The 143578-nt window shown below is 42.7% G+C and overlaps 5 protein-coding genes, 1 long non-coding RNA gene and 2 pseudogenes across 10 annotated transcripts; 3 read left to right on the top strand and 5 right to left on the bottom strand.

The window, feature by feature from the left end:
* Nucleotides 1-6585: 6585 nt before the first annotated feature.
* On the top strand, nt 6586-7542 carry LOC110286042 (olfactory receptor 10V1-like). The gene has a single exon (XM_021152493.2). It carries the CDS (start codon nt 6586-6588, stop codon nt 7540-7542), a length of 957 nt encoding a protein of 318 aa, XP_021008152.1.
* A 27617-nt stretch (nt 7543-35159) lies between these two features.
* LOC110285984 (olfactory receptor 10V1-like) lies at nt 35160-36107 on the top strand. Its single transcript, XM_021152452.2, has one exon. The coding sequence runs from the start codon at nt 35160-35162 to the stop codon at nt 36105-36107; it is 948 nt and encodes a 315-aa protein (XP_021008111.2).
* Nucleotides 36108-45572: 9465 nt separating this feature from the next.
* Nucleotides 45573-88836, top strand: Stx3 (syntaxin 3). 5 transcript variants are annotated; one of them, XM_021151484.2, is made up of 11 exons: nt 45573-45821; nt 61216-61299; nt 71750-71849; nt 74040-74114; nt 75425-75492; nt 77004-77112; nt 77911-77984; nt 78140-78274; nt 80928-81038; nt 86625-86707; nt 87214-88836. In XM_021151484.2, exons 1-10 carry the CDS (start codon nt 45792-45794, stop codon nt 86700-86702), a joined length of 864 nt encoding a protein of 287 aa, XP_021007143.1. In that variant the 5' UTR covers nt 45573-45791; the 3' UTR covers nt 86703-86707; nt 87214-88836. The 5 variants fall into 5 exon arrangements, with proteins under 5 accessions (XP_021007143.1, XP_029328435.1, XP_021007142.1 ...); XM_029472575.2 differs by lacking the exons at nt 80928-81038; nt 87214-88836 and adding exons at nt 80702-80812; nt 82131-82244; XM_021151483.3 differs by lacking the exons at nt 80928-81038; nt 86625-86707; nt 87214-88836 and adding exons at nt 80702-80812; nt 82131-82244; nt 84615-85527.
* LOC110285380 (uncharacterized) lies at nt 48954-51281 on the bottom strand. Its single transcript, XR_002377050.2, has 3 exons — nt 51160-51281; nt 50494-50561; nt 48954-49215 (listed from the first exon to the last, which is right to left on the bottom strand). It is a non-coding gene; the product is annotated as an uncharacterized LOC110285380 (long non-coding RNA).
* Nucleotides 88837-89011: 175 nt separating the features above from the next.
* Nucleotides 89012-93421, bottom strand: Mrpl16 (mitochondrial ribosomal protein L16). Its single transcript, XM_021151487.2, has 4 exons — nt 93265-93421; nt 92921-92986; nt 90764-90912; nt 89012-89662 (listed from the first exon to the last, which is right to left on the bottom strand). The coding sequence occupies exons 1-4, from the start codon at nt 93317-93319 to the stop codon at nt 89177-89179; spliced, it is 756 nt and encodes a 251-aa protein (XP_021007146.1). The 5' UTR covers nt 93320-93421; the 3' UTR covers nt 89012-89176.
* A 7713-nt stretch (nt 93422-101134) lies between these two features.
* Cblif (cobalamin binding intrinsic factor) lies at nt 101135-117393 on the bottom strand. The gene is made up of 9 exons (XM_021152490.2): nt 117303-117393; nt 116425-116601; nt 115269-115382; nt 114452-114592; nt 112202-112383; nt 106577-106754; nt 105309-105510; nt 104029-104147; nt 101135-101196 (listed from the first exon to the last, which is right to left on the bottom strand). The coding sequence occupies exons 1-9, from the start codon at nt 117391-117393 to the stop codon at nt 101135-101137; spliced, it is 1266 nt and encodes a 421-aa protein (XP_021008149.1).
* Nucleotides 117394-131435: 14042 nt separating this feature from the next.
* Nucleotides 131436-132323, bottom strand: LOC110285526 (tubulin alpha-4A chain pseudogene; annotated as a pseudogene).
* Nucleotides 132324-132373: 50 nt separating this feature from the next.
* Nucleotides 132374-132778, bottom strand: LOC147000168 (tubulin alpha-4A chain pseudogene; annotated as a pseudogene).
* Between the last annotated feature and the right edge of the window lie 10800 nt (nt 132779-143578).

Consider the following 143578-nt stretch of genomic DNA (forward strand, 5'->3'; position numbering starts at 1 on the left):
TGAAAGTTCTATGCCCCAGTATAGGGGACTGCTAGGGCCAGGAAGTGGGAGTGAGTGGGCTGGGAAGCAGGGGGATGGGAGGAGGGAATAGGGGATTTTCTGAGGGGAAACAAGGAAAGGGGATAACATTTGAAATGTAGATAAAGAAAATATCTAATAAAAAATCATTTATCTAGTATTTTAAAAATAATTTATTATCAGTTATTATTCTTATCACCATTGTGAGTATGTATGTGTGTGTATGTGTGTATATGTGCATATGTGTGTGTGATCAGCATGCATTAGAGCAGGTAGGTATGCATGCCATGATGCATATGTGGAAGTCAGAGGACAACTAATGGAAGTCAATTTTTAAAAATTATTTATTTATTTACATTCTAGTCGTTGTCCCCCCTCAGTCTCACCTCCTATAGTTCCTCATCCAGTCCTCTTCCCCCTTGTCTCTACCCCCTTTTGGAAGCCCATTTTCTTTTTGAACCTTTTCAAGGCAAGGCCCCTTTTGCTTTTGTTGCTCTGCATACTCAAGGATACTTTTGGGTGATTCTCCCGTCTCTGCCTCCCAACTCCTTGTAGTAGGGCTGGGATTGTGGATTCAAGCAACTGTATTTACCTTTTTGTAGGTTTCAGGGATCAAAGTCCGGTTATTGGCTTTTATCCACTGAGCCATCCAATGGTCCTTTAGTAGTGCTCACTACACTCTGTGTCTGTTCTTAGCAAGGAAACTGATCGTTGGACCATACAGCAGGTACTAGAGTATCTTGACTTATTCTTCCTAAAGAAGTGAAACATGGGTTTTGATCAAAATCTTAAGGATTGACAAAAATATAGGTTGGCCCCTATCAAGTTACACACATATAGGACCTTCTTGTGTACTGTGTTCATTGTGGTTTGAAGTTGATTTTGGGAAAAGAAGTTACTATGGTGGGTGATCCAGAACAACAACAGTGAACAAGTGGAGAATTTGAAGAGTACCCTGGGTGAGAAGAATGCAACTGTCATTGGAGTCTGACTCTGGACAATATGCCAGAAGATGACTGAAGGGTGGTATCACCTGCCAAGGAATAAATGGATATTTCTCCCTGAAGCCTTTAAGATGGGTATTTTCTTAATATACACAATCTAAGAATTTAACATAAAATAATAGGGGTATAGGAAAAATGCTAGAGAACTAGAGGAATTGGGTGTAGGAGTACCAAACCCTGCTTCTATGTCACTCAGAGATGCTGTGACTGTCCGCTTGCACATTTATGTTACATGTAGAAAATAAAAACGAGGCAATGACTAAGATATAGGCACATCTAGTAGCAATTAGACCAGTTTAGAAGATCATATCCCCAAACAATTCCTATTTGTGCTCCTACTGGGGCAGGTCCAGTTGAATGCCAAGTTAAACTCCTGGGGCTTGGTGGAATGAAAGTGGGCAGGGAATTCTCCAGAAGTGAGATGAAGAGTGAGAACAGAGAAACAAGCCAGAGTTCCAACTCCGCAAATCCCCAAGCCCCATGTTCTTCCCTGGTGAGGGGCAGTGGGGATGAGCTGGCACATGGAAATATGTGCTGTCCTCAGAGGAAGGCAGGTTCTCAGAGGTTCACCTCCATGGTTGCCAAGCCATTAGGAGGATCACAGCTTGAGCGTCAGTCAGTCTTGTGCTGAGTATGTAGTACCAGGTCCTATGGGTAGTAGAAATGAAGGAGACCTGTCAGAGCTGCTGTGTGTTCTATTCTCTGGGAATGGGCCAGTGAGTGTTCATGATCTTGGCACCTCCCAAGGTCTTTCTGGTGTTGAGCCCCAGATAAGTTGGGGGCATAGTTTAACCTCCTATAGCTAATGAGGAGTCTCTGGTCTTGTCACTGTGAATGTGGGGAGATTATTTTGTTCACTCATCAATGCCTTAGATGAAGACAAAACCCACAAGAGTAAGTTTTTTGGTTTTTTGTTTTTTAAAAACCTATTCATTTCTTTGTATTTGTAGAATGCAGGCAGGAATCATGACCAGCTATGTTTCTGGGCTTTGTTGTGTAGCAGTTATTATAAGGGCAAGCACAAAGTGTTAAAGAGAAATAGCATTCCCAGCTCCTAGAGCTGGAAAGAGTAATATATATTTCTTAACTTATTGTAACTCAAGTGTTTTAAAAATAGAATATTTGAAATAAAACCTCAAGAATAAAAATAAAAGTCAACTGTAATGATGAAAGTAAAGACAATAGAAATATGTATTTAATTATAACTTTTGGCTAAGGCACTGGTTCTCAACCTCCTAATGCCACAACCCTTTAATACAGTCATCATGTTGCGGTGATCCCCAACCATAAAATTATTTTCATTGCTACTTCATAACTATAATTTTCTATTATCATGACTCATAATGTAAATATCTGTTTTCCAATTGTCTTAGGTGACCCTTGTGAAAGGGTCCTTTGATTTCCAAAGGGGTCAAAACCCACAGGTTTTGGGCTAAGGCATACTTAATAATTGAGTATAAAGCTGATTTTGAGGGTCCTATCAGCTAACGCAAAAGGGAAATACAAATAATATAACGATCATGGTTAAGTAGGATGTCATAAGTATGTCTATTCATAGGAATATGCTGTAACTCCAGGAGTGTGGTACATACATGTAATTTCAGCACCCAATAAGTAAGAATCTTGAGTTCAAGACCAGCCTCAGCTACATAGCCAGTATATGTCTTTCTGATTCTCTAGTTCTTGTCCTCCCTCCTTTTTTCTCCACTACCCCTTCCTTCTCCTCTCTCCTCTGTCTCTTTCTCTGTTTTTCTCTCTCTCTCTGTGTCTCTCTGTCTATCTTTGTCTCTGATTCTCTCTCTCTCTCTCTCTCTCTCTCTCTCTCCACCCCCCCCCCCCCGTGTATGTGTAAAGATCTTTCTGTATATTCTGGATGTTCTGGAACCTGTTATACAAACCAGGCTGGCCTCTGAATTCACAGAGATCCTCTTGCCTCTGCTTCCCAAGTGCTGTGCTTAAAGACATACATTACCATACCCTGAAGCCAGTATGTGTCTTAAAACAAAGTAAGCTGATTGTAGTACTTTTTTGTCCAGGTAATACCAGCACTTGAAAAGCTGATCTCCACAAAATTGAAGCTGTTCTGGGCTACATAGTGAATTACTGACTAGCTTGTGCTTTAGTCCCTGTCTAAAACAAAACAAAACAAAACAAAACAAAACAAAACAAAACAAAACAAAACAACTTCCCAAGCAAGCAAACAAAGAAAAAACCAACATGAAAACTATAACAAAATCAAACTAAATCACTGAAATAAAAAAGAAAGAAATGTGTGTATGGGAAAAGACATGTTACATTGGGGACAAAGGTAAGCATACCTTCTGTGACAGATGAAACTCATTAAGGGTTTCAGTCCTAGGCATCTTAAATGGGAATTTTAAATTTATTTTTATTTATTATTTTATATGTATGGTTATTTTGCTTGCATGTATGTCTGTTTTCCATATGCAATCAGAGCCCACTGAGGTTAGAAAAGGGCTGGAACTGGAATTAAAGACAGTTGTGATATGCTATGTAGGTGCTGGGAATTGAACCTGGGACTTCTGAAAGAACAGCATCTTGAGTTTTCTTAATCACTGAGCCATCTTTCCAGCCCTTAAATGAGAATTTTAGCAGTCAATATTTTATATGTAACTTGTGTAACTTTCTTTTCACAGTCAGGATTATATATTAAGACCCCTTCAGCTTCTGAAGTACAAAGACTGCCATAGTGACCACACGCACACACATTGAGAGAGAGAGAGAGAGAGAGAGAGAGAGAGAGAGAGAGAGAGAGAGAGAGAGAGAGAGAGAGAGAGAGAGAGAGAGGAGACAGAGCTTCATGCTCTAGACTACTTCATTAGGATGCCTGATCTAAGTAGTGTGCTTTCATCATATATCTTGCACAGAGTGAGTGGGGAGTGTGTGTTCCCACTACGGCCCACAGGAAGGACATTTCGTTACTCACAAAATAGCATGTTGTTGGAAAGTGCTGAGGAAAACTGGTCTGCCACTATGCCTGTTATTTTGTAACCCTGTCCAGAGGTTAGAGATCATCAGCAGACAGCACAGGGTGAAACTCTTTAGAAGGGGGAACGTTACTTTTAATGAATGCATGGAGTCATTCTATAAGAGGACTGGCTTAGTGGACACGGAAATATAGTAAATACTTAAAGGGAAGCTGCAGTCAATACAAATACCGTTTGTTCCATTTTCCACGATGGAAAGGAACAACGTCCTTTCATGACTGTCACATGTGCAAAGGTCATGGCACATGTCTTCAGACAGGAGCACAGCAGATATGAGCAAAGACACATTCTTCTGGAGATGCTCCTGACACCTTGCAGGGACTACACTGCTAACTCAGGGAGTGAAGTGCACAAAAGTATTGTTTGTCATGGAAGATGGGATGCTTTTGAACTGAGTGTCTGCATCCAGGCCTGTCCAAATGGTAGTGTTAAATTCTGCAATGTAATGCTATTAGTGGGGCCTGAGGAGGAAGTAGGTTTGGATGAGGATCTGGGCGTCAAAACTTTGTGGCAGGATTAATATTTCTCTGCAGGTGGAAATGAGTACAGTTTCCTCTCTGCTATGTGAAGATACAGAAGAATGCAGTGATTTGCTATGCAGAACAAGGGCACTCACTGTGACTCAACATATGGCTACCTTGAACTTGGAATTCTTGGCCTTGAGAATTGTGAGAAATAGAAATCTATGGTCTAAGTCATTCACTCAACGTATATTTTTAAATAATATTCCATACTAAGACAAAGGTTGAAAAAGAACAATGTCCATTTTCACTTTTGCAGGAAGTAGAATAATAATATCGTGTGATTATATGCATGCTTAATTCAGTGCTTATGTTTGTGTGTATTTGTGAAGGTCTAACTTATTAATGCAGACACTATGCAAATTTACAGTGATCTACTGGTTTTTCCTACTGGTTACAGTCAGTGAAAAAAATTCAACAAATAAGAAAGTTTAAAACTAATTAAAATACAGGGCTTTTCTCCCTTCCAGAATTCTTTAGGGATGCATTACAGTCTGCTGTGTGTAAGTACCTGAAGACAGTAGTTAGTGTTGCTTTCATTTTCAGAGGCAAGGGACCCATGAGGGAAGGTGAGGCATTTAGAACCCATGATTATGGAAAACTGTCTTACCCTTAAGCCTCAAGTGACAGGGAAGAGAAATATGCCAGCGAAATCTAGGCATATCCAGCTATGGCAGACAGCCTACTCACTCAGAGCTGTGGTCACAGAGCTAAGGGAAAGAAAGAGGGACAAATGTGTGAGTGATCTTACTGAGAAAGGCCTCTTGTAGCATGCCTTTACAAATCCTACTCCACTCAAACCAGAACCAGGTTAACAATATGCTTTGAGATAATTTAGAACTATGTAGTCATTCTGTTTACACACAACGTATTAGACCTGCTTAGAATCAACTGACCTTGAAAGAAAACAACAATGTAATCAATCTTACTATGCTTTGGGCTCCCAGTGCAATTAACTTGTATAAGCTAAGATAACTGTATAGCTTTAATATTGTTCTATGCTGTTCAATAAATAGAGAGGACAGCCTCTGTTCAGGAGATCAGAAATCTAGAACAGTTGAGGCTCACTCTTGCTTTAGATGACTCTTCTGTTTTGCAGCACCGGCTCAGGGAGGATGCGGGGCACAGTGTGAAGGATGAACATTCTGTCTCTTTGTGCTTTTTCATTCTCTAGCCCATTCCTCATTTTGGTCAAGTACAGTGATAAGCCAGAGTGTAAGAGAGTTATCTGATGCAGTCTTTAGAGACTTCTAAAGGGCATGGGAAAGTTGAGCATGGATCCAAGGACAGTTGGTGAGTAGCCAGAAAGCCTTGCCTGAGTCACATCCAGAGCAGTGGGAGGATGGGCCAGTATCACTGAAACCAGAAGTGAGGAGTTTCTAACAGGTTTGAATGCAACATAGATGTTACAACTATCTGTTTGATTCAGAAATCCTTGGTGATCTTCAGGAAGATGTTCTCAAACAGTAGAGAAATTCACAACAGAATACTTGAGATAAAGGAGAGGAAATGGTTGGTATGGAAAGAGTATACAAAGATTTTGTTGTTAATTATTTATGAGAGGGTGTTTCATTTAGCTCAAGCTGCCCTTAAACTCTCTCTGTAACTGGAGAGGAGCTTAAATTCCTGATTCTCTTGTTTTGCTTCCTAAATGCTGGAATTACAGGCTTAGGTCACCACACACAGCAAAAGGCTTTGAAAGATGACATAACATTGATGCAATTGATTTATATTATGGGAAGTATATTTGCTCTAGAATGGAAAACAGGACTAGAAATAGGAAGCTGAGCAAGTACGTTATGTAGCAGGATCCCAAACAAAACAAGAGGGACTGAGAGCATTATCTGTGCAGAAAGGGTAAAACTTAGGCATATGGAAAATGTGACAGCCTCAAGGGTCAAGAGGAACTGCTATGTCAAGAGCCTATGACAATGAATAATGACAGAGTGAATAATGACAAGTGTCCTCCAGGTAGGTTCAGTCTATCCTCAGGGCTATCACCTGTGCCAGTGGCAGACCCAACGCATTAAGTTCATGGAGGAAGGAAATCAGACTGGGATGGTCCTCTTCCACTTCCGCCCCTTCTCCAAACTCCCCGAGGTGCAGATGCTGATCTTTGTGCTTTTCCTCATGATGTACCTGGTCAGCATCGGAGGAAACATGTCCATTGTCCTCACCATCTGGATCAATCGGTGTCTCCACACCCCTATGTACTTCTTCCTGGCCAACCTGGCTAGCCTGGAGATCTTCTATTCTTCTACCATAGCCCCCCTGACTCTGGCCAGCATCCTATCCACAGAGAGGACTGTGGTTTCCTTGGCAGGCTGTGGTGCCCAGATGTTCTTCTTCATCTTCCTGGGCAGTGCTGACTGTATTCTGCTGGCTGTTATGGCCTATGACCGGTTTGTGGCCATCTGTCACCCTCTGCGCTATACCCTCATCATGAGCTGGCAGTTGTGTGTCCAGCTGGCCCTGGGGTCCCTGTTGCTGGGTTTCATCTTGGCCATGCAGTTGACTGTGCTCATCTTCCAATTGCCTTTCTGTAGCAGTAAGGAAATCAGCTTGTTCTACTGTGATGTCCTCCCTGTCATGAGACTGGCATGTGCAGACACCCATGTCCATGAGGCCACTCTGTTTGTGGTCAGTGTCATTGTCCTCACCATCCCTTTCCTCCTCATCACTCTCTCCTATGTCTTCATTGTGGATGCCATTCTGAAGATCCGCTCAGCTGAGGGGAGGCACAAAGCCTTCTCTACCTGTTCTTCCCACCTGACGGTTGTCCTTCTGCAGTATGGATGCACAAGTCTCATCTACTTGTGTCCCAGCTCCAGCTACTCTCCTGAGAGGGGCCAGGTAGTATCTGTGGTTTACACCTTCATCACCCCTATGCTGAATCCTTTGATCTACAGCATGAGGAACAGAGAACTCAAGGATGCTTTGAGGAGAGTGATAATGAAATTGGTTCTGATCCAAACACAAGAAGCACTCTAGATAATCCTCTACAATATCTTGTATAGAAATTCTGAGTTGAATATACGCAATATGAAGAAGTGGGGCTTGATATACCTTTGGTTTGGTACTGTTTTAAAGATGTTTTATATTGTTCTTTTTGTTTTAAAGGCCAGTTTTCTTTCCTTATCCTCAGGTTAGTCATCTTGGGAAATGGGGATGAAAATGCTCCAAGCATTTACGTTTAAACTCTGAAATAATCATGAGGATAAAGAAATACACTAAGTGAAAAATAGTTTCTCTCTCTTTCTCTCTCTTTGATGCAAGGTTGAAATTTATTAAATATAGGAAGAAATGATATTCACAGAAAGATTTAGACAAGAGTGAAAGAGGAGTGTGGGCTTTTCAAGACAGAATTGCCAATGTACTACTTAACATTTATTTAATGTGTATGGGTGTTTTGCTTGAACAAATGTCTGCATACCATGTGCATGGTTAAACAAGTCCTGGAGGCACTGCAACTGGAGTTATAGACAGTTGTGAGCCACCATGTGTGTGCTGAAAATTGAAAGAGAAGAACATGCTTTTAACCACTGGGCCATCTCTTCAAACCCTGAAAATATATAAAAATTTTATTCTTTAATGATTTTATACATGCCTATACTCTATTTTGATCATATTCAGCCACATTACCCTCTTATATTTCTCCAGTCTCTCTGAACCCCTTATTCCCATTGAATTCGTTTCCTATATTCACTGTGTGAGTGTGTGTGTGTGTGTGTGTGTCTTTGTGTTTTTGTATAGCATTAACTTTAGTTAATGTTGCCTGTAGGAATGTGGGTGTAATTATTTACTGGACCATGAGAAACTTAGCAGTGACTACACCACTTAAGAAAAATGTCCCTGTCTGCCCTAGCAGCCATCAGCTGACAATAGCTTCTCAGATAGGAGTGGGACTTCTTATGTGCTCTCTCTACATGGTGGACTGTGTAAGGCTTGATCCTGTTCAGGTCTTGTGCAGGTAACCACAGCTCTCTGAGTTCATGAGAGCTACAGCCATGTCATGACATATCTAGAAGACAAGTATTTCAGAGCCCTCCTCCCCATCCTGCTGTTTGTTTGTTTTTTGTTTTTGTTTTTGTTTTTGTTTTTTTTGTTTTTTTGTTTTTCAAGACAGGGTTTCTCTGTAGCCCTGGCTGTCCTGGAACTCACTTTGTAGACCAGGCTGTCTTCGAACTCTAGAAATCTGCCTGCCTCTGCCTCCCAAGTGCTGGGATTAAAGGTGTGCACCACCACGCCCGGCCCTGCTATTTTTTAATGTTCTTTCTGCCTCTTCTTTCAGGATGTTCCCTGAGCCTTGATATTTAAATAGAAATATAGTAACGTTATTACTACTTTCCAAGACATCCTGTGTTACCTCTGTGTCTTACTCTGGACTTTTCATTAGATATAGTTTTTAGATTGTTAGCATTCTTCAACACTGTGCCTCTGGAAAGGGTTGAAGCCACAACAAGAGAAGACCAAAATTGAGAACATTCCAGTGTTGGTGCAAATTTAATAGTGGCAGGTTTTTCTCTAAGCCAGCTGCTATCTTCCTAATAATTGAAACAGATTATTAGATTTATTTAACAAGCTTTAAGGCACAATAACTGAGCAGCTATCGATCTATTCTAATCCTCTAAAGTAATCTAGTTAGTTTCTATTAAAAACTCCCAAGATACTTGCATTTTAGTATTGATCTGGCTCTCTGCTCCATGTGTGTTCTCATGGTGACATCTGGTCCCTCACCTTGTAGCAAATTCTTTCTTCTCCCCTCTCACTACCTTTTCCCTGGCTGGAATCAGAAGTCCTGTCCTATTACCTCCTCTGCCAAGTCATTGGCTGACCAGCTTTTTAGTAACCAATCAGAGATAAGTGGGGAGTAATGTTTACACAGCATTGTGACAGGAGTTTCTTACAATAAGCATTACAATTGCAAGCAAATATATAGGGCACCAGAAATCGGCATTTGAATAACACAAGAATAATCTTTACACAATGCACGATAACATTATGCCAACATTCCAATCTCTGTAATGACCCCTATTATGTAAATTTGGAATTTTAAAATTATTAATATTTCCTCCTAATTACTTTTCATGGAAAAGATTCTAGGGAAAACTCTGGAGTTCAATTTCTGTTCTATTTACTTTATTGGAGACTACACACATTCATCTAAATTTGTTTCTACAATTATGAATACCGTCATTTAAGTCAGTCTCCCTCTTTCACTCTTCCTGTCTCTCCCTTCCCCCACCCCTCCCTCCAACCCCTGCCTCCTCCTCCTCTTCTTATTCCTCTTCCTCTTCGTGTTTATCACTAGCTAGTTTTCAGTTGATACCTGCCGCAGTCCCTCTATTTCCCTGTGCCTGCGTAAAAACGAGTCTCTCGAGCAGATGGGCAAAGAGTCGGATGGGGTGACAGACAGATACACACACACAAGAGAGGTGTTGAATCTGAATGTAATTCTCTGGTAAAACATGAGACTATTATATTACAGTGAATTATCAGGAGCTACAAATCACAAGTAAGACAAGGTACACTGAAATTTACCAGATACAACAGAAAAGAATTTGCAGGAACTAGTTAAATGTTTACATTAGGGATAACAAGCCCTGCCTGGGAAAAGCCTAATGCCAGGCAGGAATTTCACACTTTAGAGTTAATAGCACCAGGGGGTTTAACTCTTTGACAGGCCTCAAGATTAATGGGGTATCACAGAGCTCTAAATTCTAGGTCTTGTAAAACTTTATCTTGTCTGGAGACTTTCTTACTTATCAGGATAGTATATTAACTCACTCCTGACATGGAATGTAACTTGTAGTAAAGATTTCTATCTCAGTGAGATTCCCAGTCTCTTAATGGCTGTGTTTTATTGTTTTATTGTAGTGCTTAATTAGTTACTGAATAGGTTAAACTCCTTGCTGCTATCTGGAATCTAAGAACACTGGGAAAAGGCTTTAGCTATGTTAGAATACAATCTTAAAAGGCATTTACTATAAGGTAATGCTTAATGGAGTGCACGTGAATCTATACATTAGACTAACGTGGTGGAAATTTGATTATTATGGGTTAGGGGAAAACGCCAAAACTCCGGGAGGGGAATTTCCATGGAACTCTTATCCTCGTGAACAGCTTCCAGGCTTTTAGCCTGTCAAACTGACCCAAACTGGAGAGCTGACTTTCGTCAGACTTCCAGGAGGAGAGTCCTAGAAATCCATTTCTCATGAGCAGCTTTTTGGCATTTCTGCCTCACAAACTGACTCCACCGGAGTGCCCTGGCAGATACCCCTGCTCAGCCGCACACAAGCTGGGAGAAACCCAGCTGCTCTCCTTCCCTCAACCCTGCTGGCATGTCTGGGCTAACATGTTATCACCCTTCACCTCTGCATTTCTGGCAGTTCACCCAAGAGTGCCGAACGCCCACCCATAGCTCAGCTTTTAACCATATATAGGCAAAATCTAAGCTCCTGAATGACATGTCATCACCCCTGGCTTAAGACCTATAAAATCCCCTTGATTTAGCCGAGGTGTGAGATCTCCTTAGCCCTGGTCCTTGGGAGCAGTAAACCCTCCTGGGAGCAGCATCTAATAAACCTGCCTCTATTTTAATCTGACCTAATCTGGCCTGTTCTTTGACGGAAAACCTTTTTATTCATGTCTACACACTATGGAAAACCTTCTTTAGTTACTTGAGCTTCTCTGGAGTTGGAAAGAGAAAATACTGATTTACATTTGGAGCCAATAAACAGTGCCTATCCATGAAGAAAGATACAAAGTGGACACTTGGACAAGGCTGGTTGTTAGGATCCCTGGTGGGTGTTATGTGACAAAACTCTACCAGGGGAGATACTATACACATCTGTCCACTCACCCCACATAGGGAACCCACACAGACCAAAATACAGAGGCCACTGAAGTCTGTGTGGGTTCTCTATTTTTGAACTCTGTAGACAAGGTCAGAGAAGGGAAAGTCCTGCCAGTGAAGGGAGTCCTTCACTGTTCACCAAGCTCAGAAGGCTGCCCAGTCAACGGTACACTTGATCTTAATTAATAGGGCAATAAGACTTTTGGCAGTCTTATTAGTTATTTTGGGAGGGAAGGGCCTAGAAAATCTGGTCACTTTCAGGAACTACCTGAAGGTATTTTGAGTTGTTTACCTTTCTGTTTAAGGAGATCCCTGATGGATGGGATGTTTCAATCCTGGAACTGTTATACAACCATGAATTTCCTGTTGATTATTTTTCTCAAGACAATGATATCAGAACTTTGTAGCATGTAGTTTCTATTACCCAGCTTTAAGCTCCAGGCTGATGGCACTACCAGCTCCTATCCAGGTTCCCTTGAGTCCTCAGATGAAAGACACACACACACACACACATACACACACACACACACACACACACACACACACGAACAGGCACACACTATTTTATTTTTAATGTGCTTTTTAGTTCAATGGCCTGTCACTTCTAAGCCTACCGTGGCTAATGTGCCCTTACCTTCACTCCCAGTTTAACTCTCTAAATCTGACCTTAATTTGGTTGTTCAGTTACCTTTAGTCCTAGCTCAACACCTCTAAATCTGTTCTCAACTTAGTTGCATTTCTAATCTCCCACCTGCTACCCCAGGCCCAGTTGGGGAAGCAGCCCAATGGCAACCCTACCTAAGTTCTCACATGGTTGGTGACTCTCCCTCCAAAGCATGGTGAATCTCCTTTCCCCTTCTGGATCTCTGAGCCTGCCTGTGGGAACCTGGAAGTTCTGCCTCTTCTGTCTAGCCATTAGCTGCTAGCAACTTGATTGATCAAGAACCAAGAGGGGGACAGGAACTTCAATGTTCACGGGCAGATTCCTGATCAAAGCATCAGAACCACGCCCTACAGAACACAATGGCTTACTATTTTTATAAGGGTTGGGGCACATATTAGATTTATTACTCTCTAGTTATTTACTGATGTACTTAATGGCATAAAAACAGCAGCAAACAACTCCTTACTGGGCTCTGTGTATCCACTGTGTATCCATTTGTGTTAAGTAAAAAGAAAGTGGGAAAGAGCATGTACGAAGTAGTTCCTGCCTTGAAAGAAAAAATTTCAATGAGATTTAACAACCCAAACCGTAATTACGCTGAGGGTCAGCAGATACCAGTGTTATGAAGTTTCAGGATAGAGGGATTAAAGGACTGGAGGCTATATAATGGTCAGGGCAGGTATAAATGACCAAGATGGGTGTGAAATTGGTGTTTGAGCAGGAAAGGTATTTCTGTCTCAATCCCCTCCCCCACCAAAAAAAGAAAGGTGCTCAAAGTCCTGCAGGCAGGTGACTTTAAGTGTGTAGTACTTACAATCTACAAAGGCACAGTGATGACTATGGATGAAGGATGCGTTTCATCATCCTTTCCAACATCTTTTGTCCTTTAAATTATGTTGGAAGTTTTTAGTCCTGTTGAGTTTCCTCTGAAAAGTACATTAGTAATTGATATTGAATCTGGATGCTGTTATTTCCTAGTAGGTTGGAATGCCCAGCTAGTTTTCAGTGGAAGATTTTTTTTTTTTTTTAGAAGGCAGTGCAGTTTAGTTTCGTTTAGTAAATAGTTTCCCAAAGGTTTGTGTAAGGGAATTGATACTTTCCATATTACTCATTTAGTTATAACTCACTTATCTTCAACAAAACCCACAAGATTTGATTTTTCTGCAGTGGACAAATAAGGAGACTGAAGCACAAGTGATTATATTAAGCCAAAGTCATAGAACAGCTACTACTAGAGCTGAGGTTAGACCTGGGCAGTTTTGTTCCATAATCAGGGTATTCAAACATGAGAGCTCATGAATATCACTGTCATTTGTTAACTTGGAAACACCTTAATTCTCTGTGATTTTATTAATGATAAAATTTGGATAATGTTTATTGAGCTCCCCTCTCTGTGATATTGAGAGAGAACAAATGCAAACAAATATAAAGCCATAATGAAAGATTCTACATCAGTATTCAAACACCCAAGTGGGGGAAGAGCCACATCGCATGGCTTACTTTATTAATTACTAAATGTTCTGAGCCATTGTGTGCCCAAGGAGGCTCATTGTGCTGCTCTTTAGGACGTATTCATTTATGTTGCAAGAAACAGCCTGTTCTCTGCAGGTCTGAAATGACAGTAGGCTTCATGGTAAGAGATCCTTTCTGATTTTTTTCTTGCCATACCCTTTATGTTTTATACATACAAGGATTGGGACTTTGCTTGAAAATCTAAATCACATGTGATGTGAAGAAATTACCGTAGAAGTCATAGGTGTAGATTGGGATATGAAGACTGGAATAAGGAAAGAAAACACTGAACCCCATAATACCAAACCTTGTAATGAAGCAGAGTATTTTAAATATAGCAATTTAGTTACATAAAGCTAACCATTGAAGACATATGGACTTGCAATTGCATTTAATTTAACACCCTGGATCTAGGAAGGGTTATCTTCCTACCTTAGTAAGACAGGGATCTTTAGTTGATGTTTATCTTGGTATTCAGCTATTCATTCTTCACATATTAGTAGCAGAGCTACTTTATAATCGCTCTGGAGAATGAACAACAGCCAGTTGATACTCGGAAGCATTTCATGGTCTTTTCAGGGTGACAGTTATGCAAGTAGTCAGGTGTAAGACAAAGGTAGAATAAGTGTTAAAAAGTGATCTGAAGTTGGTGGACCACGCAGGAGACCACTGGAATGTACTTCAGAAAACTTCCATGTTGAAGGAGGTGTGGAAATTTGACACACATGACATAGGACATATGAGGCAGAGGACAAAAGACATGAAAGGATGAGTTAGGTTCAAAGATGATGTAGTTGTTTTGCTGATAGTGAGTGGAGCTGTGTGCCACAGGGTGATAGAGTACAAAGATGGTTGATCCAGCAATGCAGAACCTGGACTGCTATTCTAAGAGTCTGGACTATGTCTTTTTGTAACAAGAGTCACTGATGAGTTTTAGCAAGAAAAAGGACAAGAATACCATACTTTTTCATTAATTATTTATTCACTTGATATCCCAATAGCAGACCCTCTCCCTCCTCTCATCCCAGTCCTGCCCTCACAAATCCATCCCCCATTACCCCTCCACAGCTTCTGAGAGAAGAGGAAACCCCCACTAGGTACCAGCCCACCCTGTGCCTCTTCTTTGCTTGTTAGAGGACACATATAAAGACTTAGCTGTAGGCTTAGATTTTTAAAAACCTACTTTTAATAAGCGTTCTCAAACTTTTTGACCAATCCCCCTTCTAGCCCATCATCCAAAGGTAGGGGAGGAAAGATGGTAAATAGGACAAGGGCTTGTGGACCTGTTTAGAAGTAGGTTCTTGGGGGTAGGGGGAGTCCAGTCTCCGTTTGTCAGTATACCAGCAGTCCAGTAAAGTAGTGTTGGGATAGCAAACATGAATCAGCAGCAGTGGGACAATCTAGCAGAAACCACCAGTCCTCCAACAGTTGAATTGGCACAAGTCAATATCAGTGACCAGGACCAGCCGAGATGCCAGGAAAAGTTCCTTACCGTGCCACTCTCAACAAAGTGAACATCAGCGAAGATGAAGACCAATGACGTATTGCAAAGCTAGCTATACAAGTGCTCTGTCACTGTCTGTTGAGTCCTATTTATACTCTCCCCAAACATCATGTGTCCTCTCATGTATCTTGCCTCAGCAAAACACTATGTGAGAAAGCCTCACCATGCAAGTCGGTATCAGGAAAATACTATGTGAGTCTATATCACCTGACATATCCAGAAACTTCCACTTCACCCAGATGCAGATCTGCTCCAAATGTGTATGTGTGTGGCCTAGATCCAGCACAGCATGTTCTTTGGTTTGTGGTTCAGTCTCTGAACCCCATGGGTCCAGGTTAGTTGACTTTGTGGTCTTTGTGTGGTGTCCTTGACCCCTCTGGCTCACTCACTTCTACCCCTCATTCTTCTACAAGACTTCCTGAGCTTCACCTGATGTTTGGCTGTGGTCTTTGCATGTTTCCATCTGCTCCTGAGTGAAGCCTCGCAGGAAATGATAGGCTCTTGTCTGCAAGCATAGGAGAGTATCATTAATATTGTCAGGTATTGGCTCTCTCCCTTGGGATGGGTCTCAAGTTGAGCCAGTGTCTGGTTGGGCATCCCCTCAACCTCTGCTCCATCTTTATCCCTGCATACATCTTGTATTTGTATTTAAAATTTGTAGAAAGGACAAATTTTGGGTTGAAAGTTTTGTGAGTGTCTTGATGTCCTCCTCTTTCCACTGGAAGTCCTACTTGGCTAAAGGAACTAGCCACTTCAGTCTTCATATCCTCAGCTACTAAAAGTCTCAGCTAGGGTCATTCCCACAGACTCTTGGGAGCTTCCCCCCATCTCAGGTCTCCCACTAGTCCCAGAGATGCCCCCACCAATTTCTGTTCTCTCTCCAAGCCCTCTCCAACCCCTTCCCAACACCTGATCCCTTTACCCATTTCCCTCCTCACCCCCTCTCCCATATAGTTCCATCCCTCCATTCATTTCCCATGTTTGTTTTGTTTTCCCTTCTGTGTGGGATTCATACATTCTGCCTTGGACTTTCCTTACTGCTTCTGTTTCTTTGGGTCTGTGGAGTATAACATGATAATCCTGTACTTTATGGATAATATCCACTTATAAGTGAGTACATACCATGCATGTCCTTTTGGGCCTGAATCACTTCACCCAGGATGATATTTTCTAGTTCCATCCACTTCCCTTAAAATTTCATGATGTCTTGTTTTTAATAGCTGGATAGTATTTCAGTGTGTAAATGAACCATATTTTCTGTATCCATTCTTCAGTTGAGGGACTTCTGGGTTGTTTTGAGCTTCTGACTATTACAAATGAGGCTGCTATGAACATAGTGGAACACATGCTCCTGTGGTATGGTGGGGAGTTTTTTGGGTATATGCCCAGAGTGGTTTAGCAGTTTTCAATCCCACCAGCACTGGAGGACTGTTCTTGCTTTACATCCTTGCCAACATGTATTTTACTTGTGTTTTTTACTTGTGTTACATGTATTCTACTTTGTGTCTTAGCCATTCTGATGGGTATAAGATGGAACCTCAGAGTCATTTTGATTTGCATTTCTCTGATGAATAAGGATGTTGTACATTTTTTTAAGTGTTTCTTGGCCATATAGAGTCAGGAGGAAGGGTTGTTGTCTATGTTGCATGTGGAGGAGAGTGTAAGAAGATGAATTCACATTAACTTGAGCTTTGAATGATGTGCTCGGTTGTCACTGGTCTTCATGCCCATGCACTGTTGTTCCCTTGCCTTGAGTGTGTGTCAAGCCTCATTATTCAGTTCTAATAATAGGACAGAACCAACATAACCATCTGTTACATATGAGACTGTGGTTAAAAAAACACATTATTGTCCTTGTTGCATCTGCTTTTCTTCCTTTTGAGTACTCCCCCTCTTCCTTATTCTTTCTCTTTCTCTCTTGTCCTTACCTCCCTACCCCCATCTTGTTCTAGAAGTCAGCTGCTATTTGTAAGAAGCTTCCCTATGAAAAAGTAAACAAGGCAAGAACATAAGACAGATACCTCCAGTTGTGACCAGCAAGGAACTGCTGTCTCCAGCTCAGTAGCCCTACAGAAATTAAATCCTGACAAGAGCTCTGTGTGACCTTGAAAGCAAGTCCTTCCTCATTAAGGTTTGAGGAGACCTTGAGACTGAGGCAGCCAATTGAGCTACACCTGGAGCCCTAAGACACAGAGACAGTACAAAATAAACAAGTGCTTTTGCTTCAAACTTTGTGTATGTGTGCGCTGCAGTGGAGGTAGAATATTAAATATCTTCCTTTTCAAATTTGTGGCTTGCTTTATTTGATTTTAAACCAAGCCACATCTTTAAGACACTGCCTCAAGCTATGCTAGTTCAGGTCCTCACTATCAATATGTAAGGTAGGATTACTGCCTTCCTTCTGAGCAGGACATAAACAGGTTCAGAGGGAGGAAATGAAGATCCTCTACATCACAGGACTCTGTCTTGGTTTGTTTGTAAAGGTAAAATTAATGTTGCAGATTTATTAATAAATGAAATACAAGTACTTGAATTATCCCTACCCTTGCTTACTGATAACATTTCAATTTCTGCCTGTCCCAGAAGAACAAACATCTGCAAATTAACGAGTTGAGATCTCTATCTCATAGAAAGATTGAAGAACCTTGCATTCTACAATAACCATCTTCTAATAGATTACCATGATAACTGAACTGGATTTCTGTATTTCCTTTGAAGTTAAGTGGGATTTTTACAGTTTTTAATGCTTAAAATGTTAACAAAGACCCCTTCAGCTTCTTGGGTACTTTCTCTAGCTCCTCCATTGGGGACCCTGTGTTCCATCCAATAGCTGATTGTGAGCATCCACTTCTGTGTTTGCCAGGCACTGGCATAGCCTCACAAGAGACAGCTATATCAGGCTCCTGTCAGCAAAATCTTGCTAGTGTATGCAATGGTGTCTGCGTTTGGTGACTGATTATGGGATGGATCCCCGAGTCGGGTAGTCTCTGGATGGTCCATCCTTTCATCTCAGCTCCAAACTTTGTCTCTGTAACTTCTTCCATGGGTGTTTTGTTCCCAATTCTAAGAAGGGGTGAAGTGTCCACACTTTCGTCTTCGTTCTTCTTGAGTTTCATGTGTTTTACAAATTGTATCTTGGGTATTCTAAGTTTCTGGGCTAATATCCACTTATCAGTGAGTACATATCATGAGAGTTCTTTTGTGATTGGGTTACCTCACTCAGGATGATACCCTCCAGATCCATCGATTTGCCTAGGAATTTCATAAATTCATCATTTTTAATAGCTGAGTAGTACTCCATTGTGTAAATGTACCACATTTTCTGTATCCATTCCTCTGTTGAGGGACATCTGGGTTCTTTCCAGCTTCTGGCTATTATAAATAAGACTGCTATGAACATAGTGAAGCATGTGTCCTTATTACCAGTTGGAACATCTTCTGGATATATGCCCAGAAGAGGTATTGCTGGATCCTCCGAACAAAGATTGTTGGTACCAGGACTTTAGAAACCTGTGACATCGCAGGTGACAGAGTGACCTACACACCTGATGTCAAGACAACGGCCATCATATTTCTAGAATCCACTGGGCTCACCTCCCACCTTTATCCGTGACCACATCACCATCCATATATATATATATATATATATATATATATATATATATATATATATATATATATGAGGAATGCCTCCTTCTCTCTTTCCCGCTTTTTTTCTGCCACCTTGCCCCTCTCTCTCCCAATAAATCTCTTACATGTGGAACTGTTTGGCCTGGTGTAGTTCTTCTGAAGCCTCGCGGCATTCAAGATCATAACAAAGATGGCATAAATAGAAATGTCAAACTGGATAGAGGTGGGGTGGAGTGGAGTGGAAGCCTGTGTAGCCCACAAGGCATCAACCCGCCAAAACCAACTATAGGCAACTAAGAAATACTGAGAGTGGGAGAAATAGTTTGCCCCATGGAAGAAGACCATTGGTTATCCAATGCCACACAGTCATCTCTGAAAACACAAAATTACATACTGAACAGATTCTATTTAGGAGTACATAATCCATGCATGCAATAACAATGAACAACAACAAAAAAAAGACTATGAATTTGAAAGAGCAAGGAAGAGAATATGATAAGATTTGGGGAGATTAAAGGGAAAAATGATTTATTTATATTAATCTCAAAATAAAATTAAAACAAACAAATAATATAATAAAAATAAAATAAAATGTTAAATAAAACAATTTTATTTTAATTAAAATTAAGGCAGATTATATAGCCATTTCTATTATAGCCACATATTAGCCAAAGATAATTTTGTTTTTGTACTAAAGTTAGTGCAAAAACATCTTGTTAAACCAGGTGTGATGGCACATGCCTTTAATCCCAGCACTCAGCAAATATACATGTACATTATTCTAGGTCAGGGGCACATGGAAGAATACATAAGTAAAGACTAAAGCTATGAGTTTACCTTAGGTTGTAAAAGTTAATTTTATGATGTGATGGTTTGAATCAGAATGGTTCCCATAGACTCATACACTTGATGTTTGGTCTTCAGATAGTGGAACTGTTTGAGAAAGATTAGGAGGTATAGCCTTGTTAGAGGAGGTGTGCTACTGGGGTTGGGCTTTGACGTTTCAAAAGCCCATGCCAGCCAGTGTCTCACATTCTGCTTGCTGCCTGTAGATCAGGATATAAAGCTCTCAGCTACCACACCAGCACTATTCCTGTCCATCCCCTACCATGATGATCATGGGCTAACCTAACCCTCTAAAACTGTAAGTAAGTACCCAAATAAATGCTCTTTCCTCCTTCAGCAGGATTTCTTTGTGTAGCTCTGGCTGTTCTGGGACTCACTCTGTAGACCAGGCTGGCCTTGAACTCAGAGATCTTAATGTCTCTCCCGCCAAAGTGCTGGGATTAAAGGCATGTGTTACCACTGCCTAGCTTTCTTTCCATTATTTTTAATTTAATTTATTTACCTTTATTTTATGCACACTGATGTTTTGCCTGTGTGTGTGTCAGTGTGAGAGTGTCAGATCTTGGAGTTACAGGCAGTATGTGGATGCTGGGATCTGAACCTGGGTCCTCTGGAAGAGCAGTCAGTGCTCCCAACTGGTCAACCATCTTTCCAGCCCCTAGCTAAAGGCTTTCTAAGAGTTGCCATGGTCATGATGCTTCTTAATAGCAATAGAACAGTAACTAAGGCACACGAGAAATCAAAGGCATAGTAAGGTTGGTTGGTTACACTGATTTTTTTTAAAGGCAGGCTTTGAACATAAACAGGCTGAATATGCAGAATATCGATTCAAGTACAGTTTTAAATGGCCTCAGGGCATATTATTAACTGGGTTGCAAGGTTTAACAAAAGTTCAATCTCTTTGAAGAAAAAAGATACTTTGAGAAAAATATATCACCACATCAGATGACCAAGATTTGGTGGTAAAGTCTGTTCTCAGCTCTCCTTGTTATATGTCTAACCATGGTTCACTTGGCTGATAGTAACACATCCTTCATAGAGAAAAAGCCTGTGAAGTCTACTAAGTCTAGTAGGTCTATTAAGTGTTTGGGTAATTGCAAGGAGCAAGAGATAACGATAGAAGTCATAAGAAGGAAATTTAATTTTCTATATTAAGGAAAATTTGTTAGGGTTCAAGTGCAAAAGGTGGTTAGAAGTGTCTGGGAAACTGAAAAAGTAAGAATGGTCAAACCAAAATCAAACCAGGAATAATAACAAAACACCCCCAAAGCAAGATTATTTGGTATTCTATGGCATATATAAGGTGGCTTTATTAACTGCACCTTTCTAGTTGTCTGATGATATGATCATCTGTGCTTATCTTTATGATCTTGTAGCTTTTGTCCACCCTTGTCAGGGGTGTACAAATTTAATTTCTTAATTGTTTTTCATTAATTAATGAGTTAAAAATAAACTGTGATGGGTATACATTTTATAATTGTATGAGAGCTATGGTTTGTCCTATCTTTTGTAGGGAAGAATGCTAGCTAATTATTCTACCACTGAGTCTAATTTTGTTCTTTGAAGCCAATGAACCCAGTGCTTATTTAGTCTTGATCATTGCTCTTAGCAAAGAAAGCAAGGAAACTGATCTTCAGAGCATACTGTAGTGTCTGGAACATCTCAGCTCATTCTTCCTAGAGAAGTGAGATATAGGTTTTGATCAAGACCTCAACCTATATACATAGATACATACATACATATGTATGGACACATACACATACACATATATATGCTTCAAAGAGTATATATGTTTCCTACTGTGACCATTGTATTTTGTAGTTCAATTTAGGAAAAGATTGAAATGGCGGGGATGAACCTTTGGGGAATATAGAAAGAATATCCTAGGGGAAAATGAAGTTGCTTACTTATGAACTCCTTGGAGTCCGGTCCTAGACAATAGGCCAGAATGAGACAGGAACTTTTTTTTTTTTTTTAAATATTTTTATTACATATTTTCCTCAATTACATTTCCAATGCTATCCCAAAAGTCCCCCATAGCGCCCCCCACTTCCCTACCCACCCATTCCCATTCTTTTGGCCCTGGCATTCCCCTATATTGGGGCATATAAAGTTTGCAAGTCCAATGGGCCTCTCTTTCCATTGATGGCCGACTAGGCCATCTTTCGATACATATGCAGCTAGAGACAAGAGCTCCGGGGTTCTGGTTAGTACATCATGTTGTTCCAACAATAGGGTTGCAGTTCCCTTTAGCTCCTTGGGTACTTTCTCTAGCTTCTCCATTGGGAGCCCTGTGATACATCCAATAGCTGACTGTGAACATCCACTCCTGTGTTTGCTAGGCCCCGGCATCGTCTCACAAGAGACAGCTATATTTGGGTCCTTTCAGCAAAATCTTGCTAGTGTATGCAATGGTGTCAGCGTTTAGAAGCTGATTATGGGATGGATCCCTGGATACGGCAGTCGAGACAGGAACTTAAAAGCAGCTTTTCTAAAAAGCACTGACTCCTCATATTGGGTCCATGGTGCAACTGAAGTGGGGTGAAAGCCAGGCATCTCTGCTTTCATGTTGCATTTGTCTGCCTCCTTTACTTTTACTGACGGAGATACTCTTGTCTTTAACCTTTCCCCTTGAGTCACCAAGAAGATTCAAAGCAGCAGAATACCCAAGCATAACATACCCCAGGGCAAGAGTCATTATCCTAGAAAGGGAGGCCTCTATCCTGGAGCTGAAGTGATCTACTTGTAAAAAGTAGATTTGTCTCCTTAAGAATAAGAGCGGCTGGGCTGGTGAGATGGCTCAGTAGGTAAGAGCACCCGACTGCTCTTCCGAAGGTCCGAAGTTCAAATCCCAGCAACCACATGGTGGCTCACAACCACTTGTAATGAGATCTGATGCCCTCTTCTGGTACATCTGAAGACAGCTACAGTGTACTTACATATAATAAATAAAAATAAATCTTTAAAAAAAAAAAGAATAAGAGCGGCAATGCCAGGCGGTGGTGGCACACTCCTTTAATCCCAGCACTTGGGAGGCAGAGGCAGGCAGATTTCTGAGTTCGAGGCCAGCCTGGTCTACAAAGTGAGTTCCAGGACAGCCAGGGCTACACAGAGAAACCCTGTCTCGAAAAACCAAAATCAAAAAAAAAAAAAAAAAAAAAAAAAGAATAAGAGCGATAAGGACTTCTTAGAACTATCTTGTAGAACCTTAAAGAGACAGTGATAAACTGGACCACACCTTGCAAAGACTGCTTCAGTACACAACATACCTGTTAGTTTTCCTGTTCCAGCTCTTCCTCAATTTAAATGTAAACCTACTATCAACAAGGACTTGGTGCCACTGGATTCTTTTATTTGTTTTTCTCTCTAGTGTGGCTACACGGGATGAATATCTTCTCTGCTTTGTACAGCAGGTTATCCCTCTCATTGTTGTATTGAACTTGGGTGGTAGATGTTGCCTGTGACCAAGCTCTCACCCTACAAACTCCAGTAACAAGAAAGTAACCGAGCTGGGTATGGTGGCGCATCCCTTTAATCCCAGCACTCGGGAGGCAGAGGCAGGCGGATTTCTGAGTTCAAGGCCAGCCTGGTCTACAAAGTGAGTTCCAGGACAGCCAGGGCTATACAGAGAAACCCTGTCTCGAAAAACCAAAAAAAAAAAAAAAAAAAAAAAAGAAAGTAACTAACTGTAGGATAGTACTCTGTCAAGGAGTAAGTTGACTTTTCTTTCTAAAACTGTAAAAAGAAGGCTCTTTTCTTAGCCCCTATAAGACCCAAGGTACATTAAATCCAGCAATTATAAGGAACATGAAAAAAAAAAAAAGGAGAAAAAAAGAGATCCATCCATCCATCCATAGGAATACACCAACAGACAGAGCAACACACATATGTGAGAGAGAGAGAGAGAGAGAGAGAGAGAGAGAGAGAGAGAGAGAGAGAGAGAGAGAGAATATCAAGAGATGAAAAATAGGAATCTAAAAATAAAAGAGTAGGGTTGAAAGGTTGAAATATATTTGTATATTGTATGTCTGGTGATGTGTTAAAATAGCAGCTAGTGTCTGAACAAAGCACACTGGGCTCAAACAGTTCCATGTGTGAGAAGTTTATTGGGAGAGAGAGGGGAAGGTGGTGGCAGAAAGAGAAGGGGGAAAAGAGAAAGAGGGAGGGGTGTTCCCCTTATTTATATGGAAAATGACATAACACAGGTAAAGGTGGGTGGTGAGCCAAGTGGATTCTGGGAATATGGTGACTGTTGTCTTGGCGAGAGATCTGCCGATGCCTATGTGATGTCATAGGTTTGGGAGGTCCTGATGCCAACATCTGGAATTGGTGAGGGGCCATTAAATTGTGCCTTCTGTGTCTCTCACAGACGACCGTGATCTTACCTAACTACCTTAAGAGTAAGGAATAAAAATTGAGCCAATGATTAAAGCACAGCTAAATCTAGTAGCAATTAAACCAGTTTAGAAGATTATATCCCCCAAACAATTCCTATTTATGCTCAAAGATCTACTGGGGCTGGTCCAGTCAAAAGCCAAGTCAGACTCCTGGGGCTTGGTGGAATCAAAGTGGGCAGGGAATTCTCCAGAAATGAGATGAAGAGTGAGAACAGAGAAACAAGCCAGAGTTCCAACTCCACAAATCCCCAAGCCCCATGTTCTTCCCTGGTGAGGGGCAGTGGGGATGAGCTGGCACATGGAAATGTGTGCTGTCCTCAGAGGAAGGCAGGTTCTCAGAGGTTCACCTCCATGGTTGCCAAGCCATTAGGAGGATCACAGCTTGAGCTTCAGTCAGTCTTGTGCTGAGTATGTAGTACCAGGTCCTGTGGGTAGTAGAAAGGAAGGAGATAGGGGACACTTGTCTGAGCTGATGTGTTGTCTAGACCCTGAGAACGGGCCAATGAATGCTCTTGACTTTGGCACCTCCTGAGAGGGGCTTTCTGATGTTGAATCACAGACACATTGGAACATAGTTTAATCTTTTATAGGTAGCTAATGAGGAGTCACCTATTTTGGGTACAAACAGTAACCCACAAACCAGTCTTTAAATCAAACATCCTCCCTGCAAGCGATCAGAGGAGAGATCCATCTCCTTAGAACTGTGGTTAGTTCTTAAGGTTGCCTGAATGAAGATAGTCAGAAATATATCCTCCCTTGGGGAATGAATGCTTTGCTGTGACAGCCAGAAAACTTACTGTAATTTACACAACTTCTAGGTTACACAGTCAAAATCGAATTTTGGGAAAAGGAGAGACTCATAGATGATGGTTTTGGAGACATACTGGTACTGGATAGTGAGGATGACAAGTTGTTAAGGTAATGTGAGATGCCCAGAGCTTACCAACCCAACCTTCAACAGGAAGAGAATTGTGGAATCAGAAAGGCAGCGTGGGAACAGAGCACTGCCACCTGCAGCAGAAGCTCTCAGTCTTTCACTCTTACTGTTTTGCAAAGTCCTCGGAGGAGAACTGAATGGAGCAGTGGAGCGTGGGGAGCTTTCTCAGGCATCCATCAATGTCTTGGATAAAGCCAAACAGCCAAGAGTAAGTTTTTATTTCTATGTTTATTATACTTTGGATGCTTCTTAGAAATAAAATAACTCACAATCAACCCTCAAACGCTAAATAGAACGCAAAGGAAAAAAGTAAAAAACTGGAAATAGAAATATCAACTTAATTTAAATTTGGGCAAAAGAATGTTTAATAATTGACTATCAAGTTTAGCTGGTTTCCTAACACCCATCACAAAAGGAAACCATAGTATTTACTGTCAAGTTGCATTGCATATGTATGCATGTCTACTCAAAAGAAATGTGTGCATGACTCCGGAGTGTGCTACACACTTGTAATACCAGCCCCTAAGAGGTGACATGGGAAAATCATGAGTTCAAGACCCACCTTGGCTATAAAGTCAATGTATGTCTCAAGTGGTGTGTGGTAGTTCATGCCTCTTAATGCCACCACTTGGGATGCTAAAGCAGCAGGTTCTCCATGAGATTGAGGCCAGCCTGGACTACATAGGTAGTTTCAGCCTGTTTAGGCTACATATTACAGAGTAAGACCCTGATTCAAAAACAAAAATAAAAACAAACAAAACAAAACCAATGAAAAATTAAACACAGTGCAAAACAAAAAACCAGCTAAGATAAGAGCAAACAATAAAGCAAGGCAGAGGAACACAGTGCGTGGTGTGTGAACGAGAGGAGTGGCACTCATCCTTTTAGTAAATGGTGTTTGTTTACAGACACGAAACGCACCAAGGATTTGAGTCCTAGGCAGAGTCTACATCATGATCCTCTCCCTCTTTGATCTTCTGACTTTTGAACTTGAAACACGTTGACTGGAAGAGCCTGCTTGAGGGATGTAGCTCCCTGGAGCTGAGGTCCAGTGAGCACACTTAGCTTTGGGGCACAGGGTCCTTGCAGTTGCAGACGCCAGTGGGGAGAACTTGGCTGTGCATTGAATGAAAAATTGGCACTCCTGCCAGGATTTCAGAAGGCATGAAAGCTTTGTTGGCCTTTTTAACATATTAGTTTTTCTTTATTTTTGAGAATTTCAGACATGCATACAATCAAACACAATCATAGTTACCCCTAAATCCTCTTCAACATGAACCCCTAACCTTCATGTCCTTTCTTTCCCCCCAGTCAGTCCAGTTAGCACAGCTCGCATATTCACGGGTGTGTGGATCATCCACTGGAGCATAAGAAATCTATCAGAAGTCATACATTTAAAAAAATCTCCAGTGACTATCAACTGTCGATAGTTCCTCAGTAAGAGATAGGTTGTGGAGATATAGGATAGGAGAGCACCTTCTACATCTGTGCTAGAAGCTTCCTTGGATTATCTTGTTCAGGTCTTTTGCAGATAGCTGTAGCTACTGTGAGTTCATAAGTTCAGTAGCCATGTCAAGTCCAGAAGTTTGCATTTCATAGCACCCTGAGTTAATTTTTTTAATTGTGTGTGTGTGTGCAAGTGTGTTTGTGTTCAGGTGCTATGTCATGAGTGTGGAAATATGGAGACAGAGGACAAGTTAGGGACTTCAGTTTTCTCTTTTGAGTCCAGTCCTGGTGTGAAGTCATCTTACCAGCCCTGTCTTCTTTGTGTGGAGTGCTGATTCAGAGCACACAAAATTCTAAAACACTTCTACACAACTGCTGACTTTTCACACTAGAATGGGAGTCCTGCAATATTATTCAGTGTTAAAGTGAAGACTGACCTTTTTCATGGCCCTAAGAATAGATCTATAGTCTCTCTGTCTCCATTTCTGTCTCCTTCTCCATCTCTCTGTCTCTCTTTCTGTCTCTGTCTCTCTGTGTCTTTGTCTCTCTGTCTCCCTCTCTGTATGTGTGTGTGAGTCTGCAGTGTAGGAGCCCCTATGTGGACATGCTGAGGCTAGAGCAGCACATTGGGTGTTTTCTTCTATCACTGCCTGTCTGATTGCCTTGAGATAGGATCTTTCCCATAACTGGAAGCCTGATGTTTTGGCTAGACTCTCTGGCCAACAAGCTCTCAGTATCTGCTCATCTCTGCTACCCAGGGCTGTGGTTACAGGCACAACCAGCCACACACGACTTCTTGTGTGGGGTATGGGGATTCAAATCCAGGTCCTCAAGTTTGCAGAACAAGTGCTTTAAACCACTGAGCCATCTCCCAAGACCCTATCCTATAAATCTCACTCAGTAAATCTTCAGAATAGTAGTGGTCACTGCATGATTTTAGAGTGCCAGGAACTGGTTTAGTCTCTAAGCATCGAGAATGTCAAGCAAAGTCATTAATGCTGTTAGGAAGCTTGGAGCCACAGAGGTGTGGCTGTAAATAAATGAACACAGAAGTAAACATGTCATCAAATGGGAAGAGAGACCCTTGTTAGATAGGACAGTTCTCTTTATGGGCACTGACTGTTCCCTTTGTGTTTAATCATGGAGAACAGATGGCAGGGATGGATGCTAGTTATTCTCAGTGCCCTGCACAGGGAGAGAGGCTGGGAAGTGTTTTCTGCTCACATTCAAATCCAGGTCCTCAAGCTAGAAGAACAAGTGCTCTAAACCACTGACAATTTTCAACATTTGAAAACCCCCCAGACAAAACCTTTCCATCCATGTGCTCTCCAGGATTTCTTCTTCTCAAAGTGAATTTAAGTACTCATACAAATATATATTGTATGTTGAACATATATCTCCCACATTTTTACCTTCCACTTTCTCACCTCTTTGCCTCTCAACCATTATCTGTGTCTCCTTAGTTTTATTTATGCTTTCATGCATAGTATACTCCATGATGTTATGTATCTTTTGAAGTCTAATAAGCACAAGAGAAAGCAGAATATTTGTCTTCCTGAGGTTGATTCAGTTATTGTAATTGTCTACGGTTGCATCTATTTTCTTGCAAATAACAGAACTTCATTCTTCTTTATGGCTGAAAAGCTTGTGTTATGTCTATGTTCCATATTTTCCTTACCTATTCTGCTATTATTGGGAGCCCAGGTTGGTTCGATAACTTAGCTATTGTGAACAGTGCTATAGTAAACATTGATGTGCAGTTATCTCTACCATATATTCACTTGGAGTCCTTTGGATGAGTACCCAGGAGTGATGTAGTTAGTTCAAAGGAACATTTCAGATTTGTGAGAAGGCCCCACCCAAATTTCCACAGTGACTGGACTCATTTACATTCCCACCAGCAATGTGTAAGTGTTCCCTTTGTTTTAGATTTCTGGGGGGAATTTGTTGTTGTTTTCCTGATGTCTGACATCATGACTGGGCAGACATGGAATTTCCATGCAGTTTTGGTTTGCTTTTCTTTTCTCTGATGGCTACCATGGTTGAACATTAAAATTATTTTAAGTTCATTTTTATTTATGTGTGTGTCTGTGTGTCATATATATGTTCACATGTATGTGGGTGCCTACCGGGGCCAGAAGAGGACATCAGATCCTAGGGAGCTGCAGTTACAGATGGTTTTGGACTGCCCAGAATGGGTGCAAGAAAGCAAACGCAGATCCTCTGCAAGAACAAGATGTGCTATTGATGCCAAGCCAGCTCTTCCACTTCCCGAGCATTTTTTCATGTTTATTTTATCTTTTCTAAACTGTTCCCTTCAATAGCCCATTTATTGATTGGGTTGTTTGATTTCCTGTTGTTTATTTTTTCTTTCATTTTCTAACTTCCTTACCAGGTATGGCTATCCAAAATGCCTTGGCAGCATCAGGCAACAACACAGAGGTAAAAGTCTTTAGAGAAGTGAAACAACACTTCTTGCAACATGGGCTTGAAGTCATGTTTTAAAAGGTATGGCTATACCAATATATAGAAAAAAGTTAAAGGAAAAGCTGCAACTAGTACAACACTGCTTGCCCCATTTTTTTTTTTTAACCATGGAAAGGAACAATGTCCTTACATGACTGTCACATGTACAAAGGTCATGGCATGTCTTCAGACAGGAGCAAAGCAGCTATGGGCAGAGACACCTTCTTCTGGAGATGCTCCTGACACCTTACAGGGCTGCACTGCTAGCTCAGGGAGTGAAGTGCGCAATAGCATTCTGTCTGCCATGAAAGATGGGATGCTTTGAACGGAGTGTCTGCATCCAGCCCCGTCCAAATGCTGGTGTTAACCCTGCAATGTGATGTTATTAGTTAATGGGGCCTGAGGAGGAAGTAGGTTTAAATGAAGCTATGAGCATGAAAGTCCTATGACAGGGTTGGTGTTTCTCTAGAGGGGGAAGAGAGTACAATTCCCTCTCTGCTGTGTGAAGGCAACAATCTGCCATCCTGAACAAGGGCACTCACTGTGACCCAACCTATGACTTCGTTGAACTTGGAATTTTCCATGACCAGAATTTTGGACAATAGAAATCTGTAGTCTGAGTTACTCAGTCAATGGTATTTTAAAATAACATCCTGAATGAAGACAAATATTTATAAGTAGAGAAAGAACAGATGTTTGCTCTTGTTTATACAAGGGATGTAGTGGTAAAAGCATGTGATTGCATATATATTTCTGTGTGTTTATATTTGTATGTATTTCTATTCTCCTAATTTGTTATTGTAGACACCATGGAAACTTGCAATGAAGCCTGTTTCTATTAATTATAAGTAGTATAAGAAATACTCAATATTGAGACTTAAATAAATTAAAACAAGAGATGTCTTTCTAAGCACCATTAATTATTCATTATAACTTGCATTATGCAATTTACTATGGATAGGCATCTAATGTTGGGATTATTTACAAAGACAGGGGAAGGCTTCAAGTAGCACATAAGGGGTAGTGGAGCACTGGGAGGCAGCAATAGTGGGAAGCTGTTTCTCTCCTTGGGCTAGGAATAACATGCTAAGGAGACAGAGCCATTAGAATTCCGTCATACCTCACACCGTGGAGGTTAGGGCACTTGCTCAGAGCTGTGGTCACTGAACCACAAGGTAAGGTAAGATGATAGTCTGTGGGAGATGAACACCTTACCTCTTATTTTATAGTTCTTCATTCTCCCCCTAGCGCCTACCTTTGGTCACACCTAACTGGAAGCCAGAGGGTGATGGGTAATATGAGGAATACTCAATATATTGAGACTTAAATAAATTAAAACAAGGGATGTCTTTCTCAGCACCGTTAGATGCAATTCTTAGAGAGCAGCCTTCCACAGGACATGGGAAGATGGAAAGTAGACCTGTGGGCAATCACCTGAATAGCCAGTAAAATCTTTCCTGGGCGAGCCTTGGTGAGGAAGTGCAGCCTTTCCAAGTATTGAAAAGGGAGAGTCCAGAGAGATGGGAGGATAGACTGAGACAAGAAATGAGGGATTTCCCGGAAAGGGGAGTAGCGAATGGATGTAGGTGCAACACAGATGGACTCACAACCATCATTCAGGAATTGATTCAGGAATAGGATGATCCTTGGCTACCTTCATTAACATGATCTCAAGGAGTAGAGGGATAAAATATAACCACACATGGTCTGCTAGTAATACAGAACAGATAGATATGGTTGTTCTAGGAAAGGGACAAAGAAGAGTTCTTGCTTGCAGCTCCTCTCTTTTTCTCTTCCCTTTTCCTCTCTTCTTTCACTTTGTAGACATGATCTTATGATATAGCCCAGGCTGACCTCAGACCCACTATGTGACTAAGAAAGACCTTGAACCTCCTATTCTTCCTGCCTCTGCTTCCCAGTAAGATTATAAAGAGTCCCACCAAATCTGGCAAAACATCTTAAAGAGTAACACTGATGGCAACTGCTTTATATCACAGGAGATAAAGATGCTTTAGAATGAGGACCAGTGGTGTAGATACTGGATTGAGCAAATACCTCATGGGGAAAAACCTCAGAGGAAGCAGGAAGGTCTGAGAAATTAGTTTCATAGTACAGAATCCATATACTGAGACATATGATAATGTGTGGTGTTTGCAAAGGTCAGCAGAGAATGTTATGTCTAAAGTTGTGATTGATGTTAAGTGTTCTCCAGGAAGCTTTTTTTTTTTTTTTGACATTGGAGGCAGGATCATCAGGTGTGGTGGCTTAAATGAGAATAGCCCCCATAGGCTTATATGTTTGTATATGTCATGACCCCATTTGGTAGATCTGTTTGGGAAGGATTAGGTGTGGCTTTGTTGGAGAAGGTGTGTCGGGGGTGGGGTGGGCTTGAGGTTTCAAAAGTCTGCACCATTTCCAATTAGTTCTGTCTGTCTGTCTGTCTGTCTGTCTGTCTGTCTGTCTGTCTTCTCTGACTGTTTGTCTCTCTGACCAAAAAAAAAAAAAAAAAAGAGTTGACTTAGAAGACTGGGAATCCTTGGAATTGATAATACCACTTATCCTCTGGTGTCCCCAGTCACAGAATGTTGCGATCTTGTCATTGTTGCGGGAAATATAAAAAAAAAAACAAAACGATTGAACCGGCACACTCCCTGTGCTTGTGCCTCTGTCCTGGTTGGTCACACACTGTCAGGCAATGGTCGACCTGGTTTATTTCGTGGAGATTCCCACTCTGAACTCCACAATCTCACCACCCAGCTCACCAGGTTGCCACTGGCGAGTCAGTACCACACCAGCCCCGTGCTTCAAATCCCTCATGGCCTTTGTGATGCACACCTGGCAAACCCACAATTTGCAGCCATACCTTTCTCTCTTGAACCTAGACTATAAGCCACTGCATGAAGGAAAACACAACACAAACTTAGTTCTGAAACAATGGTAACTCAATCTTTGGGTGCAACAACTAAAACCTAAACTTGTAAGCCTTATTTAAACCTGATTCCTCCGGTGGCGAATCCTTGCAAATCTGCCATGATACCTGGAAACTCTAGCAGCTACATCTTATCCCTCTGTTGTCCCATTCCAAACAGATCCTAACCCTCCTCTGCTTCCTCTCTTCCTCCGTCCAAAACGGAAGCCCCGCCGGGTGGTGGTGGCGCACGCCTTTAATCCCAGCACTTGGGAGGCAGAGGCAGGTGGATTTCTGAGTTCGAGGCCAGCCTGGTCTACAAAGTGAGTGCCAGGACAGCCAGGGCTACATAGAGAAACCCTGTCTCATAAAACCCAAAACCAACCAACCAACCAACCAACCAACCAACCAACCAACCAACCAACCAAAACCCAGAAGCCCCGCCTTCTCTCCTAGTGATTGGCTCCTTTATTCATTAGGTGATCGGTTCACAAGAAGCCACCTGAGTAAGTACTGGGAATTGTCTTTATCCCCGTTCAAGACATAGCATGTCATGTCCAGTCTGTATTAGAGATGGTGGACATCACGAAAGGTAGCTATGTTACAGAAGGGTAAGCTTAGGATTGGCAGAAGACCAAGAAGAGATGTGTCTGATGTCTTGATTGAAGGGGACCAGGAGGGAACCCAAAGGAGACTTTTGAGGAAATCTGTAGGTATCGAGGTAGTCTTGAATAGATAGAAGAAAACCAGAGATAGAAAAAAATATACTTTTAGGTTTTATTTAATTTTGTTTTCCATTATGTATGTATGTATTGGTCTGCATGTGTGTCTGTGTACCACATTTGTACTGTGCCCACAGAGGCCACCAAAGGTTGTTGATCCCCTGGGACTGGAGTTACAGACAGTTATTAGCTACCACGTTGCTACCCACCACAGGTTCTCTGGGAGAGCTGAATCACTGTTCCAGCCCCTTAGAAGAACAACAGTTTTCAATGATCATTACTAATGTTCATGGAGATTTTAGTAGGGCTCAGACAGATTTATCCTCTTAATGTTTCTAAGAGTAGAGTCCCATTATTCCTTTTCTGGATGAAGAATGTAGAAGGGTTTCTGGTATACTCTGGCTTAAGATCTCAGTGCTGACTTGAAAAGGCACTGGTATGCTGAATTATTCTAACATTACTTTCAGTGGCTGAAAAAGCGAGAAATTATGCATTGCTGGTGAACTGATGAATGTATAATCAACCATGTAGCATATATATATATATATATATATATACACACATATACATATACAATAGAATGTTATCTAGTCATGCATGTAATATAATCTAAAACCTGAGACGAGTTCATGCATGTATTCAATGTGTTGTGATCATATTCATCCTTATTACCATCTCATATCCCTCTTGCTTCTGCTGATCTCCTTCTTTCCAAATTTTCTCCTACTTTTAGTTCTTTGTCTTTTTATTTTTATGCCATGAGTTTCATTAGGCTTCCTTTTTTGTTGTTTGTTTTCTTTTTAGACAGGGTTACTTTGTATAGTCTTGGCTGTCCTGGAATTTGCTCTGTAGACCAGACTCACCTTATCTCAAAGATCAGCCTGCTTCTGCCTTCTGAGTGTGGGGATTAAAGGCATCCACAATCATGCCCAACTCTAGGGTTACTTTTATGAACATGATGGCTAGGGAATATTTACAGTAGCATGGGCAAACCACTGGTGGGTATACCACTGATGAAAATAACTCCAGCTCCCCTGGCAACTTGCCTATAGTGCCTAAAGGAGAGATTCACCTCACAAGCTCCTCCTCATTCATGATGTAATGTTACATGGCTTTGTCTTGTGTCAGCAGCCACAGCAGTTGTAAGTTTGTGGTGCAGCTGCTACGATATATCCAGAAGACAACATTTCCTAGCTCTCCTCCCCATCCCCTGGCTTTTCAGATCTTTACACCCCCTTTTCTACAATGTTCCTTGGACCTTGAAAGTGGTCACATAGATGTTTGCTCAGCACTCAACAGTCATTTAGCCTCAACACCTTGACTAACTATGAGTCTCTGTATAGCTGTTCATTGCAAAAGGAGTTTCTTTGAGCAAGGCTGAGAATAGAACCTGTCTATGGATAGAGATATAAATATTTATAAGACAGTTTTACTATATGCCCATTTATGGAAACACCAGTAAAAATCATCCCCATGCCCCCATACCCTGCTTAAAGAGTCTTTGAGTATGTCAAGTACAGGCCTTTCTGCAGTTGTGAACTCTGCCCAGCAGCCCCATGCCCCCATACCCTGCTTAAAGAGTCTTTGAGTATGTCAAGTACAGGCCTTTCTGCAGTTGTGAACTCTGCTCAGCAGGGAGGAAGCTTCCAATAAAATTCCAGCTTGATTTCTCTGTGTCTTGCAACCAAAATATGTGGTGTGTCTTCAGCAATAGGGTCTCACTACTATCTCTTTCTGGTTAGGCAACCAAGAAACTGTACTGTTTGGAGAACCTCTGGGGCCTCCTTAACCAACAACTCATAGGAAGATATCCCTCACCTGATACTGTGATTTTCATTCAAAAGCCTGCGACTTCAGGGAGCACCACCCATAAAAGGTACTTTCGTTCAAACTTTTAAAAAACTGTATTTTGATATGGATATCACTTGAAAGATTATGTTTAATAAACTGAATAATTTCATGTGTTTTGAGGTACCTTGAATGGACAAATTCACAGAGACAGAATGAAAAGCAGGAGTCACTAGGACTCTGTAGAGGACAATGGGCAGTTATATTGTATAATTAGCTAGATTTTTGGGAAAATGACATGATGGCTAGAAGTACAGTTAAAAAATGAGAATGTAGTCAATGTTTTATTCAAACCAAATCAATAATTGACTGTTATTCTTTGATTAGAACAGTCACAGAAGTAAGCTGCTGACTGTAGGCTGGGTGTAAAAACAATTGGATTTGAGCTGACAAGGGTGGGTAAGGGTATGTCTTAGTTAGGGTTTTACTGCTGTGAACAGACACCATGACCAAGGCAAGTCTTATAAAAAAAACAACAACATTTAATTGGGGCTGGCTTACAGGTTCAGAGGTTCAGTTCATTATCATCAAGGTGGGAGCATGGCAGTATCCAGGCAGGCATGGCACAGGAGGAGCTGAGAGTTCTATGTCTTCATCCAAAGGCTGCTAGTAGAAGACTGACTTCCAGGCAACTAGGGTGAGGATCTTATAGCCACACCCACAGTGACACACCCATTCCAACCAGGTCACACCTATTCCAACAAGGCCACACCTTCAGATGGTGCCACTCCCTGGTCCAAGGATATACAAACCATCACAGGGTATGAGTTTAGCACATCATCCAACAAGAGCATCAGGTCCTAACATCTGTCTATCCAAAGGGGCATCACCTGTGCCAGTGCATTAAATGGCAGACCCAACCCATTAAATACATGGAGGAAGGAAATCAGACTGGGATGGTCCTCTTCCACTTCCGCCCCTTCTCCAAACTCCCTGAGGTGCAGATGCTGATCTTTGTGTTTTTCCTCATGATGTACCTGGTCAGCATCGGAGGAAACATGTCCATTGTCCTCACCATCTGGATCAATCGGTGTCTCCACACCCCTATGTACTTCTTCCTGGCCAACCTGGCTAGCCTGGAGATCTTCTATTCTTCTACCATAGCCCCCCTGACTCTGGCCAGCATCCTATCCACAGAGAGGACTGTGGTCTCCCTGGCAGGCTGTGGTGCCCAGATGTTCTTCTTCATCTTCCTGGGCAGTGCTGACTGTATTCTTCTGGCTGTCATGGCCTATGACCGGTTTGTGGCCATCTGTCACCCTCTGCGCTACACACTCATCATGAACTGGCACTTGTGTGTCCAGCTGGCCCTGGGGTCCCTGTTGCTGGGTTTCATCTTGGCCATGCAGTTGACTGTGCTCATCTTCCAATTGCCTTTCTGTAGCAGTAAGGAAATCAGCTTGTTCTACTGTGATGTACTCCCTGTCATGAGACTGGCATGTGCAGACACCCATGTCCATGAGGCCACTCTGTTTGTGGTCAGTGTCATCGTCCTCACCATCCCTTTCCTCCTCATCACTCTCTCCTATGTCTTCATTGTGGATGCCATCCTGAAGATCCGCTCAGCTGAGGGGAGGCACAAAGCCTTCTCTACCTGTTCTTCCCACCTGACCGTTGTCCTCCTGCAGTATGGATGTGGAAGCCTCATCTACTTGTGTCCCAGCTCCAGCTACTCTCCTGAGAGGGGCCAGGTAGTATCTGTGGTTTACACCTTCATCACCCCTGTGCTGAATCCTTTGATCTACAGCATGAGGAACAGAGAACTCAAGGATGCTTTGAGGAAGGTGGTGATAAGCTTCCTCCTGCTTGAAAAACAATGAGCATTATGAATGATCCTCTCAGACACTGGGAAGTAGAGATGCTGTGTCTACTTAATGAGATGAGGAGTGGGGGCTTGCTGGCTATAGGTTTGATGCCCAGTCTCATTACTAGTCAATGGTTGAGTTTTTTTTGTTTTTTGTTTTTTTGTTTTGTTTTGTTTTGTTTTTAACTTCAGGGTACTCATTCTTCAACATGGGATGAAGAACACCTGAAGAATCTAAATGTTGAGGGCTATGAGGATTAGAAGACACGAGTGATATAACCTGTCTCTTTAAAACTGAAACACCATAGTGAACATAGCTTTGCTCTCCCAGTCATCATATGTAACATCTGTCTCATCTTCGACTTTTCTCTAGTCTGTTTATGGCATTCCTGTATACTGAACATGGGAAAGGTCAAAACTAGCAGCAAGACAAGCGTTAATCCAGGAACATTCTACTCTCACCTCTCCCATGATTCCCATTGCATAAAGTTTGAGTTCCTTTGAGTATTTCATAAGTGAGTACTGTTTTTACATCATTTCCATCTTTCCCTCTGTCCCCTCCAACTCCTCCCATATCCTCCTGCTCAATCCATTCTCAAATTCATGAATCTCTATTGTTCCAATCTTACAGACTGGTCCACTAGGGACTTTACTTAAGCCTGAACTTTCCCAGCATGCAGAAACTGTACAATAACTGTTTCATCTAGCTTTCTTAAGACTTGACCATTTTCCTACTTTCTTGGGCCCACAAGAAAGAAAAGTGACTCTTCAAATTAGCAGGAAGCAATTTTAAGAAAACTATGCCCCATTCCCAAGATGCGGGATGGATGGTTTTTGGTGGTTCTATGGATGATGAATATTTCTTGTCATTCAGGGGATTGGTTACAAATTGTAAAGGTCTTGGATCAGAGAGGAAACAAAGTATAGGAGGTTAGACTCAGGGAGTTCTCTCTCTTTTTTTTTCTCTATCTTTCTCTCTCTCCTACCTAATGTTAGGGAGAAAAGGGGGAGAAGAGATAAAAAGAAAAAAAAAGTGGGAGAAATAAGAATAATGTGGAAATAATATAAGAGAGGGTAGATTATTGAATCTATTCTTAGAGCAAGGACAGTTTATTAATAAGCCAAAAATCATACATTGGTATAGATCTTTGTATACTGACACAAAATTAAGGTTATATTTGGTTACATTTGGCTACAACATACTATGTATCAACTCTGTTTAAAATCTGCTATTTCAAATGGTTTAGAATAAATAAGAAATGCAAGTTAGTACTTAGATAATCAAACTCATAGTCATGTTAGATACTAGTCTAATTTATTGCAGACATATCTCTTCAAAATTGAATAGCTAGTAAATAGCTAAAAACAATTTAGATATGCTATGGATAGATAGTTTTCAAAAAGCTCAGTGATCTTCAGGATATGGCATTTGAAGATGTTTTATTATTAAAAGATCTTTTTTGACAAGGGAGTAGGTCTGTTCCTAGCAGCACCCTTATTCCACCTCAGTGAAGATGATGATGAGCATCAAAGAACCTCCATTCGGAGTCTGCTTCGTGTGTGGCAAGCTGCCACTGAGGGGAAAATGCCCTCTCATCAACTGCAGAAAGACTACCTGTCCAAACTGGATAAGCAAGGTGCAGGGAAGTCTGCTGCCAAGCTTTGCAACGGCAAGGTAGGTAAGTCCTTCATAACTCCTGCTTCACGAAAAAGTCTGTCACATGTTAGGTGAAGGCTGAATATGGATGCTCCAACATTATAGAGACAAGTTTTGGGTGACTGTCCAGGCAGCCAGAAGCCACGGTCATTTCATGGTTTCTTAAGCTCCTCGCTTTGCACTCCTTTCATACTCAAGTAATAATTATTCTTTATCAGGTCTCTGATGGGGTTAAAACTTAAATTGTCAGGATTTAGAAAAATATTGTAAGGTCTATACAAGTTATGATAGAAAATGATTTAAATAAGAGCTCTAACTCACCAACACAGGTCAGATAGTAGAATACTTTCTCAAAAGTTGCCAAATACAAATGGGCTAGACATTGTAAATATAATTCTTAAAAGTTGTTTTTCATAATTGTTAATACTGTATATAATGTATTGATGTAAAAGAGCCTTTTACTAAAAGGGGGAAATGTAGCGAAAAAATCTTTTATAAGCATCACCTGTCAATAAAAAACCCATGGCCAATGAACTAAGGCAGGAAATAGGATGTTGGACACTGGCAGCAAGAGAGAGGATTCTGGGAAATAGGAGAGTACAAAAGAGAGATTCAAGAGAATGTGTGAGAGAGACTGAGGACAGGGATGTAACCCAGCAGGTAGATGAACTCAGGGAGACTCTGAGGAGACACGAAGGAAGAATCAGGCCAGAACTAATGGAGTGGTAGACATAGAATAGTTTAAATGGTTAAATAAGTTAAGAGCTCCTCAGAGAAGGAGCCAAAGCTTATAACCTAGGCATTTCATAATAAATAACTAGTCTCCAAGTCATTCCAGGAGCCAGGGCAGGAAAAATAAAAGGAGATTTAGTATTTTTTTTTACACTGATTAGGTGGAATAAATATTGTATGATCAGACAATTGTGATCACTATGATATTGATCAAAATGATACCTGCTTACCACAGGGTTGCTTACTGCCTGAAACTGCCAGTATGTAGTTTTGATATAAATGAAGACTGCAACCTCCTTTTTGTTTTGCATGTATATGTACATGTGCTCTGTGCATATGTGCACTTGTGTAAATGGGTATTTTCATCACGTGTGCAGGAGCACACGTGTGTCTATTACTGTGAAGCAACACTGTGACCAAGGTAACTCTTACAAAAGAAAGTGTTTGATTGGGGGCTTGCTTACAGTTATTTTCATCATGGCAGAAAGCAGACAGGCGTGGTGCTGGTGCAATAGCTGAGAGCTTTAGATTTCGGTCCATAGGCAGCAGGCAGAGACACAGACGCTGGGCCTGGTTGTGAGCTTTTGTATCTTCAATGTTCACTCCTAGTAATACACCTCCTCCAACAAGGTCACATCTCCTAATCCCCTCCAAACTGTACATCAACAGGGGACCAAGCTTGCAAATATATGAGCGGGGGTGGGGTGGGGGTGGGCATTCTCATTCAGACCACCACAATAGGTGTGCATGGATAGGCCAGGAGGTGATGTCAGTGCCTTCCCCAATAGCTCTCCACTTTGTTCACTGAGGCAGGGTCTCTTGTTGTATCTGGAGTTCATGGATTCCAGTGTGTCCAGGAAACCAACCTGGCCCAGTGATTCCTGTCTCAGCCTCCCCAGGCTGGGATGTAGGCAGCTCCCATGCTGTGGGTTCTGGGGATCTAATTCTGTTCCTTCCATTTGCACATTTGCACGGCAGGTGCTTAACCACTGGCCCTCACTCAGTCCTGAGTCTCTGATCCACTGATCAGAGGGATGTTGTCAGTGAATACTGAGAATATTATTGTGTATGGGACTGAAAATTTCCACGAATTTTCAGTTTCTCATTTTTTCTTTTTCCCTTTGTTTTTGAAAAAAATATATGTTTTTTTTTTTCCACATAATACATCCTGATTACAGTTTCCCCTTCCAGTCCCTTCCTCCCTTCTTTTCCATCTGGATTTACCCTCTTTCTGTCTCATTAGAAAACAAACAGGCTTCTAGGAGATAATAATAAAATATAATAAGGTAAAACAAAAATTAACATTAGTATTGAACAAAAGAAAGAAAAGAGCCCAAGAGAACCAAGAAACAGAAACATTCATTTGCACACTCAGAAATCCCATCAATACATTACACTGGAAGGCAGGCATAAGCTATATGCAAAGTGATAAAGAGAAAGGAGATGTGTTCTAGTGGATGTGTGGAGAAGTATGGGGGAAGCAGGTGCCTCCGCAGGCCCGTGCTGAGACATCCCTTCCCCCTGAAGAACCAGTCACAGGATAGAATAGAGTTTATTCAGGGCATGGGGAGGGGAATTAAGAGGGTAATAGAGGCAGAGAAAGGCAGAGAGAGGAAGTAGAGGAGAAGAGGAGTAGAGGCCAGCCATGAGCACATGGAGAGAAAGGGGGAAGGGGAATGGGGAAGGGGAAGGGGCGAGGGGCCAGAGAGCAAGAAGGGAAGAGAAAGAAGACAAGAGAGGGAGGAGAGGGCAAGCAGACCCTTTTTATACTGTTGCCAGGTAACTGTGGGGAGGAGCATACCTGGCTGTTGCCAGGTAACTGTGGGGAGGAGCATACCTGGCTGTTGCCAGGTAACTGTGGGGAGGAGCATACCTGGCTGTTGCCAGGTACTCGTGGGGTGCAGCTTAGACAGAGTGCTTACACAAAGGGCCTGTAGGGTAGAAAGAGAGAAGAAAATAAAATAAAATAATAAAAAAAATAAAATGAAAAATAAGATGAAATTTTAAAAAAGAAGAAAAGAAAATTGAAGAGAAAAGCATTGTCATGGCACTGGAAGACAAAGAATCTCCAAAAGATGCCACTGAATTAATTATTTGTTGGTCATCTACTGCCGGGCATTCCCATAAGAAGAGTTTGCTTTCCTAGTAAGACCCCCTTGGAGAAAGTTAAATTTTCATTTGCAAATGGTTCTGAAACTGGGACCTGGATGGATGCAAGACTGGAAATCTCCTCAGGCCTTTGCTTTCTAACGTGGAAATCTACAAGCCTGTTAAGTTTCAAACCAGGGAACAGTGGCTGAGGTGCCTATTTAACATATCAAAGTGGACCTGACCTCCAGGTTCTCCCAGCATCCCTCAGTCCCTACCTGTTACAGGGATACCCTCTACCCAGAACTTTCCAGCCCAGGGCTGGGTTGCCCTTCCCTCAGCAGCAATTTCCTACATAATTCAGACATTTTGGTGACCTACCCTCCTTTTGGCTCCTTTTGTATTTTTTGGCCTCCCTTCCCCTCCCCATCTCCTCACGTGGTTTAGGCTCAGGACCACTCTGGACTCCCTGATGTGTCTGCCTCTGGCTATTCTCAGTCACATACCGACAATAAAGATAATAAACTTCCTTCTCCAGCCTACCTAGAAGTCATGTGCTTTCCTTTTTATTTTTTCATTCAAAGAAATGTATTGCAAAACTGAAAAAGCCACCAGGAGAGCAACCCTTAGTCTAGATGTATACTATCATACCATCTGCAGATGAAGATATTTTGTCTTCTTCCTTTTAGATTTGTATTTCCTTGATCTCCTTCAGTTGTTGTTCTAGCTAAGCTTTAAAACACTTTATTGAATAGGTATGGAGACAATGGACAACCTAGTCTTGTTTCTGAATTTACTGGGATTGCTGTTGGGGTACACTGTGTGAAGCTATGTCTCTGCATACTCAATTGTTAATTCTGTACTAGCAGACAGCACCCGCCTCACATTTTGTAAATATTCGTTCTTCTTTACCCGCCTAAGGCAATCAAGAATTGTATCTGATTGGTTGTAATAAAGAGCTGACAGTCAATAGCTGGGAAGGAAACGAAGGGCAGATCTTCTGGGCAGAGAAGGGACACTGGGAAAAGAAATGAGACTGGGGGTGTGGGGTTTGCCAGGGGACATGGGGGTGAATGGAGGGAGGTGAACAGAGGGAGGGACCAGAGTGGAGCAGAGAGGGAGAGCTGGCCAAGTGTGGGATATAGTGCCAGGATTAGTGGGTTAGAGACAGCCCTAGCTGAAAGGCCTAAGCTTTAAAATATTAAAAAGCCTCTGTGCCATTATTTATTTTGCTGGCGGGTCCATGGTAGTCAAGCTATAGACTGCTTTGAGTTTATCTCCATTTATGTTGGTGTTAGCTATGGTTTTGCTGTAAACTGTCTCTATTATGCTTAGATGTGTTCCTTGTATCCCTAATCTCTCTAGAACCTTTATCATGAAGAGGTGTTAAAATTATTTATAAGGTGGATTACAGTTACTGATTTTCGTATATTGAACCATCGCTGTATCTCTGGGATGAAGCCAACTTAATTATGGTGAATGATTTTTTTTTTTGATGTGTTCTTGGATTCAGTTTGCAAGTATTTTATTGAGAATTTTTGCATCTATGTTTATAAAGAAATTGGAATGCAATTCTCTTTCTTTGTATGTCTTTATTGGTAACTGTGGCCTCAATGAACTGGGCAATGTTTGTTTCTATTTTGTGGAATACTTTGAAGAGGAGTGGCTTAACTATTCTTTCAGTCTGGTAGGATTCTGTACTCAAACCATTTGGCCTTGGGCATTTTTTGTTTAGAGACTTTAATTACTGCTTCATTTCCACGAAGGAAATAGCTTTGTTTTAGTTGCTCATCTGATCTTGATTTGAGTTTAGTGAGTGGCATCTATTGAGGAAATTAATCATTTCTTTTACATTTTCCAATTTGGTGGAGTGCATTTCCTCAGTGTCTGTTGTTATGTCCCCCTTTTCATGTCAAATTTTGTTTATTTGGATACTCTCTGCCTTTTTTTTTTTAATTTGGGTAAGAGTTTATCAATCTTATTGATTTTTTTTTCAAAGAACCAACTTTTGTTTCATTGATTCTCTGTATTGTGTTGCATTGGTTTCAGCCCTGAGTTCGATTATTCATTAACATTTTGGGTGTAATTTCTCTTTTCTTTTTTTCTTTCTCTCTTTTTTTTTTGTTCTAGAGTTTTTAGATGTACTGCTAAGTAATTAGTTTGAGATATCTCCAATTTCTTTTACGTATATGTACTTAGTGCTATGTGTTGAGTAGATTCCCTCAATTTTAAGAATAGAATAAATAGTCTAAGGGTGATGGAATTCAAGACATCCAATTTTAGAAACACTTTAGGTTTGTCCCTCCTCCCCACCCCCTGCCATTCTTTGTTTTTTGAGACAATGTCTTTCACTGACCTGGCGCTCACAGCTAGGTAAATCTGGCTGGCTAGTAAATCCCAGGCATCCACTGTTTCTACTTTCCCAGTTCTGGGATTACTGGTATGTGTCACTGTGTTTGATGATGATGATTATTATTATTTTAAGTTCTGGAAATTGAACTCTGGTCCTCATATTTGTGGAGGAAGCACTATACTGACTGAGCTATCTCTTAAACTCTGATTTATGTTTTTTTTTTTTTTTTTAAGTGTCTGGATAAAGGTAAGAAGTAATGGGGCCGGGCGTGGTGGCGCACGCCTTTAATCCCAGCACTCGGGAGGCAGAGGCAGGCGGATTTCTGAGTTCGAGGCCAGCCTGGTCTACAGAGTGAGTTCCAGGACAGCCAGGGCTATACAGAGAAACCCTGTCTCGAAAAACCAAAAAAAAAAAAAAAAAAAAAAAAAAAAGTAATGGGGAAGAAAACTTGTTCTGTATAATAACTTTTTAACAGAGCTGGTACCATTCAGTCATGGAAGGTACTACCTTGGGAGTATACAGAAAAACTGAGCAAATTAAAATGACCAGTGGCCACTAACAAAAAAGCTCTTCCATGCTATGTATCCTATGGTGGCCTTCTCTAATGCACCTTTCTGATTCTATAATAGTCTGTGACTTTCATTGTCTTACAGCTACTGTCCAGCTGTGTAAATTAGAGACAATCCGTAGTAACCAAAGTGCTTCTATTCATGGAGATTTAAAGGACTTAGTGTACAGGAGAAGCACGGTTTCTTCTACCATCTCCAGAGCTAGTTTTGCATCAAGTAACCTATTCATGCCAGCCTTCCTGCTGTTTGTCTGTGGCTCTTAATGAGTTTAACCTCTTACTGGTTGCTTCATTAATAAGCTAAAACATTAAATATATTCATTTTGTCTTTTTTTTTTCCAGAGCTGAGGACCGAACCCAGGGGCCTTGCGCTTGCTAGGCAAGCCCCCTACCACTGAGCTAAATCCCCAACCCCAAATATATTCATTTTATATTTGCATGAGAGTCACATTTTTTCCCTGTTGAAATCAATTATATCCTTTAAAATAGTTTCCTGGGACTTTACAATTTTTTTACTTGTATGAATGTTTTTGCCTGCATTACGTCTGTACACCACATGTGTGCAACCTCTGCAGAGCCCAGAAGAGGGCGTTGCATCCTCTGGAACTCTGTGTCACCATGTGGATGCTGGGAATTGAACCCAGGTCCTCCAGTCAGTGTTCTTTACTGCAGGGCCATTTTTGCAGCCTAAAATCAATCACGCCTTAACTGGAATCCTTTGTTCTTGCTTCGAAATGAATCCATCCTCCTTCCTCACTTCTGTCCAGATTTCAGATGTCTACACTTCGAGAGTTTTTCACTGTAACCCCTCTTACTGGAGAGGTTGAAACAGGAGAATGGCAAGTTCAAAGCTTGCCTGGGCAATTTAGGGAGATTCTGTCTGAAAGGAGAAAACCTAAGGGCTGATGCTAGAGAATGAGCTCAGTGGTGGAAGGTGTTCCAAGTGTTTGCTGGGGTGGGGTGGGGGTGTTCAAGCCCTAGCCGTAGGGTTTACGACCACCAGGGGGCGTGGAAACGTTCGCATCCTCGCTAGGCAGCGTCAGCACAGGAGCCGGAGGTCAGAAAGAGGATTAGAGTTGAGAACCGCATAGTTGGCTCTAAAAGCTCAAGCCCTGCCTTAATTGACTACCTTTATGGCAGCGGAGGAAGTCAGTAGGAGCGTGCACATAGCAGAGGGTAAAGTCCGGTTATAATTCGTATCTATAGCCTTGGGACCAAGTCTTCACTAGCGCCAATTGTTGACCACTACTCTGGTCGATACGCCATTTGTTATCCCCAAATCAAATACGGAGGGGAGGGGAGGGGAGGGGAGGGGAGGGGAAAGAAAGGGAATAGGGGCACCGTTGAAGAGAAAGGGCAGTGAGAGGAACCGCACTTTTCTAAAAATTCTTCAAATCCCAGGGCCCTTGACAGCAAGGAGGAGAGAGGTGGGCTTAAGTTTTCCAAATCAAACAAACGTCTTTATCCTACAACCCTGCCCGGTAGTTACAAGTCAGTTGCTTCTTTTCTCGTACAGACTTCGCAGCAAATTGCTAAGCAGTCTCTGATTTATATAGCTATGGAAACGGAGTCTTCTAGATTTCCTTAAGTTATTCAAATTGTTAGTAAAAGGTGACTGAACCGCCTACACGTCTTCGAGAGGCCCCAAAGCCACTAGCATCATAATCCCCAAATTCCTCGCCGCAGCCCCATCCAGGGCATCTCATCTGCAGTTATGCCCTACGGGAACAAGTCTCTGAGCCCGGACCGCACAGATTCTATACCCAACAGGTCCCTTCTTTAAGGCGGAATATCTCTTGAGCATCATCGGAACGTTTTCCCTCATCAAAGGGAGCAGGAACCAGCTTGTCTTCAACCTGAGGAGTCCGCAGAGGGCTGGACAATAAGAACAGTGCGGAAAATACGGAATCGAAGCCAGACAGACACCCCCCTCCCCTTTCTTTCTCTGCCTTTCGAGGGGCATAGGAAGGTGTGCCCCGAATGCTTCCGGCGCTGGAGCGCGCTGGCCCTTTAAGCAGGAGCTCCGGGAGCGGCCCAGGTATGGGGCGGGCCCAGGGGCGGGCGAGCCCTGAGCCGGCGCGGTCTCGTAGCCGGATTTGGAGCGCGGCGCCGGCGGGGGCCGGAGGGGGCGGCGCGGCGGACCTCGGTGGCCTCGGACGCTCCTCCTCGAGAGCGGCCGCCGCCCGCCTCCGCCCGCGCTAGCAGCTCTCTCGCCCCGGCCGGCACCCGCCGCCGCTCCAGGCCGCTCACTTGGGACGCGCTCACCTGAGACAAGGCGCCCGCCGCCCTCACCTGGGCCAGGATGAAGGACCGGCTGGAGCAGCTGAAGGCCGTGAGTCCGCGGCGCTTGGGGGATCAGGCGGGCCCGGAGCTGCGGGGATCGGTCTTCAGGAGAAGTGGCGTGGGAGAGGGGCTTCTCCTAGTTCCCCTAACCCAGGCCGCAGGGGTGCTCTGCGCCCTAGGCCTCCCCCCACCCCAAGCCCCCGCCTCATCCCGCGGAGCTTTGCACCCTCCCCTCCCCTGCAGGGTCATGTGCTCGGTGATTCATCACCTAGCTGCGATTTCCCTGGACGCCCGTAACCCTCTTACCCCTTCTCCCCCAAAGCTGGACAGGGTTCCTCCACAGCTGGACCCACTCGGGGACTTGAAATCAGCGGGGCTAATGGAGAAGTCAGGGGGCTCACCTCACCAGCTGTCTTCTGCCGCCTGGCACTGTGCCCCAAACCGGCCTCCTCTTCCTTTCTATTTCCCTCCTGGAGCACCGTGCAGGGCTACTCCATCCCCGGAGTAGTTGAGAGTTCCGGGTTACTTCCGGAGCGGTGAGCCTGTTAGGTGCTGAGATGGCACCCCTCTTCCCATTCAGTGGTCTGTAATTATTTTGTCTTGTACCCCCGGAGACAGCTGTGGTCGTCTGCCGCCCAAAAGCCGAAAAGCTTAGATCACTTACTCTTTTGAGAATATTTCCTTGTCGGTCAAGGGAGAATCTTCCTTCCTTATAGGTCTTTTATGAAGGTTGAATGACATAATGGGATTGATATACGGAAGTGCTGAAGCATCAATTTTTTTGAGGTATAGATTCATTTAGTAAGTTACTGAGTACATTCTATGGAGCAGGGCGAGTGTGAAACTTTAGGAACCCACCCGGTGATACAGGCTGCCACTTAGTGGGATATAACAGTGCAGCCCTGGAAACTCACAGTGGAGTCTGTCTCCTAGCTAGCCTAGAAATGCATCAGCTCAGGCCTCAGACTAGACCTGGTGAAGGTCTCCCCGAGTCTTCCCAGGCGATTAATGAGCTCCTTACAGTAGGGAAGTATTAGTCTGCATTAGCACTGGGGCTTTGTCCTGGCCCTACTGCTTACTGGTTCCCCTTTAAACTCCAAGCTTAAGTTTTGTTATCTGTAAAATGAGTAGGTAAGCAAGCTAAAAGCAAGTGAGCTGCAGGAGAGCCCTTTGTATGGCGCCTAGGACTTATGCTAGTAACTTAATGTTTTTTGCTTTTTTGTTTTGAAATAGAAATGTTAGTGACAGTGCGTTGGTATTGTAATTGTTTTACTCTCTCCTCCCTTGCAGGGATGAGATCTTCCTCACCCGGTTTGCATGCTCTGGGTCCTGGGCTGTAGAATATGTTTGGGAGATGGAGAAATGAGAGAAGGAAGAGACAGTTGCTTATTGTGGGAGCCAGCCTCTGCCCCAAAGTTGCTTTTTCACATTTGAGCCTCAAGGCATCCTGGTTAACTGAAGGGCAAACTTTACTTGGGGCTCTTTTGTAGGTGGGGAAACCTGGTGGAGCTCAACTCTGGATGGCAGGGATGCCCCTTGTCAAAAAGAGTTCAGAGCTGACCAGCAGTCAGAGGCTGCCCCCTTTACTTAGTCAGGGAATCTGTTTCGAGACTAAGATACTCCCTGGCTCTTTTCAGTAGTTGGTTGTCAACAAAGTAATCCTAAGTGAGCTTTGAGTTCCAAGAATAAGGTATTTTTCTAGGGAACTGGAACAAGTTCCTTTGCCTCTCAGCCCTTCAGGGTTAGCCTCTAAAACAGAGCTAATGCAAGTGAGGTGCTAGCCGGTGCTATATTATAGTAGTGTTCTAAAACCACGGGGAGGTCGCTGTCCTTTTGGAGCAGTGCGATGCAACTAGGATGGGGTTGAGGTTCAAGGGCTTCTCTAATTGAGGCCTCGACACTTAATAGCTGGGATCCTTTTGCAACTTCACCTCTGTGCTGCTGCTGCCTCCACCACTGCTTCTTCTTGATTATTCTTAACTTATTTATTGACAATTTCATTCACGGATACAATGTATCTTGATAACTGACCCAAATCCTCCCTCCACTATCCTCAGATAACCTCCGGTACACCTAACAGTCTTGTACCTTCATGTCTTCTCTTTACTTTTCTCTTTAAAAATTTTACATAATCAACTGAGTCCAGTAAAGGATGCCTGCATGCAAATCAGTATGGGGCTGTCTACCAGAGCATGGGTAGCCTGCTAAGGGGACACACTCCAGAAGGAAGAAAAATGATTCCCCCTTTCCCTAGAAGCCGGCGACTGCCAATGGCTCCTCACCTAGGGGTAGAGGGAGCCTCATGAGCCCTCAATCTGTGAAGGAATGTCAAGTAGTTAGATTTTGTGCCGGCAATCACAACTTCTGTGTGCTCCAGCCATGTTGTGTCCAGAAGACAGCATCTCACAGCGCTTTTCCCATCCTCTGGCTCTTCAGTTCTTTCTGCCTTCTCTTCACCATAGCTCAGGAGTCTGGATGGTAATAGCATAAATATCCCATCTAGGGCTGAACACCGAACTGCCGCTCATTTTCAACACTGAGTAGTTAGGAGTCTTTGCGTGGGCTGCTGCCCATTGTCCATAGAAGGTCCTCTGATTAAGGTTGAGGGCAGCCCTAATCTGTAGCCATGAACATAAATACTTAGAAGGCAGTCTGACAGCATGACCATGTAGCAAAGCATCAGTAGTAGGTACACTCGCCTCCAAGCTCCTTGATGCTGCCTTTGTAAAATAGAAAACTCCGTTGGTCTCAAACTGTGCTTCTGCCAGTATTAATGGTTTCTGTGAAGGACGTTGAGGTATCTGTGCCTTACCAACCATGCTGTGTTGTGTCACCCCCTTCCTCTACACCGCCCTTTACCCCAGCGACCACCCTGGGACCACCTTTTTCTTTGGTAACAAGATAGGGTATGATCTGTCTCTCACTCCTGTTATCTACAAAGAAAAGATTTGCTAACCTGTGTGCAATACATTTCCCATCGAGAAGCCTATGCAATGTCTTTCTAAACCCAGGGGAGAGAGGGTGATAGCTGTCTTCAGATAGCTGGGGGCTGTGTCATGTGCTTGAGGTAAGTTTCACTGTGAGTGGACAGGAGGGGAAGACATGGGGTAGAAATCAGAAATCTTTAAGAAAGTATTTTTTTTTTTTTTTTTTTTTTTACAAATGTACTTAGCTGCTCAAGGATTGGACAGGCTGAATAGACTCCTCTACCATGAGAGGTAGGCAAGGAGACTTTTGAGGTGTTGATCTCTGTAGGAATTTGAGCATCTCTTGAGAGAGGGAAGATGAAGTATAGGAGATTGAAGGCCTCCATGAACCCCAGGAGTGTATGGTTCTGTGAGATGCTAATTGGTATTATTTGTCTTACTGTTCTGCAGTCCACAAGGATTGGTGCCTCAGAGTCACACCTGTCAAGGTGATCAGCAGTCTTCCCCTCAGGGTCTCTGTGCAGGTGAAATGAGATAATCTGTGATGGTCATCTACTACAGTCAGTCCATGTGAACTGGCCACACTTAACTCCCCGGGAGCAATGTCCACCCTAAACCACATATGGTTCTAAGGCTGTGGTCACAGGACCTGGCTTAGCTCATCTCCTGAGGGGCTGCCGTCAGCGTTTTCTTGTTTATCTAGGAGTTTGCTGGGAATGTGCAGTGACTGCACCCCGCCCTCCTGCTTTTCTCACACACCTCCCAGTAACTGAACCTTGAATCTGCTGGGCAATTCCTGACCCAGGAACCTTTTGTGTGGTCCTGATTTTACTCAGTAAACATTTACTAACTGCCTATTGTATACCAGGCCCTGCTGAGATGCTGGGATGTGTTAGTGAGCAACACTTGTCTCTAGAGTTTAGGAGGTTCACAGTAGGGTAGAAAGAACAGAGGACTGGACCACATGATGTGTAATTCTTGGGATAGAAGCAACCACAGGAAGACCCTTTGGACTGGGAGATAGGAGATAAGTCTGCGGTGCCATTTCCAGCAGTAGTTTTTGAGTGGAAATTTCTCTTTGAATCTGGTATCTTCAAATGCAAATAGAATTTATTTGGAAGAACACATGGATCTTAGGTTTTCTCACTTTTTCTCCCATTGGTGAAACAAAGCATTAAGAACATAAAAACATGCATTGGAACATCAAAAGGAGCTTGTGTGTGTTCACACTATATCCTAGCCATCATAATTCAGAACTTTTAGAACTGTATGTATCTTGCTGCATATGAGGTTTGACAGAATTACTGTACAAACTCCTTATTTTAAAGAATAGGTCAGATAGGGAAAACATATATTTCATGGAAAGAGAAATGAGGTAAAACCTCATAATGAAAACAGAGCAGCCAGTGATGTATAGTAAGACTTTAGAGGCCTCCCTACAGACCTACCAAGCAAAACTGAAGTGACTTGAATGTATTCGACCTTCTAAGTCCAAGACCATTAGGGAACGAACAGTAATGAGTCAGTTAACTCTGCAGCCTAGGCTTGGGCTTTTGCTCTGCCTGTCTTGGTCTTGCTGCTACCTAACAGCCTGCACATGTCCTTCCCCACAGGAAGTTAAGGGTCTCTGAGGAACAAAGCTCTGTGGTAATCCTGTCAGAAATAAGGGGCGTTTAAGCTTAAGTGCTTGCCCAGTCCCACCCAGTGCCAGGTGCCTTGGGTCATAAGGAATCTTAGTATACCAAACTGCCCTTTGTTGCGATTTTGTCTCTTTTCAGTAATAGGTTTTCTCACCTGTCTGGATTCCTTCCTCGGCTCCTCTCTATGCCTGGGAGGATTCATTTCCTGGGAGGGATGTTTGGCTGTGCGTAGACAGAAGCAGAGATGAGATTGATAGGGATTGAGTGGGGATTATAGGCCCATCAGCGGGAGGCCAGAGAGAAATGCTTGGACCAGAGAAGGGGATTAACGTTATTTTTATTCCTGTGAGCTTGGGGGAGGTTAGGACACTGGCAGGAGCTGGTCCATGCTGTCCTCTCTCCTACTACTGTTTCCTTCCGACCATTGTTGCCCCTGCCCCACTCCCCAGGCTCATTCTTCACCCACAGTCACTCCCTAACTGCATCCTAGGATACTCTTTATCCAGTCCCGCTGCTGTGTGTTATTTTGCAACTAAGTAAGTTAGTGCTGCTTTTTAAAAAAAATCATTACTACAGAGAGGGTTTGAAACCACCTTCTGCTAACTTCTTTTTCATTTTTTTCAAGACAGGGTCTCACATTTTAGTTGTGGCTGTCCTGGAACTCACTGTGTAGAACAGGCTGGCCTCGAACTCTGCCTGCCTTTGCCTTCCAAGCGCTAGAGTTAATCATGCGCCACTGCACCCAGCTTCACTGGCTTCTTAATGAATTACACTTTGTATTCCATATCGGCTGTTTAAGTAAGAATGGTGACTCACGTACTTGTCATGTGAACTATAGCAAGCATCACTTATTGAGCAGATTGCTTTTGTCCAGGACTTCACCTTCTCTCCAGTCATCTCCATTTTACAAGATGAGGTGGTGGTGTAGGTCATTCCCCTCTTACAGGCGAGGCATGTGAGGCTTGGATTTGACTGACATGCATTCTTAGCCTGGAAGTGATGGGTTCAAGAATGAACATGCATGTTTTGCCTTTTGAGTCATCTTCCTACACTGTATCTGACCACCCCCACTGTACTGTGTATCTCTTCCCTCCCCCACAAGCAATAAGTCCTTGGGGCCCCAGTACCCAGTATTCTGCATGGTAGTCATACATTATATGTTCTCTGCCTGCCGGTCTGCATCAGCTTGGCTCTTACACATCCCTTATTCATTTATGATTGGCATTTCTTGTTCCATTTTCTGGTTGGTGAAGCTTTACCTGATTGGAGTAGAACATTTACTCAGGGAATCCATAACTTTGTTAATGAAGTCAAAAGTCACTGGTGCACCCCCAAGGTGGATGAATTCCAAGGCTCTTCCCTTTATTAAAATTCCAGTTCAAGCCAGGCGTGGTGGTGCATGCCTTTAATCCCAGCACTTGGGAGGCAGAGGCAGGCGGATTTCTGAGTTCGAAACCAGCCTGGTCTACAAAGTGAGTTCCAGGACAGCCAGGGCTATACAGAGAAACCCTGTCTCGAAAAACCAAAAAAAAAAAAAAAAAAAAAATCCAGTTCAAGAAGTCACAGAGGCTGTCTTTGATCAGAAAGACAATGACAGACAAACATATGGATACCTAAGTGAAAACCCAGCTACTTCATTTTCTCTCTGGTAAAATCCTTCTCAACCCCTGATGCTGGGCTCTAGTGTCATCGCCATGGGAAAGCTTCCCAGCTAAATCCATTAACCCCGCATTCCCTGACTCCACAGATTCTTTTTTCTGTTGAAAAAATACAGCCATATAGCTAATATAGTATTATTATTGTATTAGTTTGCAGGTCTTACCCATTGGAGGGTAGAAAGCTGAGTTCCAAGCCATTCAGTAGGTGAACTGAGTTAATGCTGTTGATGAATTCAGCTACCTGCAGATTTTGTAGTCCCAGACCAACTTTATCTCTAGCCTGCTTTATGCACAGCCCCACTTCAGCTTTTTCCCACCACTGTCTTTCCTGTTAGGTCACTCTGCTTTGTGGCCTTTGGCTGTTTCTATGGCAACATTTCCCAGTGTTTGTGAAGCCTGAGTGAAGTACAGCTACTGCCTAAAGAGATTAGTAGAGCATGTACTGTCTGGGTATGCCAGCTGTCTGGGTTAGGGAAGCGTGATATAGCATCAGTTTTGCTTACTTTTTTAAACAAGGTAATTTCCTTTTTTTTAAAATTTATTTTTTTACACTCTATTTTTATCTGCCCCCCCCCATCCACCCTCAGACTGTTTCACATCCCCCACTCCTCCTTACCCCCCTGTCTCCACATGGATGTCCCCACTCTCCATCCCACCTGACCTCTAAATTCCTTGGGGGCCTCCAGTCTCTAGAGGGTTAGGTGCATCATCTCTGAATGAACACAGACCCGGCAGTCCTCTACTGTATGTGTGTTGGGGGCCTCATATCAGCTGGTGTATGCTGTCTGTTTGGTGATCCAGTGTTTGAGAGATTTCAGGGGTCCAGATTAATTGAGACTGCTGGTCCTCCGACAGAATCATGCTTCTCCTCAGCTTTTTTCAGCCTTCCCTAACTCAACAACAGGGGTCAGCTGCTTCTGTCCATTGGATCCTTTCTGCTCGTCTCACTTTTCAATGTACATTCATCAAACAAAGACAGTGATACCAGCACAAGATTCTTCACTAAACACCAGGGCATTTATTTCTTTTATCTCACTAAATCCCTTCTGTTCTAGGATTTAAGCCAGGATACCACAGTGTACCCACTTGTGCTTCCTCTGTCCCCACACAATTTCCCCCTCTTTTCTCTTTTTCATGACCTTGCTTTATGTTCTACTTGTTGAAACAAACACTGAAATCCCATCCCCAGATTTAGTGTCTACCTGGTTTTGATTTTTAAGACCTACGCTTGCTAGATCCAGAGTAGAACAGTGAATGTTCTCAAGAGAGGAAGGAGGTGGAGGGAGGCCTTGTGGGTAGATGCTACAGCTATAAATCAAGTTAGGAAGGTGAATTCCTTTGGAGTCACTCAGCTAAGGGACAATGCTCATTCTAGGTCTCTCTTTGATACCATGTAATAATCCTCATTACGACATTACATTTACATGTCATCTGCTTTCCATTGTTTTGGAAATTCATGTCCCTGGGCCAGGGCTGCAGCTGGGGTGGAGTCAGCCGTGGTGAGGGACATTTCTCCAACTTGGTTGAGAACAGGCCTCCCTGGCTTGGGCACACACTCTTGGCAGGGTAGCTGGCATCTTTCAGCACCAGTCCCTAGAAGATTAGTGTAGGGATTAAATGCCATGGTATAAAGTACATACCTTAGAAGAGTCTTCATCTTGCCTTGACTGTCAGTCAGTGCTGCCTGTTGCTGTGGTGATTTGAGTTTTACAGGAGGATCATGCTGGGAAGGAGGTTAAGGAGCCAGGTGAAAGGAAGACTTCTACAGAGTTAGGAGGGAATAAGATATTGTCTGTTCCTTCCTTCCTCTCTGAATCCCTGAATGGTACTCAGTGGTCAGGATTGGCCAGGAGGAAGAAGTGAATGTCAGAAAAGAAGTGAAGGAGGCTGGGGGGAAGGGCCAAAAGACCTAAAGGGAAGCTGAGCTCAGAAGGAGGAAGAAGAAACTATTTTGTGAGTTTTCTCTTACAGCTTCAAGGATGAGAGAGAATGTAGGGTGTGGTCCTCTCACTCAGACTGGCCTTGCTGGAAATTTCCTCTGGGTAAATCCTCAGTTTTCACAGTTTTCTCAAATGTTGCTCTTCAAACAGTCTCTCATAAGCTTCCATTTCTGACAGGCTCTCTGTATTCTGGTGAGGCTGGGCATTCTGTCTTCTCTTGTGTATAATTTCTCATTATAATTGTTGCCCCCTCCTCATGTGGTATTGTAGTTATCTGTTTGCCCAGCCAACTCCCAGTTTAGCTGGAGAGAGCTTGGAGAGCCAGCGATGCTGAGTTTGCCCCACGAGCCTCCAGCATTTGGACTATGACTTGGCACACGTTAGTGTTCTCCCTGGAGGACGAGTGAAGGAACGCCCAAGCCTGCAGGGGAGAAGGAGAATATTTTGGGTGTGCAGGTTGATTATGAAATCTTGAGATCCTTCTCTAAGTTAATGTGGTAATGAAGATTAGAAGGTATCAAAGAGAGGTCTGAAATGAGCATTGTCCCTTAGCTGAGTGACTCCAAAGGAATTCACCTTCCTAACTTGATTTATAGCTGTAGCATCTACCCACAAGGCCTCCCTCCACCTCCTTCCTCTCTTGAGAACATTCACTGTTCTACTCTGGATCTAGTGTAGGTCTTGAGAATCAAAACAAGGTAGGCACTAACTCAATCTAGGGATGGGATTTCAGTGTTTGTTTCAACAAGTAGAATGGAAGGTATTTTGAAATATACATAGACGATTAAGAAATGTTGACCCTATACTAAGACACAAGAAAACCTTCAATTCCACAGCATATGAATTAGTGATAGCCTTAGAATAATAATGCAATAATACTCCCCCAGGTTTACCCATTGGGATTTCAAAAACTTCTTTCTAAATAACCCTTAATATGAATCAAAACCGAAAGAACAAAGCACTAGAAATGAACGATAATAAGAGTAGTAAATCTGTGAGAGTGTAGCTGGAGCACAGTTCAGAGCGGTTTTTGTTTTTTTTGTTTTTGTTTTTGTTTTTGTTTTTAAAACTCACATCAAAGGCTTAAAAATAAATGAAATTCTGTTTATGTGACTTTCTTCCTCAGTGACCTCTGAGAACTGGCATTGGAGCCACATGTAATGTGTACCCAGAGTTGCTCTCAACATTTTGTATGTAATAGCTGATTGGATTTTACAAGAGTTTTGTGAGCAAACTATTCAGGTCATGTTACAATTGAGAAATCAGAGGCAGAGAGAAGTAACCTGTTCAAGATGGCAGCTCACAGCTGTGAGGTGTCATGCTGAGTCTTCACTGTGGAAGTCATATGTACCTGCGTATGTTTATATTCATGAGTAGTGGTAGGAAGACATGCATAATATCTCTTCCATTTGAGCATATAGAGTCATCTAGCTTAGATGTAGCATCCTCTAAAATAGGTGAAGATATGTCATTGAGACTGTGGAGAGGCACCTTCAGGCACTAGAGCAGGCACAGGCGTGAGCTCCCATGCCTCTGCTAGAGTAGAGTCCTAATGATGCTATTTAATAGCTGAATTGCTTTGGATGAATTAATTAACCTAATTAGCAGTTAACCATATCTGTAAGTGAGGGAAGAAATATTTGTCCCTTAGAGGATTGATGTGAGACTTAGATAACACACTTGAAGTCATGTAAGTACCTGTGATACATATACATACATATCATCCACTGTCATTGTTGTGACAGTGCACAGAACTTTGGGACTTTGGCTCTTGTTCTCTGGCTTGCTGGTCTTGGACTAATCTTATAATGACTTTATTCCTCAGGTCTCCTCCTTTTAGATAGAGCCAATGCTTTGCCTTCAACTGCTCAGCTAGAACAGATGTTGAAAGTAAAAGCGGGAGGCTCACTAGGGTATCATTATCTGCTGATTTCCTCTTTATTCATATGACAAGGGTGTTGCAGAAGATGAAATTCAGTGAAAAGAGGAAGTGTTTTCTCAGGGAGGGTTTGATACTAAAGAAAATTGTCCTTAGGAGAGCTGGGCATTGGAAAAGGGTCATCTGAGCCTTCAGTAGGGGACAGAGCATTTGCTGGACCCATTGAGAACCCACATACTCACTTAGACTGTCTGGCTCTTTAAATCAAAGAAGAGGGACAGAGTACTCAGACTGGCCCCCCTCCGTGTGTGTGTGTGTGTGTGTGTGTGTGTGTGTGTGTGTGTGCATGCGCGCGTGCGTCCATGTCTGTGTGTCTGGTTCTCCATGAATAGTGGTGTCTGTCTTTGAGAGTCCACAGACACTGGTCCTAGAGGGGGCAGCCTTAGAGCAGTGGGCAGCAGGGATAAGGAATAGAGGATATAATCGTCCCTCTGAAATGGGTCAGGAGAAAACTGGGTTTTAGTTAGTGCTTGGAGCAGAGAACTGTTTCAACCAGGCGAGACGATAGAAACATTTGTACTCTCCTGAGTTTGGCAGGAAGGCTTCTCCCACAGCCCTCTAAGGGGAATGATGGTGACCAGGTGTCTCTTCTCTTTTATTGATTCATCTTTCTTCCTCCCTTCTATCCCTCAATTCCCCTCCCTTCATCTCTAAGTCCCAGTGAAGGAAACTGTTCCTGCACACTGAAGAGGGTTGTGGGGCACTGGAGCCCTCCTGCTGGGCTCCCCTTCCTTGACTACTTGGGTGGTTTCTGAGGTACATTTGAGGTATCCTGAGGTTTTCCCAGACCACAGTAGGGAACTTAAGGCTTAGGTCCTTACTTTGTGAGAAAAACAAATGTTTAACAAAGACATGTATTGTATCCAAGTTCTATAGCTCCAGTCTCTCAGCAAAGGGTGCTTCCTGCATGCCTGAGCTGCCAATTTCATGTTCCAGGCTGCTGCTGGTGGCAGCCTTTGAGTAGGAAGCACTACAATAAGAAGGGCTTAGGACAGAGGCCCTGTACCCAAGCTGCATCTCTATAAATCAGCAACCGTAAGACCTTGACTAATTGTAACTTCTGACGTCCAGTTTCTTAGCTACAGCATGTAGATGGGATTTGTTGACATGATGTGCAAAAAAAAAAAAAAAAGGGTGTGGGGTGGGGAGGAGTATCTTATGGTCACCAAGTACCTAGTAGTGGCTATAGGAGCAGATACATCTATTTATTCTGTCAGCTGATGTAGACTGACCTAGGTTGTAGTCTGGACTCCTCAACAATCATTACTGTGCAGGAGGAGTCGGCCTTAGCTGTTGTTTTTGAAATTCGCAGTATACTTTAGGCTTGAGGAGGGGAGATAACTGGGTAGCTTGCTGTTGCCAGATTCGTTGGTGGTATCTTTCATCTCCTCACAGGAGAGACATCAAGAGGAAGTAACTGGCTGGCCTTGTGGTTCTCCTGCACACTGTTTTCCCTCTGTGGCTGAACTTTCAGCTACTGTAACATCCTCATTACCACAGGCCTTGATTCTTTGATACTGATGCTGATGTTCTCTTGTTTAGGCTCAGTCATGGGGGCAGAGGATAAAAGGCAGGGTGTGTTTTCCCTGCCTTACTCCCTGAGGTGGGAAACAAAGGGGGGCTTTGAGGAACCTGGATTTACCTGTAATCAGAAGGAAAGGAGCCCCACCCTCTTCCTGGGATAGTTTGTAGATAAAGAAGCCAGAATAGATCTGGGTCCAGTGATGTCAGGTAGCATGTGACCATGGTCCCTTCTTTGTATTTTCTGATGTGGGTTAAATGTTCTTGTTACTTTCATGTATTTAGAGGCTAAACATGAAAAGAACCTGCGAAGATAGACATCCAGAATCCAGAGTAATCCCATTAGTGTCAGGCATCCTTAAGGTTGCATTCAGCTCCCAAAGCTTTACCTTAATGACACATAGACCCATGGTAAGGCCGTTGAGAAGTAGCTCTCATGTACAGTGCTTCACTCAGCATATGTATGTATGTGTGTGTGTGTGTATCTGTGTTTCTATATATGTATGTTTTTTAGTCAGGGTTTTATACTGCTTTGAACAGTCCCCAAGACCAAGGCAACTCTTATAAAGACAACATTTAATTGGGGTTGACTTACAGATTCAGAGGTTTAGTCCTTTATCATTAAAGTGGGAACATGGCAGCATCTAGGTAGGCATGGTGCAGGAGGAGCTTAGAGTCTTATATCTCACCTGAAGGCTGATAGAAGACTGGCTTTCAAGCAGCTAGGATAAGGTCGAAAAGCCCATGCCCACAGTGACACACCTACTCTAGTAATGCCACACATCCTAATAGTGCCACTCCCTGGTGTGAATAGTGTGAATGCCAGGTATGCATTCAGCTATAAGTGATTACTGTTAAATACTTGGAAAATATGGAATAGATTATTGACATGTATCTTAGTCACTCTTCTATTGCTGTGAAGAGACATCATGACCAAGGCAACTCTTACAAAGAAAGCATTTAATTGTGGACTTGCTTAATTAGTCTCAGAGGTTTCTGTAATTATCAGCATGGTGGGGAGTGTGGGCATGCAGGCAGACATGGTGTTGGAGAAGTAGCTTAGAGATCTACATCCTAATCTGCAGGCAGAGAGTGGGGAATAGAGAAGGGGGAGAGGGAAGTAGGGAAGAGAGAATGTGGGAGAGGAGAGATAGAGACAGACAGACAGACAGACAGACAGACATAGAGACTGGGTCTGGCATGGGCTTTTGAAACATCAAAGCACACACCTAGTGACACACTTCTTCCAACAATGCCACACCTCCTAATCCTTCTAATTTTTCCAAATAGTGCCACTTCCTGGTATCTAAGCATTCAAATATATGAGCCATTCTTATCTAAGCCATAAGTATGATGTTGCCCTTTAATTGCAGGTGATAAGGCTGATTTTGGCTAAATGAACAAAAGAACTGTTGAGCTAACTAAAAGAATACAAGTTGAGATCTGCAAAACCTGCCTACAAACAAGGGGAGTGGGGCTCAGGAAAGGAGAGGGGGCAGCTCTGTTGGGTGCTGCCATTAGCTTACTAGGCCTCATTCTCTTCAGACTCTTCTCACAACTCAAATTCCTTGGGGAGCTTAAGTGACCCCAGTGGCCTTCTCAAAATCAGGTGGGTAGGGTGAAGGAGTGTTCCACAGAAGGGGCCCCGGGCTGGCAGACAGATATATTAGTGAATGTATCTCTTTTCTTTTCTTTTCTTTTCTTTTCTTTTCTTTTCTTTTCTTTTCTTTTCTTTTCTTTTCTTTTCTTTTCTCTTCTCTTCTCTTCTCTTCTCTTCTCTTCTCTTCTCTTCTCTTCTCTTCTCTTCTCTTTTCTTTCTCCTTTCCTTTCCTTTCCTTTCCTTTCCTTTCCTTTCCTTTCCTTTCCTTTCCTTTCCTGCTTGCTTGCTTGCTTGCTTGCTTGCTTGCTTGCTCTGAGCCATCTCTCCAGCCCCCAGTGAATGTATTCTAAGAGATGCACTTGATAACCCTGACCGTCCTGCAGTTTGTAGTCACTGGATACAGACTGAAGAGTAGAGGGGCAAATGACAGTCGGCCATAGAGGTTGATGTGGAGGGTCTTTACAGAGTGGTGGGAGCTTATGGGAGGTTTGGAAGTTTGCATGGGAGAGACAAAATTGGGCTGTCTGAAGTGAGTTTTAAAGATGAAAAAGATTTTGGTAGTTGGATGGATAGCTTTTTGGTTAGAATTCCAGTCTGTATAGCAGCATGGAAAGAAAGACGCTACACGTAAAGGAATGGTGTGTCTAGGAAGTGCAAGGCATTTCAAATGGCTGATCTCAGGAATGCATTGAGGGAGAAGTGTGGTGGGGCTGCATTATAAAGGCCCTGTATGCTTTTCTGGGCAGAGAGATTTTGGTCCTAGGAGATGAGCTGTCATTATGTGACCTTGGGTGTCAGGAGGACATAATTAGAATTTTTTTAGGAGATAGTTGTGGGATGAGTAGGAGGACCCTCCTCCGATTCAAGTCTCTTGAATGCAGCTTTGAAGCTTGAGATGCTGGCTGCTCCAGACCAGACAGAAAATGAGACGTTGAAGAGGATTCCCAGGTGGCTGCAGATTTTGATGGGAATTTATGGATTTGTCAGGATGGTAAAAGGTGACGTGAGGCCTGGCTGCTTTCTTGCTTGTGGAGTTCTGAGCCTTTAAGGGTGACATAGCTAGATGTAGAAGGCTATAAGGCATTGAAAGGTATAGTGGAGTCAGGTGTAAGGGCTCTTGGCCTTCACTTTCAACAGCCAGTATTCTGTGTGCTTAGAAGTCAGCAGTGCCCTGTTATAGCACTTGTCTGGGAGAGAGCAATTAGGAACAATGTGGAGACAACTCAGGCTTTTGTTGCTGGGTGGGAATGGGGTCACTTCCTCTAGATAGCCATTTTGTAATTCTGAGGAGGAAGGTGAATGAGGTTGAGGAGGCTTGCATTCCCTGAAGTTGGCTGGGGACTAATGAAAGAACTTCCCTTTCCTTATAAACATGAGCTCGTGCACAGGGAACAACTTTGATTTTCTTTGCAATAAGTAGTTTCTAAGCATGGGAAAATCTTTACTCCAGCTGTGAAAATCAGTGGCTCATGCTTTGAAGGAACTGCCTGGAACTTGTTTAAATAAGTCAGGTTAGAGTCTGCCTGTTACTAAACCTCTCTAAATTTTAGGTTCTTCAACTAGAGTAAGCTACAAAAATGCCTCTACCTATAGTCACAAGATTGGACTGGGTATGAAGTTCAGTGACAAGCACTTTGCTAATGCATGGAGGCCTAGGTTTTGACCCCCAGTATAAAACAAAGCAAAACAAGACAGATGAACAACAACCAAGACCTTAATTGTACAGTGTACTGGATCCTGTGTGCATATGTTTATGTTCATTATCTTCTTTCTTATTTATTTATTTAGCAGGGTTTCTTTGTGTAACCCTGGTTGTCCTGGAAATTGCTTTGTAGACTAGGCTGGCCTCAAACTCAGAGATGTAGCTGTTTGCCTCCTGAGTGCTTGGGATTGAAAACATGCATGACCACTGCCCAAATTATCTCGTTTACTTGTTTACTCACTGTATGGAGTAGTGCTATTAGCTTTTGACAGTTAAGGTACCCCAGGTCTGATAAACTGGGTAATAACTTGCTTGTCCCTTCTTTCTTCCCTTGCACAGTCAGGAGATAGAGCTTGGATTTAATTACAGGCAACTCCAGAGCATTACAATAGTAGCTTTCTATTCATTTTAAAGAAAATTGTGTGTGTGCATGTGTGCTTAAATATAACCCCTTCAATTACAGTGGCTGTTTATTGTGTTTCTGTTCTCACTCTGGCCTGCTCTGGTCTCTTGCAGAAGCAGCTGACGCAGGATGATGACACGGACGAGGTTGAGATTGCTATTGACAACACAGCCTTCATGGACGAGTTCTTCTCTGAGGTGGGCAGCCTTCCCTTTGTTTTGTTTTGTTTTGTTTGTTTTTCCTGAACGTACATGAGCAAGCAGAATTTCCTCAGTAAGAATAAAGAAACCTCAGATCTTTCAGTGCTGGCAAATGAACAGATGGGCAGGCAGAGCAGTTCCAGGGGATTCTGTTTTTAATTCTTGAGAGTATCTCGACTTTACATCTTATTAAGGAAGTCAGAAGAAAGAGGCTGCAGAGATGGCCCAATGGTTAAGAGCACTTTGTGTTCTTCTTGAGGAACCAGGTTGGATTCCCAGCACACATGAGGTGACTCACCCCATCTGTAATTCCAGTGCTGGGGATCCAAGGCCCTCTTTGTGCCACTGTGGACACCAGGCATGCACTTGGTACACAGATACCTGTAGCCAAAACACCCAGGCAAATAAAATTAAAAAAAAAAAAAAAAAGATTTTTAAAAGCCAGCAGAGGGTAAGTTATATGTAATTAAAGAGAGACTTGTAACATCTTAAGTACATGACAACATTTTAATGATGTCTTTTCTTATTTAAAGTTATATAATTTAAATACATTGTCACAGCTAGGAGTAAAACCAAAATTACTCTTTCTTTAGGCCTTTGATTTGTATCAGTGAAATTTGTTGTTTCTTAAAAATTTTCTAGTTGCTTTAATTTTGGTGGTGAGAGAAAAAACAAGATGCTACCAGCTTATATTTGTAAAGCCATACATACCTACAGCTTCATGTGTACTTTGAGCATGAGGTCTTATAGGACTGAGTTATAGTAACACTGAAAGGTGGAAGCATGAGGCAGGAGTGTGTCAGGATGTCAACAGAAATGATGGCTTTGGAGGTTTCCATATTTAGGTTCAGTCAACCTGCTTTTCACCAGCTGTTGATTTTGTGAATGTTCCTTAGCCTGCTGTACCTTATTCTCCTCATCTGTAAACTGGGATTGGTTAGATCGTGATTTTCTACAGGGTTGGATTGGGTCTGATTATGCTCATAAAGCATCCCAAATGTTGCCGGCATATACGTACTCAGTGAACAGCACTTAACTCCTCACTGCCCCCCAGTCTGACTGTCACTGAAGTTTCTGTCTCTCTTTGTCTTAGTTAGGGTTTTACTGCTGTGAACAGACACCATGACCAGGCAACTCTTATAAGGACAACATTTACTTGGGGCTGGCTTACAGGTTCAGAAGTTCAGTCCATTATTACCGAGGTGGGAGCATGGCAGTATCTAGGCAGGCAGGGTACAGCAGGAGCTAAGAGTCCTACATCTTCATCTGAAGGCTGCTGACAGAATACTGGCTTCCAGGCAGCTAGGATGAGGGTCTTTAAACCCACACCCACAGTGATATACCTACACCAACAGGGCCACACCTTCTCCAAATAGTGCCACTCCCTGGGCTGAGCGTATACAAATCATCACACTATTTATCTTTTCATTTCCCTGGAAAGAAACAGAGACCTCATTTTCTTTGTGAGGGGTAATTCAGGAGTTTTCCACAGTCTGGATTGTGTGTATAGAAAGTGGACCTCCAGATTCCCCCAAATGGAGTGGAGTAGAACTTGACAGTTCATGGTTGCTCATCTGCTCAGTTAAGAACTGGGTTGAGTCCTACTGGGCTCCCTTGTCTAGCTTTAATAGGAGAAGATGTCCCTAGTCTCACTGCAGCTTGATATACCAGGGCAGGTAGGAGAGAAAGGAGGGGGGAAACTGAATAAAATAAAATAAATAAAAAAAGAAAGAAAGGAAGGAAGGAAGGATGAAAGGAAAAGAGAGAAAGAAAGGAAAGAAGAGAGAAAGAAAAAGAGAGAAAGAAAAAGAGAGAAAGAAAGGAAGGGAGAAGGACAAAGAGAAAGGAAGGAAGAAAGATAAAGAGAGAAAGAAAGAAAGGAAGGAAGAGAGAAAGAAAAAGAGAGAAAGAAAGGAAGGAAGAGAAAAAGAAAAAGAGAGAAAGAAAGAAAGGAAGGAAGAGAGAAAGAAAGAAAGGAAGAAAGAACTGTGTTGAAGCTAGCCTGAATGTGTGTTGTTCTGACTGGAAAGTTGGCCATAAGCCTCCACAGTGCCTAACTCAGCTTGTGGGTAGGTGCTGCCTTTCAGTCAGTGACTCAAAGTGAGGTCAAACAACACTTGTGTTGTTCTACTTTGTGGACAGTGGAAGACAATGCTCTTGTTCAGTGGTGGAGGTGGACCTGAGTTGATGTCAGAAGACGTCTCCGGTCACTACAGTCTTTCCCTGGTGACTCACATTCAGTAAGGAATATCTTCTCTATGATGAGGAATCTTTTCTAGTACCTCTGTTCTCTCTCTTTTCCTGAACCACAGGAGTGTCCCTAAGAGGCTGTATTCCTTGCACGTTAGGAAGATGGTGGGCTTTGGTCTCTGAGTAAAGGGTTGTGTCTGTTTTCCTGGTTGGTACTGGGTACATGGTCATGACCATCCTTTGTCAGAAGGGATACAGTGTAAGTCTTCATAGAGAGAGAGAATCACCAGGGTTGCCATAGAACCTGGCATAATATGTCCTCTAGAGATTGCTAGACATTGCTGCTCAGACACAGCCAGGGACTGTTAATAAACAACAGGTCAGGGTTGGTCGTGGCTGTTGGCTCAGTAAGAGTGTTCACTCTGGATAGCAGTGTGAGATGCCATGAGCCCTTGTGAGCTACATTTATTTATTTATTTTGTGTGTGTCTGTGCATGCATGCATACATCTTGACATGTGTAGGTTAGAAGATGACTTGAGGGAGTTGATTCTCCCTGGCTAGGTGTGTCTCAGGGATCTAGCTTGAGTGATGGAAATGTCTTTACCAAATGGACCATCTCTTTCATAGATTTAGAATGCACGTTATCTTTCAAAAGGCTCCAGGAAGTCCCACAGTGAAGAAATTTGCTTTACTAGGCTCTCTCAGTGTTTGGTTCTTCACAGACCTGACGTGGAACTTTTATTAAGGAGGCTAAGTGACTGCACTTTGGGACAGCCTGTAGATAATAGATGTACTTGCTGTGATTTTTCTTTTTTTTGCCTAGAAGTATGAGCTCAGGCTACTAGCATCATTGGGTTTTGCTGGGGTTCTCTGCCAATGAGTGGCTTTGGCATCCATGTGGTGGGTAAACTGAGCAGGCAGCTGTTGGGGCTCAGTGCTTAGAGGTGCTAACTGGGATGGATCCAGGTTCCTACAGGGGCTGCTGCCAAAGGCAGCCAGTGATTAGAGAAGCAGCACAGCAGAGGGAACAAAGCTTAATTTACTGGGGCTGGCATTCTCTGTGGCCAGGGAAAAAACTATGAAATCTTTTAACTCCTCCAGGTCAGTGAGAAAGAGAAGGAAAGAAAGAAAATTCTCTCTCACACACACACACACACACACACACACACACACACACACACACACACACACTGAGTGGATGAAACAAAAGGCAGAATCCAATAACTTCATACACACAAATATACATGCATATATACATACACACATAGTACATGTATACAGACCTACAGATAGACATATACATATTGACACACAGAATGTTTAGAGCAAAGCTCCAGCAAGCTGGCTCCAAGTATTTCATATATACATACATAAAAACACACAATTGGTGGAAGGAGTAATGTTCTAACCCCCATTCACCCATTCACCCAAACTTTACACACACACAAACACACACACACACACACACAGTTGATGTATATGGGAGAAGCAATGTTCCAGCCACACCATCCTTTATTCTTTCTTCCATAACTTATATATCCCAGCAGAATCTTTCAAGCAGTATACAATTATAATGTGATTATATGTTAGTTTTCTTCTAGTGAATGATTATGAAAAACAATGTGGGGCTGGTGAGATGGCTCAGCAGGTAAGAGCACCCGACTGCTCTTCCAAAGGTCCTTAGTTCAAATCCCAGCAACCACATGGTGGCTCACAACCATCCTGAACAAGATCTGACTCCCTCTTGTGGTGTGTCTGAAGACAGCTACAGTGTACTTACATGTAATAAATAAATAAATCTTTAAAAAAAAAAAAAAAGAAAAACAATGTGTTTTCTGATACCTTTACGAGAAATAACATTGCGTAGTACAGTTATTCTGAAAAACCCACATAATCCATAATCAAGCATCTTGTTATTGATTAACAAAGTGTAAGCAAGCAAGGGAGTTTTCTCAGCCAGTTTCTCTGACTGGCAGGCAGCAGTTTACAGTTATGAAGAAAGCGGTAATTATTTCATTATTTATCTTTAAAACTAATCTTGTAAAAACTTAAAAAGAATCACAGATTTAAATTTTTATAAAAAAAAAATCAGTCATATATGTGTTAAATCCTCAAAATGCACATCTCCTCATCAACAGTTCTTAATAAATCTTATCAGGAAGCTGAGGGCAAAAAATGGGTATAAGAAATCCATTATCACCAGTCCAGCCTCAGTGAGAGTCACGTCAGCCAGTGCTGCCATTGTTCTTGTTCCCTGGTCATAAAAGGTCCCTGGCTTAACTCGTAAGAGTGTGTGTGTCTTTCTGAACTTCACATTGTTCCCTAAGATATTTTATATCAGAGCCAGTGGTAAAAACATCTCAACCTAGCTTCACTGACAACTTTATTTTTCCAAGTGTTTTCTAAGGGTGGTAGTCACTGTTGACAATCTACATCTCTAAATTCTTCTCTAGGGTGGTGATAGAATCATAATCCGCTCTAGCAGTAATGCCTGAAAGAGATCAAACATTAATATTGCGAATGCCAGAGATACTGCCCAGTGAGGGACTGGAAGCCCCCTTAAAGTTTTCATATAACTCTTAGAGTAAGAGGAATGCAAGCAGAGCAGAATTCCATTACAGCATAAAGTCCTCAGGACACATAGTTCTCAAGGCTGTGCCACACCAAGGCCCATGGCACAGAACTCACCAGTTAGGCTGCACTGGCTGGTCAGGGATCCACCTGTCCCTGCCTTTCCAGTGCTAGGATTATAGAGATACCTCTATACCTTGGGTTTTAGGAATTGAATTCAGCCTCTTAAGTTTACAAGACAAATGCTTTACCAACTGGACCATTTCCCACAGCCTCAAGCATACTTATTTCTTGAAGTTAATTGTAGCCATATGTTGATTAAACGGGCATTTACAGAGCGACCCTGTGTGTTTGGTACCATGAGGTCTGTCAAGTAGTCTGAGGTGAGAAATGCAGTCCTAACATTTGAAGTGATCTTCACTTAACATCCAAAGTTCTCCAGAGCTAGGCGGGGCAGGGGTGGAGGTGGGGGTTAGGTAAGGGTGTGTGTAGATGGAGCAGTAGGAAATACAGAGGGACTAATTTTGAAGCTCGGGGATTGGCTGTTTCGGTTTGAGTTTTGTTAGAGCTAGGACCTTTCAAAGTAATTGTAATGTGGAAATCTAGGCACTAGAGTCAAATCCAGTGGGTTAAGAACTTGTTAACTCTTTCAGTAGGGTATTGCATTCGAGGTGGGTAGGCAAGCTGGTAGATTCTGATTTCTAGGCTCTTCCTATTGGAAGAGGCGGGAAGCTTTGGCTGGTCATTTGGCAATTTGCTTTTGACCTTTCTTTCCCACCTACCTTTCTGCACTTTGTTCTTTATTGCTGGGAACTACATTAAAAATGTATATATTATATAGATTAGAAGATTTATATGTCATATATGTGTATACTGTGCCCTGCTTGAAGCCACTGTCCTCACTGCTTTCTACTGTGGTCCTTCTTTTAAGTTTTTAATAGTGACTCACCTATTTTCATGGGCTGTGTGTGTGTGTGTGTGTGTATGTGTGTGTATGCGCACTCACAGGCATGTGTGCATGTGTGTAAATTCTGTATGAGAAAAAAATATACCTACTTGACTTTCTGAGACTGTTTTAACATGATTTTCCCCCCTTAACATGATAAACTCTAGTTCCATCCACTTTCCTACAAATGACAATATTTTATTCTTTCTGTCTCAATAATGTTCTTATATGCACACATTTTAAATCCATGTATTAGGTCACAGATACTTGGGCTGATTCTATATCTTGATAATTGTGAATATTGCAGCAGTAAAAATGGGTGTGCAGTGTCTCTGCTGCATGCTGACATCATTTCCTTCAGGTGTATTTGTAGGAGTGGTGTAGCTGGGTCACGCACAAGTCTGACTTTAGCTTTTTGAGGAACCTCCATACTGATTTCCATAGTGGCTATACATTCCCATCAACACTGTATCTCCTTATTCACCTTGTTCTTTTTATGATTGACATTCTGATTGGGGAAAATTGATGTTTCAACCACGTTGATTTGAGAATATTGTCTTAGAAAACTTGTTTTTATTGGTCAGCACAACTCTGAGGTCATTCTTTTCACTTATAAAGAGAAGTTGGAACACTAATCTAAGTCTTGATAAAACCCTTTAGGGACTTGGGAGTTTAGGAGAGGTAGAGATTAATTTTTTTTATTATTTTATTTTACTCTATTTTTTTCTTCTCTCATCCTGACAACAGTTTCCTCACCTTGCCCTCCTCCAGCCTTTTTAGCCCCACTCCATTCTCCCCCAGGCCTCCTTCTCCCTCCCTGCCTCTCCTTAGAAAAGGGCAGGTCTCCCAGAAATGTCAACCAGACATGGCATAACAACAAGACTTGGCACATACCATTTCATCAAGGCTGGGCAAGGCAACCCAGTAGGAGAAAAATGGCTCCACAAGCAGGCAAAAGAGTCAGGGACAACCCTACTCCCTCTGTGAGGATTTCCACAAGAACACTAAGCTACTCAGCCATGACATAAATGGGGACTTGGGTCAGACCCCTACAGTTTCCCTGATCTCTCAAGTTCCCATGAGTCCCAGCCAGTTGACTCTGTGTACTTTGTTTTTGTGGTGTCCCTGACCCCTCTCATTCCTCCAATCCTTCCTTCCCATCCTCAACAGGATTCCCTAAGCTCCACCTAATGTTTGGCTGTGGGACTTTGCATCTTTTCCCATCAGTTGCTGCATGAAGACTTGGCAGAAACTAATTTTTAAGCAGAATAAGTAAAACATTTTGCATTTCCTTTCACCTCACCTAGCCACAGTCTGCTAGGACTTTCTCTGGTTTCTGTTTTCAAATTCAATTCCACTGGAGAATTAGGTCCAGGGGAAGAAGCCATTATGTCTGCTATAGAGAGATGGCTTAGTGGTTAAAGCACTTGACACACAAGTGTGAAGATATGGCTCATATTCTCAGGATCCATGTAAATGTCAAGTAGGCATGATTTCCACCTGTAATTTCAGCCTCAGGGGGCAGAGATGGGGGATCCCTAGAGCAGGTAGCCATGTCCACAAATACAAAATTTGCCTGAGTGACCCTGCCTCAATGAATAAGGTGCTTTAGGGATTGAAGGTGATTCCCAGCATCAATCGCAGGCGTCTATACATGTTCCCACATGCACATTTGTTCCCCGTGGTGGTCTGAATATGCTTGGCCTATGGGAAGTGGCACTGTTAGGAGATATGGCCTTACTGGAGGAGGAGGAGGTATAGACTCGTTAGTAAGTGTGTCATTGTGGAGGTGGGGCTTTAAAGTTATACATGCACACACACACTCACACTCAAGTTTGGCCAGTGTGATCCAGACCTTCTTCCTGGCTGCTTGCAGAGACAGTCTCCTCCTGGCTGCCTTCAGATTAAGATGCACAACTCTTGGCTCTTCCAGCACCAAATCTGCCTGCGTGGTACCATGCATTATATCTCATGATGATAATGGACTGAACTTCTGAAAGTGCAGCCAGCCCTAGTTAAATGTTTGCTTTTATGAGTTGCCTTGGCCATAATATGTCTTCACAGCAATAAAACCCTAACTAAGACATGCCCATATGTGCTCATACACTTGTTATGTGTTGTGTACACATAACACACATATATGTATGGAAATGGAAAAAGACAAAAACAACTTCTTCCTTTCAGTTAGATGAGCCTGGTTAGTATCATGTGGTCATTTTAATTGGCAGCACCTACCATCAAGAGTGGGTGACATGATGTCCTTAGGTTTCTGTAAGTGGCTACTGGGGACACTTGGATTGCTGTAGGATTAAACGAGACATACTTTTAAAGGTGTAGCATAGTGTATGGCATATAACAAATGAGAGGTTATTACTGCTGTTTGTGTTTAGTGTTACCATTTAACATTCATTATGTACTTGACGTGGTGTAAGCTTGTTCAAGGTCATAAAACTGCTAAGAGATGGAGCTGAACCCTGAACCTGCTCTGCTTGCTAGTGAGTGTGTGTTTTAATTGTATCACATAGAGTCTCATATTGTTGACATATCATTGGGATATAGTCTGAAAATCAATATGTAGTTAAAGGGCACTGGAGATGAACTAGCCTTGAATTTAGTGGTGATTTGAAAAACTCACTTTTGGGTTTTCCCCAACCCATCAGCAATGCTTCTATTCACTGTGTACTTCTGATAGGGAGTTGTGGTCAGACAGAGAAGTAAGGTACAGCATGATCTCTGCAAAATGCTGCTGTAATCAATGTGTTCTCTCTCTCTCTCTCTCTCATGTATGTATACATATGAGTGCACATCCATGAACATGCATGTATAAGCAGGATGTGAGTGTCATTCTTTGTCATTCTCTGCTTACTATTGTATTCAGATAGGGGCTCTTACTGAACCAGAAACTCACTGTTTTGGCTGGTCTTGCTGGCCAGTACTTTCAAGCGCTGTCTGTCTTTGCCCACCAATGCTGGGTCTATAGACATGTGCAGCAATGCTTTACAGAACTGGTCTTACAGGATATGGGTTGGACATGCACATCAACCTGATTTGGGGTGAATAAATGCACCTAAGCTTAACAGAGATGGGGTCTGTGGTCCTTACCTGGTTGAGAAGACAGGGTCTGGATGCTTGGTTCAAACCTCAGTTTCCTCTTGTTTGAAGTCTCTGCTTCAGTTCTTTTGATGGCAACCTCACAAAATGACTGCAAAGGGCCGAGCATCGACTAGATATATGATAGTGTGGGGTAATGTCAAGCACATGCGTTTACGATTAAGTACTTATCAGTTCCTACACAGCTTCTCCCCACCCCATGATTTGTTTGATGATCTGGTGAATGCACAAGAGGAAATCACATGTAGCTCTCACTAAGAGATACTCTGAAGTTCAGAAATTCATCCTTCAGGAAGATGAACATTTTCAAGAAAAAACTGACTCAAAGCTCAAGAAGGAAAGGAGAAGGGCAGGGGCAGGTGGTCTAGAGACCACCAGTGTTCACATAAATAACATATGTGATCTCAACCTGGTACAACCTATAACTTATTAAACTTTACTTTTCTAATATGAATAATAATACTAATGTACTCTTAAATCTTTTGTTCACTATTAAAATGCTGTATAACTTGAGTAGTTGTACATGTTTATTTATACTCTAATATGATCACATTAATATTTTATTTTACATCTTTAAGCAATGATCTTACAGTGAAACTATGGTACATCTAAGCCAGCATATTAGTAGAGGGGAAAAAAATCCTTTGAGTGGCAAAAATGCTGATGTGAAGGATAGAAAGGACAAGCTTGATTTGGCTATGTTTTTGGAGCACTTTAATAGGTTTTTAAAGACATGACCCATCCATTGGAAAAAAGGGGCACTGGATGCCACCTATGTATTGAGTCTGCATTCCATACATTAAGATTGTATTGTGTCAGTGTATTCTTGTTGGTTAATTGTTGCCGTGCTAATGTCCTCTTCACTTTGGGATAAGACAGATAGGCACATTGGGGGCTGAGGTCTCTTTTGTATCTGCTGTCCCTACTGTGATCTGCTTCAGGGCCCATGGTGCCCAGGCAGCTGGTGCCTGTGGAGGAGCTGAGGGACATACACTTAGTGCTCATGCAGCAGTGTTCTCTGATGGTGTTCTGTCATAAACCAGAATGTTGTATGGCACACACCTGAGCAGACAGAAGTGGCCCAAGGCTGTAATTCTGGGTTCTGATCAGCATTGGGGTTAGCTTGTAAGTGTTGGGTCACAGAAACATGTGTCTAGGAGGAACCTGGCTGTTTTCTGATATGACCTTGCCAAGTCTCTTTCTTTCCCCCAGCCCCTGTCTCCTTCATCTGCCTCTCTTCTCTCTTCCTCCTTTCTCTGGTTTTCACTTTCTGTTTGCTCCGTTCTCTTTGACTGCTTTCCTTCCTCCCTGCCCCATCCTCATCCTCTCCTACTCTCACTTGGGGCCTCTTCCTCATACTGTTTGCAGTTACTTCTCCTGGTTGTCTCCACCGGTTCCCTCAAGCTGAGTGTGGAGGGGAGGAGTGTGGATTCTAATGACTGTTCTTTATGGACTAATTTACTGGACAGTGGAGATGGCACTCCCTGGGCAGCTGAAGATTTGTTAATGCTCTTCCACAAACACAGAAGGTAGACAGCTCGCATCAGGAAGCTCTGCTAAGCATTCCTTTCAGAAGTGGACATATTTTCCCTCTTTGATGGTGAAGGCTGTTGTCTTTTTGATTATAGATTGAAGAAACACGGCTCAACATTGACAAGATCTCGGAGCATGTAGAGGAAGCTAAGAAACTCTACAGTATCATTCTCTCTGCACCGATCCCAGAGCCAAGTGAGTGTTGACTGAGTTGAGTTACTGTATTGACCCTTGGCATTGGAGCTGAGACAGGCTTGCTTTCTTCTGCTCTGGGGATAGTAGGGGAGCATACACATTCCCTTGTGCTAATGTACATATGATACCACATCTCCCCTCCCTCTCCCCTCCCCTCCCTTCCTTTCCCCTCTCTCCCTTCCTCCCTCTTTCCCTTTCCCCCTCTCTCTTCCTCCTTTTCTTCCTACCTTCCCTCTCTTCTTCCCCTCTCCCTGCCCTCTCTCTCTTCCTCCTTCTCTCCCCTCTTCCCTCTCTCTCTCTCCCTCCCTCCTCCTCATACTTTTCTTCTCCTTCTCCTTTTCCTTCTCCCCCTTCACCTCCTCCTCCCGCTCCTCCTCCTTCTCCTCCCTTCCCCTCCCCCCTCCTCCTGCTCCTCCTGCTCCTCCTGCTCCTCCTGCTCCTCCTGCTCCTCCTCCTCCTCCTCCTCCTCCTTCTTCTTCTTCCTCTTCTTCTTCTTCTTCTTCTTCTTCTTCTTCTTCTTCTTCTTCTTCTTCTTCTTCTTCTTCTTCTTCTTCTTCTTCTTCTTCTTCTTCTTCTTCCTCTCTCTCTCTCTCTCTCTCTCTCTCTCTCACACACACACACACACACACACACACAGACATTTCTAAGCTTTTATTCATAGTCTCTACCAGCAATTTTCTTCATAATCCCACTGGAACCATTGGCCAGCCTCTTCTATTTTGCAGCTTGTACCTCTCCTGACTAGCAGTGCCTCTTAGTGCTCCTCACACACCCCAGGCTCCATCCCAGCTTTGTGTCTTGGTTTGTGTTCTTCTGACTCAAGTTCATTTTCAGGCCCTCTTCCAGAATCCTCCCAGATGAAGGACATTTTTGTTCATTCTTTTCTTTATGAGTATTCTGGAATGGTTAGAGTAAGTCCCTTCTGTTTCTTACCTTGCGTGTGTTACTGCTGCCGAGGCAAACTTTTGTTCTATATTTGGTGACTACAGTTTAGCACTGTATTTACGTTCCTAAGAAAAGTGACTATTTACTTTTGGATTAAAACCAGAACACTTCAGCAGAGCATATGGGAATCGTCCCCTCATGTTCCCACCTTCTTCTCCACCTTTCCCCTGACACTCCTGTCCAGCCTGCTGATTTTCCTCACATTAACCTCTGGCTAATCCTCAAACATTCCTTGTTCCGCACACTCTTTATATCTCATTCCTTCTTCTTGTGAGTCCTGCTTACTCTCCTTGGCTACCTAGCTAAGCTGTAGTCTGTCTGTCTGTCTGTCTCTCTAATTTTTTTTAACCATTTGCTAACCTATAGTTTTTGTTGAGGCTCAGTTCTACTATCTCTGCCCTTAGGGGCTCTTCCAAGTTCCTTGAGGCTGTGTTAGGGTTTCTTCATAGCCATCCCATGCACACCTTCCTCAGAACTGCTACATATCAAGACTTCTGATGAATTCCCTCCTCATTCCCTGCCAGGCTCAGCTCCTTGATGGCTGTGAATCTATATCTTCTCTTTGGTCCCTTAATTTCTCACTCAGTTCCAAGGGTGGAGGTACCAAAGGATGGTTCTGGAATGAATGGTTGTAGCCATTGTTAATTTTGGTTCATATTCCCACCATGGGTACAGTGCTCCATGCATGCATCAGCTGGGACAGCTCTGGGCATGTAGTAGGCACATCATAAATACTTGCCTTATTTACATTAATGGGCTTTGGTTGACATTTCTTTCCCCCAGAACTTCCATGGAATCCTCTCCTATCTCCTGAGATTGAGCTCACATGGTAAACAAGTTAATTCCTCTAAAAGCATGACTTGGATTGAGGAGGCTTGTTTTAAAAAAGCAAACTCTATGCTCTAACCCTGTATTTGGTTCTTTAGGTCTGGAATAGGGTGCCTAAGTATGTCTTTTAATTTAGTTAATTAATAATTTTATTTTGGATGTTAGGGATTGTACCCAGGGTTTTGGTGCATGCTAAGCATGTGATCTACCACTATGATATTTCCTTAGTCTGAAAACGCTTTTAAAAAGGAAAAAAAAATCTTTGTGACTATAGTGGTAGATTCTAAAAAGCACATTGAGATGAGCACTGTAGTGGCAGTGGGCATCTGAGAGTTTCTGCCTCATCTGCTGACTGATGTAGCTTGCAGAACAATTTGCCCTCTTTTCTAACTGAGCCTGCCTCTTATGTTTACCCAGAAACCAAAGATGACCTTGAACAGCTCACAACTGAGATCAAGAAAAGGGCCAACAATGTCCGGAACAAGCTGAAGAGTAAGACGGGAACACAGAAATAAGCCGGTCTCCTCCACAGACAGAGACAGCCTCTCGGGGCCCACCTCTCACCTGCCAACAAGTGACACTACTTGTTCTGTTTTCACTGGAGGCTTGGGCACTGTCTCTGGACTGACCTTCTGTATCCTTAAACATTTATCACCTCTTGAGTTCTCACTGTAGTTGAAAACCCCAGCACTGCAGTTAGGAAGTGGGAGTAATTGTATGCGTCCCACCACTGCGTGGCCAGTCATTTTAGCTTAGTCCTTCAGTTCTCTCCTGCTGCTTCCTAGCACCCGTGTGTACATTTGAGAGGTAACTGCAGAGACATAGGCGCAGGGTCTGTCATTCAGTCGGCAGACATTTCTCTGTGTAGACCTTCTCACTCCTGCTTCCCTTCCTGGTTTTGGAGCACAGTTCAGTAAAGTCACTCTCATAGCTTTAATCCTCCTGGGGATCTCAAGCTCTCGCTTAGTTCCACAGCTGTAATCCATATTCCTGTCACAGTACTTGCTGAGTATGTGCTGTTGGTCAGAGAGGAAATCCCTATTATTTCTTCCCGCCCCAATAAATTACAACAGTTACTTTAATGGATAGTGAGGGGAAGAGAGCTTCCAAAATTAGCGTTAATGTGACTGCCCCCTTATTAAGCAGTTTGTTCGATCTTTGCTTTGGTATTTTAAAGAGATTCAGGTTGAGCATACTTAATCCAAAATTTTCAAATGCAAAATATTCCAAAATCTGAAACTTTTTGAGTATTCACATGACACTGTAAGTAGAAAATTCCATAGTAAGCCTCATAAGTATACTAAAAATGTGGTTCTAAATTATCTCTAAGCTCTAACATATCTGTGAAACACAAATGTGTCCTGTGAGCCAGCCTTAACATTATGTATATGCAAATATCGCAATTTTGACAAAATCGGAAACCCTCCTGGTTCACACAAAGGGTGCCCAGCCTCCGTTGCTACTTTTTCCGTTTTATAAACAAGAGGACAGATGTTTGAAAGAGTTACATGATTTCCCCCTTGTGACACAGCTAGTCCATGGCAGGGTAGGGATTTAAGTCTCAGTCCCTTGATGACCTGAACTGAACTGTTAGTTGTGTTGCTGAGACCTGACACTAGCACAAGCTGATGAGGTCAAGTGTGTAGCTTGTGGGGGTGGACTCTGATCTTTTGTGATTGGATCTCCCTGTTGTCCATCTTCATAGCCTCTGTGTGTGAGGATGGGTAAGTAGGTCTGTGTAGAATAGGGTCTTTTGTAGAAGGAAGGATGGATATGTTGCTAGAATAACCCTCTCACTGCAGGCATGGAGAAGCATATTGAGGAAGATGAGGTCCGGTCATCTGCAGACCTTCGGATACGAAAGTCCCAGGTAACTTTATTTCTGGTTTAACAATTATTTTCACCACTTTTAAAAAATTATTATTATTTTTTACCATGTGCATTAAAAAAAAAAAAAAGATTCTATTGGAACTGAGTTTGAGGAACCGGGAAAGGGGAACCATCCAGGCTGAGGCAGTTGCCAGGGCCCATTGTTCTTCTTTGGCCCTTTCTCACGTTCTAAAGGAGGTCCCTAAAGTACTCCCCTAGACTCTTCAGAGCATCCTTCAACACTGCCTTGTTTTATAGGTCAAGAAACTGATTATGTCTTCTAAGGATTGCTAGTTATAGTCCAGTTTGGAGTCAGGCACTTTGGAGCCATCAAAAACATGATCCTATGAGAACTTGGCCCTGGTGGCTGCCTCACATAATCCCAACACTTTGGAGTAAGAGGCAAGAGGACTGCCGAGACTTCAGGGCTACCCTGCTTGAGCTATAGTGTGAGAACATTAAAAAACAAAAATGGAACAGGAAAAAAAGGAGGGAGGAATCTCACATGATGTTTGAGTGGTGCAGTAAATATTGTATAGCAGAACAGCAATGTAAGAAGGCATAATTGAATCCATGGCCATCACATCATTGAAAGATCTCATGGTGAATTGGCGGTGGCCTTGGGTAAGCAGGAGTACCAGTGTAGAAAGGCTCAGGAGGCAGAGCTTACTTTTTTGAGAGAAATAAGAAATGTGATTAGGAGCGTGTGTGTGTGTGTGTGTGTGTGTGTGTGTGTGTTGGCAGCAGCAGAAAGTGGTGTTGGTGGCAGCATGGGGATGAATTCAGAACAGATGCAATGGGAATACCCTGCCTTGAGAAAAGAGTGTGTTGTTGGGTAGCAGATGCTAAATTTCTAGCAGATAACATAGTGTTACACTCTAAAAGTCTTTAAGTACCAGTTGAGGGAATTGGAGCTGATCCCGTAACTGCCCATCATTTGTTTCAGCCTACACAGCATCTAGGGGGATTTGATAGTCCTTTGGAAATGAGTGGGGACGAGGCGAGAGGTTAGGAAGTTCCCAGTTAGACTTTTGTAATGATTTAGTCTGAATTTACATGGTAGTAGTGTGTTTGGCAAAAAGAGGAACAAGTAGGCTTGATGCTGTGAGGTGGGCAAGGAATAAAAGTTATTACTAAGGCCGGTTGAGAGAAAATGTTTATTGTAAGCAAGAAACCTTGAGGTTGTCACTTGGCATACTGCTTATGGGAAGCGTAGTCGACAACTGTAGCCAAGGTCATGGTGGAAAATGCTACTGGGCTCTCAGGTTCTCAGTAATTCTTTGTGACTGAGAATTATTATCACGTGAGTTCAGTAAAGAAGGAAATGAGTAATGGAGATTGCACATTGAAACTGGCAGTGGATGCTTCCCACAAACTAGGAAAACAAAACTGCGTTGTGCACTTTGGTCTTTTGGTTCCAAGTTCAGGACTGCTGCAGACTAGGCTGTGTCAAGGTGGGATAGAGGTTTACATCATCTCTGGGGGTCTACTCATTTACCGTTGTTCCCACAGCACTCCGTCCTCTCCCGGAAGTTTGTGGAGGTGATGACAAAGTACAATGAGGCTCAGGTGGACTTCCGTGAACGCAGCAAAGGGCGCATCCAACGGCAGCTTGAAATTAGTATGTGTTTGAAGTCGGTCCATGTCTGTCCCCACCTTTTCCTGCTATGTGGTTGTCCATCCTGAGTCCTGGGAGAAGCAACAATGACCCTGCTGCTTGTGCCTTCTTTATTCTATTTGGCACTCCAACACAGAACAAATGCTATGGATTGATAGATCTGTAATATGGTATCCTGGGTTGAAAAGTGGCACATATATTGAGCCAAGGAATTTTATTGTTTATGGGATTCAGCCCTTCCCTTTCCTTCAGGGGAACCCACTAAATAGTTGGTCTCCTGAGAACTCATTTTGCTGTTAAATGAAAAAGTACATTTATGAAAAATGATGTAGTGCTAGTTGCTGTGAGGAATTAAAAAATTAATAAAGCTATACTGTTTGGGAATTTAGTGATATGGAAGAATAGGCCCTACAAGGCAAATGGCTTCAAGTGAAAGACGCTATGTGAACAAAGGCGCTATCAAGAAAACACAGATGTGTTTGTTTAGAAGTGGCAAGTTGTCCCGAGTTGGAAGGAGGGTGTGTTTGAAGGTGCAGTGTAAGGTTGCAGGAGGGCTGCCCACAAATTGTGCACTGTCATGAGGCCCTTGGGCTCTGTGGTATGTGGTTGGGCTAATAAGCAGTCTGAGCTGGAGTGTGTGCTTAGGGTGGAGATTATTGCTGATAATGTTAAAGATGGATTGAATTGGAAGGGAAGTCAGAAGAGGCAGGAGGTTGTTGGGGGGGGGATAATGTTTGGGAGGAAATTGTAAGTGGAGTTGTACTTTGAGCTTATATTTCATGCATCTCTTTTGTTACAAAGCTGGCAAGAAGACAACAGATGAGGAGCTGGAAGAGATGTTGGAGAGTGGCAACCCAGCCATCTTCACTTCTGGGGTGAGTGACCAAGCCACTCGCTTCAGTGGACAGGGATGAGCCCATGTGGGCTGCACTTGCAGCTCTGCAGGGGAGGGAACTTCTGTGGACTCTGAGGGCTGGGCAGGGGCTGGTCTAGGGTGGTTGACAGTCTGTCTGTATGGGGTCTGTTGTAGATCATTGACTCCCAGATTTCCAAGCAAGCCCTCAGTGAGATTGAGGGTCGGCACAAGGACATCGTAAGGCTGGAGAGCAGCATCAAGGAGCTCCATGACATGTTTATGGACATCGCCATGCTGGTGGAAAATCAGGTAGCTGGCGCATGGGAAAGCAGGCATTTCCCTGTGAACCGGAAATGGCATTTTGGAGGTCAGGTGGGGCAGGGGATAGAGCATTTTCCTCATGGGGCAACAGAATTCTAGTGTCTGAGGCAGAGGTGTGCATTTTTACTTCTTGAGTGCTGGCGCCTTGAGCCACCTCAGTCTTGTTTTCTTGCCTGTACTTTACTTTCACAGTGATTCTAGTTAGTAGTGAAGTTTCATGCCATGACAGAACCTAGTCTGCTCGGCCTTATCACTGTTTTCTTTCCCTTTTTAAAATTAAAGACATGGCCTCTTTGGCTGTGAAATGTGTAGTTGAGTATAGGATGCCAGCTTAGCATTCATAAGGCCTTGGGTCCAAGCTATCTTCTGGCCTAGGTCTGCATAAACCAAGCATAGCGGCATATACCTATAATCACAGCACTTAGGAGATGGAGGCAGGGGGATCAGGATTTTAAGGTTATCTTCTAATACAGAACAAATCTGAAAGGCAGTCTGAGATTCACTAGACCTACCCTTCCTAAAAAAATAAAAAGGAGGTCTTATTGTCAATGCCTTGACAGTCTTCTGATATGAACTAGTTTACTGAAAGCTTTTTCTTTCCCTCTAATTCACCATAGAAGTTAAAAGCAAGTTAACTAATTTTTCTAGTTTTGCTTTTATACTTCTCTTTTTCTGAGAATTTTGGCACCTTTTTGCTAAGAATCAACAGTAGACATGATTGAAGAATTTCTTATTAAAAGAATATTTTAGTGAAACTATAAAAACACTTATGATTCTCGACAATTCATCCCCAAGCTTGCATGCTTGGGAGTGGAATTCGATATTGCTTGCATATGGCATTCATTTCTGTCAGATTGTTGGTCCCCAGTTCTTGGGATAGAGTTAGGTGTCATGTAGGGTCATGGTGCTAAGCAGCTTTCGCCAGAAACTCCCAGCTATTCAGCCACTGGGACAGAATTGGAAACTCTTGCTTGGTAGGTAGACCCCAGACTGTAGTTGAAGCCCGAGCACAGGCTAACCAGTTGTTCATGAGTTCTTTGCCCTTTGGCACTCTTCTTCCTTTCCCCTTTCTGGCCTTTGAGACTCCTTTCTCAATCCCTCTATTCCCACTTTTTTTTTTTCCCACCACACTGCCTTGCTGAGGATCTGGTTTGCGTTTCAAGTGATGGTAAGTGCTTTGCTGGGTTTTCTGAGAGTCCTAAGGCAAAGGGATGGGAATGAGAAAGATCTAGGCGGGTGACAGGGAATTCTCAGCTTTAGATTCCCAGGAAGTAACTGGAGTGACCAAACTTCCTTGATAGGAAGTCAAAGCTGGGAAATGATCAGGAATCTTATTAAAAGACAAGTGTCTAGAGGGGAAGATACAACCAATAGCACGGGGAGCCCCAACACTGCTGCTTAAGGGGCTTGGTAATTTCTCTTGAAGGACTTAAGTACTTTCTCTTGTTGCTGACCTGATAATTGCTGAATACCTTTATGTACTGGGCATCACAGGAGTGAGCAAACTCAGTTCACAGGAGTGAGCAAACTCAGTTCACAGGAGTGAGCAAACTCAGTTCACAGTAGTGAGCAAACTCGGTTCACAGTAGTGAGCAAACTCAATTCACAGTAGTGAGTAAACTCGGTTCACAGGAGTGAGCAAACTCAGTTCACAGGAGTGAGCAAACTCGGTTCACAGTAGTGAGTAAACTCGGTTCACAGTAGTGAGCAAACTCGGTTCACAGTGGTGAGCAAACTCAGTTCACAGTAGTGAGTAAACTTGGTTCACAGTAGTGAGCAAACTCAGTTCACAGTAGTGAGCAAACTTGATTCACAGTAGTGAGCAAACTCGGTTTACGGGAGTGAGCAAACTCGGTTCACAGTAGTGAGTAAACTCGGTTCACAGGAGTGAGCAAACTCGATTCACAGTAGTGAGCAAACTCGGTTCACAGTAGTGAGCAAACTCAGTTCATAGTAGTGAGCAAACTCAGTTCATGGGAGTGAGTAAACCCAGCTTAGGCTGAGTGAACTTGAATGGCTAAGAATGGGTCAGCATCCTGGTGATATTCTAAAAATATGAGGTTTTCTTACGTTGGTTCATTCCTATATGCTTAAAAAATAAGAAAATTAAAGAAAAATGAGGGAGAGGGAATTCCTTTGTGTATATTTACATGTAGTTACTGAGCACCTAGAAAACCTGCTTCAGATGTCTGGTATAATTACTCAAGGAAGTAATCCAGTAGTTATTGAATGAGTGACCACTGTCGAGGACTGGGTCATTACATGGGGAATGGGAAAGTTTGCTATAGGAAGGCTGTGCTCTAAGGTTTCTACATGCGCCTTGGCACTGAAGACTGTACAGTTCTTCCCACATCAGCTGGGCTATTGTGTGTGTGTATGTGTGGGTTAACAGGTGTGACTTGTGTCTTCTTTTAGGGGGAGATGTTAGATAACATAGAGTTGAATGTCATGCACACAGTGGACCATGTGGAGAAGGCACGGGATGAAACTAAAAGAGCCATGAAGTATCAGGGTCAGGCTCGGAAGGTGAGGTTTTCCTTCTCTCTTCAGACAAGAGAGTCCATTTTGTTTGCTGCTGCGCTTTCTCTCTCCTCTCTTTCTGTCTCTTTCTGTTGCCACCACATCTTGCATCTGGGGAAAGGGAGCCATGATTGACCGCATTGAGAACAACATGGACCAGTCAGTGGGCTTTGTGGAACGGGCTGTGGCAGATACCAAAAAGGCGGTCAAGTATCAGAGTGAAGCCCGGAGGGTGAGCGCCTCAGTCTCTGCTTGTTGTACCTTCTCTACCTGTCTTTTGTCACTCGTATACTCTGTTCTTGAGCCCATGTCCTTTGTCTCTGTCATAGCCTTAGCCTTTTCCAAACCCCTACCTTAGCCTTTCCTAGCCTTCCTTCCTTCCCAAGGTTCTATGCATGGATCTGGCTCTCACCTGATTTTGGCCCTAGAACCCACACTTGAGCAGCCCGGTAGGCTGGCCACATGGCCTAGATCTTGTCATTAATCTGATTGTAGCTTGTGAATCCTTAACACATTACATAGCTCCTTGGAACTCTGGAAAACAGTCTTCCACTTTGCCCACCATTCTTTTTCTTTTTCTCTAACTTGAACCTAGCACAGTTGCTAATTGTTATATAAATATTATTACACACTCATAGAAGCACTTCCTTTCTCTGCTTCTATTCACACCCCACTAGTGTATTCTACCATGTGTCTGTGCCTGTCTTCCCTTCTGGCCTATGCTCAAGAACTTTGAAGCTTCTTTCTTCATCGACTGTGGATGCCCAGATATGGCAACCTCTGCCTTGTTTTGTTCTTTGTTTCTCTTGGACTCTGAGATTTTCATTCTTTACTTCATTCTCTTCTGCACCTAGCGCGCTTGTGCAATTATTGAGGGAGTTAGCAAATTGTTTTCATCTGAATCTATGATGAACTGCATTTTTGGACACCTATTCAGTATATGTAGTCTGAGTAAGGTATATAACTGGGTTTTTAAGAGGACAGATGAATACATGTTGGTAATCAGAACTGTGTTACAAACATTTTATGGATTGGTGAGGTGCTGCTGGAGACCTCATGATACTGATTGCCCTGAGTTCACATATACAAGCATGTGAACTGAGAGCTGTAGGTGCTCCACACTTCCATTTGCTGGCACTGCTAGGCAAGAAGAAATTTAAGAAATGTAAAATATCCATGAGAACACTTTTTATAGAGAGATGTATGGGTTGAGATATTTTTCATTGTAAGAGATAAGAAAGGCTACATTTTAGATGAGTTGCTATTGCCTTTTTTTTTTTTTTGTAATAATGATTTTATTTTTATTTCTTATTCCTTTCTCCAGAAATTGATAATTATCATTGTGGTAGTAGTTGTGTTGCTGGGCATTTTAGCGTTGATTATTGGACTGTCCGTTGGGCTGAAATAAGAGTGGCCTAAGGGGCTGCTGCACTGAAATGTAAGTAGACCAATGGTTCTGGATTGGCTTCTCCTAAGGAATTAGTCTGGGATTTCATAACTCTACTCTTTTCTAATGACTGTCACAATGGGCTTTAAAACTGTTGGTTGCCTTAATTCTTTAATTTCCTTAAAATTCCATTCTTGGGTTCTGGCTGCAGGATATGGGGTCACGTCTTCTGGGTTTTTTGGAGCCTGATTGCTTCTTTCTTTCTTTCTTTCTTTCTTTCTTTCTTTCTTTCTTTCTTTCTTTCTTTCTTTCTTTCTTTCTTTCTTTCTTTCCTTTTTCTTCTTTATCTTTTTTTTTTTTTTTTTTTTGTTTTTTCAAGACAGGGTTTCTCTGTATAGCCCTGGCTGTCCTGAAACTCACTTTGTAGACCAGGCTGGCCTTGAACTCAGAAATCCGCCTGCCTCTGCCTCCCAACTGCTGGGATTAAAGGTGTGTGCCACCGCGCCCGGCTCTGATTGCTTATTTCTACTTTGTCTCGTCACTTAGAACATTTAGCACCTCATTCCAACTGTCTGTACCCAGGAAGCATGATATGGATGTAATCTGGGAGCCATCTTCTAAATTCTTAGTGGCCTTCATGGATGCTGGGCTTAGTGTTCCTTGTCCTTTTTCAATAAAACTAAAGCTTCATGCTGCAGCCTCAGGCTTTAAGAGTTATGTTTGTAGCTGAAGGTCAGCTCTTGAATGAGGTACTTTGGTAACATTTTAAAGTGTTGAGTCATAGCCGAGACTGATAAACACCTTATATATGTAACCGAATCCTCACAGCATTCTTATGGGACAGGTAGTATTATTTTAGAAGAAGAAAAACTTAAATCTTAGAGAAGGGTCAAATTCACACAGCTAATAGTGGACCTAGGTGAGTGCTTTACTACATCTTCATTTCTTTTTGTAGTGTTTATTATTGTCTACAAAGTCCAGTGAACTCTAGGCTGTCAACTAAAATTTATTAAGATTTAGCTGGCCAGTAAATTAGGCTTAATAAGGGTGAGCATGATAAAGATGATCTAGTCATCCTTGGGACTTAAGAACCTTTTTGTTTTTGTTTTCTGGATAAAATCGAGTGTTATTTTTAAAAGTGTTTAAGATGTAGACAAGTGAAAGTTACCTTGTAATATTATTTTTCTTAACATGTGGCAGGTTCATACACTTAGTTTTGCATAGTTCAGATGACATTAATTATATAGTGCTTTTATCTAGTTAGAAAATCATGAGGATCATTCTTTATCACTAAAATCCCGTTGAACGCTAATTCTCAACGTGAGGACATTAGCATTTCCTCAGGGTTGGAGTTTATGTTATTTTGCTATTATTGAGTGTAGTGAAAATTTTCTTTTCTCTTAAAAATTCAGAAACTAGATTATTGAAGTAACAGGCATGAACCCCTCTTTTATATTATTTTGCTATCATTGAGTGTGGTGAGATTTTTCTTCTCTCTTATTATAAATTCAGAAAGTAGATTACTGAAGTAACAGGCCTGAGCCTCCCTGGAAGTCGACGCAGACTTCCATGTTGACACTGGGGCTGATCTTTCATTTCACTTCAGCTGTACCCCAGTGTGTCACTGCATTGTCCCCTGTCCATATGGCTGGAGATCTGGAAGTCAGATTATTAAATCTTAAGTGGAAGATAACAGTGATAAGGCAATCAAGCTCTCTGGTTCTTTTGATTCCCTTCTTTTTCTCTTGCTGTCATTCTAGTCTTTGATGACTTACTTCTGTCTCTTAAAATTTCAGTTTTGTGCTCAGTCTTGACTATCTCAATGAAAAGTATGGAATAATAATAATAATAATAAAAAAGATGTATTAGTTGTTATCTTTCCATATCCTCAGATGAAAGATGCCTTGCAAATTCATGGTGCTTCTCAACCCTTGTTCCTAATGTCAAGAATTCAGGATGTAAAAGACTCATTTTTGAAGAGGCTAACAATATTATTTTTAGTTGACTAACCAGATCATGTAACATTAAGTTGTGACTTATGGCACACTGTTCAATATTCCCTAGTAAAAGCAAGGTTGATTGGCACCTAGGAGTAAAATTAGTTATGAAATAGCAGTGAAAATAACTTTATGGTTGGGGGTCACCATGACATGAGGAACTGTATTAAAGGGTCAAAGCATCAAGAAGGCTGAGAAACACTTACCTAGAGGTTTTATTAGTTCTACCACAATAGCAGCATAATTTTATTTCACATGTCCAGCCCTGGGTTTGTCTCTGGGCTATGTCAATTAGTGTTGACTGCTGCATGCTCCTTTTCATAGGCATTTCTGATCTTTGATCTCCACATTTGGGGTTTGTGGCTAATTCCCCTTGTTCCTTAACATTGTTAACATCAGCTTCCCCTCTCCCCACCTTTCTTAGAACCAGATTTCACTCCAGCTTGGCCTGACCACTCTTGTCTCCAGACGGGAACAGAGTTTGAAAGGCCTTCGTGAGCATGAGGGGGTACCTGTTACTTTATTTCCTCATAAGCATCCTTGGACCTGGCTCAGCAAACAATCTACCCCCAGAAGAATCTAACCTACCTGATGCAGTCCTGAGTTCTCATCAGAACCACCTCCCACCCTAGCAGCTGCAGTACCCTCTTCTGGACCCTGTGAAGCAACCCTGTGTGTTGGTGTGTAGGTTATGCTTTGTGCCTTGGACAATCCCCGTGAGACAAGCCAAGGCACTGTATTTCTACCTCATGGAGTATTCTCCTGGAATATGCTTTGTAGGAGAATAACTAACAAAGTAGAGGAATTCCAAGTTTAGCAGTAATGTGGCTTGGAACAGAGTCCCTAGCTGGCAGGATGCCAATCCTTAGTTTGTTGTGTGATGTCCTGGAAACATGAAAGACTAATAGATGCCATTTTGGTCTTACAAGTTGGCTTATTTGAAATTTACCTTTTAATTAAGCTCTAACTTCATTGTGGGCCACACTGGTTTTTCTCTATATTCACTCTTGTTTATTTAGAGGGACCAGGGTGACAGGTCTTCTGAAGCTACCATTGGCAAAGAGTAAGGTTATAGAATTTGCTGGCTAGTCACTGTTAGATAATTGCTCTTTGTGAAGACATTACTTTGAGGCCAAACAGAACCAGGGATTTAAAACTGTTCCAGGAACAAGGTGCTACAGTCTCAGGCTCTGGAAATGTCAGTCATTTATGTGTTCCAGGTGTACTTTTGTAATTATGTATGTGAGAGATATGTACATAATTGTCTGCCTCTCAGGAAGTAGGAAAACTAGAAGATACTATGACCTCAAAAAAAAAAAAAAAAAAAAAAGATAAAAGGTAAACAGCTAAAATCAGCTAGGGAATATATGCTTACCTCAAGTGAATCACTGTAGAAATGTGATTTTTTTTTTCCCCCTTGCCATCAAGCTTGTTTTCTGGATGGCTGCTGATATGGGAATCAAATGAGACCTTTGGAGTAAGGACTAAATTGGTTCCCATTGAAGTTTTCTGCATAGCAGATAGTGTGTAATATTTGCCTCCATCTGCTGCTTACAAGAGGGTTGTCCAGAGAACATCTCACAACTGTCTGAGGTTATTTACACTATCCATGTGATGTTTCTGTCTGGAGGAAGAATTGGGAGGCTCTAGAGCAGTTCTTCCTGCTTTCTTTTGTCTCCTGTAATTCTTATCATGGAGGCAATAGCCTGGAAATCGTTGTTAGTGAATGCAACCCAGTGGTCCCTGCCACTATCCCGGATTTTGGGTAAATAACCCCCCAATTTAATGTTTCTATGGGATAAATGAGTAGTAATCTAGTCTAGGCACTGCCTATGACCTTTCTTTGTAAAGGCTCCTCTTCAGTCACCCAGCATTCAAGACGGAGCCGCAGGGATGCCTTCCTCCCTTTGGCTGTGATGTCTGGCAGGACTGACTCCAGCTAGGAGGGGAAACGACCCTTAGTGCAGGCCTTTTCTCTCCTCCTTCAGGCCAGCTGAAAGTTTGAAATGCCACATGTGAAGGGCTTTTGCTGTTTGTAATTTTTTAAATGTAAACTTGATTTTATTGCTAATTTAAAAATAAATGACTTTATACTGATTGTAAAACAGCTCTGGGGCCATCTTTCTGCAATGTTTTGGTGATTTGGTGCCACCATGTGGTAACTTTTGGTGCCGCAGAAGCAATTGTCACTTGCTCTAGAAATATCTGTTAGAATGCTATTCAGAAGGCAGAGAGGACACTCACATCATGGTCTGATTCTAAGTGTCTAACCTGGAAACATTCTCTACACAAGCCAGATCCATCCGTTTTCCTTCTGCATTCCCTGTCCCTTCTGTCCCTCCACGTCTGGCCCCATCTGTCTCCTTTTTGTCAAAGTGTGTATCTGCACAGTGATGTCGTTTCTCATGTATTTCTCTCTCCTTGTGATGAGCAGAAGAAGATCATGATCATGATCTGCTGTATTATCCTTGCCATCATCTTGGCTTCTACCATTGGGGGCATATTTGCCTGAAAAAGGTAAGCTTTCTGGGGAGGGCCAGCTCTGCTGTCACTTACTTGACACACTTGTATTCTGGGTGCTCTGGGTGTCACCAAGATGCACAATAAGGAGTGGGTGAGGACTGGGTATAGGAATAGCTGAATTTTGGAGAAAACCAAGGAAAAGGGATGTTTTGGAGAGAAGTAGGTGAAGAACTATTGGGAGTAGGTGGTTAGTGAGGCAAGGTAGCAGTCTGCCTCGTGACTGAGCCTGGCAGTATCATGTTTCTCAACAGTGAGGGATGTCCATCCCTGTTGTAAAATCTTGAGCCCTTGTACCTGGAAATGGTTAATAGAATTAATTTTTGCATCGGACTTGCCTTAAAACCCCCTGCTTCCAAGGTTAGTACAAGCTCGTGCAGTTTTGAGAGTAGTTTCATACCCTGCAGAGAAGAGGTTACGGACGGCATCCTGGCCATGAACACCATGATGTGTAATATATGATTTTTCTTTCCATTTTCTCTTACTTCGTTCTGCTTTTACAGATGGGATCTCAACGGGCATCTCCACTCTTCCACGTCCGTGGTGCCATCATGTCTCCCTTCAGTCTTCCTCAGCTATGTCTCTTTTCATTAGGAAACTTACAACACAGGGCACCAATCAACTGTTTATTAAATGTTATGACAGATTTGACCAAATTAATGAAAATGTAGAATTGAAAGAGATAGGGATGAAGGAACAGGGAGCATGGCAATATACAGTTGGTTTAGATGGCCCTTAAAGGGCAGGCCTGCATGGTAGAGAAGCGTAATGGGTCCCTGTTTAGAGTACAACACACACAGCCTGAAGGCCAGGATGGTGGTGAAGAGACAGGCATTATAACATGCTCAACAGGGTCATAACTGAACTCAGTGAGGCTGTCTCTCAGATCATGGTACTCCCTACTTTTACTCTAATGGCTCTTCTAGGTCGCATTCTTAACCAACCACATGTCTGCTCCTTCTTTCAGGGTCCAAGAATAGTTTTTAATTCATAGATTGTTTAAGGATAGACACAACACTACCATGTCCCTACTGCTTAGCACACAGTGCCTGCCATTTTCAGATGTCTGCTTACTTATAGTCAAGCTTTGATTTCATTCATGGATGAGTCTTTGAGCTTGGCTTTTAACTCTTTAAGGTATCATTGGGAACATGATTTTTTATTAATTGGAGGCATATAGAAAAATATGGCAACACTCCTATTACCATACCTGTTAGTGTTCTGTTTTGAGGGATGGTGGTTATGTAGAAGCTGGCTTTCTATTGGTGGTATAAATTTCTATCAGTACTCTCATTTGTCAGAGATGATGGTTGGTCTCAGGATGGTGGTTCATTCAATAAATTCATTCCTCCAACAAAAGAAAGAAGTTTATACTATGACCCAGCTCCCAAACCAGCACACCATGTTATCTGGAACAATGGAAGGAAGCTGAGGGGATAAAGTGGAACGAGGCTGCTGCTTCAGCCCTCACCAGGTCTGTGGTAGAAGAGGCTGCAGGTCAGTGAAATGTGCAAGAAACTGGTCCAAACACATTTCTAACTCAAGTGTCACTGTGTTCCACTTTAAAAATAATTTACTTAGAGACTATTACATTTTATATTCATTAAAAATAAATGAAAATCTGGGTCTAACTTTTGAAAGTAAGTGTTAACTTACTTGAATGCTGGTTCCCCCAGAAAAACTGATTACTCTTGTTACGGATAAATGAAGCTGGCACCATGAAGTTTTGGATCACATGGGACCCTCAATTACCCAGCAGTGTGTGTGTGTGTGTGTGTGTGTGTGTGTGTGCTCCTAAAGGGACAGAGAGCCAAATGCCCCTCCTTAGCTGGCGTCAGATCTAGGAAGCACCGAAAGGGTCTCACCTTTTGTTATTAGTTCTCTTGCTAAATTCCTTGTCATATTCCATGTTCTCCCTTCTGAGACTGATAGAAGATGGGCAGCTGGGCATTAATAAATCTCTGTTGAACCCACTAGTTGTTGGGTACTAGTTGTACTGTTGTTTTTATCCTTGAATTACTCCAAAAAATACATTTGTAATAAGCAAAATGTCCTAGACTAGGTAGTGTACATATTACATTTCCAAAGCTGTGAACATGCAAAGACAAATTTCAGCTCTGGAGATATGCCAGGTTTGTTTGTTTGTTTGTGTTTTGAGACAGGATCTTGCTTGTAGATGTGACTGGCCTTGAACACAAATGAGATCCACCCATCTTTGCCTCCTGAGTGCTGGGACAGCTGGCTATCAAACTGTCCTTAGTCCTGTAAGCAACTGAAACTGACCAAAGAGAAGTTGTACCCTAAGGTTACATTCAAACTTTAATTAGAATCAACTAGGTGACACAGTTTTTCAGAAGTCACTCACTCATGTGCTTAGTTAAGATCCAAGAACCAGCAAAGACCCTCAGGACAGTAAAGGTGCAGATTGTCACTCAGGAGGCTGAGCACATGTTCCTTGTGCTTTCACTACACACGCTTGGGCATGTAGAATTTGCCCCAGTATCGCCCTTTCTGCGTCAAGTCATATGGGCTCAGGAATTTCCGTATGCCAAACATGTTGGCAGTGGCTATGTGCTCAAAGGTCCAGGGGTTTTGGTTGTTAAGTTCTCTTTCTTTTTGATTTTGGTGCATCCTCTCTAGAGTCTTACGGCTCACAGCCTTTGCCGGAAAGGGTAACTTGTGAGCAACTTGGTTCAGGATACCCTTTACCTCTTCAAATTCACACCGTCCACCCATCTCTACTACGAGGCAGCCAGTCTTCACAGGTGTCACATAGTGATCGATGGCACCTTTACCTCCCCCCATGCGCTGCCCAACACCTTTGCGAGTGATGGGCTTGAAAGGGGCTGGCACTCGCCAGATGGCAAACATGTTCTTGGGATCCATAAAGCGGTTAATTGTCAAGCGCATCATTTCAAAATGGCCCCAGTGGAGATAACCACCGCCAAGTGCCTAAAAATGAACAGAAAAATTAGAACACAGGGGGATTTAGAAAGTATGGCGTCTATTATCATGCCGCCTCTTTTATAGTAACTGGCTTTAAGTTGTAATTAGTAATATGGAGGAAACACCTAGGCTACAGTAATAAAAGACAGCAAGGATGAAATCACTCCCATGGAGAACCCAGGGAGGACTTTTTACAGATATGACACTGAAAGCTGAGGAGAGAATCCTAAGAACCAGTCAGAAGAGGACAGTCCCAGGTGGAGAAACATTGATGTAAATGCCCTGACACAACAAAGGGCTTGGTAGTTTAAGTAGAACCAGTGTAGCTGGGGTAGGGTAGGAATGCAGAGTGGGCATAAGGTTCTGAGAGGTCAGCAGCAGCACTCAAGGGTACAGTGCAGGTCAGGGAAGAAGGCTTTTCAACCATCACTCTGGCTGCCAGAACTGCTAGCACATAGCCACCCATGGCACTAACATTACTCTTTACAGAAACCACTGCATAGAAACAGTATGAAGCAGGTGTTCTAATTCTCAACCACACATACTTCATTTTTACCAGAGGCTTGAAAAGATCTTGTTATAACTGGGGAACTGACATAGCGCCTTTGCTCTTTGCTTTTACAGCAACCTTACCGCCTCTATAGTTCCAACCCATCTGAAATAGTAAGTGAACATCCTGCTGTAAACAACTTCTAATTTCAACTAAATGTTTTTTGAAATAGCAAGATAAAAATCTAACCTTGCTAGATTTTTGTTAACACACTTTCACATGGATCTGAACCATCTACCTGTTCAGTGAATACCTGTTGTATAGGCTACCTGCTTGTTGGCCACTAGGTTATTGGATCCTTTGACACATTATCACAGGGCTTATAGACAGAATTCAGTGCAAACTCTCAAGCATCTAGTATGGGACTCCTGTGTTTTCAATCCTACACTGTAGAAAAATATATAACTCATGTTTCCTTGGGAACCCAGTAGCCTAGTTCTATATCTATTTAAAGAGCAATTGGAATGTGGATGTAGGTGTGGCAGTTCTAATATGGAGGAAGAGACTAGAATCAACTCAAAGAGAAGAAAACTTTGTTAATCTCTTTTGTCACTCACCAAAATTGCAAAATTGCCTTCTGTAAAGTCAGTGGCTTCAGTTGAAGGCCCCCGTATGTCCTTCAAATTTTTAGGTTCTCTTCTTACTTTTGGCACAAGTGGGACTCTTTCAACAAATTTAAGCTTGGACCTTTCAGGGATGGAGACATCTAGCAGGAGCAAAGACAATCAAGAATAAGTGAAGGTGCACGACGCAGAGGGCCTAATGAGTAATAATTCCAGCGGTTAACCATTTGCCTCTGGATGTTTCTAGTGATACTGGACTCTTTCAGCTATAACAATGCTTACACAAATGTTTCTCAGCCAAATTCACTTATTACCCCCACTGTATGTTCAGTCCCTATTTGTAGGGACTGTTCTCAATTATTACTTCATTCACTGTTAAAGCAGCTTTGGTATTTTGAGACTCTCTTTTTTTAAAAAAACATCCCAACTGCAGTCTCCCCTCTTCCCCCATCCCAATCTACTCACTCCTGTTTCTATTCAGAAAAGGGTAGGCCTCCCATGAATATCAACCAAACGTGGTGTATCAAGTTGCAGTAAGACTAGGCACCTCCTGTCGTATTAAGGCTGGATGGGGCAACCCAAGATGAGGAAAAGGGTCCCAAAAACTGTCAAAAGAGTCAGAGACAGCCCCCTGTTAGGAGTCCCACATGAAGACTTCGCTATACACCCACAACATGTATGCAGAGGGTTGAGACAGTCTTAATGGGTGTCATATGATCACTGTGTAACCTCAAACCTGCAGGAAGTGCTCTACTGAGTGCTGTCACAATGCCTGGTAACCTTTATATTTTTTTAGGGCTTCAACAGTAAACAAATGGGGGGAATGCAAAGTGAAGTATTAGAAATTGAAAACAAGGGGCCCATGAGACGTCCCAACTGGTAAAAAGCACTGCTTGCCCATCTGGGTTGGAGCCTTAGGGCCCACGTGGTGGAAGGAGAGAACTGACTCCCATAAGTAGTCACTGACCTCCACATATATGCCTTGAGACATATGCACCCACACAAGTACATGCATACAAAACAAATAAAAGGCAATTAAAAATAAAAAGAATTGAAAACAGGAGTATACATAATTTTCAGCTAGGCCAGGAAACATAATTGGGCAGGTGGTATTCTAATCTCTACTTTAAAGAGGAGGAACTTCAGTTAAAACATCAAAGCCAGAAGCATGTTCTTAAAAAACAACAACAACAAACCAAAACTCACTGCTCCTCTAGATTGCAATGGAGGGACAGAATACTATACCATTAAAACAAAACAAACAAAAAACCCTTCTGTTGTATTTTTCTTGGTAAACTTACAAAGTAGGATTTTTCTTGTCAGTATTTTAACATCTTTATCCTCTATATGACATCCTGGGGAAAACAACTGTGACTCATAAAAAAAATTAAATATGAGAAAGAATGGCTCCATGATAGAATAAACAAAACAGGAAGCCTCAAAGGGCCATCAGATCATCAATGGAATAATAAAGTTGCTGTTCACAAAAGCTACTCTCCCCTCACTATGGGCAGCTACTGTGAGACCTGGTAATACGTTCTTACATCTGCAAGTCAGTATGCACGTCTAAGCACACACAGCACCTTATTTATTAAAAATGTTAGGAGTGTTTTGTCTGCATGTATTAATGTGCAGAAGAGGATGTAGGAACCCCTGAAGCTGGAGTCCCAGATGGTTATGAACCATCTTGTGGGTTCTGAGAATTGAACCTGGGTTCTCTGCAAGAGCAACAAGTGTTATTAACTGCTGAACCATTGCTCCAGCCCACACAGTAGTTTAACAGTTCTGTGCCGAAGACCCTCAGATGTCCAAGCCATTTGCAGTTTTGGAGATTTTAGTTCATTAAAAAGTTAGATGTACAGGACTGGTTACTATTGCTAAGTGTCTGCATATCTGTACTATTATTTAGGAGATAAAAAAATCTGATAAATGCCCAGTTAGTGCTGACTGGGTAGATCATGGGCCACACATCAGTGGTAGGATGCCTGGGAACTAGCCCAATCGTTATTTGCTTTGCAACATCGAGGGGCTTCGCTGCAGTTTGCCTTCCTTACATATATTTGTTGAATCACTCAACGGAGGGAGGGAGCACAAACACACCTTCGATGCAAAAGGCATCGAGAAAAATAAGTGGAAATGACAGGTACTCACCTTCAAAAGTTGGAACTGGGAGGAGCGTCTTCAGACCAGCTCTGGTGGGAAGGGCTGCCCAAGAATCTACAATGACAAATCAATCCATTACTGTTACACTCTGATCACTCCAGACAGAGGTGTCTAGAAGCACGGGGGTACGAGTTCCACTAAATGGGCTTCCAAGGAAGCAACTAGGCTCACGGAGCACCGTCTCCCGCACATGACCAGGACCTAGGCCTCCGCATAGTGGAGGTGGAAGAAGTAAGGAAAGCGCAGGACCTATGGAAGTAAGCATAGACTCTGGAATGTGGGGAGGAAGATCAGGGAAATGCCTTTTTGAAAGATGAAACAGGTTTTCTGACCTGAAAAGTGCATCCGCAGGAGCGGCGCGGGGGCGCGCGTCAGCAGCCTCCACATGGCCACGCGTGTGCTGCCGGGTCAGGTTTCTCTCAACCACAACAGTGGCTTTTCCCAGTTCAGAGCTTTGCCGGCCGGCGGACACAAGACAGGAAGTGACGTCATTCTGTCCCACCTTTTATAGAGACCGGACGGAAGTAGCGGAAACTTGAGCCCAGCACCTGGTTCTGGAGCAGGTTATCTGCGGGTTAAAGGTCCCACACGCCAAGCCACGCCCGAGGTGTTTCAAGTTTCCGCCAGAGTCTTCTCAGTTTTTTTTTTTTTTTCTGTTTAGTGACAGCTCTGGGTTTTCTCCTTGGTGTAGAAAGCTGTGAAAGCCCGAGGTTTTGTAAGAAGTTGTTCCCTTAACTTTCCGTACATTTATGTCTCTTCTCTAGGGACATAGAAAGATGCTATTGATTTGTCATTGGCTTATTTACTGTGCGCTTTCTGAGTTTGGTCTTGACAAATCTATCAAAAGAGCTGTAGCTGAAGTTTTCAAGGTAAAAGCACTGGCTTGGGCATTCCCAACCAGCTTGGTTCGATCCCCTGTCCTTTTACTTTTATAATTAAAAAAAAGATTTATTTATTTATTATATATAAGTACACTGTAGTTGTCCTCAGACACACCAGAAGAAGGCATCAGATCTCATTACAGATGGTTGTGAGCTACCATGTGGTTTCTGGGATTTGAACTCAGAACCTCTGGAAGAGCAGTCAGTGCTCTTAACCGCTGAGCCATCTCTGCAGTCCCACCTGTCCTTAATATGCTAATTAAAAGAAAGTAACCTTGAAAAGCCATTCATTTAAGGTAGCTTCATTTGGAATAACAAATGATGGACTCCAATGACCATTCAAGATCATCTTCATGGCCCTGATATGAGCTTTAAGCGATTTATTTATTTATTTGAGACAAAATCTCTATGTAGTTCTGGCTGTTCTAGAACTCACTATGTAGATAGGCTGGCCTCGAACTCACAGAGATCTATCTGCCTCAGCCTACACAGTGTGGGATTAAAGGCATGTACTACCACTCCTGGCACCTTTACGTTTAACTAGTGGACAAACTGGGGCATCGAGTAGGGAGTCGGCTAAAAAGTATGCATAATTAAGCAGTCCTGGTCTAGGCTGATCATTGCTTCAGTTTTGGTTCGGTATGGTGGTCATCTCAAACTGGCATAGATTAACAGGATTAATTTGTTTCTATAAATGATCAGTTGGGTTCAAGATTTAGCCCTGTCTTCACAGAAGAGGGGTAATGTTCTGTCTTCAAAGTTTTCCCTTTAAGAAAATCCAAGAGAAGGAGCTGGAGGGATGGCTGGGTCGTTAAGGGGATTGGCTGCTGTAGTGAGTGGACCACACCATAATTTAATAAAGAAGGGAAATGAAATAATGTATAATTATCCTTTTAGAAATGTTGGACACATTATTTTTCCTGAGGCTGGAGCTTTGTAATGATTAGAACAAGAGGATTTGCATCTAAGCTTTTAGGAGACAGATGGGATTAGCAAACGAGACTGATGCCTGTTGTGTTTAAATCATGTTAAATCTGTGTGCTCTTAAGAATTAATTTCACAAACAGTAAGTACAGCCTTCAATGCTTGTGGATAAGATATACTGGGGAAATTGCTTACAAATCTATTCACCTGTGCAATACATCTGCTTCCCAAGTATTAATAGACTTTACAAATCCACCCCGAGGACATAATTTAACTTGTTTATTGATACTCCCCCTTCTGCGCTGGCAAAAGGCCACATTTTGAAAGACCTGAGAGAGGTCAGAACTCCAAGTCCCCTCTTTTTAAAAGAGATGTAATTCATTCCACGACAGGTGCCACCCATCCCAGGAAGGTCAACAAAGGTGTGATCAGAGGCAAGCACCTTGACTGGGAGGAGTCTAAAGATGAAGAAATGAAGACCCTCCTCCTTCCGGTCTTATCTTCACTATTACCTCTCTACTTAAAATAGCACTGAGCCGAGGGGCAGTTTCCACTAAGGTTAATTCAGTGTTGTATTATGTAGTTTTGGGCATTTAGATTTTGAAATTATGTTCTTTGTAACTATAAGGGACAATTTAAAAAGATATTTGCATATAAACAAGACATTTACGTCTATGTGCAGGTGCCCACACTGGCCAGAAGAGGGAGCTGTAGTTGCTTCTCGGATGCTTGTAAGCTGCCCGTACAGGCCCTCTGAAAGAACAGCAATTGCTCTTAACAGTTGAGTCATCTCTCTAGCCACTAGCAGTTGCCATTCTTAAGTGGGAGAGTAATGAAGAAACACAATAGCAGCAAGAAATAGCAAAATATCAGCCCAACCCTTTCTGCATAAAGGTAGTGAACAAAAGCTGGGTGAAATAGTTGACTAAAGTTGATGTCTGATAACATCTTCCAGTCTAATGGATTATAAATCACATAGTGGCGAAATGTCAGTTTTCATTTCTTCATTGATCAGTGATATCTAGCTGTCTTAGTCAGGGTTTCTATTCCTGCACAAACATCATGACCAAGAAGCAAGTTGGGGAGGAAAGGGTTTATTCGGCTTACACTTCCATACTGCTGTTGATCACCACAGGTTGCAGGACTGGAACTCAAGCAGGTCAGAAAGCAGGAGCTGGTGCAGAGGCCATGGAGGGATGTTCTTTACTGGCTTGCGTTGCCTGGCTTGCTCAGCCTACTCTCTTATAGAACCCAAGACTACCAGCCCAGGGATGGTCCCACCCACAGGGGCCTTTCCCCCTTGATCACTAATTGAGAAAATGCCTTACAGTTGGATCTCATGGAGGCATTTCCTCAACTGAAGCTCCTTTCTCTGTGATAACTCAGCTGTGTCAAGTTGACACAAAAATAGCCAGTACACCAGCTTTCCCCCATGCTTTCGATTTCAATGTTTGTGATTTGCTTGTATGTATGTTAGTTTGTTTTTTATATGCACTTGTTCATGTTTTTATTATCAATTCAAAACTGTTTGTTATGTCTCATAGGCAGATTCCTGGTTTTAATTTGTGTGTATGTGTGCTGAAACTGGAAAGGGGACCAATAGGAGGAGAAGTCTTAAGAGAGAGAGTTGGGGAAGGAGAAAAGAGAAGAACAAAGGATAGCAGAATACATGTGACATGAAAGGATGAGAGGGAAATGGAAAGGTACCAGCAGAGGACGGGACAGGGAGAGGATCAAGAAGAAAATGTTTGTGAACGCCTCATAACAAAGCCCATTCCTATGTATACGAATTTAAAAAGAATGCTTATTTTAAAGCCTGTGTTATGTGTTGAATTTCCTAACTACTGCCTAGTTTTATAGATTGAAACCATCTTTCCCACTCTGCACACTTGCCTTTTCTGTGTCTCCACTGGAAGGGGTAGAAGGTTTAATCTATTTGGTTCCAGCTTCTTTTCTTTTCTTTTCCTTTCCTTTCTTTTCTTTTCTTTTTTCTTTTCTTCTTTCCTTTCCTTTCCTTTCCTTTCTCTTTCCTTTCTTTTCTTTCTTTCTTTCTTTCTTTCTTTCTTTCTTTCTTTCTTTCTTTCTCTTTTTTCTTTTTTTCTTTCTTTCTTTTCTTCTTCTTCTTTTTGGTTTTTCGAGACAGGGTTTCTCTGTGTAGCCCTGGCTGTCCTGGAACTCACTCTGTAGACCAGACTGGCCTCGAATTCAGAAATCTGCCTGCCTCTGCCTCCCAAGTGGTGGGATTAAAGGCGTGTGACACCACTGCCTGGTGGTTCTAGTTTCTTAAGAGGGTGTTGTACATAGGTCACTTACATGCCTAATCAAAGTCACATACAACTGTGTACACTTCTTTTTTTTTTTGCCATAGGCATAGAAGTTTAATCCATTTCTCATACAAGAAGGTAACAGCAAGTAGTAGAAAGGTGATCATGTATTGTGGCTTCAAGGGACCTCATGCACAGGGCAGCAGATGACTGGCCCTAGAACCTGCCCACCCACCCCCACAAGCTACTACAGTGGCTCCGGTGAATTGAGTCCTGAAAAGATACTTCCCAGCGAATGCACCCATAGTGAGGAGAGTAAGGGGTTCTCTCCTGCCCACCCTCGACCAGATAGAGCAGTGCAAGGTGATGAAGCCTCTGGAAGAACAGTTTTATATAGTTTCTATGACAACGCACTTCCTTTGGGCAGTACTTAATGCAGATTCTGCCCTCGAGGAGCAAGGCTCCTGTAGTGGGTCTTCCTCACTCTGCTGCTGTAGTGGAGTGGACACTGGGCCCTCTGCAGGGCTAGCAGCTGAGTCATCAGCCTAGCAGAAATATCCACACTAAGTACAAGGTTTACTTGCTAAAAAGGAAGGCTTAGCTAGTTTCAGTTCCTCATGAAGTGTTATTTCCTGTTGAAAAGCAAAAAACTAAGCCAACCCTCTATAAAATTGCCAGTCCTCAACCAAGGCCTCAGTTATGGGATAAAGGTCTCTCTCTCTCTTCAGTGCTCCTCTCCAGGGGTTCAGGGTTCTACTCGACACCCACAGGCTTCCACAGATGGCTAAGAGCCATGGCCTATATGGATCAACCACCCACATACTCAGTACAGTCAAGGGCAAAGGACAGAAAGCTGTGAACATGAAGCCTGAAGCAAAGGTTCCACTCAGCAGACCAAACAAGACCACACACTGGGGTTGGCTGTACCCTACAGCTGGTGACCCAGGTACTAGCAGAACATAGGAATACTGGCTTCATTGCAGATCCCTATTCACACCCCAAAGTAAAGGCTTAAGCTCACTCAGCTATGTGTAGGATTTCAGGGGCTCAGCTCCACTCCCTCCCTGCTCGGCCTCTGGGGATGATGATGGGCTGAAGCTGTGGGGACCATCTCTGCCCATCTGTGCTGTGAACTCTGCAAGAGTTCTTCTGTAAGAAACAAGGAGGATGCCACGTCTCCTTCCTTATCTAGGTCCTCAAAACCATTCCCATGATCCTTCCTGGACACATAGCACTTCGGATAGCAGGGACCAGCAGTTGCTTGCAGTGCCTGAAGACTGGCAAGGGCACGGTCAGCTAAACAAGCCACTGGTCTCACTGTGTGGGATAATTAATTAGTCCTTGGGGAGGTTGGGGGTGGGATAGGCAGGTCAGAGGGGTCTACACCCCAGATCTCCTGGGTGTATTCAGTGATGGTTTGGTCACTGGAGAACTTGCCAGAGCAGCCTATATTCCTGATCACCTTTTCAGTCCACTACTTGGAATTTCGGTATAGATGGTTCACTTGGGCCTGGCATTGGATGTAGGCTTCATAGTCTGCAAGTACCTTGAATGGTACATCAGCATGTTAGCCAAATCCTTGAAGCAGTCTGGATCTTTGGGAGAAAAGAAGCCACTGCTGATCTGATGCACAGCCTGCCTCAGCTCAGGCAGGTGCTCATAGAATTCTCTGGCATTGTACCCTTTCTGGTCCAGGGCCTCAACATCTTCTACCCACATACCAAAGATGAAGAGGTTTTCCTCTCTGGCCTCCTTGGCCATCACCACATGGTGCCAATGGTGAGTGTTCCATTGAGCTTGACCTTCATGTTGCCTGTGCCCGAGGCTGTGTACATTTCTTACTTGGGGAAAACATCGTCCTTTTTGTCTCCCCCCCCCCCCCCCAGCATTACAAAAATATATCTGACTGGCTACTCCTCCAAAGTTTAGCTTTACTATCTATGGCCATTAGAGGGCCCAATATGTCTGTATAGTCAGACACCCTAGCAGAGTGAATTCTTGAGCGAAAAGAATGATGTAATACTGAGTTTGTGCATGCATTTGTGATCTGCTAGGACAGTTACATTTGAATTCACTTTTTGTATTCCAGCTGGTATGTATTTGTTATTGTTATACTATTATAGATAACTTAGATATCTTAAAGGGGTCTCTCTCCTCTTTCTCAGTGTGTATCCCGGTCTGGCTCACTCACACTTTGGATTCTGCACCCTTCTGTCTGTTGGGATTACAGGTGGGCACCACCATGCCTGCTGAGATGACTATTAACCTTTTCTAAACTGAAGATAGACCAGGCTCCTCATTTTGCCAAAGAGGAAGCTGGTGTTTTAGTTGGGTACTTGCCCAGGCAAGCCATTGTGTTTATTACATGCATGATCAGAATGTGGCTCAGTCTTTTGGTTCCCAATCCAGATTTCTTCTCACACCGTTTGAAGACTATTGCGTTATTTTTGTGTATGTTTGGTTTAGGTGGGTGTACATTTTTGGATGTGCTTGTCCATGTACACACATGTGGAGGCCAGAGACTAACATCAGGTGTTTCCTAGAGTGTGCTCCATCTTAGTCTTGTAGACAGGGTCTTTAACGGAAACTGGATTCTGTTGTTCAGGTTAGACTGCCTGGAAAGTAAGCCTCCAACATGTGCCAGTCTCTGTTTCCCCAGTGCTGGAGTTGTGGATGTTCACAGATACCATGCCTGACTATTTTATGTGCGTGCTGTGGAGCCAGACTCACTTCTTCATGATGAGGCAAGCACTTTACCCACCTATCAACCTCTTGATCCTTAGGAACATTTTTTTACATTTTAAATTTTATTTTATGTGCATGGGTGTTTTGCGTGTCTTTATGTATGTACATACACATCTGTATATCATGTACATACAGTGGCCTGAAGAGGGAGTTGGATTGCCTGAGATTGGTGGTACAAACAGTTGTGTAAGAACATTTTCTTAAATTCATTTTTCCTTCTCAGCCTCAGTTCCTTCAATGATGACTCTGAGACTAATTGTTTATTATTAAACATCTAGACCATAAGCTTTAGCTCATTCCATGACTAACTCTTAATTTACTTAACCCATTTAAACTATTCTATGTTTACCATGTGGTAAGTTACCTTTTCTTCAGTCCCAGCCTGCGTCTGCCTGTGTGTCTCCTCAGTGTCTCTCTGAATTCATCTACCTTCTGGTTTATGTTGATCTCCTCAGGGCCCTCTCCTCCTTAAATCTCTCTTTTACACTCTCACTATTTCCCAGAATCCTCTCTCTTCCTGCCAGTGTCCCACCTCTTATTTCCTGCCTTAGTTCATTGGCTGGCCATCAGCCTTTTTATTGACAGGTGATGCTTATAAGAGATTTTCTTTACACAATTGTGAGCTGACATATATATGGGTGCTGGGAATTGAAGGGCAGCCAAGTACTCTTACCTGCCAACCAAGCCATCTCTATGGCATCTTCCACAACCATGAAACAATTTAAGACAAGAATTTACCTAGAAAAACTAGAAGTTATGACATCATTTACTGAGCTAAAAACCATCCTGCAATTATATATGGGATGATTTTGTTCATTCAATACAAAGGTATCTGTATATATGTCTGTATTAGGTGAGTTGTAAAGGAACACTTAGTATAAGAAACCCAAGTAGAGCCGGGTGTGGTGGCGCACGCCTTTAATCCCAGCACTCGGGAGGCAGAGGCAGGCGGATTTCTGAGTTCAAGGCCAGCCTGGTCTACAGAGGGAGTTCCAGGACAGCCAGGGCTACACAGAGAAACCCTGTCTCGAAAAACCAAAAAAAAAAAAGAAACCCAAGTAGCAGTTTTACTAGTTCATCTGTGTAAGTAGTTGTATTGGTTAGTGCAGAAGGTTGTGTCAATCTCCCCGAATATCACTGAGGCTTCCCTTCTCCCTTGTGATTGGTGTAAATGACAACTGACAGTCTGTTTTGAGAAGCCAGAAATTTTATTGCATGAGTCACAATGGTGAGCATCTGCATCATTTATTCCACACAGTGGCTCAGGAAGAGAGTAGCATTGTTAATATCTGCTTTTCTTGGCACAGATTTGAAATGATATGGAAAACAAAACAAAACAAAACAACCCAAACCATCCTTTTGTCACATGGGTCAGAAGATACTCCTTCTCAGTATTGGGTGAAGTTGGCTGTGATGTGCTCATGATTGAAGGGGATATAGTAAGCAACCCCTGGAAAAAGGCAGAGGATAACACGTGTTCACAGTGCACATAAACTTTCCAGGCCAAACATCAGCTCATTAACCTTGTTAGATGGGTAAGATCACCACAGCGAGAAGTGGGCAGAAATGTAAGTTTTGAATGTTTCAGGATTTCTTTTAAAACATTTTTATTATTGTTATTTATTTGTGTATGTGTGTGGATGCATGCATGTGAAGCTCAGAGGACAACTTGTGAGAACTGATTCTCACTTTCCATCACGTGGGTCCCAGGAATCAAACTCAGGCCACAAAGCCTGGCTCCAGATGTCTTTATCAGCTCTTTCTAGTCCTGTTTACGGATTTCTTTCTTTCTTCCTTTCTTCCTTTCTTTCTTTCTTCCTTCCTTCCTTCCTTCCTTCCTTCCTTCCTTTCTTTCTTTCTTTCTTTCTTTCTTTCTTTCTTTCTTTCTTTCTTTCTTTCTTTCTTAAATATTTATTATTATTATTTGTGTGTGTGTGTGTGCACGTGCGCGTGCATGTGCACCACATATGTGAAGGTGTTCGTGGAGAATAGAAGAAGGAACTGGGATTACAGGCTGTTGTGAGGCACTTGATGTGGGTGCTGGGTTCTTTGTAAGAGCAGTAGGTGCCTTTAACTGTGAAGCCGTCTCTCTCTTTTTCTTCTCTCTCCTCTCCTTCTCTCTCTCTCTCTCTCTCTCTCTCTCTCTCTCTCTCTGTAAAGATACTGTATTCCTCTTGTATTTGCTTTATATATTGCTGCACAAATGTCTATGGATTTCTAATTTTCAGCTTTTAGGTTATCATTTTGTGGAGTATGATTTTGGGGATAACCCCTTTCTTCTCTCACACAGAAAAGTTTTGCTAAATTTTTTTCTGAAATTTATCTTTAATATTAGAAGCCAGTATCTGGCACATAGTAACCATTCGATAAATGGTTCAAGCTAAAATCTTTAAGGGGGAATCTCACTTATTTTTGGAACATTTTTGTAAGAAATAGAAAGGGCAATAGGCTGAGAATCCTTCAGGATAAGAAAGAGAAATGATGTCGATATCTTATCTTTTAGGTAGTTCTGGCAACAGTAAACATGAGGTTCATACCCAAATGGTTTTGAATTGGACATCTTTACTTTTTACTGTCTTTGATCCCAGAGAAAGGAAGTTTTTTGCAGACATGAGGAATAAGCCCCTTTAAAATTTCAGAGTAATCTTTTGAGATCAAAGTGGTGGCAGAAATAACAGTGACAACAAGCATTTTGAACACACACTCTTCAAAAAGTCACTGCATTTTTTTAATCCTCACAATAACCCATGGAAATAATATTTCCATTTTATAGCTGTAGAGAATGATTCCTTATTTGTGTACTGTAGATTGTGATTATGAGAGGAGTTTTTTTTAACAAAGCCTGGTCCTGCAGCCCATGAATTCTGACTGGGCAGCTTTTCCTAACTATATGGTAGACTGTAAGCAAACAGTCTCTCCCATGGTAAAATTGGGGAATGGAGCCTTCAAGACACAGCCTTGGCCTCCTGTGACTCTGTTAGAATTCACAGTCCTCTTCACAGTGACAATCAGTGTCCGGTTAACATGATCCTTAGACAAAACCATGCCCAGTGCTCTTTAAGTGGGAAGAAGTTTCAGCGCTTATGCAAAACCTTTCAGAAATATTAATTTGCTGGAGTCTGAGTTCCATTCTTGCTATGTTTATTCCATAAATGTATAGTTACAAACATTCCTTTATCAGAGACTAAACAGAAGGTGGGAGTTGAAGTTTTGATGAGGCTGTGTTAGAAAGCTCACTTGTCCTAGAGTTTGGAAACCTGGACTTGATTTCTGTTCTGTTAAATTCTAGGCTCATTTTTCAAACAGGTACCTTTGACATCTTGTGGTGATGCAATATTCTGAAATATCTCTTACATTCTAAGAGCCTGGGACTTTTGCTGGACCTCACTGCAGGGTTAATAGTATACCTGGAGGTTACTTACGACTTAAGACTATTGTGTATTCAGGTTTTTTGCTTAACCTGCCTTTAGGAGAAGCATAAGAATTGAATCTTGCCTTGAATTCTCCATGTAATCAAACTTTACAACTTAAGACAACACATAGGCATAATCTTAAGTTCTTGTTATGTTCTCTTCCAAGACCCAGACCCAGAAACAATGCATGTGTATCATTTGCGGAGAGCAGCAAATACCTAAGATGACAACAGCTTCCTCAAATCTACTGGAAAGTTTGAAAGCATCTATTTAGGGAAATTGGCTGGTAAACACTGGTGTTTATAGGACTGTTAAATATTTCTGTAAAGTATCCCATTCCTTCCCCATGTGATGCTCTGTGCTGTTTAATAAAGACACAGTAAAGCCTGTGTGAGGGATGTACACATAGCCATGTAATAGACTCATGGCAGGCATACACAATCACACCCAGGGCCAGACAGATCGACAAGGCAGCCTTCTTACATCAGGTACAGATTCAGATGAACGCAACAGAAAGACAGAGATGGAAGGCACATATTTGATGAAGTAGAGAATACAAATCTGGACTCACTCTTGGTGAAATGGCCCTAGGGGGAAATGGTAACTGCTTTTATTTCTTTCCTTAATGCTACACTGATGCACTCTTGGTGTCTTGGAGTTAACCACCAATGTATAATCCACCTCTCATCTCTTGAATTTAGAGTCACTAATAATTGCAGAGTATGTAATGATTATCTACAACACTCAATTCCTATACCTACCCTTATTATAAGCATGTACATTATCATATTATACAAGTACATTAATTAAAGAAGTAGTAAATGTAGCCTTCCAATTGGAAGAAAAAGACATTCCTTTGCTTTTCTTACCTTCATCCAAAGGCGTTTTGCCACTAAGAAACTCCCAGTATGTCTTGTGATTAACGTTCTCAGCGATATTGTTGATAGAAGAGACAATAAGGCCCCAGGATGTCATTGTGGTTTCAAATCTAAGAATAAAATGTGGATAACCTTGGTTGAAGCCAGGCAACAGGAGGCAAGATAGAGAGATAGGTGTAATAATGCTTTAAAAAACAGATAAAAATAATGTTCAGAAGAGAAAATACAAATGCCTAGTGAGTATGGAATCATGCCACTTAAAGTGAAATTTCACTGAATAGCATTTGAAGGGTTTTGGTTAACGTTTGCAGTTGAGTGAGTTGATAGGTATTTCCATATTTAGGTATTCACATTTTATGGATATATCATTTGGAACAATCTTTATCTTGCATAGTATGTATTTTTCAGATTCTATGGATTTATTTCTGTTTGTTATGTTGAGGATTCCAGATGAATGAGTACCTCAATGTATGTACTATTAAACAATTTCTACTCATTTCATCACACATATCTCCATGGCACAGTTGAGGTCCAAGGTTTTCTTGTATAGAATATTGCATTGCAGTAAAAGGAGTAGCCATTATAGAGGACAGTGTGCATGTGAATCGTATGGGGTGCACTCTGTTAATGATCAACTCTAATGATGTTCAAATTATTGGAGGACCTTATATAAAGAATCATGGGATCTGGTGCCCCTGGCCTCCAAACGTACCCACACTCACATGCACAGATATGTTCCTGCTCCTCACATTGTTAAAAATAAAATAAATCATAGAAAATAAGGGACACAAATTTTAGAGAAAAGTATGCCAGCCCATGAATCTGATGAATCACAGCTATTTGTATTATGTATAGAAAAAATTCTGTAAGATTATTAAATAACTGATTATATTGTGGTTATGGAGGCAGTTGGTTCTTTTTTCTCTCCAAGTATATCCAGAGGGTTTGGGTATCAAGTGTCCTCTTTTCTTTGTCATGTATTCCCAGGGTCCTTTGACTCCTTCTATCTTTCTCTGTGACCTCCCTATCTTCCTCTATTGCTTCCTCTTTTTTCAAACGTTTACACTCTCCTCTGCAATCCATTTCCACATTCTACTCTTTCCTAACAGGATAGTGGGTAGAATGTAAAATTTAAAGGCAGACAAGTCCATGCTTAGCTCTGAACTCTCTAGTTACCTGTTATGTGATCTTAGGAGAGAGAGGATGGGAAGGAGGATACAGGAGGAATCTGAGTCAGGCTTGGGGAGGGCAACGCTGTTCGCACCACTCACTTGAACATGGAGTTTTTGCGCTGTGCTTCTTCTAGGACAGCAAGTAGCACAGATCCGCTTTTCACACTAACCTCGATGGTCACATTGAAAAGCAGATCAACCCCTCTCAGCTGATTGTTTATGGTATATATGACGGTAATGTTAGATACTGAAGTGGGGACCGGGGTAGGATAGTCAGTTAAAGTTGGTGGCACTTCATGACCTGTAAGGAGCAAAAAGGCCAGGTTTATCAAAGGTTTTGAGATTTGAGTTATGGCTGCAAAAGTCATTGCTGTTGACAATATATCCCAGAAAAGATTTCAAGAAAATAATAACCTTTAAATTCTTTAACAAAATACTTGGACAACTACTCTAGAGTCCTGGCAAAGACTCCATGTTAAGCTTGTGATGTCACTGGGAAGCAGCCTAGGCAAGTGAGGCCAAGGTAGGCAGTGAGGCCAAGGTAGCAACGCTTCATCTGATGGCAATGGATTTGCTTGACTTTGGCTCCTGTAGATTCATCACTGAAGTCTATGAAGATCCTATCATTTCTTCCTGTCATATGAAGCTGGTGAGTTCCGGAGGAAGTATTTGATAAGAACAAATAATTGAAGGAATTGATTTCAAAGATTTATTTTTTCTGGAGTGACAAAAGTTTTAGGAAGGCTCTGCATGGGCAATCTGAATTTTAAATATTTCAGTACTGTATTAGATTGGATATAAAGATGCTATAAAGTAAGATGTCAAGCTTCCACCCTATCCTGTTGGTATTCTGTCAGGCTATCATTTTAGATCTTAAAAGCTTGGATGAATTTCATCTGTGCCTTTTAAGTCCAATAAAGTCAACAATTGGTAATTAGTCTCCTCCCCCTTTTCTTCCTGTTGCTTTTATAGTGTAGATGGCATTGATTTTTATTTAATACTGATTTCATTACTGTAAAGACTGTAGTTTTGTCTGTATGTCTGTTTTATGACTTTGTAGAGCAGAGAAGACTTAGTGATGCTTGGCAGTCCATTTGTGGAATGAATGAAGCTCCTTGTGGTGACCATGGGCCTTCTACCTCCTTAAAGTAGGTGTTTAGTGTAAGGAGATGAATTCTGAAGGCTAGACACTGTGGCTGTGTGCTAGAACACATTGTTAAGATTGGAGATCAGTTGAGGCTCTGTCTGTCCATATGGGATACATGGACAAAACAGTCTTACATGCTACTCAACATCAAGCCACACGCTATTGTACTATAAGTAGCTCAGTTATAACATAAGAAGGGAGGTCACTGAGAAGTACTTACCAGGACCACATGTTACTTGGGGCACATCTAGGTAAGTCTTGCCTTTCAAGGAAGGGAGAATTTGGGCAATGGACATGGGGTTTTGGAATTTCCCCTGCTTAATCTCGTTGAGTATCGTATGCATAGTCTTCTCACAGTTCCACTCCTTGGTAGGTTGCTCAGGTGTCACGGAGAGAGCCTGGGGTGGGCATGAGCAAGGATATTATATATATATAATTATATATATATATAATCTGATTAGGTATAGTGGGGAGATGGCTCTTGTGAGGGGTGAACTTGATTGCTAATCTTTATGATCTTCCAGAATCCAAACTGAAGCAGCACAAGGTTTTGAATCACATTTGTCTTTCACAGAATCTGTCCCATGATAGTCATAGAAGGAGTGGAGGGGTAGCACCCAGCAAAGGCACTGGCCTGTCAATGAATGAGGCTGTGGGCACAGTCTCCTAGCTAACGGCAAACAAGTGCTTAACAATGATGAGCCGGAAAGATAAATCAGTGTTAGATCATTGTCTGCTCTTCCCAGGGACCTTGGCTTACTTCACAGAAGCCACATGGCAGCTCACAACCATCTGTAACTCCACTTCCAGGGGACCCATCATCACCTTATGGCCTTGCCCTCTTATGGCCTCCTCAGGTATTAGGCATGTATGTGATGCATACATGCCTAGTACCTGAGGTGTATATGGAATATGTACATGTGTATATGGAATTTTGCCTACCTATACACATAAGATAAGGTAAAATAAAAACAACAACAACAACAACAACAACAACAACAACATAGCACTGAACAATTATCTGGTCAATGATGAGAGGCAGGGAATACTGCCAGAGTTGCTGTATTCATGACAAGTTTTTAGCTGTAGAACAAGGATAATGAAGCAAGTCTTAGAAGGAGCTGTTGTAGTCTAGGGCAACCTGGACTGGCATATGCAGTACACTGCTCTTGATTTGTGTTGTCATGCACAGAATTTGGTGAACTTCTCCCAAAGCCTGTGTCTATGTCAGGACTGCAGTCCCAAAGCCTGTGTCTATGTCAGGACTGCAGTCACAGTCTCCACAGCCCTGGCCTTGGGATGGAGTCATGGCCTGGGTTGCACTGGTCTCCTTGGGAACAGTGACTGGTGGATTCATGCATCAATCGGTTCTTCCCTGATACACCCATACTGAAAGAAAAAAACATGTCTCCTGCTTGTATATTTTAGTTGTGACTGTATGAGTAAACACGAAGCTGTCATTAACCATCTTAAATTCCACACAGCAGGAGAGAATGAGTGAAACCGGGCATGAGAGGCTACTAAGAGTGGGTCTCTTATGTGTCATTTGATCTTTTTATTCTGGTTATTCTTGAAATCACTTCATCTAGTCTTGACATCCCCAGGTATGTGAAATATTAAATTGTCATTTTAAAATTGGGCTTCTGGTACTTGCAAAACAAGTCTGGATTACTATGCCAACCTATTTACTTTCTCTGGCAAATTTTTCTGTCTCTTAGGGCTAAATTAGAAAGTATAAGTCCTGCTTGTCTTTGGAGGGGCATCATTTGAGGGTCCAGTGAGCCAGTTTGGGAAAGTATTTTGCAAGGCATGATGTGGAAACTATCATTGCATCCTCCATTCCTCTAACAGTTATGCTAACTAAAGCCCCCAAGTATGATAGCAAGCTTCGTTGGCCAATGACAAGTTTGCATGAAGCTGGGAAGAGAAAATGGGCGAAGGAGGAGAGTCAGAGATGGTTGTCTCAGCTAGAAAGAGCAGAGTGGGCACTTGGACATCTGTGACAGGAACAGTCACCATGTTAGCTTCAGCAAATACAGACCGAAACTCTCCATAGAGGCCACTTAACAAGGCAGGTTAGCCTAAGAGTACTAGCTAGATACTCCTCAGCAGTAGTAGCTTCTACTGTGATATATTTTTTCCTGGGAATAAAACATTTATTCCGACATACTAGAGCATTAAGCCATCAGAAATAATTGCTAACTCTGTATGAAGAATCTTACCAGACTCCTTGTTGAGGTCAGTTCCTACCAGAGGAAACTTTGGTGCAGTAGATGGTATGGAAGGATGAGAAGTTTCAGGGTAGAAGTGCCTTTAGGAAGGCTTGAGAGTGTCTCAGGTCATGCAAGGACTGTCATCCTTGGGTGAGTGAGCAAAGGCTGAAAGCTTTATAGCTCTCCTGTTGTGCTGAGAGTTCATGGACAGTGAGTGGGCATGGCATTGTACTTGTGATGTTTTTGTATATCACATGGCACTCAGTGTGGTTATAGCCTTGCTCTTTTGGGGAAAATGAAACTCAAGGAAAGTCAACATTTGTCTTAGATTGGGGCAGACTTGAAATTCAAACCCTGTTGTAATGGGTCTAGAACCCTTTGATCTCAACAGCACAACTTTTCAGATTAGATAATGGTTATAGATTAGACACTCGTTAGTCTGACTCTTCCGGCTTTCTGGGTAAACTCCAGGTGCATGTGTAGACAGGCAGGCACGGAGAAGGTATATGTGGTAAGTGACAAGAAATCTACATGGTGAGTGCTATCTGGATATAAATAAGGCCTTACCCTTTGATAGGAAAAGCTTTGTTCTCACGCATAATCTACCAGAGTACCTAGAAAGTGATGAAATCCCAAATAGAATTCCTACGCCAAATCGGCAAAGAAAACAGTTCTGCATCTGGCACTAAACCAATCAGAAACCTTAAACAAGGTTAAGTGAGGGTCCTACCCTGGCAAACCCAATCTTAAACTCATTCCCTCAGGATGCCTGCTTTCCACAGAAGTTTCTAGACCTGAGTTCTGGGGTTGCTGTTTTATGGCTTGGCTATGGTAAATAGTTTTCTTTCATGACTAAATTGGGGTGACCATGACAAGAAGTAGCTTTGCTCTTAGGCATTTCCACACATGGCATTTTGGATTGGTGAGCTGTCTTCATTCTTATGCTTGACACTGATTATTACATATGTTCTGTGGACTCTTCTCTAATTTTTAGTATGTAGAGGTTACCAACACCAGTCTCTTTTTTTTTTCCCCTCAGGAGATGATTTCCTTCTGATAGTAGCCCAGAGCTACACAAAGCTTAGGGCTCCAGCCCTCTCCCTTTTCTGGGGTTTCTGAGGTTTGGAGTTTATGATGCAGTTTTCTCTTAATATCCTAAGATATTTAGAAACTTTAGATCACCAATATCTTAGTATGGCTAGAGGATTTGACCACCTGTGACTTTATAATTTATGATTCTAGTTGGTAATCTCTTTCCATCATCATGGATGCATCTATTTCCCATGAAGGATTCTTGCCCTAGTCAACAGCGGCTGGAGGATGGTGACAGATTTGGGGCTGTCAAGAGCATCTTTCCCTTGTGGGCCAGGAAGTGAATAGGAACACCACAGGAAGACCAAGAAAATCAACTAACCTGGACCCTTGGGGACTCTCAGAGACTGAACCACCAACCAAAGAGCATATGACAACTGGATCTAGACATCTCCCCCTCCACATATGTAACAGAGGTTGGAAGTTGGTCTTCATGTGTGTCCCAAACAACTGGAGCAGAGGCTATCCCAAAAGCTGTTGCCTGTATGTGGGCTATATTATTTTAGCTGGGCTGCTTTGTCTGGCTTTAGTGGGAGAGGATGTGGCTAGCCTCACAGAGCCTTGAAGTGCCAGGTTGCAGGGATACCTAGGGGTGGCCCTACCTGCTCACAGGAGAAGGAGAATGGGAGGAAGGATTGTGGAAGGGGGTCACTGGGAGAGGGGCAGTGAGCAGGATGTGAAATGAATAAGTAAAAAAAAATAGTTGGCATGCCAAGTGGAGACAGGAAAGGAATACAATTATATTTCAGTTAAAAGCATACTTTTTCTCCACATCCTCCACAGCATCTGCTGTCACCTGAATTTTTGATCTTAGAAAGAGGAACACTCCTCCATTGTTGGTGGGATTGCAAGCTTGTACAACCACTCTGGAAATCAGTCTGGCGGTTCCTCAGAAAATTGGACATAGTACTACCAGAGGATCCCGCAATATCTCTCCTAGGCATATATCCAGAAGATGTTCCAACCGGTAAGAAGGACACATGCTCCATTATGTTCATAGCAGCCTTATTTATAGTAGCCAGAAGCTGGAAATAACCCAGATGCCCCTCAACAGAGGAATGGATACAGAAAATGTGGTACATTTACACAATGGAGTACTACTCAGCTATTAAAAACAATGAATTTATGAAATTCCTAGGCAAATGGATGGACCTGGAGGGCATCATCTTGAGTGAGGTAACCCAATCACAAAAGAACTCACGTGATATGTACTCACTGATAAGTGGATATTAGCCCAGAAACTTAGAATACCCAAGATATAAGATACAATTTGCAAAACACATGAAACTCAAGAAGAATGAAGACTAAAGTGTGGACACTTTGCCCCTTCTTAGAATTGGGAACAAAACACCCATGGAAGGAGTTACAGAGACAAAGTTTGGAGCTGAGACGAAAGGATGGACCATCTAGAGACTGCCATACCCGGGAATCCATCCCATAATCAGCCTCCAAACACTGACACCATTGCATACACAAGCAAGATTGTGCTGAAAGAACCCTAATATAGCTGTCTCTTGTGAGACTATGCCGGTGCCTGGCAAATACAGAAGTGGATACTCACAGTCAGCTATTGGATGGATCACAGGGCCCCCAATGGAGGAACTAGAGAAAGTACCCAAGGGTTCTGCAACCCTATAGGTGGAACAACAATATGAACTAACCAGTACCCCCTGGAGCTCGTGTCTCTAGCTGCATATGTAGCAGAAGATGGCTGAGTCGGCCATCACTGGGAAGAGAGGCCCATTGGTCTTGCAAACTTTATATGCCCCAGTACAGGGGAACGCCAGGGCCAAGAAGTGGGAGTGGGTGGATAGGGGGGTGGAGGGGAGGGTATGGGGAACTTTCGGGATAACATTTGAAATTTGAAATGTATATAAAGAAAATATCTAATTAAAAAAAGACAAAAAGGAGCATACTTAAAAAAAAAAAGCATCTTTTCCAATTCAAGCCTGGGGATTAGTGGGTGAGACATAGCATAACCTACAGACTCAGCTGGGATACAGGCTTGGCTCTATCTGCTATTTACTAGATCATTTTTAGTATTTATTTGAGTGTGTACATGTGTGCGTGTGTCAACTTTACATTACTTACATTAATCATTTTAAATACAAACCAACTTTTTGTGGGTAAAGATAAAAAAGAACATTTTCCTGGTCAGTTTGAAGCACAAAATTCCATCAATATTTTGGAAAGACTGCTTTCATATTGGTATGTGTACACCAAACATTCAGTAGAGTATGACTGTTACTAGTAAGCTGGTCATTATTGATAGTAAGCCCTCAAAAATCTTGATTTATTTGTTTCATTTTTTTCCAAGAAAGGAAAAATGAATTCTTTTAGGTTTGTCTTCACATTTTCTCTCTGAACTAGTAAACACCTGCATTTTCTTAGTGGAGAAACTGAGGCAAGGTAGTTCAGGAATTGACCCCAAATCACATTAGTTAGACTTTCCTAGGTATGTTAGTATACACACAGTCCCTTGGCCTTACAGTTCAATGTTATTAGCCTGGCCTAGATTAGGAGCAAATAGGATGCCTTACCTGCATGGCAAGGCCAGTGCTGTAGATGTCTCCGATGATGCCATCAGCTTTGATCCTCAAGCTGATATTCTCCACAATAGCCTTCAGTGCCTGACCAAACAGGTCTCTGTAGTTTTCTTGAGAACCCACAGGAATCTTGTTGTACATACAGGTCAGGGCCAAGGTTGCCACTGCTCCTGTGTCTGTGCCAGAATGGAGACAAACCCCCACCACGATTACCACCACAGCCAGTGTTCATCATCAGGTGCTTATTGTAACCTAGTTATAGGACTTCCTGTAGCTCTGGGGACGGCCTGTGGAGCAGGACCCATCTTCATTTAAGATATGAGGAAATGGGAGCTCAGAGCAGTGGAGTAACTGCACAAGGCCACACAGCCAGTGAGCAGCAGACTTAGAAACACTTGTACACAACTTAACAGCTCCAGACCTGTGTTCAGGCTCACTTCTCATCTCCATGTCAGCAGTTCTGGAAGTCCCAGCTGTCAGCTGCTCAGGGAAGTCACCTTGGTCTTCCCAGCACAGCAGCCTGAGTCTCTAGCACCTGTGGTTTATGCGTCTTTTGCTCTGTCAGGGTTCTGTGTCATGTGTCGTGGCTCCTGGGCTCTGTAAATGCTTGGGAAGTGGTGACTCTATATCCCCCATAGCACCCAGCACAGGGACTTTTTGTTATTTGCATGTGATAAACATGTGTGGACCAAAGGAGCAAACTCTAACAAGATCAGAACAAGAAAAAACAAAAAAACAAAAACAAAAACAAAAACAAAAAAACCACTAGCAAGTGGCAGCTCTCCCCCTGGCCTTCCCACCTCATCTGAATTCTCAGAGCACCATTAAAAGTGACAGTGTTATTGACCCCTGAGACACAGAAGCCCACCACACTTCCTGAGCTTACAGAGATTGCAGGTAGAAAGGGGTGTCAGTCTGCTCTTGATCCCTGAGAAGAGCCCCGGACTGTATCTACCCATTTGTCTGATAGTAAAAGGAAAAAGCTTGCTGCTGAGGCCTGTGGAGTGAGCAAAAAAAGCCTGGTATGATATTATTGCTTAGAGGGTGGCAGAGGGCTCCATGCCAGGGGCCCCAACTGAGGAGGGATCAGTACACATAGAAAGGCCAAGCACAGGAAAGAACATCAGGCAGGGAAAGGATTCAGTTTGAAGGCAGCCCAGTGTGAGTGAAGGGAAGAAGAAGGTCCCTGTGTTGGTTTCAGAAAATAGCTGTCAGCACCTGATATAGCTGTCTCCTGAGAGGCTCTGCCAGTGCCTGACAAATACAGAAGTGGATGCTCACAGCCATCCATTGGACTGAGTACAGGGTCCCCAATGAAGGAGCTAGAGAAAGGACCCAAGGAGCTGAAGGGGTTTGCAGTCCCATAGGAAGAACAACAACATGAACGAACCAGTACCCCCAGAGCTCCCTGGGACTAAACCACCAACCAAAGAGTACACATGGCCGGGTGTGGTGGCGCATGCCTTTAATCCCAGCACTCGGGAGGCAGAGGCAGGCGGATTTTTGAGTTCGAGGCCAGCCTGGTCTACAAAGTGAGTGCCAGGACAGCCAGGGCTACACAGAGAAACCCTGTCTCGAAAACAAAACAAAACAAAACAAAACAAAAACAAAAAACAAAAAAACCAAAGAGTACACATGGTGGAACTCATGGCTCCAGTTGCATATGTAGCAGAGGCCCTTGGTCCTGTGAAGGCTCAATGCCCCAGTATAGGGGCATGCCAGGGCCAGGAGGCAGGAGTGGTTGGATTGATGAGCAGGGAGAGGGGGAAGGGGATAGGGGGAAGGGGATAGGGGGAAGGGGTTTTCAGAGGGGGAAACCAGGAAAGGGGATAACATTTGAAATGTAAATAAAGAAAATATCTAATAAAAAATGGAAAAAAGACAAAAAGAATAAAAAAGAAAATAGCTGGTTATAGAAAGGGCATTTGGATGGCAAAAGGAGAAACATATGGAAACACTGAGTGTGGGAGAATTAGTAACAATTAAGGAGTGAAAGGTAGGGCTGAGGCAAGACGTTTCCATTTTATTTGAAAATAACTTATGACTTGTGTGATGTGTTTATTGTCCCTGTGGAGATCTGTCCTTAACTCAACACATCCTATAAACCTTTGTTCAATGTTTGCATACCCGGCCACCTGCATGGCTCTCCGCTCCACTTCCTCCCCTTTATCTCCCGCTCTATCACCAGCTCTCATCCACTGTGACCCTGATCCTCTCAGCCTAGGTCTAGCGGCAACAGCTTACCCACATTGAAGGGAGAGGGTTCCATCATCAGGGTCTTAGCGAAGCGCACTGCGATGGGTAAGGTCGCCTCTGAACTCTTCTGGCACAGTGCGAGGATAGCCAAACCAGGCCCATAGAAGGCCGAGGATTCAGCACCCGGGCCTCAGAAGACAGAGACCCATTATTAGATTAACACTTACCACACTGGAGACTTTTTAAGTAACGTGGGCCAAAGCTTTTAAATAGAAATCATTAGAAAACCTGTCATAGTCATAGAAAGACTGGCAAAGGAAGACACCAATGTTTTTCAGATTGAGAGTGTCATCTGCTGTTTGAAGAGAAGGCCTGAGTGGATGGTGGCTTCCCAGTGAGCTTCATATTGGCCGAGAAGAGAGACTTATGGAGGCGGGGGCGGGGGTCTGTCAGAGCAGAGGTGGCCTCATGCCTCCTCCCTGACTTTTTACTTCCCATTTGCATAATCTTCCTTTCTGGTTTGACAGTTCTCAGGAAGGACCCTCCACTCTTCCCTTCCTTCCCTTCCTTCCCTTCCTTTCTGGTTTGACAGTTCTCAGGAAGGACCCTCCACTCTTTCCTTTCTTCCCTTCCTTTCTGGTTTGACAGTTCTCAGGAAGGACCCTCCACTCTCCCCTTCCTTCTCTTCCTTTCTGGTTTGACAGTTCTCAGGAAGGACCCTCCACTCTCCCCTTCCTTCTCTTCCTTTCTGGTTTGACAGTTCTCAGGAAGGACCCTCCACTCTCCCCTTCCTTCTCTTCTTTTCTGGTTTGACAGTTCTCAGGAAGGACCCTACACTCTTCCCTTCCTTCCCATGAGCTCTTACTTGAAGGTGACCAGTTCTCCATTTTCTTCAGTAGAGTGGACACTTTACTTCCAGGGTCTCTGCAGGAGGACGTGAGAGCCATAACGGTGAGGGCAAGCTGCCCACTTGTCAGGTCTGCAGCAGAGAGAACAGGAGGAGAAGGGCAGGCATTCTCAGGCAAGGCCATTGCACTTGTCTTTTAAACTTAAAACATATGTTTATTATTATTACTGTATGTGTGTGTGCATGGATGTGCGTGTGTGCGTGTGTGTGTGTGTGTGTGTGTGTGTGTGCATATGCGCACACGCGCAAGAGCCACAGCCACATGTGGAGGTCCAAAGGCCACTTTGTGGAGTCCGTTATTCCCTCTATAGTTCTGTGGATTTAAACTCAGACTGGGAACCCTGCATAGCCACAGAGCCGTGTACCTGAGAGCGGTTTCACAAGCCCATTTCCCAGTTGCCCCCCCACCCTCCTTTAATTTTTTTTTTGAGACAATGTTTCACTCCGTATCCCTGGCTGCTCAGGAACTCGCAGAGATGCTCCCGCTGAGAGCAGCCTCCCATCTGGGATTTGGATTTTCCAGAAGTGCACTCACAGGATTTTAAACTCTTCTTTTTCCAAAGAAGGAGACACAGAAACAAATTCTCGAGGAAACATTGACTCTAGTGTTGTCTGTGTGACTCAATGACTGCATAATGAAACTCGTTCTATAATTAGTATACACTAAGGAACAATCCCTGGCATCTGTCTATAAAAGAAGTGAGAATGTCTGTACAAGTCCATGGAAGCCTACAGGCAGAAAGTAAACTTGGTTATGCACTTTGAACCCTCAGGCAATTCCTGGGAAGTAAGTGGACCCCAAACTTTGTTGTTACTGTCACTTATTATTGTTTTTGTCCTTGGAGGGCTCGGTGAATAAGTGGCATCTGGTGACTTATTTATAAGCAGCAGGTCTGGAATCAGAAGCCCCCATGTTGTTCCCTGAGCATCCTGCCTGCCCCTTTCCTGATAGTTCTGCTGTCTCATGTGTACAGATGCCCTGCTGCTGTGTAGGGAGAAGTGAGTGAAGTGTCATCAGAGGTAGCTCTGGGGTGGGTGATGACACAGAGCTGGGGTCTGGGCGTGGCCTGTGCGTGGAAGATTCAGGTTGCAGGGAGGGGATCCAGTGTCTAACCTGCACTGTCACTGGCCATGAGCTGGTAAGTCAGGAGTTTCTGGGCCTCCATGTTGTAGGCACCGGCCAGGTTCATGGCAATCAGGATGCTGGGGTTTGGGAAGTCTGAATCAGTCACCGAGTTCTCCATGAGCGCTTGTAGGCCATCGACCCAGGGTTGCTGATCTGGGGGCACAGCTGAGAAGAGGAAAGCCACTTGACACAAAATCTTCACTCATCCCTCTTTCTCCTCAGCCCTCTGCCCCTTTCTCGGAAACAGAATTTCCGAGTCTTTTAGGCCTTTTAGCAGAAGGCTTGAGAGCTTTTGGGGATCAAGTAATAGAAGAGGAATATAGAAAATAACAACATTTTTCTTTAGAGGCGCATTAGTCCTTACACTTTCTCCAATGATCTCTATATTTAAAGTGATTTCTCCTGTGCCAACTCTGAGTGGTACAGCTCAGAGGTAATTAACATGATTTCTAACCACTTCCCAGAAGTCACTGATTTCTTTTATATTCATTTCCCTCTTCTCTTCCCTCTACGTGAAGACTCTTGATGATTTGAGACATAATTTGCTCTCAGCAAATATTCGGGCTCTCAGTTACCACTAAGTATCGGCCTTGTTCCAGCAACCAACATGCCTGAAGTCATAATTCAGTCTCCTTCAATGAAAAATGCATTGACCTGACTCTCAGAGAATTGTGCTCTAAAGTCATGAAAGATGGCTTCCCTGGATGACAGTCCGTGGAACATGGCTCCGCCCTGTCTTCTGTCCACCTCTTTGATACTCCTATAGTGACTGCTGTTCCTCCTCCTTTTCATCAGCACAACTGTGCCTGAAATCTCTGCCTCCGGAGGGGTCTGTTCCTTTCCCATCAAAACAATCATATACTCACAGCAAGAGCTCTGGGCATGGGTGCTGGTTCCTGCCACAGCCCAGAGAACACTTAGGAGGTAGAGGATAAGCCAAGCCATGCCTGTCCACATCTCCCTTTCCACGAACACTAGTGTTTGCTAGTGAAGTGTTCCTCTACCTTCTCCTGTGTGCACTTATTTTTGTAATAGTCTGCTGTAGAGCCAGTCGCTCCCAGCTACCTATGCTGACCCCTCCTACCTTGATACAGCTCATTCCCATTTGCCTATCTGAGTTTACTTACTGTCTAGGCCCTCCAAGGTATGTAAAGGTGACTGCTAAGTAGCAGAACGGTATGAGCCTGAAGGTTGGGTAATGCAGCAAAGACAATGAGTGTCTCTTAACAAACTCCTAGTAACAAGTAGGAATATGGCTAATGTGTAATTATAGACAGGACTTCTCCTATGCCAATAGCTTCCTGATGCTTATCTCCAATGATTTTATTAAGATTTAGATGTTTAAGCTTCAGTACAGTAGCTGGATATAAAATTAACTTGAATCAGTGGCCTTTCTCTACACAAAGAATAAACAGGATGAAAAAGAAATTAGGGAAACAACACCCTTCACAATAGTCACAAATAATATAAAATACCTTAGTGTGACTCTAACTAAGGAAGTGAAAGACCTGTATGATAAGAACTTCAAGTTTCTGAAGAAAGAAATTGAAGAAGATCTCAGAAGATGAAAAGATCTCCCATGTTCATGGATTGGCAGAATTAATATAGTTAAAATGGCTATCCTGCCCAAAGCAATCTACAGATTCAATGCAATTCCCATCAAAATTCCAATTCTTCACTGAGTTAGAAAGGGCAATTTGCAAATTCATCTGGAATAACAAAAAACCTAGGATAGCAAAAAATATTCTCAACAATAAAAGAGCCTCTGGGGGAATTACCATGCCTGACCTCAAGCTGTACACAGAGCAATTGTGATAAAAAAACTTCATGATACTGGTACAGCGACAGACAGGTAGATCAATGGAATAGAATTGAAGACCCAGAAATGAACCCACACACCTATGGTCACTTGATCTTTGACAAGGGAGCTAAAACCATCCAGTGGAAAAAAGACAGCATTTTTCAACAAATGGTGCTGGCACAACTGGCTGTTATCATGTAGAAGAATGCGAATTGATCCATTCTTATCTCCTTGTACAAAGCTCAAGTCTAAGTGAATCAAAGAACTCCACATAAAACCAGAGACACTGAAATTAATAGAGGAGAAAGTGGGGAAAAGCCTCGAAGATAGGGCACAGGGGAAAACATTCCTGAACAGAACAGCAATGGCCTGTGCTGTAAGATCAAGAACCTGATAAAATTGCAATGCTTCTGTAAGGCAAAAGATACTGTCAATAAACAAAAAGGCCACCAACAGAGTGGGAAAGGTTTTTTTTTCAACCAACCCTAAATTTGATAGGGGACTAATATCCAATATGTACAAAGAGCTCAAGAAGCTGGACTCCAGAAATTCCAATAACCCCATTAAAAATGGGGTTCAGAGCTAAAAAAAAAAAAGAATTCTCAACTGAGGAATACCAAAGGGCTGAGAAGCACCTGAAAAAAAATTTTCAACATCCTTAATCATCAGGGAAATGCAAATCAAAACAACTCTGAGATTCCACCTTACACCAGTCAGAATGGCTAAGATCAAAAATTCAGGTGACAGCAGATGCTGGCAAGGATGTGGAGAAAGAGGAACACTCCTCCCTTGTTGGTGAGATTGTAAGCTTGTACAACCTACTCTGGAATTCAGTCTGGAGGTTCCTCAGAAAATTGGACATGGTACTACCAGAAGATCCCACAATACCTCTCCTGGGCATGTACCCAGAAGATGTTCCAACTGGTAATAAGAACACATGCTCCACTATGTTCATAGCAGCCTTATTTATAATAGCCAGAAGCTGGAAAGCCAGATATCCCTCAACAGAGGAATGGATACAGAAAATGTGCTACATTTACACAACGGAGTACTAATCAGCTATTAAAAATAAATTTATGAAATTCTTAGGCAAATTGACATATCTGGGGGATATCATCCTGAGTAAGGTAACCCAATCACAAAAAACGCCACTTGATATGCACTCACTGATAAGTGGTTATTAGCCCAGAAACTTAGAATACCCAAGATACAATTTGCAAAACACAAGAAAATCAAGAAGAAGGAAGACCAATGCGTGGATACTTCATTCCTCCTTAGAACAGGGAACAAAATACCCATGGAAGGGGTTACAGAGACAAAGTTTGGAGCTGAGATGAAAGGATGGACCATCCAGAGACTGCCCCAACTGGGGAGTGAGCCATCCCATAATCAGCCACCAAATGCAGACACTAATGCACATACCAGCAAGATTTTGCTGAAAGGACCCTGATATAGCTGTCTCTTGTGAGGCTATGCCAGTGCCTGGCAAACACAGAAGTGGACACTCACAGTCATCTATTGGATGGAACATAGGGCCCCCAATGGAGGAGTTAGAGAAAGTACCCAAGGAGCTGAAGGGGTCTGCAACCGTATAGGTGGAACAACAATATGAACTAAGCAGTACTCCGCCCCCCCCACCCAGAGCTCGTGTCTCTAGCTGCATATGTAGGAGAAGATGACCCACTTGGCCATCATTGGGAAGAGAGGCCCCTTGGTCTTGCAAACTTTATATGCCCCAGTACAGGGGAAAGCCAGGGCCAAGAAGTGGGAGTGGGTGGGTAGGGGAGCAGGATGGGGACTTTCAGGATAGCATTTGAAATGCAAATGAAGAAAATATCTAATAAAAAAAGATTTAGGTGTTTAGTATGCATCAGCTCATTTCAGTGTGCAGGGCTCTCTGGTGAAGATATACTCCAAGTAGATATGCTGACTATATGCAGTTCAGTCAACCTGGACCTGAGTTCCTGTCAGAACACTCTGAAGTTGTTTGATTTTAAGACAAGGGGTGGAGTTTAATTTTCTGGAAATTGTTTTATTTAATTTAATTTTCCTACCCAGGGATTAAAAATAGGCTCTGCTACCTGTAGCTTTCACATACAACAATTTTTATTTTTAAAAGAATTAATTTGTGCATGCATGTGCATAATACACTCACACATGAGTACTTGTATACATACATACATACATACATACATACATACATACATACATACATACTGTACTGGCTAGTTTTGTGACAACTTGACACAGGTTGGAGTTATCACAGAGAAAGGAACTTCAGTTGGGGAAATGCCTCCAGGAGATCCAGCTGTGGGTCATTTTCTCAATTAGTGATCAAGGGGGAAAGGCCCCTTGTGTGTGGGACCATCCCTGGTCTGGTAGTCTTGGTTCTATAAGAGAGCAGGCTGAGCAAGCTGGGGGAAGAAAGCCAGTAAGTAACATCCCTCCATGGCCTCTGCATCAGCTCCTGCTTCCTGATCTGCTTGAGTTCCAGTCCTGCATCCTTTGGTGATCAACAGCAGTGTGGAAGTGTAAGCCGAATAAACCCTTCCCTACCCAACTGCTTCTTGGTCATGATGTTTGTGCAGGAAAAGAAACCCTGACTAAGACACACATATGTATATATATATATATATATATATATATATATATATACATACATACATACATAGTGTGTGTGTGTGTTTGTGTGTGTGTGTATGCACGTGTGTGTACAGAGGCCAGGAGAGTGTATCAGGTGTCATTCTCCATTATTTTCCATCCTTTTCTTTGGAGACAGAAGTATCTTCCACAACCTTGGGTTGTGTTTTTTCTGCTAGGCTGGAAGCCAGAAAACCCCAGTGATCCTTCCTTTTTTCTTCCCTTTGGAACATTTGTGAGGACACGTGTCTTGTGTGCATGCTGAGATCTGACCTCTGATCGCGATGATTTTGGAATAAGTGCTCTTAACCCCATGCTATTTTTCTAACTCCAGGACTGTTTGTGAGGTAATTAAGAAAACATAAGCTCAGTGAACCATACTGCTTTTCCCACTGATATAGTCACATTGTGAAGCAAGGTGAGCTCCCCTACTCACAGAACTGGAACTAGTGTCCCGAGGCTCCAAGGGGCTGATTCACTCCTAAGTTTTAAGGCACTGCCCTTAGCGGGAGAGGTTATCATGCAGTGGCTCCAGTGTTGACTGAAGTCCGTCTGTTAAAGTGCTGGCTTCCTTTATAATCATACTGCTAACCACTTCTCTGGCCTATTTTGTTCCAGACATGCACATCCATTGTGTTGTGCTCCTTCTTACCTTTGTACATCATGACACTTCTTGCCAAGGATACTCTTCCAAATATCCTCAGGGCTCCTCCCTTCTTTCACATGTCTATAGAAAGGGACAATTTGAGAGGAGCCTCCCAGTCCACTCCATATGTGACAGCCTTGCCCTGACACCAACCACACCTGCTGTGACTCATCACTCTCTGGCATACTGTCTGTTGGTTATTCTGTTTTGTCTGCTAGAATATCTGCTCCAAGGAGATGGGGTTTTGTCTATTTATCTCATGGGTATATGTGGCTTGAATGTCAAGTTAATGAACATGTACAAGGAACAGGCTCTAAAGTCCTTTTCATGTTTTCAGGGAATATTGATGTTTTGTGAGGTGAGAGCATGGGTTATCTATAGGGATACACTGGATAGCATCTATCGTGGCCCCGTGCCTTATGTTGCATATGTGGTTCCATGTTTTTGTGGGTGTTGTATGGACCGGTCTCAGTTCTTGAGAATGCATGCAGGGAGAGCAATGGAATGAAGTTATAAGGGTGTAACTTTCTTCTTGCTTCCAGCTGTCCAGTTGTGTGCTACTTTATGGGGAAAACCCACATGGTAAGAGAGTGAGAGACGGCACTAACTGGTATTCAGAGATAGGGGGAAATACTCTCAACTCTTCCTCGTTACTTCCATATGTCTGCGGTCTAAACCGTGCAACCTGTGACTGTGCTAAGTATGTTCTATGGCAAGGCTACATTAAAGTTACACATAGAGGTAAGGTTGCCAATGAGCTGATTTTAAGATAGAAAGAACTCTGATATACCTGGTGAGTCCAGTGTAGTCATAAGGGTCATTGCAAGTGAAAGAGACAAGCCAGGGAATCTGAGTCAGAGGAGACATGACCATGACAGTGAGGCTAGAGTGGCAGAACAGCCAGCCTTGAGGATGGAATGCACTGTGAATCTTGGAATGCAGTCTGTCCAGGTGTTGAACACAGCCTTGTAACATTTTGATTTCAGCCCCGTGAGACCTATTAGGGATACCAGACTTCTAGAACTGTAAAATAACAAATCTGTTTGAAGCTCACAAATTCTCAGTAATCAGGTACAGCATTAAGGATCTAATTTAGGACTAAGAACCCAGAATGATGCTGACCTTGGGTTGCAGAGCCTGTGTGTGAGCTTCCTGAAATGATTCCAAGCTCTGCTGTGTGCCAGCTTTGTAAATACACTCTCCTGTAGCCTGTCAACTACATCCAGGGTTGCTGAAGTCTGGCTAGGACACAGCTGCCATGTTAGAAAATATCTCCTCCAGCAGAAAGCCCCCAAGCCACGCATTCCTTTGCTAATACACTTGACAGACCTTGGCTGACTCATCACTGGTGTATTTATTTGCTGTTTGTTTTCCCATACCTACCATTTTGTGCCGCAGTGCCTTCTTGACTGATTCTGGACACCTGTTTGGTCTTTTTGTGGTGCTTTTTTTCTTCTCTGAAGGAATCAGATTTCTTGTAAGAACCCCAGGCTTTAGGAGTTTTTCAAATGACAAGTGTGGCCACTTGGTTTTTCAGTCAGCAGTGCTGTAACATCGCTTTTGCTAAGCCACAGGCTGGGACAAACTCCATTTTCTGTTAAAATTTCTTTTTTACATTTGCCTTTTATTGATTCATTGTGAGTTTCACATCATGCACCCAATTCCACTCATCTCCCCATCCCTCTGCCCTCTGCCCTTGCAGCTTCCTCCTCAAAAGAAAATAAAAATAAACAAAAACCAAAACAAAGCATTAAAAAATCTCATTGTGGAAGCTGTGGTGTATCACAGTGTGTCCCACGGTACACCCTTTTGTCCGCACATCTTTACTTGCAAATGTTCATTGCAATGAGATGCTGGTTTGATGCTGGCTTCTGAAATACCATCAATACTGGATCTTCACTAGGATTCTTCTAAGATATCCTGTTGCTGCCCTATGTCATGGAAATTCTGCAGCTTTGGATCTGCAGGACCAGCCCTTTTACCAACCCTCCAGCAGTTCATAGATGAGGTAGAGGTTGGGGTGTCCCAACTCCAAGCTCTGGGTCTGGGCTAGATGGTAGCTAAGTTGGTGAGTCTGCCAGCTCCCCATCAACTGCTCCACCAGGGTGAGCCCTCCAGGACTGCCCAGGTTAGCTCACCCAATGATGCAGCAAGCAAAGGGCAGGGTCAGTGCTCCTGCTCTCATATCTTCAGGGTGGCTCACCCTCGCCCATGCCACCGGAGCCAGCCAGCCCTATTATGCTGCCCAGTCGAGCTATGGAGCCTACTCTCCTGAATGCTGCAGCCAGTGAGGGGCTGGGACAGCTCTCCTGCTTTCATGACCCCAGAGCAAGCTATTATGACAGCTGCAGGTGGTAAGGGTTGGGAGGGGGTGCATGCACATGCCACCTCAAGGCCAACTCTCCCTTGCTCATGTCCTTGGGGCTGGTTCACCGCATCCCACCACCAGGACCAGCTCTACTGTGCTACCTATGTGAATTCAGGACCTGCTCTCCTGAGTGCTGCAGCCAGTGAGGGGCAGGACCAGCTCTGCACAGCCCTTGGACATCAACACTGTCCCAGGCAGCAGCCCAGCCCAGAGACATCCACATGGTCTTTAGTGGTAATATGGGCTACAGACATTGACACAGACCCCTGCTGCTGTATCACCATGGCCCTCAGCAGCAGCATGGGTGGCTAAGATTTCACTATGGCCTCAAGAGGCTAGATCCCATTGTTGTCTAGACCTGAGGCCATCTAATTCCCTTGGACAATAAGTCAGGGCAGAGTTTGATATTGAGAGTGGAGGGTCAGTATTATAAGATAGTATGTGGCTCAGTCTCTATGAGGCAGGGCCTCTAGTATAGGAGAGGAATTTAAGGTTATCATAAAGAAAACAAGAGCCATATGGAAACATGACTAAAATATTGTAATCCTGCATGTGAAGGTAGAACTACTACTGTAAGTGCCCATTCTGTACCATGGCATCTTTTTCTATTTATTTATTTATTTATTTATTTATTTATTTATTTATCACTTTACATCCCAATTGCAACCCCCTCCTTCCAATACCTCCATCACACAGCCCCTCCCCATTTCCCCTTCTCCCATGGGTAACAACCTGCCTTGGCACATCAAGTCACCCCAGGACTAGGCACATCCTCTCCTACTGAGGCCAGACAAGGCAACCAAACCAGGGAAAGGGGATCCAAAGGCAGTCAACAAAGCCAGAGACAGCCTTCAGTCTAATTGTTTGGGAACCCACATGAAGACCAAGCTGCACATTTACAAATGTGTAGGGGGCGTCTAGGTATAGCCCATGAATGTTCTTTGGTTGGTGGTTTAGTCTTTGTGAGCCTTCATGGGCCCATGTTACCATCAATAGGTCAAAACAACAGCTTAAAAAAATAGCAAAAAATCCTCACCAAACCTATTATTCAACAGAGAACTAATATTCCAAATATATAAAGAACTCAAGAAGTTAGACACACACAAGAAAACCCAAAATAACCCAATTAAAATGGGGTACAAAGCTAAACAGAAAGTTCTCTACAGAGGAATCTCAAATGGCCAAGAAGCACCTAACGAAAGGTTCAACATTGTTAGTCATCAGGAAATGCAAATCAAAACGACTCTGAGATTCTATCTTATCTAACAAAATGTTCAACATTGTTAGTCATCAGGGAAATGCAAATCAAAACAACTCTGAGATTTTATCTTATATCCACTAGAATGGCTAAGGTAAAAAACACAAGTGACAGCTGAATACTCTATTTAATTTTTATTGGATATTTTCTTTATTTACATTTCAAATGTTATCCCCTTTCCTGGTCCCAGAAACACCCTATCACATCCTCCCTCCTCCTGCTTCTATGAGGGTGTTCCTCCACCCACCCACCCACTCCCACCATCTCCTCCTTGATTTCCCTATACTGGGGCATCTATTGAGCCTTCCTATGACCAAGGACCTTTCCTTCCATTGACGAATGACAAGGCCATCCTCTGCTACATATGCAGCTGGAGCCATGTGTACTCCTTTATTGATGGCTTAGTCCCTGGGAGTTTTGGGGCATCTGGTTGGTTGATATTGTTGTTCTTCCTATGGGGTTGCAAACAGCTTCAACTCCTTCAGTCCCTTCTCTAACTCCTCTATTAGAGACCCTATGCTCAGTTCAATGGTTGGCTGCTAACATCCGCCTCTGTATTTGTAAGGCGCTGGCAGGACCTCTCAGGAGACAGTCATATCAGGCTCCTTTTAGCATGAGCTTTTTGGCATCCACAATAGTGTCTGATTTGGTAACTGTATATGGGAGGAATCCCCAGGTGGGACAGTCTCTGTGTGGCCTTTCCTTTAGTCTCTGTTCTACATTTTATCTCCATATTTGCTCCTGAGAGTATTTTGTTCTCCTAAGAAGGACCAAAGTATCCACACTTTGGTCTTCCTTCTTCTTGACCTTCATGTGGTCTGTGAATTATATCCTGGTTATTTGGAGCTTTTGGGCTAGGATCCACTTATCACTGAGTGCATACCATGTGTTTTCTTTTGCGATTGGGTTACTGTTGGGACCGGCCTGTGGCTCTCATGTCCAGGTTCAAGCCTGAAAGGCATCTTGGAACTGAAAGAAAAGAGGGAGCTTAGGTGGGTTGAGAAATAATGGAACCAAGACAACTAGTCTGCTCAAGGTTCAAATTTTTAATGGCGGACACGCTTTATAAAAGAGGGGGTAAAGTCTATTCCCGCCAATTCATCCTTGGAGCCTGGAACCAGCTGCAGGTGATGACGTGCAGGATAGGGCATAGTCTCCAGAATAGCTCCGGGGGGGGGGGGGCTCTCAGAAGGTAGCAGTACCTTGAAGAGGAACAACAACTGTGGCTCAACAATAGAGTGATCTAGGGAGGAAGGCTCCACCCTAGAAAATCTCCCTAGTGGCAGCAAGGTCAAGTTCTGGCTCAGCCTGCTTCAGGCTTCTGGGTGACTACAGGTTACCTCACTCAGGGTGATATTTTCTAGTTCTATCCATTTGCCTAAGAACTTCATGAATTCATCGTTTTTAATAGCCGAGTAATACTCCATTATGTAAATGTACCACATTTTCTGTATCCATTCCTCTGTTGAAGGACATCTGGGTTCTTTCCAGCTTCTGGCTATTATAAATAAGGCTGCTATGAACATAGCAGAGCATGTGTCCTTATTATATGTTGGAGCATCTTCTGGGTATATGCCCAGGAGTGGTATAGCTGGGTCCTCAGGTAATTCTACGTCCAATTTTCTAAGGAACTGCCAAACTGATTTCCAGAGTGATTGTACCAGCTTGCATTCCCACCAACAATGGAGGAGTGTTCCTCTTTCTCCACATCCTCGCCAGCATCTGCTTATTGAGAAATGAAAATAGACAAAGAACCAGCGGGATCCCAGGGAGACAGGTGGAAGAGGGATGGTTCTGTCCCTCAAACTGTGGGCTAATCTTAATGTTTGAGCTTCATACTTCCACAGTTCTTCACAGCAACTCTTTTCTCTGTACTCACTGCTTGTGTGAAGTCAGCATAACTGACTTGCAACCATATCTCAGAGATCTTGGTCACTGAACAAGTGCATGGTTGATGTCATTGGCTGCTGCTGCAGTACTAGACCTATGCACATGTTACACATGTAATATGCCCTCATATTTCCCATTTGTCCACATTGTACACAAACAATGGAGAAGCTAGATCAGAACATAGTTTAACTTGTTTCACTTCCTTTCTAATTACTTCAGATCTTAAAAAAGGGACCAAACATAGCCTTTTGTTCAGTAGTTTGTTTGTTTGTTTGTTTGTTTATTAGAGAGAGAAGGAGACTCTCTTACAGGGGTTGTGACAAACGAAAAGGAAGGCAGGAGCCCAATCTCTACACAGAGGCCTACTGGCCAGGGTCTGAGCTGGTTAGTATTTCTTCCAGCAAACTTCTGGATTTTCTCCATTTTGGACAACATAATTTCTGACTTCTGTAAGAAGAAGAAAGGGAACTGAGTCAGATCATCTGGCCAAAGGACAGACAAAATCATAAGTACAATTCCTCCAACTCCTTTGCTTCATTTTTCTCATACACAAATGCTCTGGATCTTTTCGGCACATTTCTTCTTTACCTTGCCTCAGAGGTGGAGGTGGCCAAACCTCTTCTGGCAGACATAATTTCTTATAGCAAGGCCTGAGGAGCTGGGTAAGTGCTTGTGGGGATATTCATGCAGAATCTCCTGACCTTTCCTGAGGGAATGCTTGGTTCACTCCTGCCTTGGGTTTGCATTTGCATTCTTTTCCCAGAACCAGAAAAAGAAAGCTTGGGTCTTTCAGAGGGCAGTCATGATAGGTCCCTTTCTATGAGCACTCCATAGTCTTAGTAATAGTGTCAGGCCTTGGGACCTCTCCTTGAGCTGGATCCCACTTTGGGCCTGTCTCTGGATCTTCTTTTCCTCAGGCTCCTCTCCATTTCCATCCTGGTAATTCTATCAGACAGAAACAATTATGGGTCAGAGGTGTGACTGTGGGAGGACAACCCCATCCCTCACTTGATCTCGTGTCTTCCTGCTGGAGGTGGGCTCTATAAGTTCCCTATCCCTACTGTTGGGCATTTCATCAAAGGTCCCTCCCTATAAGTTCTGGGAGTCTCTCACCTCCCAGGTCTCTGGTGCATTCTTGGGGGAGTCTCCTCAACCTCCTATTTCCTCAAGTTGCCTGTTTACATTCTTTCTGCTGGCCCTCAGGGCTTCAGTTCTTTTTCCTCACCCAATATCAATCAGGTTTCACTCTACCCCTACTGCCCCTCCCCCCCCCATTCCTCATTCCCTCTCAAGTCCCTCCCTCCCTCCGCACTTGTGGTTGCTTTCTTCTCTCTCCCAAGTGTGACTGAGGCATCCTCACTTGGGCACTTCAGCTTCTTGAGCCTTTTGAATTCTGTGGACTGTATCTTGTGTATTCTATATGGGTTTTTTCTTTTTTCTTTATTTTTCTTTTTGGCTAATATTTGAAAGGAAATAAAACTTGAGACCTGTGATTCATGTAATTTATGTCAAATCAAAGAGTTTTTTGTGAGCTTTGAAACCTCAGGCTGAGAACATAGCAGAACAGGCCAGCACAGGCCCGGGCAGGCCTGTTGTTAAGACATTACTGAGGCTGCTTAGAAATAAAGATAAAGAGAATGACATGCTGGACATGCCGACTGGCCCGGCACCTCCCTATCTCCCACCCTTCTGACCCAAGTTAAATGTTAACAGGCTGCTAATGTTTAAATGGACCAATCATGTGAAACTGTGCCAATTCCTCCCTGCTGATGTTTAAATGAACCAATCATGTGAAACCACGCCAATTCCTCCCCCAGCCCCACCCCTTTTCTATAAAAACCCCTAGCTTCCAAGCCTCGGAGTCGAATCCACTGTCCCCTGTGGGAGATATGTGTCGGCCCGGAGCTCCGTCATTAAACTACCTCATGCTTTTACATCAAGATGGTTGTCTGTTCGTGATTCTTGGGTGCACGCCAAATTGGGAATTGAGTGGGGGTTTCCCCACTAGGTTCTTTCATAGTCACTTATTAGTGAGTACATACTATGCATGTCCTTTTGGGTCTGAGTTACCTCACTCAGGATGATATTTTCTAGTTCCATCCATTTGCCTGCAAATGTCAGGATGCAGTTATTTGCACCCAACCAATGGACAGAAGCATCTGACCCCTGTTGTTGAATTAGGGAAGGCTAAAAGAAGCTGAGGAGAAGGACTTCTGAAGGAGGATCAGCAGTCTTAATTAATCTGGACCCTGGAGATCTTTCAAACACTGGACCATCAAACAGACAGCATACACCAGCTGATATGAGGCTCCCAACACACATACAGTAGAGGACTTCCAGGTCTGTGTCCATTCAGAGATGAAGCACCTAACCCTCAGAGACTGGAGGCCCCAGGGAGTTTAGAGGTCAGGTGGGGTGGGTGGTGGGGGCATTCACGTGGAGACAGGGGAGTAGGGAAGAGATATGAGATGTGGAACAGTGGAGGGTGGATTAGGAGGTGGGGGGATTAAAATATGGAGTATAAAAATGAATTACAAATAAAATTAAATAGAAAAAAAGCTTGGACTATGATTTACTCTTGTTTGTTTCTGAGGATCGTGGGAGTAGAATAGATCACTACTCCTCTGTTTGTTAATAATAGTGATGCAGTTGAGTCAACACAAGGCCCTGGTCCAGGTACATCAGCTAACATCTGGATGTTTCGTTCTGATGGGAACTTAGTTCTGACAACAATCTGCCCACCAACTTGTTCCAAATAACAGCTAGATGATTATCAAAAGGATAGAAAGGTCTTGTTGGATTGCTAGTTTCAAGACCTAATAGGAACTTTCGGAGGTGAGCCAAGCTAGGATGAGGAACTGGCTTAGGTTACTAATTTGCTGAGAGCTCTGGACATTAGAGGAATTAGATCTGATTAGGATATGGGGAGATGGTTGGTACCAATAATTAAATCAGAATTTCCTGGGTATGTAGTCTATCATCTCTCTATACTGCAACTGCAATTACTACCAACCACCCTCACTTGGTTATGCACCAGTGTGCTGTATTAGATATTAACTGCTTGCTGAAGCTATGTTTTCTCTTTCTTGATACAGTTCATGGGTTAGCAGGAAACTGGAGACTGGGAAGGAGGAAAGTACAGTGTGTACATTATTGTTAAACGCAGGAAGTTCCTAAAAGAAACTGTATGTGAGAAAATGAATGGAAAACCTTTTCAGCTGTGAAAAAAATAGATGTGTAAATAAAGGGCCTGGGTTGTCTCAGTGTGTGACTTGCACTTCTTGGTCCAAGTCTTCTTCCCCCATTCCACACATTCTCCTTCAGGTTCTGACCCCTACCCGGGCTCCACTCTGGCACAGTGGCTTGCCCCCAGTAGACTCTGTCATTGTGTTTCACCTTTATGCCCCAAACAAAAGTGGTGTAGAGGCCCCATGAGCCCTGCTCCATTGTAAAGCTGTGCGAGACAAAAAAAAGGATTTTCAGGAACTTATATCCTCAGATCTATTCCTTAGACATTGTTGAACCCGAGACTCACTTGACAATATTTCAAAAATATAGGTTTTCTACTTCTATCCTCAAATAACTGGATTCTCAGACCTGATCTAGAGGCCAGGAATCTGAGTGTTTTATAAAAACTCAGGGAGATTCTGATGCAGGCACCCATGTTAAGTTGGAGACAGGATGAGTATTGTTTTTACCCATCTGATCAGCATACTTCAGAAGGCACCAGATTTCACCTGAGTTAGTAGGAGAAAGAGTTAGCTTCATGTCCTAGAGTCTATAAATCAGTGGATTATTTTCCTTTTTGATAGAAGATCAAATATAAACAATTATATATTTAATGTTATTCACTGAAAAATGACCATGTCTATTTGACATTCCTCTGTCATAGTCCTACTTCTTCTTGGAAGCCATGGAATCAGCTCTTATAGTATTTATAATTATATGTGAGTATGCAATGATTCTTGCTTTCTCTATAACACTGTCCATCTTGTTACTAATAAGTGTCAACCTGTTTATTTGAGGAGCCAAATAAATTCCTGTTTTTAGGAGCACAGTCAATATCTTAATATTTATCTCCCTAGGCCAAGGACTCTGACTTAGGGAGACGTGGGTCTTCTGAGAGTGGAGCGTGGATATGCTGAGCTCCTCTTGGAAATTCCCATTTAAACATCAAGTTTGAGCATAGTCAAAGTTATGATGAGGTTCTTCACTATGTTTTTCTGGTTTTCTGAGGACTCCGTGATGCATAGGTAGTGAAGAATTTCTCCTCCAGACATTACTGTGTGACTTAGGAAGATTTATTTATTTATTTATTTATTTATTTAATGCAAGGAGACTGTTTATTTCGAAAGGAGTTTGCAATAAACACAGTGAACAGGCTCCAAGTAGCGGTCTACTCTTCTCCCTTGTCCTTGTCCTCATAGGAGTCGATGCCTACTTCCTCATAATCTTTTTCCAGGGCAGCCATATCCTCTCGAGCCTCAGAGAACTCCCCCTCCTCCATTCCCTCACCCACATACCAGTGTACAAAAGTCCTCTTGGCATACATCAAGTCAAACTTGTGGTCCAGACGGGCCCAGGCTTCAGCAATGGCGGTTGTGTTGCTCAGCATGCACACAGCACGCTGCACCTTGGCCAGGTCACCCCCAGGCACCACAGTGGGTGGCTGGTAGTTGATGCCAACCTTAAAGCCTGTGGGGCACCAGTCCACAAACTGGATGCTGCGCTTCGTCTTGATGGCAGCTATGGCAGCATTCACATCTTTGGGCACCACATCTCCACGGTACAGCAGGCAGCAGGCCATGTACTTGCCGTGCCGAGGGTCACATTTTACCATCTGGTTGGCAGGCTCAAAACAGGCATTGGTGATCTCTGCCACTGACAGCTGCTCATGGTAGGCCTTCTCTGCAGAAATGACTGGTGCATAGGTAGCCAAGGGGAAGTGGATGCGAAGGTAGGGCACCAGGTTGGTCTGGAACTCTCTCAGGTCCACATTGAGGGCCCCATCAAAGCGCAAGGAAGCTGTGATGGAGGAGACAATTTGGCTGATGAGGCAGTTGAGGTTGGTATAGGTTGGGCGCTCAATATCTAGGTTACGGTGGCAGATATCATAAATGGCTTCGTTGTCCACCATGAAGGCACAGTCTGAGTGTTCCAGGGTGGTATGGGTGGTCAGGATGGAGTTGTAGGGCTCCACTACAGCAGTGGACACTTGGGGGGCTGAGTAGATGGAGAATTCCAGCTTGGACTTTTTGCCATAGTCAACAGAAAGCCGCTCCATCAGCAGAGAGGTGAAGCCAGAGCCGGTGCCCCCTCCAAATCTGTGGAATACTAGGAAGCCCTGAAGTCCTGTGCACTGATCTGATTGCGGATCCGGTCCAGCACTGGGTCGATGATCTCCTTGCCAATGGTGTAGTGACCACGGGCATAGTTGTTGGCCGCATCTTCTTTCCCAGTAATAAGCTGCTCTGGGTGGAAGGGCTGGCGGTATGGGCCATTTCGGATCTCATCGATTACAGTAGGCTCCAGGTCCACAAAGACTGCCCGAGGCACATGTTTTCCAGCTCCAGTTTCACAGAAGAAGGTGGTGAAGGAGTCGTCCCCTCCACCAATGGTCTTATCGCTGGGCATCTGCCCATCAGGCTGAATCCCATGTTCCAGACAGTAGAGCTCCCAGCAGGCATTGCCCATCTGGACATCTGCCTGCCCCACATGGACTGAAATGCACTCGCGCATGATGAGTTTGGGCTGTATGTCTCAGGTAGAGTCGGGGTCACGGGTCTCGGTGAGATCTCAGGAAGTTTTATTTATTGAAGTTTTGCTGAAGGAAAGGTAGAGCCCTGGAATTCATTAATCCCTTAAGGTGGAAACTAGTTTACTACTAATTACATATAATAAATACCTTAAAGTTTGGTAATATTCAGACATACTCAGATACACTCTCATTCTCTTCCTGTGCTTTCTCTATTCCATCTAGGAAGACAGGACCATGTGGTGCAGTGAAATTGGAATGCATGTCACTGATATTCACAGAGCCATGGACAGAGGTCTATAAAGATAAGGGAGTCACAACCGTAATCATTTGAATGGTGATGTTGAAGCCACCTGGAAGAGAATAAAAGGCAGAGAGAAACATTCAAAATAATAAAAATGTCAGAGATTGTATGCCTACTTACTCTACCAAAGAACTCTTTCTTTATGCAGAGATGACTTGCTAGATAAAGCAAATGTCACCAATCAAGAGGCAGGTCTGCTACTACTTAAAGTAGAAACAAAAACAGAGACACACTGACTCTCTTGGATGCTCATTGGGCTCAACTTGCACATGTTGTGTAATTCTATTACTCCACTACCCTTTTCATCTTTTTCTTACATAGGCCCTTGACATCTGTTGCTGTCTATGTCTCTGTCTGTCTCTCCTTTCTCTTTCCTTCCTCTTCTTGTCTCCACCTCTGACTCTCTGTCTCCTGTGTTTCTCTCTCATCCTCCTCTTTTTCCTGCTTCTTCATTTTGTCTTGGTATACCTCCAGTAATGCTTGCCTTTTCTCTCCATTTTGCTTGGCATTTACTGAGAACATGTTATATAGCTCATGAAAACCTGTAGTGGGCACTATCACCATCCCCAGCCTTTTCATTGAAAAAGTGAAACTTTGACATTAAACATTGAACTCATCTTCCCTATCTCTATTAGCTTATTCAGTAATGACCACAGATAAAAGGAAGTTTCTCCCTTATACCTCACTGCAAATACTTTACTTGAACAGATGATTTATGCTACATTTCTCATAGAATACTGCCATGTGCCTTCCATACAGATATTTTATGTTCTGCTGAGTTTACAGTATGAATGAATAATGAAAAGTCAGCAACAGGATGCTCACCTTCTAGGTAATGGTCATGATGCTCTGATTTATATATCCAACAATTAGAAGACACTCCTTTAATGATAGTCTACCTATATCACCAGAGTTGGAAACAAATCGATCTCTACATCCCAAAGAATAACTATTCAGCTGGTTCCAATTCCTGGTGATGTAATGAGAGCTGAATTTCCCCAGGAAGATCTACACTTTATTTAGGGGCTTATTTTGGGTTGCCACAGACACCTCCATCCCACATGGGTGGTCTGCTTAAAGGTAGCTTTAGTGCTTATACCTAAGCCAGGAGCACATGCACCATATTTGTTAACATGCACATAGGTCTTTCCAGAAGGGCAGGTAGAACCTAAGCTGTATAAGTTGATGCATTGAATATTTCCTGAGAAATGTTCTTGAGAAGGCTACACCCAACCAACTCAATTTGAACACTGATGTACTGGTGTCATCTTAGATAATTAATGAATCTTTCCTAACATCAAGAAGCTTATAGTTAGTTTGGATGAAGATATGGGAAACATTTTACCATATCACTAGCCTTCCCAGTAGCACAGGTGTCTCTGTAACAAGTTCAGGGAGGTACCTGGCTTAGAGGCAGTGCTTACTAACTATGGCTAACAGCCAAAGCATAGTAGGAGTCCTGGGATGAACTCTCTGATAAAGGGCTCCACTGGCATGACTTTTCCAAAGAGAGCGGGAGCTCGTCAGTACTTAGTGAGGCCCAGGGGAGGTTTCACTGGAGAAGGGGATACTTGAGATAGACTTTGATAGGATGATGGAACTTTGTCAGGTGAGAAGAGGGGAACTCATTATTTAGGGGCCACCATACAAGAAAAGGCCCAAGGAAGGAATGACAGGTAGTGAGATGGACAGAGAGTAATAATAGTATTTGCATTTTAATAAAGTACGAGGGCTTCTTTGTCCAGGAGGCCTGGCACAGAGAGAACTCTCAGCACAACTGTGGAAGAACAGGATGGATTAGACAGGCCATGTTGCAAGTGCTCAAATTGGGGTGGCATCATTTGACCACCAGGGCAGAGCATAATGTTATGCCAATCAGCACCTCCCCACTCAGCAAAGGAACGTTCAGCTGAAGGGCCAAAATAATGAGGTTTCAAAAGTTAGGACCATATCAGCCTGGGAAAGAGAAGAGCTGGAGCCATTCATGGTGAACATGTTACTCTTTAGCTTTGCAGGGGGATAAGCAGAGCTCCTCAAAGTTTCTTGCAGTTTTTTCCACTCCAGTTAGTTCATGAGCATTTTTGACATATTAAGTACAAAGCAAGACTGATCATATTACACCTTTTAAAAAGGTGTATTGAAAAGGGGTCTATGCTCCTATTGATAGCTCTGCACCCATGCCCCTGCATGCAATGCAGTGAAACACATTGCATCATAAACAGACAGAAAAGGTATGAAAGAAGAACTGGGTGTAAAGAGGAAGGAGATAAGAGCTGAGCAGTGGGGTGACACAAAAGGCCAATGTGAAATCAATGATCAAAATACATTGTATACATGTATTTAAATGTCATAGTGAAATCTGTTAGAATGAAGAGAATTCTCAATCTTATTGTATATTAATATCACCCGAGGGTCTTTAAACAATCTCTAAACCCATTTCCCCTTCAGTTTCTGTAGGAACTGAGTATAGAGTAGTCTGTATGAAGCGTGGATGTTAGTGTTTGCTGCAAGCTCCTTCAGGTGACTCAGATGTGCAGCAAGAATCAGAAACTACTGTTCTGAGTCCAGAGGTAGCAAACAATCTCGAACCCCTGCTTATGTTGCATGCTGCATCGTGTAACTTTCCCCAGGATTCTATGCTGCCCATGCTGTTCACCTCAGCCATAAAGGACCAACACCATTTCATGTTTTCAGTCTCTGTCATTGCTGTCCTTTCTCTCATGCAAGTTCTTTCATCCCAAGCCAATCTGGCAAACATCTTCATGTTAAGAACTTACTGTACTTTTCCTATAATCTTTCCTTGCTTGGTTGTTTTATCTGTCCCTATCAAGTTCAGGGAATCATTGAGTGAAAGCAGAATTCAGGAGCCACACCCCAAGGAACACATGTGGAGAAGTGTAGATGTTGAGCGTGAGTCTTGGGAACAAGTTCAAGGCTCATTCATTCTCATTGCTACCACTTTCTGACTTATAAATTAACCAGTAGCATTCTGACTCATGCTCCTGGGGATCCCAGTTCTTTCCTGTACATGTGCATTGATGGTATAATAGTACGCAACTTCTAGCTTCTGACACTCCCACCAGCACTTATTGTTTCTGTGACAATAATCTAAGGGGGAGGGCAGAAGAAGGCACAGAGCAATGGTGATTGGTAGAATGGGGAATTGCATGCAATGGAGAAAGGTAGGTTCAGCAGTCTTCCAAGCTCTACAAGGAGACTGTAGCTGGGGAAAGCATCCTAGAAGCATTGCAGCAGTGAAACCTAAGAGTAAGAGAGTGTGATTCAGGCATGGGAGGGGAATAATTGCAAACGACAATTAATATACGACACACATAATGCACACTAGGATCAAGAGGCCCTGACAATGCTTTTCTCCATGATCCTTTCCTCTGCTTCCTGGCTCATCTGCGTAACTTCTGTGCTATATTCATTTCCAATGAGACCACTTCCTTTCATATTAACCACAGCCTTATGTACCAGTGACATTAGGAAAAAAAAATCAACGGTATATGTATAGTTTTCATCTGCTTTTTTCTGCCCTTTTTTAAAATAAAAGGACCTTTTTACACAAGTGAATCAAGTCAGCCATTACACTAGTGGCTGTCAGGGAACAGAACAGTGCACTGAGGGATTTTCTGGGATGTGAAAATTTCAGGGATAACAGAGGGACAGGTGTGGAATAACTGGGATGGTTGCTGAAGGCAATTGGTGATGGGAGAGGATTTCTAGAACTAGCAGCCTCAAATATCTAAAAATTCATTCCAAGTGTTTATATTTCCTGTATTTCCTATTATATAATTTATATTATGAACATAAAACCTCATAACTTACATGGGCTTCTAAATATGTACAAATGACCTGTCTTATAGTTTTAGATTCCAGTTGTTCTCATTTCCCCCATTTCTGCAGCCTTTCAGCCATACCGACAGAGAAATTGAGAAGACTAAGGGTAATTAAATCAAACAAAATGCATTTGCACCTGGTCGGTCTGACACACTGGTTAAAAAAATGGCTCTTAATAGGCTTGTTGTTCAGGGGTGATTGTCTAGAGGCTTCCCATTGGGTCATGTCAAGGATCCGAAGGGAAGCCTCTAGAACTGCCAGGCTGATTCCAATCAAATTTATGAAATGTACCATCCAGAAGGAGAGGCATATGTTATGTCTCTTAGCCTTTCTGGTAGACAGAGGCTCTTTCCACCTTTTCAGCTAGGTTCTTTTATCCACTTTTCATAACTTAATTGGCTCAGTACTGAGGAAATGAAGACCAAAGTTCTATACTGTGTTGGTGATTGCACAGTTTAGACAAGATTTAAGATCATTATCACTCAGCACTGAGAATCCTCCAGTGTTAGCTCAGTGTTACCCCAAAGTCAGGGTCAAGGACAGAGAGAAGATCCATTTTCACTAAGAAGTAAAAGAGATCTAGAGTTACCACTTTAAACCATTTCTCAGAGATAGACATTGTCTATAATTTTGAGATGTAATTCTACCATGTCCAGATCATTGTGTGGTTTAGTGTGATAGAAATGAGTCTGTGAGCCCTGGATTTAGTCAAATTTGCTGAAATATTTGCTTAAAAAATCTACTTATTTAGTTTTACTTAAAAATTTTGATGTTATTGTCTTTTTTCTTTTCTTTTCTTTTCTTTCTTTCTTTCATTTTTTTTTTTTTTGAGACAGGGTTTCTCTGTATATCTCTGGCTGTCCTGGAACTCACTTTGTAGACCAGGCTGGCCTTGAACTCAGAAATTCGCCTGCCTCTGCCTCCCAAGTGCTGGGATTAAAGGTGTGCGCCATCATGCCTGGCTTTGTCTTTTTTCTTTATTTTTTAAAAAAATCTATCATGGAGTCCAAATACATAAGAACCAGCACAGAGTAAGGACCATCCTGTCCTTAGCTATTAGAACATTTTCTCACTTGGCTAATTTGTCATAAAGTGTAGTTATGACACATATCATGTAGTTGGTTTAGAATAAGACGAATCAGTATGAGCCCCACGAAAGGCAGTTGATATGAAGATCTCAACTCTCCAGCAGGACCACTGAGGGCTTGCCTGGCTCAGCAATGCTGATGGCTTGGCTTGGTGATTGATAAGTAATGAGAGCTTCTTCAAGGTGCCCCAGCCTCTGTGATAGAAGTATATACTGAGCAATATCAAGAGGTGTGGTCAAAAATACCTCTCCAAATAATGTGCTGAATCAGAAAGAATGGAAAGGTCTACATGTGGAGAATGAGAAGATAATTTTTCTTTGCTTCCTAGTGTAAACTGAGGGCTTTGTTATAATTTGTGCCTCTCTATTAGCATTGATTCTCTTAGTGGTTAATTCTCTGTGTTGACTTGAATGGCCACAGAAAACCTAAGAGAAATGTTATTTTTTGATGTGCCTGTGCGGGTGTTTTCTCATGAGACTAGAATTTGAATCAATGGATTAAGTAATTTTTTTTCAGATATGATATTATATGGGGGATGAGCAGAAAAAGAACACTTTCCATTTTTCATAATTTTGCTTAAGTTGGGGTACCTTCTCATCATTGTAGTTCATTGAATGGGAATTCACACTATTGGATTCTCTGGCTCTCAGGTCTTCAATCTCAACTTTTTAAAAACATAGAATTTTGTCTTGTCCAACCTGTAAAATAGATTCAGGAAATACTTATTCAACACAAAATATCACAGAACAATCAAATTGCCATGGCAAATAAGCAATGTGGAGAGACTATTGGACTCATAAGGTGTTAAGAATTAATGTCTATCCCTGAACAAGACATTAATATCATCTTCTCTATGGCTCAGAGAACATCATGGAAGAGGGTCAGAATGCATGAGCTAGAAAATCAGCAGATGTGCTATTAAATGACAATGTGCAGAGAATAAGAGACTGAAGTACTCAGCTCTGAATGGGACATCTGCACCCTAGCCACCCCCTAAGAATCAGGGATAATTATGAACGATAGATGGGAAGATTGTAAGGGCTAGAGGTAGTGGATTTCTGGCAGTGAAACAATTTTGATCAAAATGATGGGACCATTTCCAGCATGTAATCATAGTAGTTATGACTGGATACTTAAGGCCTGCACCTGACCAAGCCAATCCAAATCCCAGCATGGGTAGGAGAAGGGCTCATGAAGTCCACCCTAACTGCACAGCTATTGAAAAAGTGCCACTTTTAAGAAGTCCAGACTCTAGAGTCTGCCTTTATCTTATCTTGGTATTTCTTAGCTTCCATATTAAATCCATTTACATTATTGGAAACTAGCCTTGTAAACTCATGCTTCCATCTTTGCCAATTTAATATTTATGTGATCATAGATATGTCCCTTAACTTCATTGAGTCTCAGTCTTCTTATCAGTAAAATGTAAAAGTTAAAGAGTCCTTAGCTCTTAAGGGCTTTTGAGGATAAGATGAGTCACTACACAGAGCATGCTCAGAACAGTACCTGGTACATAGCAAGCAGTAAGAAATTAACAGCCATTCTTATCTCACTAAAAGCTGCTAACTGTTGTGTTTGCCTGGAGTCTGCTGATTATGTTATTTAACCCCGTCTTTCCCTCCTTTAGTCAGTTGCCTAATAGTTACTAGTGTCTGATCTGGGACAGATTCTTGCTTTCTGCCCTTATCCAGTCTGTCTCAGGTTAATATTAACACAGTTTGTTTCAACACTGATTACACTGAACTCTGTGTCTGAGCACTTATTTACCTTTGTCCCTCTCTAAGTCATTCTTTACCCTGGCCCTACAGAAGTGTTTTCAAATGAGACCACATTTAAAGAAAATAAATCCTCAGGGAACACAGCTTGTAACTGTGTCTTTAAACCTGTAATTTATGAAAATAGTAATTTTGAATTTTCTGTGCAACTGTACTGTTTAATTAATTAATTAATTAATTAATTTGGTTTTTTGAGACAGGGTTTCTCTGTATAGTCCTGGCTGTCCTGGAACTCACTCCGTAGACCAGGCTGGCCTCGAACTCAGAAATCCACCTGCTTCTGCCTCCCAAGTGCTGGGATTAAAGGCGTGTGCCACCAGGCCTGGCATAAGTACACTGTAGCTGTCTTCAGACACGCCAGAAGAGGGCGTTAGATCTCATTATGGGTGGTTGTGAGCCACCATGTGGTTGCTGGGATTTGAATTCAAGACCTTTGGAAGACCAGTCGGTGCTATTTATTTATTTATTTATATTGGTTATTTTATTTATTTAATTTCAAATGTTGTCTCCCTTCCTGGTCTCCCCTCCACAAACCCCCTACCCCATCTCCTCTCCCCTTTGCCTCTAAGAGGGTGCTCCCCCCCCCACACACACACTCTCACCTCACCACTCTAGCATCCCCCTAGGTTGGGACTCAGGCCTCCACAGGGTCAAGGGCCTTCCCTCCCACTGATATCAGATAAGGCCATCCTCTGCTACATATTTAGCTGGAGCCATGGACCCAACCATGGCTTTGGTTGGTGGTTTGGTCCCCGAGAGCTCTTGGGGCTCCAGTTAGTTGATATTGTTGTTTTTCCTAAGAGGTTGCAATACCCTTCAGCTCCTTCAGTCCTTTCTATAACTCTAATTGGGATCCCCAGGCTCCCCTGATAGTTGTCTGTGCATATCTGCATCTGTCTTAGTCAGGTGCTGGCAGAACCTCTCAGAGGACAGCTACACCAGGCTCCTGTCAGCAAGCACTTCTTGGCATCAGTCATAGTGTTGTGGTTTGGTGTCTGCAGATGGGATGGATCCCAAGGTGGACTGTTTTCTGGAAGGCCTTTCCTTCAGTCTCTGCTCCACTTTGAAAAATTAAAAAAAAAAAAAAAATCCTCTTCCTGGTCATTTCACTTTGGACAAACACCCGAATTTAAATATGATCTCTAAATGTATTTACCTCCCCCCATTTTTCTCCCAATCGTTACTTCACTGACTTGTATCTTGTGCCGAAACTGTAATTTTCCGAGACCTCCACTGTCTTAAGTGCCTTGTTGTAGGGTTTTGCGAATGTGCTGTCCTACTCTTGAGCTTTTGCTCTCAGTTGCTCTCGCAGCCTTCTTTGTCAACTGCCCAGCCTACCCAGCGTTGCAGATGCTGCTTCTTTAGGGCCACTCTCTGAACCCTTAGATCTGGCTTTTCAGCGCTCTGTTGACACAGTACTTTCCTTCACAGCACTTACAGAAACTTCAATTAAATATTTGTAGGATTGCTTCTTAACTGTGTTTACATTTGTCTCAATGCCAGACTCAAGGCAGGTGTAAGTCTTTCATGTTCACGATTGTATTCCTATTGCACAACGCAAAAAAGTCTGTGATCTAAACATTTGCCAAATATTTGCTGAAAGATACCCCGGATCAGTAAACCAAGTGACAATTAGTATCAAAAAATAATTGATTGGAGAAATGTTAAAAGTTTTACAGTAATAAGCTTGAAAAAATAAATAGTTGAAGTGACTTGGCTTAGGAGAGAGTTGATTTAAAGATAGAGTCTAGTTAAAGTGGCCCAAGCATAAGGATGGTGCAGTCATCCACCTAGTATTTCTTCATAATCAAGAAAGTCCACACTCTTTTGTTTCATCTCTCTTTATGCTTCTAGGCAAGTGCTGTAAGATTCTGGCTATTTTCTTGATGTACTGCAGTTGAGTACTCAGGAGTAATCCAAGCATCAAGATAGCTGGTAAAACCCGGTCCCCTAATGGCTTATGATCTGGAGCAAAGGTATAGTGAAGGCCTTTATAGACTTATCCATATAAAGCCATAAACTAACTGAAGACACTATTAAACAAGGCATATTCTACTCCCCTATCTTGACAAAGTGGTTTTGATAATGAGCTAGAAAGACAAACTTTAGCTTAGAATTTGAACTCCACACCAGGGCAGTGCAATGTGGTGATAACTCATCACCCTTCTTCCCTGCACATGTTCAATGGACACATCTTGCCTCTTTAGCCACCCTCACTTTGAATTGCATTTCAGGGGGCTTCCTGTGCAAACATCACATTACAGATGGCACATTCACACACCATTGGCCATCACTGAGTCCAGGGTTCCACACACATAGGTAACTGCTAATGGGCAGGGTTCAGGAAAGCCTTGGTTTTTAGTTCAGTGCCATTTGAGTAGAGAATTTTAAGGCCAAAATGAAGACATCACATAAAGGAGCTGTCTTGTTGGCTCATATTTTAGTGTTTCACTAGAAGTATTTCATGTACTTCTCAGCCATATTGGAATAAGAGTGAAACGGTGTGGGGGCCTCTGTAAATGGTATGGCCAGCAGAGGAACAATTTGCATGAATCAAGAAGGAAAACCATTCAACATAATTTAGTTTTACTCACTGTTGGTTCAAACTTTTAGAGACTGACCTTGGGCAGTTTATTTTTGACATATTTAAGCACAGTATAACTTCAGAAAAGGTTGCCTCATTACAGTTATCACGACCAAACTGAAGACTTTATGAATGACTACATTGAAACTCCTTTACAAAGTATATGTCTTTTGCAAAGTACCAGTGACCTCTCCTATAAGAATGGTTCTATTGACTGAGAAACTATGCTTAACACTCTGGGACACAGTACAGGGGAAGGCCAGGGCCAGGAAGCAGGAGTGGGTGGGTTGGGGAGCAGGGCAGGGGGAGGGTATAGGGGACTTTCGGGATAGCATTTGAAATGTAAATGAAGAAAATATCTAATAAAAAAAAAGGAAAAGAAAAGTCCCTGTAATGTTTATAACCCTGGGAGAAGGAAAAGGAACCCAAATGTTAGTGCAGGTCGTATTGCCCATCTCTAAGGGTTCAGGGCCTCAGCTGGCACTCAGGATTCTGGGTTGGGTTTCTTTTTACAGTGTTACTACAACTTTGTCATAAGATCCTATTACCTGGATTATAAATATCTTGATATCTTTATATTTCAAAGTTTTAAAAATAAACATATTTCATTCATTAAAAAAAAAAGAGTCTGGGATAAAAAGAGGCTGGGGGATTTGAGTGAGACCTTGTTTTACAGATAACGAAAGATTACCAGGTTATTAACGACATCCAAATTCAGCTTTCTGGGCAGGCATGGGTGTAAATCCCTTCCCTTGAATACAAAATCTTGCAAGTTTAATATTCTCGATTTCCCTAGTGTTATCTGTGAGCACAAGGACCTTGTACCCTCTCCAAAATGGGTCATCAGGAATGCTGACCTTACTAGTCTATTCTCATGCTGAGGAAACAACATGGATAGGTTGGTGCTGTGAATCTGAAATGTCTCATGAAAGCATGAGTATTAAAGACTTGGTTGCTATTTATTGGGCCTCTTCACAAGTAATTGGTTAGCATGGGCTATGATGCCATCAATAGATTGAGCCATTAATAGAATCCTAACATAGTGGTGTTATTGAGAGGTGAACGAAGTTTAAGGAGGTGCAGCTACCAGGGGAGATGTGTCAATTGGGGGCTCTCTAAAGGACATATCTTATTTTTCATGCCTTCCTGTTTTCTCTGTTTCCTGGTTTTCAGGAGGTCAGCAGCCACCT

Source organism: Mus caroli, unplaced genomic scaffold, assembly GCF_978045245.1.
Source record: "Mus caroli unplaced genomic scaffold, Mus_caroli_1 scaffold_20, whole genome shotgun sequence".
NCBI classification, from domain to species: Eukaryota; Metazoa; Chordata; class Mammalia; order Rodentia; family Muridae; genus Mus; species Mus caroli.

Coding starts and splice junctions, on each gene's coding strand:
- LOC110286042 (XM_021152493.2), top strand. CDS start 6,586: ATGGAGGAAGGAAATCAGACTGGGATGGTCCTCTTCCACTTCCGCCCC.
- Cblif (XM_021152490.2), bottom strand. CDS start 117,393: ATGTGGACAGGCATGGCTTGGCTTATCCTCTACCTCCTAAGTGTTCTC. Junction 114,593..115,268: donor GGAGAACTGGTCACCTTCAA/GTAAGAGCTCAT, acceptor CTGTCTTCTGAG/GCCCGGGTGCTGAATCCTCG. Junction 101,197..104,028: donor CAAAACGCCTTTGGATGAAG/GTAAGAAAAGCA, acceptor GCCTTTTTCCAG/GGGTTGCTTACTATATCCCC.
- Mrpl16 (XM_021151487.2), bottom strand. CDS start 93,319: ATGTGGAGGCTGCTGACGCGCGCCCCCGCGCCGCTCCTGCGGATGCAC. Junction 92,987..93,264: donor CCTGCGGATGCACTTTTCAG/GTCAGAAAACCT, acceptor TTGTCATTGTAG/ATTCTTGGGCAGCCCTTCCC. Junction 89,663..90,763: donor AAGGCAATTTTGCAATTTTG/GTGAGTGACAAA, acceptor GTTCATTTTTAG/GCACTTGGCGGTGGTTATCT.
- LOC110285984 (XM_021152452.2), top strand. CDS start 35,160: ATGGAGGAAGGAAATCAGACTGGGATGGTCCTCTTCCACTTCCGCCCC.
- Stx3 (XM_085834182.1), top strand. CDS start 45,792: ATGAAGGACCGGCTGGAGCAGCTGAAGGCC. Junction 75,493..77,003: donor TTCGGATACGAAAGTCCCAG/GTAACTTTATTT, acceptor TTGTTCCCACAG/CACTCCGTCCTCTCCCGGAA. Junction 78,275..80,927: donor CCATGCTGGTGGAAAATCAG/GTAGCTGGCGCA, acceptor ATCTGGGGAAAG/GGAGCCATGATTGACCGCAT.